General features: G+C 33.3%; 7 protein-coding genes and 2 long non-coding RNA genes across 13 annotated transcripts; 6 read left to right on the top strand and 3 right to left on the bottom strand.

Moving 5' to 3' along the window:
• The first annotated feature begins 25,621 nt into the window (after positions 1-25,621).
• LOC146952821 (uncharacterized) lies at positions 25,622-27,659 on the top strand. The gene is made up of 2 exons (XR_015025698.1): positions 25,622-25,959; positions 27,339-27,659. It is a non-coding gene; the product is annotated as an uncharacterized LOC146952821 (long non-coding RNA).
• Positions 27,660-33,283: 5,624 nt separating this feature from the next.
• Positions 33,284-35,653, bottom strand: LOC146952820 (uncharacterized protein At4g00950). The gene is made up of 2 exons (XM_085706381.1): positions 35,011-35,653; positions 33,284-33,733 (listed from the first exon to the last, which is right to left on the bottom strand). Exons 1-2 carry the CDS (start codon positions 35,575-35,577, stop codon positions 33,665-33,667), a joined length of 636 nt encoding a protein of 211 aa, XP_085562507.1. The 5' UTR covers positions 35,578-35,653; the 3' UTR covers positions 33,284-33,664.
• Positions 35,654-44,214: 8,561 nt separating this feature from the next.
• Positions 44,215-49,050, bottom strand: LOC146952819 (protein IQ-DOMAIN 21-like). Its single transcript, XM_085706166.1, has 5 exons — positions 48,907-49,050; positions 48,645-48,773; positions 47,081-47,374; positions 45,294-45,683; positions 44,215-45,096 (listed from the first exon to the last, which is right to left on the bottom strand). The coding sequence occupies exons 2-5, from the start codon at positions 48,756-48,758 to the stop codon at positions 44,443-44,445; spliced, it is 1,452 nt and encodes a 483-aa protein (XP_085562292.1). The 5' UTR covers positions 48,759-48,773; positions 48,907-49,050; the 3' UTR covers positions 44,215-44,442.
• Positions 49,051-63,262: 14,212 nt separating this feature from the next.
• Positions 63,263-85,448, top strand: LOC146952818 (structural maintenance of chromosomes flexible hinge domain-containing protein GMI1-like). Of its 2 annotated transcripts, none has more exons than XM_085706239.1 (37): positions 63,263-63,760; positions 63,861-64,256; positions 64,603-64,632; positions 65,505-65,591; positions 65,682-65,737; positions 66,277-66,360; positions 67,104-67,176; positions 67,500-67,555; positions 67,662-67,770; positions 67,867-67,932; positions 68,741-68,827; positions 69,023-69,073; positions 70,931-71,048; positions 71,215-71,276; positions 71,371-71,499; positions 72,668-72,764; positions 72,850-72,884; positions 76,439-76,514; positions 76,611-76,793; positions 77,081-77,239; positions 77,725-77,746; positions 77,842-77,959; positions 78,036-78,152; positions 79,037-79,146; positions 79,301-79,481; positions 79,562-79,670; positions 79,767-79,861; positions 80,900-80,998; positions 81,171-81,237; positions 81,521-81,606; positions 81,707-81,988; positions 82,061-82,201; positions 82,512-82,623; positions 82,964-83,174; positions 83,537-83,731; positions 83,904-84,221; positions 84,818-85,448. In XM_085706239.1, the coding sequence occupies exons 2-37, from the start codon at positions 63,873-63,875 to the stop codon at positions 85,089-85,091; spliced, it is 4,479 nt and encodes a 1,492-aa protein (XP_085562365.1). In that variant the 5' UTR covers positions 63,263-63,760; positions 63,861-63,872; the 3' UTR covers positions 85,092-85,448. The 2 variants fall into 2 exon arrangements, with proteins under 2 accessions (XP_085562365.1, XP_085562358.1); XM_085706232.1 differs by having other exon boundaries at positions 76,608-76,793.
• Positions 85,449-89,583: 4,135 nt separating this feature from the next.
• LOC146952817 (putative F-box protein At3g23260) lies at positions 89,584-90,708 on the top strand. The gene has a single exon (XM_085740428.1). The coding sequence runs from the start codon at positions 89,584-89,586 to the stop codon at positions 90,706-90,708; it is 1,125 nt and encodes a 374-aa protein (XP_085596554.1).
• Positions 90,709-93,226: 2,518 nt separating this feature from the next.
• On the top strand, positions 93,227-94,679 carry LOC146952816 (uncharacterized). The gene has a single exon (XM_085741949.1). It carries the CDS (start codon positions 93,245-93,247, stop codon positions 94,415-94,417), a length of 1,173 nt encoding a protein of 390 aa, XP_085598075.1. The 5' UTR covers positions 93,227-93,244; the 3' UTR covers positions 94,418-94,679.
• Positions 94,680-100,173: 5,494 nt separating this feature from the next.
• On the top strand, positions 100,174-115,954 carry GMI1 (gamma-irradiation and mitomycin c induced 1). Of its 3 annotated transcripts, none has more exons than XM_085706258.1 (37): positions 100,174-100,263; positions 100,569-100,955; positions 101,066-101,098; positions 101,993-102,079; positions 102,169-102,224; positions 102,724-102,807; positions 103,789-103,861; positions 104,045-104,100; positions 104,206-104,311; positions 104,407-104,472; positions 104,739-104,825; positions 105,026-105,076; positions 105,315-105,432; positions 105,555-105,616; positions 105,711-105,839; positions 106,425-106,521; positions 106,609-106,643; positions 107,128-107,203; positions 107,299-107,481; positions 107,738-107,896; positions 108,525-108,546; positions 108,640-108,757; positions 108,840-108,965; positions 109,857-109,966; positions 110,182-110,359; positions 110,444-110,558; positions 110,647-110,741; positions 111,548-111,643; positions 111,821-111,887; positions 112,164-112,249; positions 112,326-112,607; positions 112,682-112,828; positions 113,079-113,178; positions 113,544-113,721; positions 114,039-114,227; positions 114,404-114,724; positions 115,371-115,954. In XM_085706258.1, exons 2-37 carry the CDS (start codon positions 100,581-100,583, stop codon positions 115,627-115,629), a joined length of 4,422 nt encoding a protein of 1,473 aa, XP_085562384.1. In that variant the 5' UTR covers positions 100,174-100,263; positions 100,569-100,580; the 3' UTR covers positions 115,630-115,954. The 3 variants fall into 3 exon arrangements, with proteins under 3 accessions (XP_085562384.1, XP_085562392.1, XP_085562377.1); XM_085706266.1 differs by having other exon boundaries at positions 107,296-107,481; positions 112,682-112,820; positions 113,077-113,178; XM_085706251.1 differs by having other exon boundaries at positions 107,296-107,481.
• Positions 115,955-119,235: 3,281 nt separating this feature from the next.
• Positions 119,236-122,044, bottom strand: LOC146952814 (uncharacterized). Its single transcript, XR_015007742.1, has 2 exons — positions 121,663-122,044; positions 119,236-121,199 (listed from the first exon to the last, which is right to left on the bottom strand). It is a non-coding gene; the product is annotated as an uncharacterized LOC146952814 (long non-coding RNA).
• A 5,791-nt stretch (positions 122,045-127,835) lies between these two features.
• Positions 127,836-138,041, top strand: LOC146952813 (uncharacterized). 2 transcript variants are annotated; one of them, XM_085706196.1, is made up of 12 exons: positions 127,836-130,875; positions 131,021-131,151; positions 131,391-131,490; positions 131,575-131,774; positions 132,555-133,212; positions 133,441-133,767; positions 135,242-136,009; positions 136,102-136,174; positions 136,244-136,329; positions 136,858-136,977; positions 137,316-137,387; positions 137,539-138,041. In XM_085706196.1, exons 1-11 carry the CDS (start codon positions 128,086-128,088, stop codon positions 137,385-137,387), a joined length of 5,325 nt encoding a protein of 1,774 aa, XP_085562322.1. In that variant the 5' UTR covers positions 127,836-128,085; the 3' UTR covers positions 137,539-138,041. The 2 variants fall into 2 exon arrangements, with proteins under 2 accessions (XP_085562322.1, XP_085562331.1); XM_085706205.1 differs by having other exon boundaries at positions 137,316-137,431.
• Positions 138,042-139,078: the final 1,037 nt, after the last annotated feature.

Genomic DNA, 139,078 nt, shown 5'->3' with positions numbered 1-139,078 from the left:
GAGAGAGAGGGAGAAAAGAATAACACAGGAGAGTTATCCTGGTTCACCAAATCCGGCTACTTCCAGTCCCCACACTTCGTGTGAGATTATCCACTATAGTATTCAGCTAGTAGAAACTTCTAACTAACACTATAAGGTCTTGATCACACCAGATCAGTCCAGAAATCCTATCTCAAACTATTAAGCCCAATAGACTTGAGATTTAGTTTACACTCTTGTATGATGATGTTTTTAGGTCGTGATGTCTCAAAACAAAAGAGACTTTTACAAATGCAAACTCAAAAAGATATTCTCAAACAAAAGAGATAAAGATGATAAATATAGTGAAAGATCATGGAGTTTGCTTTGTTGGTTGTAAAAAGATTGATGAAGAGATTGATAGCTTGTTTGCTTTGAGAGAGATAAATGCTTTGTATTTCAAACTCTTGGTTTAAGCCTTGGATGCCTTCCTCTATTTATAGAAGCCAAAGACTTGTTCCCCAATCAATACAATAGTTGTCATTTCCTTTAATTTGAATGAAGTTTGCGCTCCAAACTTTTGCTTGATGGAAAGGTATGAAAAAATACACTTGCAGAATGCTCTTGAGCCTGTCCAGAACGTTCTTGAAAATCCAGCAAGTACATGGAGAGAGCAGCCACGCGTTTGTGCAAGCTGTTTGTTGCTTTCTTGGATACAGCTCATGTGAAGTGACATTAGTGATGTCATAGCTGATATCATGTATATGGCAAAAGAGAAGAGATATTTCTTTTTATGGGTCTTTTTTCTTAATGGATCAAAAGCCTTAAATAAATGTACATTTAACCCAAATCAAGTCATATGATCTTTTTCCTTTATTTGGTGAGACAATTATTTCATAATAAACTTCTTGCTCTTAATGATGCATAATTCTTTTACCATAAAGTATACTCTTGTCCAGTAGCTTGAATTTCATGTTGGTGGTTTTTGTTATGTGCCAAGATCATTTTTGAGATCATTCTCATGAAACATTTCTCACAAAAAATCATTAGTAGATAACAATATATAATTAAATAAATATGTTTGTAATCCTTAAAATAATAAAAAGGATTTTGTTTCAACAGAGGATTCCCACCAAAGACAATTTGGTGCATCGTGGTGTCATCAACTTGGATTCGTTACTATGCTTGGGAGGTTGTGAAAAGGAGAAAACTATTAATCAACTATTTATGGAGTGTGCTTTCTCTGGCAGCATTTTGATCGATTTAATGCATTGGTTGAGAGTTCGAAGTGTGATGTCTAATGCCGTCGGCTTGCATGTGTTTCAATTTGTTGGCTCCCGCTTGTTTCATAAGGATATTTGTCACTGTTTTCACATTATATTGATGAACTATGTTTGGGTCATTTGGAAGGAGCATCATCATTCTCATATTTTCTTTGCCAAAATCTCATCTAAGGAGCAACTTTTATATCATTGTATCTTTCCCAAGCTTTTTTACGCACTCTTTGTGTTTCTTGCTGCAAGAAATCTATCTCTAGGTTAGAGATGAAGGGGAATTGAGTTGGGTTCTAAAAACCCATATATTTTATTTTCTTTCACGGTGGGCCCATTAAGATGATCATTTATTTTTTTAAAGACAAAATTATGCATTTTAACTTAATAGTCTAGTGTTTTGCAAGAGATTCAAAAAACATTTTTGTGTTGTCGAATGTGAAAAGATTTAATATGTTGATAGAAAATATATAAAATAATATAAGAAATATAAAAAAGTTCTTATACAATATTATTTTAATTTAAATGGGTGTATAAATAGAATAAAATTTAATTTTAAAACTCATTTTAGTAATTATACATTCAAAAAAAAATTTGAATCAAATTATCCATTCAACCTCAAATGTTAAGAATCACTTTGTGTTGTATTAAAAAAGAATCATTTTGTGTTATTGTATACAAAGATAAACCAATTCACACTCAACTTACTTTTACCCAAACTCAATTCTATCAAAATTAATTATTGTCGTCGCAGAACCAAACACACGCTAACTATTATTCGTTTTGATGGAATATAATTTCATGCTTCTTTTAACTACAATTACATGATATTGTGTTTAACTGTGTTGCAATTGTCGCCAAGATTTTGAATAAAAATGGACAGTATTATGTTTCAAATGTGAAAATTGTAAAGCATATGTAGACTATATAGTGACAAAGTTCTCATAATTTTTTTACCTAACCATATAATTTTATCAACACATCAGAAAAATAAAATAAATATTGTGATGAATGACTTCTTCCCTTTTAAATTGAATATAATCTTAAATGTGTGATCTTTAGTATATTTCTTATATATGTATATATAGTTTTGAGGTTGGCGTCAAATACTCTACATAATCTACTATATTTGTATTGTTTGATGAAGTTGTTGAACAAGTGACCCAATTGAAATTAGCTAATTTAACTCAACTTTTAAAAATGTAATTGTTAAATATACTCTTAGTATATGCTCTTAGTCTTCTTGTTATGCCTATTGTTGTTGATAATTAAAGACATAAAAATATTGCTTGAAATGAGGAAAAAAACATTGCATATATATAAGTTTTAAATTGTTAAGATCTATCTGTGATTTGGAAATAACTATTTTATTTAGGTAGCTAGAAAACATATATATGCAGTGGGTTGAGATTCTTCAGGATGGGTTTTAAATTACTAGATATTGTGTTCAAAGAATAATGTGAAGTTGTTTAGTGGTAGAGTATTTACCACAAAGTTATAATTGTGACTTGCTATAGCAAGTAAGTTATTGAGGTCCACTCATGGTCCCTTTAAATTGAGGTCCATATTAGGGGCTTCCAACTACTTTATTATAATTTATAAAATTTATTTCACTAATTTATGGAACATATTCAGACAACTATTTACAACAATACTTAATGTCATTATTGTTATTGATATTATTATTGGGACTCTTAAGCAACAATAGTAATAATTAGTTTCTCTCCATATGTTAATAACATCCCTACGATACACATTATTCCTCCCTTTCTCATTTTAGCTTCCTACTACCACTCTCGTATTTCTCTATATTTTAATGATTAACATGCTTTGATTTCACTCAAATCTAGAAGTTTCAAGTTTACATAGTTCTGAAAAAACTCATCAAAGTGTGTTGTTGTGGTGGCTGTTGTTGTCGTTGTATTATTTACTTATTTTTTTATAATACTTGTGTTATTTCTCTATAATACTTGTTGAAATTCATTGTCATTCAAAATTTAAGATGATCACTATTTAGTTGAAAACACAAAGTTTTCAAACACACATAACTTATCCTACATTTTGATGGCATATTTGTGCAATGCAAAAGAGTAAACGTTAAACACCTAAAACTTTACCATATTAGCAAATCGCAACCAGCGTCAAATTCAATCTTCCTACTACAGATTCATTGTCAAAAACGCTTTACCATATTACAAGCATTGCACATTCCCCTTTCCTCTGTACAAGTAAGTTAAGTCATGATAAAAAAAGTATCTTAGATATATACAAAATATCTTGCTCCCGTAAGCAAGTCACCTACCAATTTCCATCAAATAGATAATTTGAAAACAACACCACATTGTTATACAATATCCATTTTTTAACCTACTGAAAACCATACTCAAATTAGAGGACTCGCAGTACTAACTACAAAAAGAAAATCAATTTTACATCTATAACTTGATTGTAGTCAACAAATTAACCAACAAGTTTAATTTAAGTATCTCCACAGAGGCCCAAATAGAGGGAGAAAATGTTTCGGGCAAAACAACAACAACTCCAAAAAAGATAAAAAAAAATAACAATAATTGATGAGGTCAAAACATTCTTGGATGGAAAAAGTTTAGAACTTTAAAATTAGTGTCGAAGATTGGAGTCCCACAACATACAAAAATCAAAACGTGTACCAAAAACGGCCCTTCATTTTGTCCCAAAATCAAAGATTAAAGTGGGTTTTTAATAAACACTTATTCATTAAAAGGCCCTTCTCGTAGTACTCTCTGTACTACACCTTTCGTGATGAATTCACATATATTGTCCTACAAGAAAAAAATGAATAAATATAAAAAATGAAATAGTTAATTACCTTGGTTTGAAATAGCCAATATTTAAAGCAATCAAGACAGAAGATAATCATTTCATTTGAGTTTTCAGTTATATCATAATACCTCATTGTTTGCCGGCAAACTTAGAGCTATAGCTCCATAATTTTCCCCATCAAATGTTTCACAAGATATGTCAATAAGCTTTACAAATTCTTCTAAGTCACCAGCATGTACGATAGCGGCATGGCTATGTTCATCATCCAGAATTTGATTTGAAAAATAATTTATAACAAACAATGAGACCTAGAAATGTATATTGTATGTTACAGATCCAAAAATAGAGTGAAAGAAAAACTAGCATATTGTCATGAATCTAATGGTGACTTTAGATTCACATTTAACACATGTTAATTATTAAAGTATAAACACAGAGAAGATAAAAAAAACAAAAAAAAACAACCAAAAAAAACACCTTGGCTAAGAAGCATAATAATTCTGCAGATCTCTTTTGGACAAATTCGTCAGGAGACTTGAGCAAATTAATTAGTGGCGGAACGTTGCATCTTCTCGCAATCAGACCCGGTAAAAACATATAAAACACGTGGTTACAATCACAAGAATAACACATGAATTATAAAAAAATTCTACGACCCAGTGGGCTTTTCAATGTAACTTGTAAAAAGAATCAAGTAATACAGCCACAACAACGACAAACTTAGAAAAATGAAGTTTATGATTACCTTTAATGCTTGATTGAACCGTATAATCCTCAGAATAAAGACAACATGCATAATATTGGCAACCACGGCTACCACAAAAAGGTGTGCTGTTAAATGAAATGTCATTCATTAAATATTTTAAGTAAACTTACACATTAAATATCTGAAAATTAAAGTATATAGTTCCTAATGTACCTTAACATGTTTATAAAGTGTTGAAAACCTGTTAAGAACACCTTCATTTATTATACGAGGATTATAAAAGACCATATAATCAATCACATTAAGTTGCAACCAAACTAATTTGATGTGAGTGCTAGATTAAGATATGTCAAGCACATATCTTAATGAACTTCAAGGATTTCAATATTTTAGAAACGCCTTATTCCATGATAGTGAAAAATTTCAATCTTTTGAAAATGCTAGATAGAAGAAAAGGAATTTCAATCTACAAGTCGAGAAGTTGTGTTACTACATCTATAATATTTAAAACACAACTTTCAAGAATGACAAATGGAACGACCAACTACTTGAGAGCCATTATAATGACTTCTGACTAAGATTTTAAGTGAGCGACAAGCTTCTCCTTGCACACTTTGATGCATAGAAAAAACGAAGGAATAAGTATTGAGATTCCTTGGACATCCCTACACAACAAGTCTAAATTATATCTAAAAAAATATTTTAAACTAAGTTTAAATAAATGGTTATGTTTAAACAGAAAAACCTGGAATCCAAATTATCGAAGATGGATGCAAGACGTCACGTCCAATAATATTTATGATCGTAATGACGTCGCTATCCGGTGAAATAAATAAATCACTCTCAAATCAAAATACAGTTTCAAACACTGCTCTATTAGAGTGCTGCTAACAATTGTAGCTCATTTCGGTTTATTCCTTTTTACATGGTGAACTCAATAAATATTTCTGAATTGGATTTGGTTTGTCTTCTTCTACTAAGTAATCTTATCCACTTTTCGGGGATATATAGAGTAGTTTAGAGGATTTAGAGTGATTAATTGTTTACACAACTTGATTGAGATAATTATATTGAAAAAGTTAGAAACCTCATTTCTTTTAATCTTTTTGGTCATATTCTGTTTTTTTTTTGTGGCCGGGATTTGAACCCCGGACCTTGTAAATATTATGCATTTGTCAATACCAACTGAGCTAAGCTAATTTTGTTTTAGGTTTTTCAGTGAGATATTTAAAACAACCAGTATCTAGAGGTAAGGAGATTCATTGTGATGGCAAAATTCGACATTTGAAAGTTTAATGGAGAAAAATATATACTGACCACATGTTATACCCTAATTTTGGACCTAAAAATACTAACTCAATTCTTCTTTTCTTGCTTTTCAAGTCATTTGATATGGCTCTGATCAATTGCATCTTCCTCTGCATTTTATTTCAATGTTATTTGCAAAATTCACATGGAAGGGTATTTTAGTCATTTCTTGTATTAAAATTTCTTTCAGTCTTTTAAAAATTTATTTGAGTCCTTTCAAGTAGTTTGAATAAGTCCTCATTTCAATTCTATGTCAAAATCCATTTCAAAAAATTGCATCTGAAGTCATTTTGAGTCAGTTTTGCCCCTAGGGGCATTTTAGTCTTTTCAGGTGTCAAAACCCTGTTCAAACTCCTAAAATTGTCTCTAAGTCTTTTAATTTGCTTGTATAAATGTTTGCTTTAATTCTCTGTTAAAAAATCCATTTTAAAATTGCATCTGAGTCATTTTTAGTCGTTTTAGCCCCAGGGGCATTTTGGTCATTTCACACGAAATTTCGGCAGAGAGAGGTTACTTTAAAGTACCTCATTTAGGCCATTGGTTCGTTTTAGTCCGTTTTGTCAGTTTTAATCGTTTCACTTTACGTTAATTTCCGGTTACCAATTTTAATTCATTTTATTTTTATTTTTATTTTTAAGTCCTAAAATTCCTAAAAAATTGCATTTTTAGTCCATTTTGTCCAAGTCATCAGTTCTGTACACGTGTCAATTTTTCATTTGTCCATAGGGAGTTAGTTACAGTCCAGTACACATGGCAGTGTCTTATTGGTCCAGAAATTTACACATCAGCTATAAATAGCCCAGTCAAAGGCCAAGTCACACAGCACCAATCATTTTTCTGCACAATCAGCAATAACACTTTCATTTCTTTCTCTCTCTAACTTTTCAGATCAAAAGCACAAAACTCTTGATGAACTTGATGAATGTTCATCAAGAACATCAAGAACAAACCCTAACAAACTTTTCCAGAAATCAATTCTGCATCAACACATAATCATCAACACATAACCATCAATCTATCACTATCATCATCACCAAATCCACAAAAAAACACCAGAAATCATATCAATTCCAAGCCAATTCGCGAATTGTTCATCAACAATAACAATTCACGAATCTGAATCCAAATCCAGTACCAATCAGAGTTCGTTACAAACTCCAATCAGCTCCAGAAGAATACGTAAGCCAAAAGTGCGAAAGATCAAGAACACGAAAGCCAGAAGTATAAACAGATCAAGAACACGAAAGCATCACTTCACAAGATTCGAAGAATCTTTGAAGTTCTTCGTTCGTTTTGTCTCAAACATCCGAATCCAGCTCAAGGTAAATTCGTTCCCTATCTTTCTGTGTTCATGTGCAAGCTTTTGTTCGAATGATTTTTTTGTAGATTTAGGGTTATTAAGCCTTGATATGCGAAAATCAAGGCCAGAAGTAGAGAGAGGAGGGATAGACGACCGTTTTGGTACAAAAAGTTTCGAAAAAATGCAAGAAAAAGTCTCCGGTACGGCGGCGCTCCGAGCAACCACCGTACCGGAAGACGTTTCCGATCGTCTTCTCCGTTAAGCTCACTTTCAGAGCTTCTCTCTCTAGGATCATGTTAGAGAGAGAAGTGGTTTAGGTTATGAGTTCATCTGGCTTCCGTTTGGCTTTTATACCCTACCTTAATTCAGTACATGCTCGCTTATGCTATTACCATGCGCCCTAGGTCTTCATGATAGTTGGATCTTGGATCTGATCCAACTGGATCGATCCAACGATCCCTAGGCCTCCTGCTAACCCGTTTTTCAACTTGAATTGGGCCTGGGCTTAATTTGTCTGTTTGTTTCATTGTCTTGTAATTTTCTTGCTATTTTAACACTATTCGGTGCTGTTTACACCACGTTTTTACCAAAAATCTTTTAAAAAAAAATTCCTAAAAACTTTCCTATGGCTTCTTGACCACTTTCTTGATGTGTTTGTGATGATGATATGTATTGAAACTAAAAAAAAAATATAGGTAGTATTGTTTGATTAATTCTTTACTATTTTTTGTTAAAGTTTGTGAAATTTTGCATGTTTTGTGTCTAAAATTCTTTGGAAATTCTAAAAATCTTCATGTATGTCTCTTGCTATTTTGGTGATGTTTCTATGCATCTTGTTTACTAAAATTTTGTTGAAAAGCATCATCACATTTTCTTGCATTATTTCTTGATTTCATGTGAAAAATATTATGGAAATTGTCCAAATCCACCTCAAGCCTTTGGTAATTGTTTGTAGTGTATGTTGCTTGAGGTTTGTGAGCTCATTGTTGCTGCTTGTGTTTAATATTGCTGCATGAGTGTGAATCTTGATTAATTACTTAGCTTACAAGTTACTTGTGTAAATAAATAATGCAAATATGCCTAAGTTTGCTTCCAAAAAATGACAAGTTAACCATGTTGCCTTAATTTCTATTCCAAAATCTGATTCTAAACCTTTAAAAGTGTGTTGGAATGTGAGAATTATAGGTCACATGACTCTTGCATTTTATGAGCAAATTTTAGTCATATTTTGCACTCATTGGCCTTTGTTTTGGGTTGTTTTTCTATGCCTTATGTTATAGTGTCTTCTTGCTTTATTTCTTTTGATATTACCATGTGTTACTAACCATTTCATTTCATGTCTCATAAGCATTCCCATTTCATCCCATATTCATCTTATTTCTTACACTTTAAGTTTCACCAAAAATTAGAATGTAATACTTAGGACTTTTTGTACTTTACTTTCATACAATTTAAGTTTCTTGCAAGACCATAGAATGTATCTAGGGCATGATGTAAAGGACAATGGACTCTAATGATGTACACCGACACAAGCACCGACACATGCACACACACCACTTTAGATATATAGCTAGAATATGCATGTTTAGATGTATGTTTAGGATTGTATGTTTAGATGAATGCCTAGGATTCATACTTAGAAAAATCAATTTCCCAAAAAATATGAACAAACTTCACTCAAATCATTTTCTAAACAAACCTTGGGATCAAAATCCCATTGAATTTTCCTTTTCTTTTTCTTAATCAAAATCCTAATGAATCTTAATCATACTTGACTTTTTTCCAAAATAACTAATCAAACCTCACCTTTTCTTAAATTCTCATGCCTTTAAGGCCTCTCTCTCATTCTTCAAACTCCAATTTTCAAACTTAAAATCAACCAACAAAAACAAAAACATTTTTCGAAAGAGAACTACGGTGGATTTGATCCCTTAAAAGGGTACGTAGGCAAGGAACCAATATTCCTTCAATTCAAATAAAATAAAAATTCAAACACTTTCTTCTCCCTCCAATTCTTCACTTAGCAAACTTTAGGTGTAAATATCATCTTTCAAATAGCATTTAAAAATAAAGCGCGCGCGTAGAAATTAAAGACGGTTCCTATAGGATACTATAGTCGTTATGGGTGCCTAACACCTTCCCGTAGCGAAAACAACTCCCGGACCTCGATTCTCAAGGGTTTTGCTTACTTTTTCCCTTCCCAAGAAAAAATAAGATATCACCGGTTAGAAAGGTTCAAACGTAATCAATGTTTGACACCCGAAAACCAAGATAAAACAGCTGGCGACTTCACTGGGGAGATTCAAGAGTTACGCCTAGTCTTTATTTCCACGCTTGCGCTCTTTTTACTTGTTTCTTTTACTTGCTTTCCTATGTGAATAAATGTTTAATTTCTTGCAAACGTGTGGGGTGAGAATATCAAAAGTCCTGCACCCGGGCTAAGTGAACTTAGGATTTAGGGGGGATATAATCGACAATTCATTCCGGGGGTTGCCTCGTGTTTTGGATTATGCGATCAATCCCACATAGCTAAGGCATTTTGGGGGGTGATGCTGTCGGCGCGTGTTGTCGCGTTTAGGCACTTTACTTCTAATTGTTCTATGACGCTATGAACCGTAGATAACCAAACCCATCCATGGCCATTTTCTAGGACGTAGTGCGGAGGCTAAACCGAGTGTTGTCTCGAGTTTTAGTCGTCACGCGATACTACACTCAAGTTAGACCTTCCGCGGATAATCATGGAGCGAGTGTTTGTCTCGTGACACCGTGATATACGTCGGAGAGGTTGCAACTTGGGAACCTTTTTAGAACCCGGTTACTATTTCCTAAAGCCCTAGTCTCACCGGACACCGTGTCCACCCATGACTCCTCGACTTTGAACTTCAAACCCACCATGTTTTCTCCGAACTTGAACATAATCATGCATTCATGCATTCATGCATACATGCATAAACCTTTTTCCATGCATTGTTATCGAAGGGCTTAGACAAATTGAATTTGTAAACATTGTAGGAATGAAGAAGACTAAGTCCTACAAGTTCAAGGAAGTGGATTTGGCTAGTTTGAGAGATTTGGCACTCAAGGTTGAGGATCCGACTGGTTTCCGACATCGTTATGGGGCTTTACTTACTATTCTCCAGACTAATGTGGATGAGAAGCTTGTGCACACTCTAGTGCAATTCTATGATCGGGACTATCGGTGCTTCACTTTTCCCGACTTTCAGTTGGTGCCTACTCTAGAGGCTTATTCTTCCTTGATGGGTCTATCTATTGCTAAGGGGGTACCTTTCTCAGGACTTGAGCATCCTCTTACTCCATTGGTTATTGCTAAAGATCTCTATCTCAAGACCATCGATGTCTCCAAGAATCTTGTCACTAAGGCACGCATCCGAGGGTTCACTTCATAGTATCTTCTTGGGAAAGCCAACCTCAATACCACTTGTCAAGACACTCTTGAGGCTATTCTTGCACTTCTCATCTATGGGCTTATTCTCTTTCCAAATCTTGACGACTTCGTGGACATGAATGCTATTATGATCTTCCACTCCAAGAATCCGGTTCCTACTTTACTAGCTGACACATACCACGCTATTCATGATCGATCCGACAAGGGTTGTGGATACATTCTTTGTTGTGTGCCTCTCCTCTATAGGTGGTTTATTTCGCACCTTCCGCAGTCTTTCCATGACAATCCGGAGAATTGGTCTACTTCACAGAGGATTATGGCTCTCACTCCTAATGAAGTGGTTTGGCTCACTCCTGCTGCTAGAGTCAAAGAGATTATCCTTGGTGGTGGAAAGTTTCTTAATATACCTCTTCTTGGTACCCGGGGTGGAATCAACTATAACCCAGAGCTCGCCTTGCGACAATTTGGTTTCCCGATGAGAGAGAAGCCCATCCATCTTGCTACATCTCCTTATTTCTTCCATTACTCCAATGCTCCTACGGGAATTAGAGAGGATTTCATAGAGGCCTGGTCCAAGCTTCGGAAGAAAGAGGTGAAGCATATGGGTGTGAGATCCGATATTGCTCATGAGGCCTATACTCAGTGGGTGATAAACCAAGCTGAGTATATTGGCATGCCTTACCCCGCCATGAGATATGTGTCTGCATCTATTCCTACCATGCCTTTGCCTCTACTCCCACCTACTCAGGAGATGTATCAGGAACATCTAGCTATGGAGAGTCGGGAGAAGCATCAGTGGAGGACTAGATACTATGAGGCTGAGAACTTGATCATGACTTTGGATGGAAAGGATGAGCAGAAGACTCATGAAGTGATGACACTGAAGAAAGAGTTAGCTAAGGCTAGGAGAGAGATTGAAGAGAAAGATAGGTTGCTTATGAGGGATTCCAAGAGGGCTAGGGGTGCCCGTGATTTCTATGCCCGATACTGCAGCTATGAGTCTGAGTCTGAGGACGATGCTTCCACTTCCTATGCTTGAGAATTTCTTTTTCCTGTTGTTATTTCCAATTGGTTATGTTGTTTACGTTTCAAAGTCTATCCCTTGGCTTAGCATTTCAAAGGGAATCGTCTTGTAAAACTATATGTTGGTTGTTTGTTTCCCGTTTATGTTAATTGTTGCTAGTAATGTCTACAAGTTCTAATTTGTCTGAAAACCCTTCGATAACACAAAAAAGAGTCTTTTTGCATATGCATTAGCACATTTCATGCATCATATGCATTCATTAGTCACAAAAGACTTCTCTCGTGCTCATTGCCTCCTGGTTTTGTTCGCCGCAGTCTGAAAAGTGGCTCGTGTTCGCAAAGTTTACCAACCAGATAGAGTTCATCAAACAAAATTTCACAAGAGAAGGATTATGGCTAACTTTGAAGAAGAAAATGCTCAGCTCCGTGCCGAATTGGCTGCTATGAAAGAAGATTTGGCTAAGGCTCATGACGCTATGTCCACTATGATGGCTGCACAGGAACAACCAGCCACATCTGTCCCAGTTTCTACTGAAGCAATTCCATCTATCCCACTGTCTACTGTGGCTACCGATGCTCGGTTTGTTATGCCCAATGGGCGTCCTTATGGGCTCTCCGTTTACTATTCTCCTAATACTGCTGCTGGTGTCTCTGGTTTTGCTGGTCAAGGACAGATTCCTGTATCCACTGCTATGCCTCAAGTAACTACTGTTGTTACCGACCCTATTGTACACACTGTGCAACAGGTGATTGATGTCGATACTCCGCGTGGACAAGATCCCGCAATGGAAGCTATGAAAAGACAGTTAAGGGAGTTGGCTGGAGAACTCCGTGAGGTCAAGGCTATCCGTGGGAACAATGTCTCTGCTAAGGCTCGTGATCTGTGCTTGGTATCCCGATTTGAGATTCCTAAGAAATTTAAGGTGCCAGATTTTGACAAATACAATGGATCCTCCTGTCCACATAGCCATGTCATTCGGTACGTCCGGAAGATGGCCAACTATGCAGATAATGATGCACTGATGATACACTGCTTCCAAGACAGCCTAGCAGAAGATGCGGCAGATTGGTACACTGGTTTGAGCAAAGACAATATCCATACTTTCGAAGATCTTGCTGCTGCCTTTGAAAGTCATTATGAGTTCAATACCCGTCTGAAGCAAAATAGGGACTCTCTTAAGTCCTTGTCTCAGAAGTCAGATTAAACCTTCCGTGAATATGCTCAAAGGTGGATAGGGGTAGCTGCCCGTGTTTCTCCTCGGCTTGATGAGGAAGAATTAACACAGACATTCCTGAAGACTCTGAAGAAGGAATATAAGGAAAGAATGATAGTATCTTCTCCAAACAACTTCTCCGACATGGTTACTATGGGGACTCGTCTAGAGGAGGCTGTCAGAGAGGGTATCATTGTTCTTGAAAAGGGTGGATCTTCAGCCAGTGCACCAAAGAAGTACGGTAATGGCCACCATAAGAGGAAAGAATCTAAAGTAGGGATGGTATCTGGTAACCCATCTGCAGCTGCTACTCAATTACCTTTGCCCTACCAATACATGCAGTACTCTCAACATCCTTTCTTCCCGCCATTCTACCAGCAATATCCTCTGCCGTCGGGTCAACCACCAGTGCCCGTCAATGCCATTGCTCAACAAGTGCAACACCAGCCTCCTGCTCAGCAACAACAGCAGCAACAACAGGGTCCCCGACCCAGACCTTCTTTTCCACCAATACCAATGCGGTATGCCGAGCTGCTCCCAACTCTACTTGCTAAGGGACACTGTGTCACTAGACCAGGCAAGCCTCCGCCTAACCCATTGCCTCCCAGGTTTCGACAAGATCTCACATGTGAATTCCATCAGGGCGCTCAAGGCCACGATGTTGAAGGTTGCTATGCTCTGAAATATATTGTGAAAGACCTGATAGAAAAAGGACGGTTGACTTTTGAAAACAGTGTTCCTCATGTTCTTGACAATCCACTTCCAAACCATGCTGCCGTTAACATGATCGAAGCTTTTGAAAGAGTCCCTGTTCCTCAAGAGGACCCCACATTGAATGTCCGTAATGTTGTGACCCCCTTGGTACCGCTACATGTCAAACTTTGCCAGGCTTCTTTGTTCAATCATGATCATGCTTCTTGTTCAGAATGTCTCCAAAATCCTATGGGCTGTTGTGTGGTGAAAGATGATATCCAGAGTCTGATGGATGACAAACACTTGATCGTCAGTGATGTATGTGTGATCGTGCCAGTGTTTCATGACTCTCCTGCTGGAAGTGTATCCCAGATGAGGAATGTTGAGCCCTTAGTGATCAGGTTACCTGGTCCAGTATCTTATGCCTCTACCAAGGCAATCCCTTACAAGTACAATGCAACCATGATTGAGAATGGAGTGGAAGTGCCCCTGGTATCCCCAGCTGCAGTTGATAATGTTGCAGGAGAAATTACAACCCTGAGAAGCGGAAAAGTCCGTCCACCCTTGTTCCAAAAGAAGATGGTTACACCTATTGCCACAGTGACTCCACCAGTTGCTCCTCCTATTGACAAGAACACTAGCCCATCGGGCCAATCTATTGACGAATCTAATCTGGATGAAATTCTGAGACTTATTAAGAAGAGTGACTACAAGATTGTTGACCAGCTGCTGCAAACTCCGTCAAAGATATCCATCTTGTCTCTGCTTATGAGCTCAGAAGCTCATAGGAAAGTGTTGATGAAGGTACTGGAACAAGCTTATGTTGATCATGAAGTCTCTGTGGATCAGTTTGATGGAATAGTAGGTAACATCACTGCTTGCAATAACTTGGGGTTTGGTCACGATGAACTCCCCGAAGCAGGGAAACACCACAACTTGGCTCTGCATATCTCAGTGCACTGTAAGTCTGACATGATATCCAACGTGCTGGTGGACACGGGATCATCCTTGAATGTAATGCCGGAGTCTACACTGAGACAATTGAGCCATCATGGAATCTCTCTGAGGGGAAGTAGCTATCTGGTTAAGGCTTTCGACAGATCTCGCAAAGATGTTCTTGGGGAAGTAGACTTGCCAATCACCATTGGTCCTGAGACATTCCAGATCACCTTCCAGGTAATGGATATCAATGCTTCTTACAGTTGTCTCCTCGGAAGACCGTGGATTCACGACTCTGGGGCAGTCACTTCTACTTTGCATCAAAAGCTCAAATTTGTGAAGAATGGTAAGATTGTCACTGTGCATGGTGAAGAAGCATATCTGGTTAGCCAAGTGTCATCTTTCTCTTGTGTTGAAGCAGGGTCCGCTGAAGGGACGTCATTTCAAGGCTTGACCGTTGAGGGAGCGGAGCCTCGAAGAGCTGGTACTGCTATGGCCTCATTGAAAGATGCCCAGAAGGCTGTTCAAGAAGGGCAAGCTGCTGGCTGGGGCAAAGTGATTCAGATTTTGGAAAACAAGCGTAAAGAGGGCCTCAGATTCTCCCCGACCTCTGGTGTTTCAACAGGAACTTTCTACAGTGCTGGGTTTATCAATGCTATTGCTGAAGATGCTGCTGAAAGTAGTTATGTGCCTACATTTGTTGTACCAGGAGGCACTGTGAGAAATTGGGAGGCCATTGATGTTCCTTTAGTCATGCATGCTTCCATGTAATGTGTCTTGTTGCTCATGTTTTTCTTTGTTTTCAAAATAACAATCCTTTCGCTCTGCCCAAGGCGAAAGTGATATCATTGTAAGGGCATGTTTGTTTCGGCATTGCCGTTATCAATAAAAGTTGTCGTCTTTTTCGCGACTCTTTGTTTTTTATTTTTTAGTGCCTTTTTCTTGGAAATAATGGTAATGCCAGAAAAAACCAAAACATTTGTTATTTTCTTATTAATTTCAAAAATCTGCATAAAAAACATCTTTTCTAAGATCATCCCAATCATATTATGCAGATTGAACCATAATAAACCCGTTGAACACAGTGACCATATGGTTCCTCTAAATTTTGAATTCCCTGTATATGAAGCTGAAGATGAGGAAGATGATGAAGAGATACCGTATGAGATCACTCGACTGCTTGAGCAAGAAAAAAGAGCCATTCATCCTCACCAGGAAGAGATTGAGCTTATCAACCTGGGTACTGAAGAAAACAAGCGAGAGATCAAGATCCGTGCTGCACTTGAGCCAGAAGTGAAAAAGAAGATCACTCAGCTTCTCCATGATTATCCAGATGTCTTTGCATAGTCCTATGAAGATATGTCGGGTCTAGATCCCAAAATTGTAGAACATCGGATACCGACAAGACCTGAATGTCCTCCTGTCAAACAGAAATTGAGAAGGTCCCGTCCAGACATGGCTCTTAAAATCAAGGCTGAAGTACAAAAGCAGATTGATGCAGGTTTCCTCATGACAGCTGAATATCCTGAGTGGATTGCCAACATTGTACCAGTACCAAAGAAAGATGGGAAAGTTCGAATGTGTGTTGATTACAGAGATCTGAATAAAGCCAGTCCAAAGGATAACTTCCCATTGCCTCATATTGATGTGCTTGTTGACAGTACTGCTCAATCCAAAGTGTTCTCTTTTATGGATGGTTTCTCCGGTTACAACCAGATATGAATGTCACCTGAAGATAGAGAAAAGACGTCCTTCATCACTCCGTGGGGAACGTTCTGTTATAAAGTGATGCCGTTTGGCTTGATAAATGCTGGTGCTACCTATCAAAGGGGTATGACCACTCTGTTTCATGATATGATTCACAAAGAGATTGAAGTATATGTTGATGATATGATTGTGAAGTCAAGTGATGAGGAGCAGCATGTTGTGTATTTGAAAAAGATGTTTGAAAGGCTGAGAAAGTACAAGCTGCGGTTGAATCCTAATAAGTGCACATTTGGTGTACGATCTGGAAAGTTGCTAGGCTTCATTGTCAGTCAAAGAGGCATTGAAGTTGACCCTGACAAAGTCCGAGCCATCAGAGAGATGCCAGCCCCTCAAACTGAGAAGCAAGTCAGAGGTTTCCTCGGACGTCTGAACTATATTTCAAGATTCATATCTCACATGACTACTGCTTGTGGTCCAATTTTCAAATTGCTCAGAAAGAATCAGCCTGTTGTCTGGAATGATGAATGTCAGGAAGCTTTTGATAGCATTAAAGAATACCTGTTAGAACCACCTATCCTTGTCCCGCCAGTGGAAGGAAGGCCCTTGATTATGTATCTGTCAGTATTAGATGATTCAGTGGGTTGTGTTCTCGGTCAACAAGACGAGACCGGAAAGAAAGAACATGCTATCTACTATCTGAGCAAGAAGTTCACCGACTGTGAGACTCGGTATACAATGCTTGAAAAGACTAGTTGTGCTTTAGCTTGGGCTGCCAAACGCCTGCGTCATTATATGGTGAATCACACAACTTGGTTGATATCCCAAATGGATCCAATCAAATACATCTTTGAAAAGCCTGCTGTTACTGGAAAGATTGCACGTTGGCAAATGTTGTTGTCTGAATATGATATTGTGTACAAAGCTCAGAAAGCAATCAAAGGAAGTATCCTTGCTGAGCATCTTGCTTGTCAACCTCTTGATGATTACCAGCCAATTAAGTTTGATTTCCCTGATGAAGAGATCATGTATCTGAAAGCAAAAGACTGTGAAGAACCACTGATCAATGAAGGGCCGGATCCCAATAACAAGTGGGGATTGGTGTTTGATGGCGCTGTTAATGCTTATGGTAAAGGAATTGGGGCCATCATTGTAACACCGCAAAGGCACCACATTCCTTTCACCGCTCGAATAACCTTCGAATGCACAAACAACATAGCCGAATACGAAGCATGCATCTTGGGCATTGAAGAAGCCCTTGATCTGAGAATTAAGCACCTTGATATCTATGGAGATTCTGCACTTGTTATTAATCAGATAAGGGGTGAATGGGAGACTCATCATGAGAAGCTGATCCCATACCGTGACTATGCAAGACGTCTGTTGACATACTTTACCAAGGTCGAGCTGCACCATATCCCGCGGGATGAAAATCAGATGGCTGATGCTCTCGCTACTTTATCCTCCATGCTTCGTGTGCACCATTGGAATGACGTGCCTGTAATCAAAGTACAGCGTCTTGATAGATCCGCTCATGTGTTTACCATTGAAAATATGCCAGATCAAGCGGATAAGGGTGTGAATAATGAAAAGCCTTGGTATTACAACATCAAACAATTCTTGCAGAATCATGAATATCCACCTGGTGCTTCCAACAGGGATAAAAAGACCTTGAGAAGATGGGCTAGCAAATTCCTTCTGGACGAAGAAATCCTATACAAGAGGAATTATGACATGGTCTTGTTGAGATGTGTTGATAAACAAGAAGCTGAGAAGTTGATGCATGATGTACATGACGGTACTTTTGGGACCCATGCTTCGGGCCATACCATGTCAAGAAAACTGTTAAGAGCCGGTTATTACTGGATAACTATGGAGCGGGACTGCAACAAACATGCCAAAAGATGCCACAAATGTCAAATTTATGCTGACAAGATTCATGTGCCTCCACATGCCCTCAATGTTATCTCTTCCCCATGGCCTTTCTCTATGTGGGGCATTGACATGATCGGAAGAATTGAACCAAAAGCTTCCAACGGACATCGTTTCATTCTAGTGGAAATTGACTATTTCACCAAGTGGGTTGAAGCTGCTTCCTATGCAAATGTGACCAAGCAAGTGGTTGTGAAATTCATCAAGAATAACATCATCTGTCGATACGGTGTTCCCAATAAAATCATCACTGACAATGGTTCCAATCTGAACAATAGCATGATACAGGCTTTATGTGAAGAATTCAAAATTGAACATCACAACTCTTCTCCTTATAGACCCCAGATGAATGGTGCAGTTGAGGCCGCTAACAAGAACATCAAGAAGATTGTTCAGAAGATGGTCACTACTTACAAAGACTGGCATGAGATGCTACCATTTGCCTTGCATGGTTACCGTACTACAGTGCGCAGTTCAACCGGAGCAACTCCTTTCTCTTTGGTGTATGGTATGGAAGCAGTTCTCCCTCTGGAAGTGGAGATTCCATCTCTTCGAGTGATCATGGAAGCAAAGTTGACTGAGGCTGAATGGTGTCAAAGTCGATACGATCAATTAAATCTGATTGAAGAGAAACGTATGAATGCTATGGCTCATGGACAGTTGTATCAAGTGCGAATGAAGAATGCTTTTGACAAGAAAGTCCGACCTCGAGAATTCAAGGAAGGTGAACTTGTATTGAAAAGAAGGATAAGCCAACAACCCGACCCAAGGGGCAAGTGGACACCTAACTATGAAGGTCCTTATGTTGTCAAGAAGGCTTTCTCTGGTGGTGCTTTAATTCTTACACACATGGATGGTGTTGAACTCCCAAATCCTGTTAATGCCGATATAGTCAAGAAATACTTTGTCTAGAAAGAAAAGAACAGCGTGGTAGGTCGAAAACCCGAAAGGGCGGCCTAGGCAAAAATGCGCTTCCCGGTGGATCGAAAACCCGAAAGGGCGATCCAGGCAAAAGTAAGGGACAAAAAAATGAATACGAAAGAGCTCGCTGAGATTGTACGCAACTCAGGCAAGAATGAGCGCCTCGATGAGCCGAAAACCCGAAAGGGCGGTTCATGCAAAAATGAGGTTGATAAAAGACAAGTAACTATATCTGGCAAATCACCATCACCCCTTGGGGTATCCGCAACTGTCAATGATCGTCTTCATCAGAGGCTTCTGTATTTGTGAATTCAAAATTTTTATGAAATGTAGCGGTCATCGTGTTCAATGTATCACCAACCAATAAAATTACCATTTTCCAAGCTTTGTAAATCCGTGAAGTCACGCCTTTGGCGGACTCTCACTCTTCTACATCAATTTGAGCCTGTGCTATTGTTTGAAACTCTATTTTTCTTTCTAAAAATATTTTCTTTCTATTTGATAACGTCAATGTCTGAAACAAACATTTTTGAAAATTGAAACGTCTTTTCCTGTCTATTTTGAAAACAAACCTGAGCAATAGGGTACATTTCAATGAAGCATGCATGAATAAATGAATGTCAATGTCTATTTCAATACATGTTACAAGCAGGTTACTCCCCAGGATGATCTGTGGTCAATGGCAAGAATGAAAAAACAAAATGAAAATGAAAAATGAAAAATGAAAATGAAAAGCTCGCTAAGTCGAAAACCCGAAAGGGTGGCTTAGGCAAAAATGAGCACCCCGCTGATTGACAACCTATGAAGGCAATTCAGGCAAAAATGGGGCAGTGAAAAGAATCTTATTCCCCGGTGAATCGAAAACCCGAAAGGGCGGTTCAGGCAAAAATAGGGATTGAAAAATGAAAGAATGAGAATGATATAAAAGCATTGACCACAGATGCGAACATCCAATGTTTACCAAGCACTGACACGCCTAGCAACGGCGACCTGTATCCAAGAATCGTACTGTATCCAAGAATCTTCCAAGGTTCCCCTCCTCTACAAGTTTTATTGCCCTCAGCCATGGTTTCGATACGTCTCTCAACGACGGTCTCTCCAAAGAGGTTTTCCCCTGTGAATATGTTGCAGCACGAGCCACCACGTGCCCAATCTTCCAATGTTTTGTCTGCCTTTGTGAAACTTCCCTGTCAAGTTACAAACCAATCATGCATTTCAAACATTCATACATGCATAATCATGCATTTTATGTGCTCATACATTTAATAATCTTGCTATACAATACACACATGCTGCATTTCCAATTTCAACTTTCAATCCAACTCAGTTCCCAATTTCATTTCAGTCCAAATTTCAACTGTCGAACTCAATTTCAATTTCAATTTCAATTCCAACTGTCAAATTCAAATTCAACTGTCAAATTCGATGCAATCTCAACTCTCAAATTCCAATTTCAATTCAATCCAATCCTAATTCGAAGCAATCTCAATTTCAATTCAATTCAATCTCAATTCGAAGCAATCTCAATTTCAGTATTCAACTCAATTCCAATTTCAATTGTCAAATTCAATCCAATTTCAACTTTCAATTTCAAATTCAAATGTCAAATTCGAAGCAATCTCAATTTCAATTTCAACTTGATCTCCAATTTCAATCCAATCTCAATGTCAATGTCAATTTCAATTTTCAATTCAATTCCAATCCAATCTCAATGCCAATTTCAACTCTCCAATTCAATGCATATGTCTATGTCTCTGCTCAATCTCAATTCTCAATCTCTCTTTCAATCTTAAACTTTCAATTCAATTCAAATCAATGTCAATTCATTTTGCTCTTGGGCCAACAAAAATGGTCATGACTATTTTCAAATCAAGTCAATGACAATTTACCCTCAATAGGTATCTTGTCAAATCAGACTCCCAACATGTCTTGTTATCGGTCAAGTGACTAGTTCGATCCAAAAGAACAACTTGTACCCACTTATATACCTATACTTCCGGACAAACGACAAGTTCAATCCAAAGAACAGTTTGTACCCAGCTTATGCTTTGTTATCGGTCAAACGACAAGTTCGATCTAAAGAACAGTTTGCACCTACCCACATGATGTGGTGATAATCCAACGGCAAGTTCGATCCAAAGAACAGTTTGTATCTACCCTTTTGTCTATATCTCCAGCCAAACAGCCAATTCGATCCAAAGAACAGTTTGTGCCTACCTATCTGTTTGTATTTTCAATCAAGTGTCAAGTTCGATCCAAAGAACAGCTTGTATCTGCCTATATGTCTATGTTTCCGGTCAAGTGCCAAGTTCGATCCCAAGAACAGCTTGTACCTATCTCTTGTTTTGTATTCCTTGGTCAAGTGACTAGTTCGATCCAAAGAACAGCTTGTACCTTATTTTCTATCCCCTGGTTTGTCTACCCTGTCAATGTCCACCTGAATCCCCAGTGACATGACATGTTCCATAGACTCCAGTTGTTTGTCTTGCATGCATAATCAAAGTATTGCATGGCATTCATATTTTTGAAAATCTGAAAGCGTATTTTTATGTCCAAAAACAGTGCAAATGTTAATATTTAAGTATCTTCGTCCCGTCAACTCAAAGACTTCGTCTCTTGACTCTCCGGACAAAGAAACTTAAATAGGGGCAGCTGTTATACCCTAATTTTGGACCTAAAAATACTAACTCAATTTTCTTGCTATTTTAACACTGTTCGGTGATGTTTACACCACGTTTTTACCAAAAATCTTTTAAAAAAAATTCCTAAAAACTTTCCTATGGCTTCTTGACCACTTTCTTGATGTGTTTGTGATGATGATATGTATTGAAACTAAAAAAAAAATATAGGTAGTATTGTTTGATTAATTCTTTACTATTTTTTTGTTAAAGTTTGTGAAATTTTGCATGTTTTGTGTCTAAAATTCTTTGGAAATTCTAAAAATCTTCATGTATGTCTCTTGTTATTTTGGTGATGTTTCTATGCATCTTGTTTACTAAAATTTTGTTGAAAAGCATCATCACATTTTCTTGCATTATTTCTTGATTTCATGTGAAAAATATTATGGAAATTGTCCAAATCCACCTCAAGCCTTTGGTAATTGTTTGTAGTGTATGTTGCTTGAGGTTTGTGAGCTCATTGTTGCTGCTTGTGTTTAATATTGCTGCATGAGTGTGAATCTTGATTAATTACTTAGCTTACAAGTTACTTGTGTAAATAAATAATGCAAATATGCCTAAGTTTGCTTCCAAAAAATGACAAGTTAACCATGTTGCCTTAATTTCTATTCCAAAATCTGATTCTAAACCTTTAAAAGTGTGTTGGAATGTGAGAATTATAGGTCACATGACTTTTGCATTTTATGAGCAAATTTTAGTCATATTTTGCACTCATTTGGCCTTTGTTTTGGGTTGTTTTTCTATGCCTTATGTTATAGTGTCTTCTTGCTTTATTTCTTTTGATATTACCATGTGTTACTAACCATTTCATTTCATGTCTCATAAGCATTCCCATTTCATCCCATATTCATCTTATTTCTTACACTTTAAGTTTCACCAAAAATTAGAATGTAATACTTAGGACTTTTTGTACTTTACTTTCATACAATTTAAGTTTCTTGCAAGACCATAGAATGTATCTAGGGCATGATGTAAAGGACAATGGACTCTAATGATGTACACCGACACAAGCACCGACACATGCACACACACCACTTTAGATATATAGCTAGAATATGCATGTTTAGATGTATGTTTAGGATTGTATGTTTAGATGAATGCCTAGGATTCATACTTAGAAAAATCAATTTCCCAAAAAATATGAACAAACTTCACTCAAATCATTTTCTAAACAAACCTTGGGATCAAAATCCCATTGAATTTTCCTTTTCTTTTTCTTAATCAAAATCCTAATGAATCTTAATCATACTTGACTTTTTTCCAAAATAACTAATCAAACCTCACCTTTTCTTAAATTCTCATGCCTTTAAGGCCTCTCTCTCATTCTTCAAACTTAAAATCAACCAACAAAAACAAAAACATTTTTTGGAAGAGAACTACGGTGGATTTGATCCCTTAAAAGGGTACGTAGGCAAGGAACCAATATTCCTTCAATTCAAATAAAATAAAAATTCAAACACTTTCTTCTCCCTCCAATTCTTCACTTAGCAAACTTTAGGTGTAAATATCATCTTTCAAATAGCATTTAAAAATAAAGCGCGCGCGTAGAAATTAAAGACAGTTCCTATAGGATACTATAGTCGTTATGGGTGCCTAACACCTTCCCGTAGCGAAAACAACTCCCAGACCTCGATTCTCAAGGGTTTTGCTTACTTTTTCCCTTCCCAAGAAAAAATAAGATATCACCGGTTAGAAAGGTTCAAACGTAATCAATGTTTGACACCCGAAAACCAAGATAAAACACCACATAATTCTCGGGAACAGTTAACATTGCCTTGAAATATTTTGACGAAGCAATCAAACGATGTTTAAGTGCGTAAAATCTTCTTCCTGAAACAAAGAAATTGAGATTGCCAATTTAACTGAATGTATCAATTGAAGCTACAATACCATGTTCAAAGAGAACGCAAAGTGTACATATCAATTGAAGCAAAAATACCACATTCAAGAGAACAAATATTCATGCAACAGATTTAAGAATAAAACAATGTGGATAGAAAATAATCATCAACCTTCAACCTAGAACATAATGTCTGACCCTTTCCCGTTGTCAACAAAATCGTCTTTAAAATTGACCTGCAAAAATAGTATGATAGTAGACATTCCAATTTTTAGAAACGCCTTAAAATCAACTTAAGTTAGCAAAAACGCATCTTTTCATTTTACAAAAGTATTCTTCATCTTTATTATTTAAAACTAATAACTTGAGGGTTACTTTAGTAATTTGTCATTAGAACATACTCCCACCGTTACTAATTATAAGCAAATTTGACTTTTTAAATTCATTCAATTAATGATGTATGTGGTCTATATTATGAACCACATACATCATTAACTAAATGAACCTAAAAAGTAAAATTTGCTTATAATTAACAACGGAGGGAGTATTTGTTAACTTGCACTAATTTACTAACGTAGACCCACTTTTATTTTATAACAAACAACTTGAGGGATATTTACTAAACTATCTCTTACTTTAAATTGGCTTACACTAATGGATATTAACTTTTTTGTCCAAATAAAAATGTGCACTTTTGTTTACTTGTACCTTCATGTTTTTTAGCAAACCCCATTAAAGATGATTTAAGAACATTTGTTAGCATTTCCAAGGTTGAATTACCTCATCTGAACTGCTTTTACCAGTGTACGATCGATATCACGGTCAATTTAATCAAATCACATGCCATCGAGATTTACGGACTAGGTTTTGGTGCTGTAAAATTAGGCAGTTTCACGCTGTTTCCAATCTTAGCTACTCATCTCATATCAAACGGTTGAGATTTAAACTGTGTGTTTAAGTTAAAATAATCCTGACCTTTCAATTGTGATCAGAAGTTTCAAGTTTACATAATTCTGAAAAAACTCATCTAAGTTTGTTGTTGTGGTGGTTGTTGCTGATGTATTACTTAGTTCTTTTTTATACTACGTATGTTATTCTTATGATGATAACCATGTGTTTTATAATACTCGTGTTATTCCAACACCTTATGTTTTTCTTGTTAAAAACATAAGGGCATGTCTTTTATCTGATGAAGACAAGATCAAGGAGAACATGGTGTCTTTCTTTTTGGAACTCAGCTTGATAAACAATTCCATTATGTGCGACTATAAGCCTTCAATGATTGCTGCTTGTGATGTGTATTGTGCAAGATTTGTTATTGGAAGGTATTCTTTTTGGAGTAACAATTTGAAGTTACGTACAGGGTACTCCGAGGAAAAGGTATAGTCTTGTGCCAATGTTATGATGGAATCGTGCAATCAAATTTGTGGAGATGGAATCATGGAAGTTTTAAGAAATTTTCAAGTTTATATCAATCTAGGGTTTCATGTATTGCTCAAGAATTTCTCGAAGTTTAAGAAATTTGTATTTGTAACGCCCGTCGTAAATTATTTAATTATTTAGAAATATATCTATATATATTTATATGATTTATGAATTTAAGTGATTTATGAGGTTTACATGATTTTATGAGAGATATATGATTTATCTGAAAATTATGTGATATATGCGATGTTATGATTTTTAGAGATGTTATGAGGTATTGAGACTTATTTTATTATTTAATAAAATAAAATATGAAAAATAAAATAAAAATATTAGAAGTGGGGCTGTTTTGTGAATTTAGAAAATTAGTGTGATAATTTATACATATTTATTAGTTTGCTAAGAATATAGTTAGAATTAGAAGTAGTTTCTTTAAAAATATATAGATATATTGGAGGACACGGAAGTCTTATGGAAAATAAAAGTGTGTATGTTTGTGCACCATGATAACCTAATATATATATACATATCTTGGAAACATTACATATGTATCTCCTGCGCCGCACACAACCAAAAAGCTAATGACCCTAAGAAACAAGTCTCGCATAGCAGGCAAGGATAGGTCTCAGAATTCGTTCTTGATTCATGGAGGGGTTACAATCGCTGTCATCTACTATTGGTGGTTTTATCGAATGTTGTCAATGGATTTATAAAGCAGCCATATCCCTCTTCACGGAATATCTTGGTTTTACCGCTTCTTTATTTCTAGCTGACGTTCATGTTAAACTAATTGAATGGGTAGTTGCCGTTGATGATGTGATGTGAAAGCTTCAATTCAGGTAAGGGTGAGATTAATTTTCAATATTATTAAGGGTATAATTCTATAGGATGAATTTAGCATGATTAGGTTAAGTTTTGGTGAGAATTGAGAATTAGGTTTAGGATCAATTTTGATGAATGAATCAAGAACAGATGTTAGATTGATGCAAAATTAGTTTACAGACCTTAGATATGACTTAAGATGATAATTAGATGCTATTTGGATGAAGGAATCATGAATATAGGTGAAAAGTTGTGATTTTTAGGTTTCTGGCCGTACTGACATTCATCGCTCGCACCTGCGAGCAAGAACACTCGCAACTGCGAGCTACCCCAAGACACTCGCAACTGCGAGTAACATCGCTCGCAACTGCGAGCCAGACCTTTGAGCTCGCCACTGCGAGTAGAATCACTCGCCACTGCGAGTTAGGCTGTTAGTCGCCCAAAATTGTCCCGATGCGATCCTTTCGCACTTGTAGTCTTGAGTTGACCTTAGAAGTAAGTAAGAGAGCTGTTTAGGATACTTTCATAAGCTCCAGAAGTCTGTTAGGTGACTGAGATTAGTAGTGTTGTTGCATGAATGATATTATGATGCTTTATGATACTTATGTTGATGTAATTCATTCCTTAGATGATGTTAACGCATTCAAGTGTTATTAAATGTTGTATCTTGCTGCTGTTTCCTGCTATTGACTGTTAGTGTCTTGATGTTGCATGAGTCGGTCTATGTTGTTGGAATTTAAGAAGTTGTCCATGATTATGAGTCGTTTGAGTTGTTCATGTTGTTGTCTAAGTTGTTGGAAGTGGATGTTCATTGCATACTCATTAAAGTTGGGGGCTTTAAGCCCGGCAGCCTTTGTGCTCATTAAAGTTGGGGGCTTTAGGCCCGGCAGCCATTGTGCTCATTAAAGTTGGGGGCTTTAGGCCCGGCAGTCTTTGTGCTCATTAAAGTTGGGGGCTTTAGGCCCGGCAGCCTTTGTGCTCACACGTTGAGGAGCCTATTATGCTCATTTTGTTGTTGATTGGTACCACATGCATTTGCATATCAAGAAGTTTCATGATGTTTAAGTTGTCAAGTTGTTGTTGAGTTGATAGAGTTGCATGGTCTAAGATGAGTTGTGTTGTCAAGTTGTTGTTGAGTTGATAGAGTTGCATGGTCAAAGATGAGTTGTGTCGTCAAGTTGAGTGTTAAGTTGACTATGATTTGTGATGAAAATTAGTAATGATATTCGATGATTGTATTTGTTATGAAAAGAAAAATATGCTAATTGTTAATTGTTGATATGTTACTAATGTTTAAGTTGTTAAATGCATTTTATTGGATTATATGCTTAATGTATTGATTATGAAATCTCACCCCTTCTGTGTATATGTTGCCTCGACCGTGGGTAATGTGCAGGTAATAAAGATTAGAGGCGTTCATGAGTGGACTCTCAGTTGGTGTCTAGGTGCTCTGATACATAACGGGATGGGGGCTTGCTTTTACTTCTGTTCCTTACGTGTCTCTTTTATGAACTAATTTATGGGATTTTTCAATAAGGCCTGCGTGCCAAGACTTTTAAATGTTGAACTATTTTCCGCTGCAACAGTTTAAGATTTTCATGATGTTGAATTTGAAGGATAATTATTATTATCTGTTCTGAGATGTTAAAGTAGTGTGTGGCATTCCGTTATGAATTAAATACTCTGATTTTAAATGAAATTTTTATGTTGGGAAAAATGGGGTGTTACAGTATTTGTATGTGACATTTCATTATTTGTCGAAAACTAGTGTTCACATCTTGTTGATGTTTGTTTCATCGTTTAATATAGAAAGTTCAATAAAAAAAAAACATTCAATCTTCATAATGCGTATTATTATTTTGGCTGCCTATTATTTTTCATATTCATAATGACATGTAATTGTGAAATTCCTGAAGTTTATATATAAACTATATATAAATATATTAGTTATCATAGACTAATACTTATAAGTCAGTGTCATCAAATGTAGTTTGTTGAATAACACAAACTTCACGTAGACGGATGCATTGCTCCTTTTACACCTGAAAATATGAATCAAGAAACATGCATTGTTGTTTTTCACATTCATACCAGGGGCGGAGCCACTCACATGATTGTGGGGGCTCCTGCCTGCACAAATCTTTCTAATTTTTTTTTTATATACATATACATATGCTGCTAATAACACCCCACCCACTATTGCTTTAGTAATTTCTAAAATATCAAACACTCCCACAGTCCCACCCAGTAGCCCAACTGCCCAATCCCAAGGCCCAATTGGCTAACACAATTCTGATTCACACCAACACAACACAACACAACACACGTCCCGCCATCCACAATTCACAATCACGCTTTCTTTCTTTCTTTCTCACAGTGAACAAACAAACTCCCTCTCTGTTTCAACCACATCAAAAAATCAACCACATCCACATCCTTGTTTTAAAATAAAACTTCCTCTTCCTTGTTTCTTGTGTCTCTAATCTTCTTATTCCTTATTTTTTTCTGTCTTCCTCCATTGGTGGTGATCTAAGAGGTACACTCTCTTCCTTATTTTTATGATTTTAACTTATTTGTTTTATTTGTTTATTATTGTAATGAGAGTTAACATCTATTATTACCTTGTTGATATTGAATTTATGTTGATTGTGTAAACTTTATTGTTAGGGTTTGATAAGTGATTATTTGGGATTATTCAACAATCTTAAACTTTACTGCTATTTTATTGCTTTAAGTGTTTGTGTTGATATTTTTATGTTCTTTTTATGATTGATTTCCTATGATTTTTATGTACTCATGAGTAGTGTTTATAGGGTGGTTATAACTTATAAAAAAAAGTAGTGTTTTTAGAATTATAAATTGATTCTGCTCTGATCAATAAACTTGTAATTTGTAGCAGTAAACATTCAATGAAGAGATTTTACAAACCAGTTGCGAAATCGAATGGGTGATCAATGGTTAAATGATTGTCAAGTTACTTATATATAGAGAGAGATTTTTATTGAGATTGAAAATGAGAAAATCATTCGATATTTCCAAAATATGACAAGTCATAGAGGACAATTGTAATTGTTGTTGGCAGTTGGGTTTTGGTTTGGTGATGGCCTTTGTTGTTTTTGTGGTTTTGGAGCTTAGGCAAGGGTGCTCTTTTCCTATTATATATTGCAGGTTTTTCTTTTTGCCTTTTGCTGCAGTGCTGTTGTGTTTTCCTGCTATATATATATATATATATATATATATATATATATATATATATTCCAACGGCCTATTAGTATTATAGGTGTTTATTTGTGTTTTTTGTTCTTAGTATTTTGGCACTTTGTTGTTAATATATATATATATATATATATATATATATATTCCAGCGGCCTATTAGTATTATAGGTGTTTATTTGTGTTTTTTGTTCTTAGTATTTTGGCACTTTGTTGTTAATATATATATATATATATATATATATATATATATATATATATATTCCTGCTATGTAAAATATATATATAGTGCCTCCACTAGTTGAAATTCCTGGCTCCGCCCCTGATTCATACCATATAGTGCAAATCCCTTTATTTTCATAACTCATACATCACATATTAATCAAAATTTAGTTTTTTTTTTATTCTTATACCATTATGCATTATAAAAATATTTGTCCAAGAAGAAGTGAATAGTTGTTTAAAATCTTTCGTCATTTAATTATTTGCATATGCAGTTGCAACACATGATATAAAGAAGCTTGTTGGATTCCAATAAGCTAGATTCAAAATAACTCGATTCAAAGAGTAATAGGATCATCACTTATGCACATATGGATAAAATAGGTCATTCAATTTGTGAAACAATAATATTAAAATTTGTCAAAAAAAATAGTATGCATTGTATTACAAAACACATGTTTTTTTAAGTCTATTGTTATAATGCTACAACTATCTTATCTTGCAATTTGTAGATTCATTCAACAAATATTTTACATTGTTCGCTTATTTCTTTTATTTGATTTCAAAATGATAAAGCTGAAGAACAACATACATAAAAACTTGCTACCTTTTAACAAAACAGATTTAAAAGGAAACAAATTCTTAATTTCAGGTGAAATAAGATTATTTCGATGACATATATATGTAAAATAGCTTTTGTCGTTGTCATGGCTTTTAGCATTAAGTAAAGAGAATAACGAAGTTTCTAATAGTTATTTGCATGTCATTTTTATATTCTTGTTTATTATTTACTCTACTCTTACGTAGAAAATACTAACTGGGTTAATCAGTAACAATAGAAAGACATAACAAAATGAGGAACAAAAAAAAAAGTTACTGCATCTCAGTTCCACAACACAATTAGTAATTATAAACTATTTTTTTGGATTGCTAAACTCTTTAGAATGGCCAAAAATGAAATATTTGCACCGAAAGCAAAGAGAATTCATATAACATTACACAAGATCAAATGAGTTGCGATAGTATACAATATCCACGACGACGTAAATTGTTGGACTCATTATTGGAGAATTAGGTCAATCTAATGGCAGACAAGATATATTTATAGACCATAAATAAGAAGGTCTAGAGAGGATAAAAGAATTTAATCATAAATTCATGGAAATGTGATAATCTTTATTTTTTTTTATTGTGATGATGAATTTTACTTAGACATGTTTTATTCTCAAAATGATGGAAGGAAGAAAACTAAAAGAAAAAATTAATAATGAAATAATGTTATGCTCACTGAATACAATAAAGAACATTTGAGGCAAACACTGTCATTTATGGTGGTGGATTATTCCAACAATATGTTGTTGGCACATACACAACGTTGAAGAACAATGGTTGCATTGATATAGGTTGAATCAAACAGTCGCGCACGCATATCTATACATAAACATATTTGATGTCGTTGTACATCAAGATACAACAACATCTGCTACTGGCCGTCTAAGGAATATGATTCAAATACTTTTAATGCAATCAAACAATTCATGCTACATGGATCGTGTGGAGCTCCAAACGAAAATGCACATTACATGGTTCGTAGTGTTTGCAACCAAAACTTTCCCAAAATAATTTGTGCTGAAACAATAATAGATAAGGATGAATTTTCAACGTATAGAAGTAGAGACAATCGAAGACATGTGAAAAAAGAGATATCAATTTGGATAATCGTAATGTTCTTACATACAATTGAAAAAATTTAGCTTTTAAATCACTTATAAATTTTGAATGTTGCAACAAGTTCAGAGCTATAAAGTACTTATTTAAGTATCTCCACAGAGACCCAAATAGAGGAAGAAGATATTTCAGGCAAAACAACAACTCCAAAAAAGATAAAAGATAACAACAATTCGTGAGGTCAAAACATTCTTGGATGGTAGGTAAGATTTTTTTCAAACGTCATTATATGTTTATCTCTCTTCAAATAGAATTATCTATTTCTTTTGAAAAATAAAGAAGAATTTAACTTTTTTTTTTTAAATCACCAATCTCTTTTCTAAATAAGAGTATATTTCTAAATACATTAGTTCTCTACATTTAATAGTTAATAATTTTGGTGATTTTTTTGTCGTTTATCATTCGATTTCCATGGAAATGGGGCTTTGGCAATCCAAAGTTCGAATAAGAGGTAAGTAAAGTTTGGTCAAATTGTTCCACCTAAGAATCAAACTTAGGTTCTCTTGAATAATTTGTTCTTTGGATGAGCTCATTAACCATTTGAGCACAATTGCTTTATTAACTTTGATGATTTTAGCATATTTAGAAAAGATACTGAGGATTGAAATGTAGACAAATAATATATATATATATATATATATATATATATATATTTGTCTCTATAGTGTTCTTGTTAGCTGGTTTGGGTTGGTTGGTCTATTTGTCTCTTGTATTGTATGTTGTTATTGTTTGGGCTCCCTTTTAGAATATAAATTCTCTAATTTTTGACTGAACAAGAAGTTCAAATTCTCATAGATGATTGATGGGGCTTTTATTTTTCTTGCTAAGTAGTGTAACTTCGTTATATTCGTTTATCACCTCTTTATGATACCATTATATTCTTTTATCATAAAAAATATTAAAAATATGTTGCAAGAACCTCTCAAAAAAACATGTCGTAAGAAAATAAAAAAGGGTCTTGTTAACCAGTGTCCCCGGGGCACTGGTTAAGGAAGCAAATATAGTAATATTTGCCTTGAAAGCTGTGTAATCAATGCATTAAAAGATTAAAAAGTGTCTTTTTTGACTTTCACTTTCTTCTTTTAGCTTCCTTAACCGGTGTCCCAGGGGCACTCGTTAACATTTTCCAATAAAAAATAGCTTACACTAATAAAAACTATCATGACCCATTTGATATGCAGTATACGATAGCAATTTGATAGAATAAAGAGTTGGATAATGATAGGATAAAAATCTATCATATCATATGTTTGGTTCACACTTGATAAAAAATATGATATCATGTGTTTGAGGCACGACAAGAACAAAGAAATTTTTTACAAAAAATTGAAGAAAAAAAAAATCCATAGAAAAAAAAAACAAATTGAGGAAAAAATTTGAAAACCCAAACATTTGATGGAACAATTAAACAAAAAATGGTTCAAATTAAACACACAAATAGGGAGGGGGGGGGGGGGGGGGGGATCCCAGGGCAACATGTACATGAAAAAATTGGGATCAATTGTTACAAATTATTGAAATTGGGAACAAACAATGGTTAATGATGCAATAAAATGATTGGTTGAGATAGAATCATTGAAGAGAAGAAGAAAAAAACCGAAATACAATTTTGAGAGAGAGAGAGTGTTGAATGAGGTTTTTGAGGAATAGAAGAAGGCGTGTGATTGCTTTATCTTATGAGGTTGCTAACTCATCAAAAGGATAAAAATAACAAAGGGTGAGTAGAATAAAATAAAAAATTAGTTTAATTTATCTTTTCATATTGGTGCATCAAATAACAGATTAAATGATTATATAATAGTTATATCATGTCCTATCTTTCAATCTTGTTCACCAGACAGACCATCACTAAGCCGAGTAATTTACTGTTGATTCATTTGAGATCCATATGTTCGATTTTTTTTTTTTTTTATATATGGAAATTATACACTGTCATTGTTGGTTCCATTATAACAAATCATTAAAATCTATCAGTTCTTATTTTATAGTTCTAGAGAAGAATTAAAAGAAAACAAGTCATGAAAAATCATGAATTACACAAGAATGCGATTGATAATGTACTCCATTATGTTGAAAGTGATCACAACTTGCATATAACAAACTAAAAAGTATAAATACAAAATCAAACTATGCCCCATTCTCAAGTAAAAGACAAATTAAAGTAGTGAAGCTGTGACATGAGTAATAATATAAGTAAGTGATTTCATTTCATACAAACACTATAGTGATCAAGTCCATATGCTAATATTATTATTTTTTATTGTTAACACATTGCCATAATCTAACATTTGAAATCCATTCCTAAGATATACTAGTATTATCGTGCTCTATCTGAACTTAAATATAAGCAAAAAAGTACATGTCATTGATAAGATACATATACTTTTTAGCGTATATATAATATAGGGCATAGTTTATAACTTATAAAACCGTAAATTTGGACCTAGTTTTGATGTTTTCATATTCTTGCTACTATACAAATAGAAGTGGTAATGTTATTTGGAGGAAAAAGGTAAGAAAGACGGTTCTAACTTTAGATCGGTTAAACATCAAACGTTATCAATTTTGTTGTTTTTCTTGTTTGCGCCTCCATGGGACCACTTGCTTAAAGCTTCCATAAATACTTGCCTGCAGTTATAAAAGTGTTTCTTAATAGTAAGAAATATTAACACAACAACCAAACCAATTATAAATGATAATGTTACGCAACAAACTCCAAAAGTCATAGCAATACAAAAGCACTAATTTTTCGTTATCTATCTATTCTAGTGAAACTTCAACTTTTCTTTTACCAAACAAACATCATGCATGAGAGTATAAAGTTTTGCATTCATCGCAATTATTTTTCGGTGTACTCTCTCTGATCATATTTATAAATAAAAGAATGTATTTAGACATCATATTTCATCCCCTAGTGTCATGAAGTTAATAATATTGAGTTTTACTACTTTTATTGGAAGAATTGGACCATGAACTTAAATAGACAAAAAATTGAAAGCCCTAATGCAATGATTTTAATAGCCACTCCATTAGGCCGGCCATGATAGTATGGTCAAAGATTGTTTTAATTTTAATTATAAAAACATCAATATTATTTGGACATAGGCTAAATATTAATTCAAGCTAGTATTCTTTTAAATTTAAAAATGAACCAATCATATTTTAGATACATGTGTGTATTTAATAGAAAAAGGAAAAACTTTTAGGGTCATGCTGAACATGGACCACATGTTAGTGAAGTTTCACAAGAAGATCCATTTATTTCCAGTTGAACGTTACCTTTATCTACGAAATACCTTATTTCCTAAGGATTATACATGATTCACAATAGTATGAGTTAGATTTTATACCAACTAGTAAGCAACCATAAAACCAAAAACCATAAATGGGATGGACCACAGCACACTGTATCAAAGTTAGAAAAAATGACCTTCACAACAACAGTATATCAATCGGGTGTATCAACTCCATTAATATTTTAACTAACAATTTAACAAATCATCCAAAAAACCGACCAAAAATGATTGCACTTAATCAATGATTTAGATCAAGAATTAATTTCATGACACTCTAGGGGTTGAAATAATTGCACTAGACATTATCTAAACTGACCAAAATCATCCAAAAACTAGTATAATTTAGCTAAGGAAAAATAAAACCAATAAATTGCATAAAAATTAGACACGTGTAAATTTAAAAGTGATACTAATCTAACTTCTACTCCATCGGTCAAATCATTTTCTAATATGATTAATTTCCATTAATTGTTGTATAAATTATTCTTTAGTGAGTAACCTATAAAATCTTTTTTAAAGAACTATCCCTAAGCATTTGAAACTACAATCCATGAAGAGTGAGACATGAATGGATAAGGTATATAAAATAAGATAGGAAAAGAGACATACCCACAAATGTGAAGTACCATGTGAGAAGCTTCCCCTTCTCTTAACTCTGGTGATCTTCACCTTATCACCCCCATCAACACTCCAACTTGAAAAGTCAAAACTACCCTCACGGTCAATTCTATTATTTTTCTTCAACCCACCCCACCTACTAGACCCAAAATTCACACTGCCCTTGTTATTACTATCCCTATACGACGTCGTAAAAGACACTGCACGTCCAACGTATGGACCTTCCAAAACAGTTGTTGGTGATGGTGCGTAAATATTGCTAGTACTCTCCCTCTCCAAAGACAACAACCTAGGAGGAAGTTCCAAAGCTCTAACAACGTTGTTACCTTCTCTTTCTTTTGGCTCTGGTCGTGTGTGACATGACCTAGGCTTCCCTGGTGCTTCCTCCCATTTAAACGGTATTGATATAGCCGTCGTTCGCGGTGGTGGAGTTGGTGCCTCAGACAAAAAACACGGTCGTGATAACGTTGGTGGAAGAGAAAGTTTTTGTGGTGTGTTGTAGTTGCTCCTTAATTCATCATCATCATGATCAAGTTTCTTGTTATTCTCTGAAGTCATGATATTTTACACGAATCGAAAGGACAAAGACTGAAACAGATGGAACTATAGTGAAATATTTTGATGTGTGGTGTTTATTTATAGAGGGTTGTGGTGAGGAGTATTTAAAGGGACATAGTGAAGAGTGTGGAATTTTAGAGGCTCCTATAATTTCACGAGAAGGGAGAACACATGCGCGTTTACGAATGGAATGGAATGACGGATTAGTCCTTGATGTGGGTCCTGCATTGACTCTTTCTTAAGTGGGGATAAGGACAATCAACGGTCACTATGCAATATGACTAATGGGGTCTATATATTTTTAGAGAAATGATATTTTGACAATCACTTTTTGATAATTTTTGGACAACTTTCTCTCTCATACTTATATGATGTTATTATCCTCTCTCTTCCTTTTTCTCTCTCCATTGTTTTTGACCAATAAGAAGTGAGAAAAACAAGGTTGTCAACAAAGTTGTCATCAAATGGATGTCAAAATATCATTACTCATATTTTTAAGCGTAATGAATGGGATATAAACTATATCATTACTCATATTTTTAAGCGTAATGAATGGGATATAAACTATTGCATGTAACGTCTACGGTTTCATATTTTTAGATAGGCATTGAATATATTGCACTTTAAAAAATAACAACCATAATTTAAGTGAAATTATATCTATTGTTTTTTTTGGACGTAATATCTAACTAATTGTATAGAAGAAACCCAATGGCTTGGTAAAGGATATTTTTTTTACTAAAAATAAATAGAATATCTTGGAGGGTGTTAAATAGTTTGATTCATCCGAAAAATAAATTATTGGAGATTCTATCTTTATAATTAGTCTATTGGTGAACAGAATCTTCTACCCATAGGTAGAAGACATTGGGGGTGGTTATACTGTGCGAGGCGCATATCAGATACTCACCACTCAGGTTCCTCCTTTAGAAGATGTTATAAATGATCTCATCTAGCATAAGCAGGTTCCTTTGAAGGTCTCTATCCTTGCGTGGAGATTGTTACGTGACAGGTTGCCAACCAAGAATAACCTCCTTCGGCGCGGCATTATCCAAGCTGACAATATTAGGTGCGTGGCGGGGTGTGGGTTCGACGAATCAGCAACTCATCCTTTTCTTCATTGCGAATTGTTTGGTTCTTTGTGGCAGCATGTAAGGTCGTGGATTGGAATTTCAGGTGCAGATCCTCAAAATATTAATGATCACTTTATCCAATTTATTCATTACAGAGGTCATTCAAGGACTTGCAGATCATTTCTTCAGCTAGTATGGCTTTTGTGCATTTGGCTAGTTTGAATTGAACGTAATAACAGGCTATTTAATAACATCCAAACACCCATTTTCCAAATTATAGAGAAGGTAAAACATAATTCCTTGTGGTCGTTGAAAGCTAATAACACCACTTTTGTATTTGGTTCTCAGAGATGGTGGTCGGACCCGTTGTTTTGTTTGGGTATCGACTAACCTTTGTTTTGTAATTTTTGACAGACTAATTGTACATTAGAGTGGTCGCTTTAGTACACCTTATGCTAAAGTTGAGCCATTGGTATTGTTAATATATTCTATTTTGATTTCTTAAAAAAAAAAAAAATCTTCTTCTACCCGTAAGAGTATACATTTTTTTTTTAGCGAACATAAGAGGATACATTTGTAATTTATATTTTAACATAACAAGTCATTAAAAATGTGAACTAAAAAAATTGCTTAAAAAGGTTATGCATAAATAAATATTAAAGACGTGTTGATATATGAAGTTTATCTTTAACAGCTTTTTGGCAAGGGGTGACTAATCGGCTGGGACATAGTATCAAATCATAACTAAAATAAAGTCAAAACCGATTAAACAGTTGTAATATTAGGCATATATAGAATTATAGGTAATTTGTGCATATCATACAGGTTGTATATATTATATTTAATAATTAATACGAGGTTGAAGTTCCTGTTATGTTATCAGCTCAATTAAGATTAATTAATTATACTATATATAATAAAGAACAAAATAATTATAAAAAAAAAAAAAGGATTTGAGCATGCAGACGTTGATTGATGGTGGAGCACAACGTGGTGTTGAGGGAAGAGGGAATCAAATCATCAATAATGGAGTTGCCAGCAAAAAGGAAAAACAAATTTAGCATGCATGTATATTGGTTAATTAACGTGAGATTGTAAGATAGTATGTATAAAAATTAAGTGATTGAGATAAAACTCGTTAATGAGTTAAGACCGTGCCAATTCGAGAGGCTGTCACTAAAGCAAGGATTTTAGACTTCCAATTTTTTTAAGGCTCATTTTAGGCCCCTGAACTTTTATGCTCCAAAAATATTTATGTAAGTTAAGTACTTTGACATTTTTTTTTGTAACGTTTCAGAAAATGGAAAGAGGCTAAGAAGGCGGTGAGCGAAGCGAGAACTCAAGCATTTGAAGGATTATACCAATCTTTAGGTACCAAGGAGGGGGAGAAATCTATATACAAGCTTGCGAAGGGACGAGAACGAAAGACAAGAGACCTGGACCAAGTGAAGTGTATTAAGGATGAAGAGGGTATAGTTTTGGTGCAAGAGAGAGATATTAAGGATAGATGGAAGAAGTATTTCCACAACTTATTTAATGAAGGATATGAGATCTTACCAGACTCTAACAGGTTAGACATCAGAGAGGAGGACCGAAACTATAACTATTATCGCCGGATTCAGGAGCACGAGGTGAAAGAAGCGTTGAAAAGGATGAGTAATGGCAAGGCAGTTGGGCCGGACAACATACCTATTGAAGTGTGGAAAAGTCTTGGCGATAGAGGAATTGGGTGGCTCACAAAACTTTTCAACGAGATTATGAGGACGAAGAAAATGCCGGACGAGTGGAGAAGAAGCACCTTAATTCCAATCTATAAGAACAAGGGGGATATACAAGATTGCGCGAATTATAGGGGAATTAAGCTAATGAGTCATACCATGAAGTTATGGGAAAGGGTAATTGAGCGAAGACTAAGAAAAGAGACTCACGTTACGGATAACCAATTTGGTTTTATGCCTGGGAGGTCGACTATGGAAGCGATCTACTTACTTCGACGCGTGATGGAGCGATATCGGACGGATAAAAAAGACTTGCACTTAGTTTTCATTGATTTGGAGAAGGCGTATGATAGAGTACCTAGAGAGATTTTGTGGAAAGCCCTGGAGAAGAAAGGGGTGAGGATTGCCTATATTAGAGCTATCCAGGATATGTATGAGGGGGCTTCGACTAGTGTGAGGACGCAGGATGGGGATACCGGAGATTTTCCCATAACAATAGGACTGCACCAAGGGTCAACCCTAAGTCCTTATCTTTTTACTTTAGTTTTGGATGTACTGACGGAACACATCCAAGAGTTAGCACCGAGATGTATGCTTTTTGCAGATGATGTAGTCTTGCTTGGTGAGTCGAGGGAGGAGTTAAACGGGAGGCTAGAGACTTGGAGGCAAGCCTTAGAAGCGTACGGTTTCCGCCTGAGTAGAAACAAGACGGAATATATGGAATGTAACTTCAGTAAAAGGAGAAGTGGGTCTACCTTAGAGGTGAAAGTTGGAGATCATATCATACCCCAAGTTACACGGTTTAGATATCTTGGGTCCGTAGTACAAAATGACGGAGAAATAGAAGCTGATGTACATCATCGTATTCAAGCTGGGTGGTTGAAATGGAGAAGAGCCTCAAGTGTTTTGTGCGATAAGAAAGTACCACTTAAGCTGAAAGGAAAGTTCTATCGGACAACAGTCAGACCGACAATGTTGTATGGTACGGAGTGTTGGGCGATTAAGAGCCAACACGAGAGTAAAGTAAGCGTAGCGGAGATGAGGATGTTGCGTTGGATGAGTGGTAAGACTAGACATGATAGGATTAGGAATGACATCATTAGAGAGAGAGTGGGGGTAGCACCTATAGTAGAAAAGTTGGTAGAAAATAGGCTTAGATGGTTTGGACATGTAGAGAGAAGGCCCGTAGACGCCATGGTAAGAAGAGTAGATCAAATGGCGGAGAGTCAGGTTAAAAGAGGTAGAGGAAGACCTAAGAAAACTATTAGAGAAACCATTAGAAAAGATTTAGAGGTCAATGAGTTGGATCCAAATATGGTCTTTGATAGAACATTATGGCGGCATTTGATCCATGTAGCCGACCCCACTTAGTGGGATAAGGCGTTGTTGTTGTTGTTGTAAGTACTTTGACATTTTTGCGCCTATATAGCTCGGTTAGTAGTTAAATGAAGAGTTGTAGATTTATAGTTGATGTTGCAAGTTTGATCCAAAAATATGAATTTGTTATTTCAAGGTTTAACAATTGGTAAATAATATCTATTTTAAATATTATTTTCAACATATATCATTAATTAAACTAAAGTTTTGTTTTAAAAAGTTCTTGCACTAATGGGATTAAGTGTAAGGAGTTTGACTCTCACAACCTAATTTTGAATCAATATTCGAATATTGAGTGAGAGCAATAGTTATATTTAACGTCTAACATACCTCAAATAAAACTACACATTAAGTGTTTTTAATTTTTATGTTTCTCTATCAACACTTAAAAGACTTCAATTTAAAATTCGCTTTAAGCCTACAAATGCATTGGACCGGTCCTTTGTTTGAGGAAAACTTAAGTTGGGTTTGTTTTCAACAATTTTTGTTAGACTTTATTTATCTCTCATGATTAAACTCTGGATATCAAGACTCCTTTATCAGAATATCACATGTTAAGACAACAAAATATATATACCTTGAGAGTGATATGCATAATATTAATTAGAGAGTGCAATTAAAAAAATTAATTAAAATTCTATATCTTTTTTTTTTGAATAGATTAAAATTATATATCTTTAAAATTGAAAGTGTGAACATTTTTTTGTTTAAATCTAATATATAGTTGGACAAAGAGAGAGTATGTCTTTAATTTATGGCTAAAGGTTAAACGTTTGATTAAATAAAAATGTATTGAAAGTGTCTTGTAAGTTCAACTCACATATATTATAAAAATGAGAAATGATATTTGTACAATTATTTATAACAATTTTATCTTTCATACTTATATTATATTTTTACTTTCTCTCTATTACTTTGATTTTCGTGTCAAGACATACATTTCTTTGTAAGAATATGATTGTCATATAGGTTGTCAAACAAATGAATGTTCAAATAACATAACTCTATAAAAAAGTGTTGGAAAATCAACAATAGAAAACCCTATACAAGCTGAAACACACATCCATAAGAGAAACAAAAAGAAATAAAAATATAACTCACAAATTTATAATAATTATCTAATTTGTTTTCTTGTGATTTATAGAATCAGCGACTTGGATGAGGATGAATATAGCTGCTAACCCTTTTAGAAAAAATGTCTTTAAATAAAACACAAATATATAATGCAAATTCTACATAAAGTTGCTGAGTTATATGGTTTTTTTTTTAAATTCTTCAGGTTGTCCAATATTGATAATCTTTTGAGATTGCTTTATCAATAATTAAACTAACATTATTATGAAACTAGTCAAAGAAAAAAGAGAGCATTATATATTAATGAAATTCCAAACATCAAATGAAGGCAATATTAAAGAATTTGCACTATAGTCATTATCCCAACACAATAGAAAGTTAGTCCATGATCAACCTCACAAAATTTGAAAAGAAAAAAAACAAGCCGCAATTACTTTGATGAGTTCTTTTTCTCCCTTTGTTGTTAAGTACACGATTATATTTTCAACTTTAGTAGTAGATATATACGTTAAACCTTTGATATATATTAAAAAGAACCAATAGTTTTGTCACAAAATAAAAGTAAAAGAACCAATAACATTAGCAATACTCGTATAAAGTATTCAAGTTGTTCAACATGACTTGTTTTCATTTTTTTTTTCTTTCTATCTAATGTCTCTGCATGGTGTTTATCTTTTCCATGTTTTAAGATTACAAGCATACGTTTCCTTTAACTTTTATAGCCACCAAGGAAAAAGTTGAGCAAGCAGGCTATCCTAAAGCAGTTTCTGTATGTTTGGTTAGGGCACCAATCTCATCGGTCATGCGTCACACGAGTGAAGCCCATGTTGTGATTGTTATTTATTGTCAATCAAGGAATTGAACGTTGAAAACTTTTATGTATTCTTCATGCAATTCAATGGTGGATCGACCCTTTTGACACAACAGATATCCACTTGTATAGGAATGTTCAATTGCTTCAAATATTTTCTTTGAACATGCATTGTGTGTACCAAACATTGACACTAGACTTCGATTATTTAATTGCTTCAAATGTAAATAAATTCTATTTTTGGATAGAAAGTCAATACAAGATTACAAGTAGTAACACGTCGCAAATACATGATCAATTTTTATTTTTGAAAGAACATGATAAACTTCTTTTTTTTTTTTTTTTTGCTAAAAAAATTGATCAAATTTTTTTTAAACATATTATTATTGGTGGGAAATATTCACCAGATTTATCTATGACTAATTTTTTGCCGAGAAATTGCTTGCCTCTTTTAGTAGGGTTTCTTCTCCCAAACATTTTTTTTTTATTAACTTGTTCACAAAACTCGACGTTGGTTCACAAAGACATCCACCAACATAACATTATTTAACAAAAATGAAAAAATATTGCACTATCTATTCATCTAGGGATGTCAATGGAGTACGGTGTGGGGCAGAATCTCCCTCTCTTCGCCACTAAAAATGCTCCCACTCTCGTCCTCGTTCCCCATTCTTAGATAATATTTTTCTCCTCGTCTCCATCCCGCGGGTCTCCATGGTCCTCCGGGAAAATTCAACCCGTTGAGGGCTGAGATGGGAATATATTTCCCACCTCAATTGTGGATTGGCGGTGAAGGAAAATTCACCCTTAACTCGCCATGTTGTGATACTTAGCATATATTGCTTATATACTACTTATATAATGTTAAATAATTAGCAGTAGTTCAGGAAAGAAATATTAAAACAATTAGAAATTAGAGATAAGTCATGTAAAATGGAACAACAAAAATTATCAAAATGGAACAGAGGCACACAATGGGTCATGGATATGTATTAGGCTTTAAGCTCAACTCTAACCAAGTGGGAATCTCTTTAATAACAACTCTTTCTCACCATGTTTTGGAGGCTGTCAAGGAATTGCCTAATTAGTGATTTGGCGTGATGGTATAAGCACTCATCCAATATAACCAGAGGCATCCATTTATAATGAATAAAATTTTGTGACATATATCCTGCAATTTAGTCATTATAAATTATAAACCTTTTTAGTTAAAAAAAAAAAAAAATGTCTACAAGTTGTGGATAATCATGTAACTTATTGATCCGAGGTGATTAAAAGAGATGGTCAGTATCGAGCATCAATCCGTCAAGGTTGAAGTTGGGGGCGGGGTACGTGCAAGCTCTCCGACATTCTAGTTAGTATGATAGCAAATAGGTTGAAGTTGAAGGAAGTCTTTTATAGGTGAGGGTATGGAGCCGTTGGAGAGTTGATGAGGCACCGATTCATCAATGTCGAGCTCTGGCATCCGCTGTTGGCCGTTGTTGAGGTATTACAAAGGACTATTGCTTTCCCAACCCTATCACCTTCTCGCGCGCTTTGTGAAATTTCCAAAAATGCTCCTGAGGTATTCGTATTTTGAAATCTGAATGATTTTTCACTTATTCGGATTTTATAATATTAAATATGCTTATGTATAATCAACAATCAGAATCTCTCTTATTTCAGTAGTTTTGAATTTTGCTTTTAAAAAAACCAAAAAACAAAGTACAAAAATGATAAAAAAAATCTGTCAAATAAAATCATAAAAATACCACAAAGAATTCTAAAAATCAAATAAAACTAATGCAAAAATTTTCGGATTTTTATGAGAATATGAAAAATTTTAAAAAAATTAAAAATGGGTCTGAACGATGGAATTTTGGATTTTCAGTGGGCGGAGTCCCGCAAGAAGTATCTTCTAAGGGAGTCTTGATCCTTGATTTTTTTCTTCATTTTCTAGGGAAGTTTCGGAGCAATCCGATCAAGTAGCCCGAAAACCAGATATTTGACTAAGAATGACCCAAAACAGAATGATGACGGTTATGAAGCTTAATATTGTCCTTAAAATGACTATCCATTTTACAAACATGTTCAGAATTTGTGCTGATACAGTTCGAATTATATAATCCGAACTATTTTTCCCGTGAGAAAAGGTGTTTAGAGGGTGTTCAGATTTTATAATCCGAAAAAATCAAGTAGCGCGCCCTATTTTTTTAGGTTTTCGGATTATAAAATCTGAATTGATGAAAAACTCATTTTTTTAACCCTATAACAAAGGAAAAACTCAGTTCAGATTCTAAAATCCGAAAATCACATGGACATTTTTGAAAAATTTACAGGGCATGCGAGGAAGAGGTATGGTGGGAAAAGTAATATTCATTACAAAGTGTTCGAGTTTGAGGCATAGCTGGTGAAGCGTTTCACATGTTGTTGGGCCTCTGTCATTGTTGGGTTGGACCTTAGTATGTTTGGGCCTTACTAATATTTGGGCCTTGTATAAGAATTAGGAATTGCTCTTCTCACTTTCTTTTTTGCAGTGTGTGAAGAGGAAAAATTAAAGTGAGAAGAATTGCTTTCTAAGAATTATGGTCTTGAACTCTTGATCTGGTCAATAAAATGTGTCCATCAAATCAAACACTACTCCAATCTTGTCATAATAAACAAATACCATCTTACATGTAATACAAGATATTAAATATAGAAATTACAATCTCAAAAAACTTGTTCACGACATCAACCACATTATTAAGCTGTCCATAAATACCAATCCATACCATATATGTTGAATCACATAGCATATGCACCCTTTGTTATTATTTTTCAAAAAACCAAATTAAGCCCAACCATGGGCTCCTAGTGGAACGGCCCAATCCTCAGTGTAGTCTTGACTACCACCCATAGTCCTTCTAGACTCCGAACGAACACCATTAACTTCCGGGCCTGGGCTTCTTGGAAACTGGTAAGCAGTTGTTCCACCACCCGAGCTAGACGAGTCACACCCCGATCCAATAACCGATCCTCCCTTTATCGACGAGTTCCAGTTAGGCCCATATGGAGCCCGCTGCTTAAACGGGCCTTCAGCCCTAACCTTAGCCTTTGCAGATTGAGTTGGGGCCATGTAGCTAGGCCTACCCGGGCTTGGTGGTCGTTGATACTGCCGATTGAAAGTTGGGCTTGAACCATGAAACTCTTGGGTCATCAAGCCCATTGGGCTTATATTGAAGTTGCTTCTGCTTGGTGTTGCCATGATGTCCATTTCTACTGTTTTTTCAGACATGTTGTCTGTTGTTGTTGATGTTGTTGAAGGAAGTGTCATGTAAGAGCTCTCACGTGGGACCATTTGTCTTACATTGTAGGGTTGTGATGACATCCAACGTTCTAACCAGTTCCAACCCCATTGAACTTTCTCATCATCATTGGGATGGTAGGTTCCCATATCAACATCATCACCATTTGAGTTTCTATGTAGATGTTGCTTTTGTTGTTGCTGCAAACAAAATGCTACATCATGTTACACTCTTCCATAATTTAAATGATAATTTTTTATTTTTTTTAAAGAATAAATTAGAAATTTAACAAATCACAAGTTGAGAAATTCCTAATCAAATTTGGCACTGACTCGAAGAATGCAATTTACTTTTAGCGTATCATACAACTAGGATGTATAGAGTTGAGTAACTTTACCTGCTGATAATTGAAAGCATATGCAAGAGCTCTCTCCCTCTTCATTGCAGCTTCATGTTTTCTCAAATCATTTTCTTTAGCTTTTTTTACACTTCGACTCTTGTTATCCCAACCATTATTATCACTACTGACTGATGACCTTCTCATGGGACTCATAGGCTTAGTAATAGTCTCATGTTGCCTCACAAATTCTTCTTCTCCGTCTTCCTCCATTGCTTTCTCAAGACTTTCGTGACTCAATTGAACTCGGCGTGCTCTCACTCGCGCCTGCACCCGTACTAATGCTTGCATGCACCGCATTGTCATCTGAGCTTGCTTGCGCACATTGTGTCCCCTCACTAATGCTTGCAGCCTCACTAACCCTTTCAATGCGCGTAATGCACGTCGAGCCTATTTATAAATCACACAATAACAAATAAAATTAACTAATAAGAAATAAATTGTCACAATTTCTAATACATAATTTCTATTTTTGATATACTAAAGTGTACCTTTAGAACACATGTTAGCATTTTCCTTCGAATAAAATTAAAATAAAAGAAACATTATGCAAGCAAGAATTGAAGGCAGTGTTATTAATATCATCAGTCCATAAATGATACCATAGTCAGAAGCGTACATAAACTAGTCAATGCAACCAATTGACAGGTAAAAACAAATTATAAGTATTCAATGAACAATAATTAGATTTCATTGAGCTTGTACTCAACAATAGGACCCCTTTCCCTTTATTAGACCACAGTCTACCTATTTAGGCTTGGAATTGAAAACCAAAGCTTTTCACACAAGCTTATACATTTCCTTTTTAATTCATGGATGAAAAGATAGGTTGCTTGGTAGATAATTAACTTCAAACATAATCAACATTCAAAGTCTAAAATATGGATAGGTAGCAATAGTGCTGCAAGTTTATTGGCCATAAAATTTCAATCTTAAATAGTAATGATTTTCTTAAAAAAAAATAAGTATAGTGATGATTAAGGTGACTTTATTATTAAACATAATGTAAAAGTTTGGTAGTAGGTGCTAAATTTTTATAAGCCACAATAAACTACTGACTTCAGATATTAACTTGTGATCTTAAGTGATAAACGATATTTCAACCACCCAAAAGCAAAAACAAAAATAAAATAAAATTGATTAGGTTTGTATTATTATAGTACAAGCTAACAAAGATATGGTTCAAAATTTGACTAATGTGAAGAATTTTCTTAGTTAAGGCTTTGAGATAGTCAATAGTTTAATTAAGCACCTATATCATTAACATATACTCCCTCCGTTTCAAAATGAGTGTCGCTTTAGTCAAAAAAAATTGTTTCAAAATGAATTTCACTTTCAGTTTCCAATGCAATAATAACTTTTTCTTTTCAATTGTACCCTCCAATTAATACTCTGCACACTACTTCCAAAGTATCACTAGTTAATAAGGATAATTTGGTAAAATAACCATTCTCTTTCTTTTAATCATTGCATTTCTTAATATGTGTGTAAACACCTAAAACGACACTCATTTTGAAACGGAGAGAGTATTAAATAAGAGCTTATGTATAAGCTACTTTATGACAAAATATAAAATGAAGTCAAACTATTTTCATTTAAGTTAGTATAGGTTGTTTGTAAGATACTCTGAAGAGCTTATAGAAATAAGCTGAAAACAACTTATATCGACATGTCATATGGTTTTTTGAATAAACTCTAGCACGTACTCTTAAAAGTGCTTATGTCATAGATAAACTCAAATAAGTGAATTTAACCGGACCCTAAATAGATGATAAATGAGATCTTACTAGGTATCCTCTATAGTGTGATTGAATGAATATTGCTGCTCTTTCTTCCTTGTTATGGCGTCCATAACCAGCCAATCTTACAACTCTAGCAGCTGCTTGAGCAGCTACCACAGCAGCTTCAGCAGCTGCTGCGGTGGCTTCTGCAACTGCAATGGCATGGTTTCTATCATCTCTCACAGGTGTTGATGTTGTACTCCCCTCATTTGTCACATCATCAGGTGAACTCTCTGCTGGAAAATGCTCAAAGGATACCTCCTCTGCCACTTCATGCTCCAATTTCTCTTTGTTTTCCTTCTGAAAACAAAAAATAATATATTCAATCAAATTCCAAAATCTAATTATTTGGATCAGAGTTGAGTCCAGTCACAAAGGCATATATGGATTAGTTTGATCAAGATAAGATAGTATAAATTTCGAGCTCGATACTTTATATTTAACAAAATCTAAATTTGCATTGAAATATGAATCGTCTCTAATCTTGATCAGACGGTCCAATTGTGGCTTAATGCGCTCTCTTACACATAATACCATCTAAATTCCTAAATATTAATCATTTATTAAAAAAAATCATAAACAAAATATTCCAAGATTTTTTGTGTTGTTTTAGAATATTGATTATTACCATATGGTTTTATTTGTAACTGCGATTAGGGCCGCAATATAAAGATTTTTAACGTCTCTGCAACGTGACTGCGATTGAGACTATATCAAACACATTTTGACAATTATTCTTAGAAACGCGACTGCGATTTAAGACCTTGATGATCTATCATAGTAACTTCAAGCTCAATGAACGATGCGATGGGTTGGTTAGGTGGTGGTATGATAACTATGTGACACATAAACATGAACAACAGAAAAAGCATATTTGTGTGATATACGTGTTGAAAATGTTAGGGGACCATGTACAATACAACATAAATTACATGCTGTATTTGGTTAGATGGTCCTAAGAACTGAGAAAGAGCCTGGTAACACATAAAAGACAAACTTTACAGCAAGAAACTAATGACATGATGTTCACTTGCCTTAAGGATGTTGTTATAAGCCTTTAATGCACATGGCAGAAATAGCTTATGATCAGTTATGATTTTGATGCTGATATATATACCATTTCTGTTGCATTTTGGGGTTTGAGGATTGAGGAAATATCCATGACTAATTCAAGAAATTTGATGTAAATTAGTGGTTAATTATGACATAATGCATGTGATTAAGGTTTTTTAGGAGTTCAATTATATGATATGGAAATGTTTGTCAAGCAAATGAAACAAGACATTACACATCAAAAACATAATTCAGCTATACAAATACTTAAACTAAGGTTTCCAAATATAAAACATGAAAATTCATGCTGGAGAATCCGGAGCGCAATGCACCAAAAACTATAACGAACTAATGACTTGAACTATCAAAAGATCAGGACACCACTAACTATCCACCTAATCTCGTGAAGTTCTGATCTCTTAATAGCCCTTGTCATTAGTCCGTTATTGTTTCTGGTACTTGGAAAATTCCTCGACAATTTGAAAAGACACAAAGAAGGATTATGAGGATTGATGACCTTTTTCTCTGGCTGCACCGGCGTGGAGGCCGGTACTGACGTGTCCTTAGAAGATGAAGATGACTTAAAAACTTTCTTGACAGAAGAGAACCAGCTTCCTCCTTTTCTTCCCATCAGCAACTGAAGGATCTATTTCTCATCACCACCACAATCATCATCATCATCATCATATATTACAATATCAAAAACCTTATAATAACAAATTAACTAAAACTATGACATAATATATGTGTACATGTACTAATTTAGGTACAATACAAACCTGATGAGAGAAATGTTGCCACCTAATTTGGATATAACTTCACAACATATTGTGCATGGAGTTTTTGAGATTCATAGAAAAGTTATTGGATGAAGAATTGAGAGAAAGAAGAGAAAAGTTAGAGAGTGTGAGAAGAGTAAGTGCAAGACCGCGCAAGTGTTGGTTGGTATTATTAATCTAAGTCACGGATGTTAGACCTTAGAGTAGTAAATTAGCACATAGTATTATTATACGGTTGGAAGAAGCCACCCTAAGACTCTAGTTGCTACTTGTGACCAATAAATATGTACATAACTAATTAATTTACTTTATTACTTGTATGTTTTGGTAATTTTCTGTCTAGATTTTAACGATTTTCTTCTCTCAATTTCACCTAGTTTTAATGTTTTTTTGTTACAAAGAGGGGAAAAAAATTAAGCTCTCCTAAACCAAGTTCCTTGCCAAATCCGCTAGAGTACCTAGTTTTAATGTTTATGTATTTACTTATAGTAAATGCAATTTTTTTTTTTTTAAGTTTTAAAATGATATATTTTATATTAAAAAGCTACATTTAAACACAACAATGTGTCTAGAATGGAACAAACAACAATGTCATAGGGTGTAAAAAGGAAGCACCACGAAACAACGAAATGGGTTATTCCTTTTCGTGGGAGTAGAAGCTAAAACATTAGAGAATGGAACACCCAAGGCTAAGTAATGGGTTATTCCACCAAGAATTCAACTCAAAAGTCAAATTTTGAGACATGGCTTTTAACCACCACCAACCAATAACTTTCAATTTATCTACCAATTGCAATAAAGCCAATTCCTTGTGGCAAAAAATACGATAGTTTCTTTCTTTTCAAATGATTCAAATGGAAGCCAACCAAATCAATTGCAGAGTGAATCAAATCTTTTTTTGGAAACAAAGAAGAACCGCCGAATTGAATAGCACAATCGGAAGACGTACTAGGAAGAACACACGAGATATCGAGCCAATTTAGAACTTTGGCCCAAATATCTCAAAAAAAAAAAATCACACTCAAAGACGATTAATATATTCCTCTTTCTAACAACCTCCTGCACAAAAGAGAGTCGGAGTCCGAAGAATGGGTGAATATTGAATTGAAGCGATGAAGATGGATAAATGATAAGTTGAAGAGATGAAGAATACAAATCAAATTACTTAAAATATAAATATATTTTCTTATTTTGATTTCATCCCCTAAGTTTCTTTTATTTATTCTAGTCCTTAAGATTTTTTTTATTTAAGCTCCTCGATTAATGTTAGTAAAAAAATTTGCTTAATCATCACAAAAAATTCAAGTGGCATTCTTATATAGCAATATACATAATATATACCCCTTACACGGCCATTAAAAATGTACACTCACGTTATTAAAAATAACACTCACATTAAAATTGTACACACCCTTTAAAAAAAACGTACACGGTAGTACTAGTACCCTTTATAAAAATTACAATGCGCTGGTAAAAACCTAAACCGGAAGTATCTTGTCTTATCTATAGAGTTTTTTCAAAAGCCTCATCCTCCACTCCAGGGTTAGAGTTTAACACGATATATTAGGTTATATCAAGAAGGAAGGAAGAAAAAAAACTATTTGAGTGTTTTTTTTTAAGAAAAAACTATACAAGTGTTGTTAACCTAGCTTAGGGAATGAAACAAGAAGAACTCGTTACTCATGGAAAAAAATTATATGAGTTGGTGCTTCTTGATGTAATAAGAGTGACTTGTTTTATTGTTTTTCTAGAGAGCAAATGGGAACCGATTACTGCTAAACCATATGGATCGACTTTATTAGATTTAACTCAAATGGATTGGTTTGGTTATTTTATAAAGAAAATTGCTTTCTCCCAGCAAAAAACACTCATTCCCATACAAACTGACTAAGATATCCCTACGTGAGTTAACTCACGCAGGTGTTAAACTCAACGTGACTTAAGTCACGTTCACTACCCACGTGAGTTAACTCACGCAGATTACAACCCAGTGTGAGTTAACTCATATAGGTTATAACCCAGCGTGAGTTAACTCGTGTAGGTTATATTTTTGCTTACCGAATGTGAGTTAACTCACGCGGGGTATTTTTGTCAGTTTGTATGGGAGTGGGCGTTTTTTGTTAGGAGAAGAGCAATTTTCTTTTATAAATTGGGTTGACTTTTTAAAATGGGGAATGGATTGGTTATCAGTTTGGTTGAGGATATAACCATATTTTTTGCACACCCTACTTGGCACATTAATGATCATAGCAGATGGATGTGTCAACATGACATCAAAGTTGATTTGAAATTATATTTTCCTTTTCTTTGAGGGAGAATGAACATCAATATAAAATGCATAAATAAATATTTAGAGATAAATATTTAGAGATACTAAATATTTTGTAATAGTATATGCTAAGAGAATTGCTATATATATTATTACGAAACACTTGACACACAAAAGGCAAAAATGTAGTAGAATGGTTATCTTGATTGTTTAAAATGTCTACAGTAAAGTTTGAGTTTGCTATTGACACAATACATGAGTATGTTGTGTGAAATAGAATGATAAAGCGCTTGTTGGTTTCTCAAGGCTTTGTTACATTTTTGGAGTGATTACATTTTTCATTGTTTTTTATTATATTGATTGATTGTTTTGGAATAATCTAATCAAGATTATGAGTGTTTATGAAGGTTGGATTCATAAATAGCATGGACGAAGAGCATCACTTTGAATCTGTTGTCTATGTTGGAGCCTCCAAAACCTACCCTCAATCGGCTGGTATCATTCACAAAAATGGGTATATCATCGTCAGTGGTAGGCTAGAAGGTTGTAGAAATTTCTACTTCAAAAACAAAAAATGTAAAGTGTCATTTTGTTGTTGCAATTGATATTTTTGTTTGGGAAAAATTTATGATATCGTGCCTAAAGGAAAAGATCTTGTGGTTTATCTCATGTATGCATGTATGCAGTGGGAGAAGAAATACGCTCCCTAAAGACATTGCTCCTAAAAATTGAAATAGTTGTATGGCATTGGCTATGAGCAATAACACATTTTATTGTCAATGTGCTATAATTTTTCATACGATTGTGTGCGCAATAAACTTATCACGGTGGAAACTGCCTTCAGCTTGAAACTCATAAAGCCTTTTGTCTCTTTAGTTATTGAACCCTCTGGTTTTGACCGGGTGAATTTATCATAAATGTCCTTGTCATTATATTTTTGTCGAGTTTAATACGGAACCCTACAAAAATGGTCATGGCGATTAAAAAATTATACTTGTGCATTTGCAAAATTGTCTTTTATTATACGCACTTGTTTTGAATGAAGAAAAAAAATACAAAGGAATAGATGAAAAACAAATGATAGACCAAATAAACTTATACTATATATAAAGAAAAACAAGTTTCAAATACCTGAGTTTGACCTGTCTTTTTTATTACCTCTTTTACCCTTCATTTAAACTATTTTATTAACTATTTTATCATTTAATAATACTATTTTAAATTTTAATTAAAATAAATAAATCACATTAAGATAGAAAATATCTTACTACGATCGAAACAATATTATCAATATTATATATGAAGGGATTGAGATTTTGGGCCGAATTTTTTATAATTTCAAACCCAAACAAATTTTCCTATAGTAATGTTATATCGTTGGTGATACTATTTTTTTTAAACCAAAAAAAATCAAAAAAGAAACAGGAAGTAAAAGATTGGGGGGCATGTACCTGACCAAGTAAACCACAAAAACAACATGAAACAGGTGATACAATGATACAGTGCATAAGTGGTATAAAAAGAAATAAACCTAAACAAGTGATATTAAAAAGATAAAGATTTATATTATATTTGTTAAATTACTGTTGTTATTGAAAAAGATAAGCATGATTCTTTGGGTCTGTTACAATTTGAAAGTTACAAATATTTGTATTATAATTCTAATAAAAATCAAAAATAAAAGGGGTTACATTTAGGGACAAAAATAAAAGGGGTTACATTTAGGGACAAATATTTAGGAAAAAAGTAATAAATGCATCTAGTAATTTGAAAAGGGGTTATATTTAGGGACAAAAATAAAATATAATAGGTGGTTACATTAAGGGACGGAGGGAGTAATACATACACCTCCGTCCCTATATTTAAGCACCCATTTGATTTTATTTTTGTCCTACATGTAAGCCCCTTTTCAAATTACTAAATAAATTTATTATTTTTTTCCTAAACATACCCCTAATTAATACTACTATCTTGTTTTGAAATATGAAAAGTCAAACACGTACAAACAAAGGACAATTTCATAATATTAACACACATAACAAACACATTAATTACACTGACAACTTTTCTTAAGAAATGTGAAAAACGCAATGGGTGTCTACATTAAGGGGCGGAGGGAGTAAATGTTTACAACTTAGAATCAATTTTTAATATATATATATTCTCACATGACATGCATGACTCAAAGAGTCATTTTTAGTACACGAAAAAATGACAGAGATATGTATTCTTTACAAAATATATTAGTTATTTATGCATTTTGTTAGTGTTGTTATTTGTGTTTTAAATGCATGACTCAAATATTCATATTCAATACATGAATAATGAGGGGATATGCATTCTTTGTGAAATATATTGGTGGTTCATACATTTAGTTGGTTGTGTTGTGTGTGATTGAAACTCATGACTTCAAGAGTGATGTTTAATTTATGAGAATGAGATAATATCAATTGTGTGTGATTTATTTAAATTAAAATTTGATTTTTTTAATTTAAACTTAATGACATATCAATTATGTTTTAATAATATATACGAACACTTGACAAATGTAGGCTTAGAGTGGGGTGCCAACCTGGTTGGGACGTCCTCTAGTTCTTCCATGTCATTTTGCTCTCCCCTTATAAAAAAAATTTCTTTTCTTAATTAATGAAACATGCATTCATCTAAGTTCGATAAATTTCTAAACGATTCTCTTTGTTAATTGATATAAGCAATGAATCAATTCACAATAATATTAAATGTTATAATTAAAATTTTTTTAGCATGATTTAAATTGTTTACTTCTTAAGCAATTTCATGCTAATAAAAAGAAGGAATTTAGTTGTTTATTGGGACCGAGAGTTGTTCAATTTTGACAATAATAGTTGTATTGTTACCTTGTATAGTTTGTTGTGATATTTCTTAGATTTATTTGTATGCTACATAGTAATGTGTTTTTCTTTACTTTCGACCAAGTTTGGGTGGATCAAAATATTGGGTTAATAGCTACCAAAATTTTAAGGCATTAGTATTTTAGTCTTCTCGCTTATGTTGATCAACATCTACTCTTCCATTCAATGTGAATCATTTAACTCACACTTGACACAACTACATTCTCTCCCTAAAGTGTGAGATTTTTCGAATCCTTGATATTCTAATACTAGTAACCACTCTTACTCCCCCAAAAAGTTGAAATGAGCTCTGCTACCACTGTTGGGACTTTCGGAGAATCCTACACTAGGTGGATCAATACTTGGCTAAGAGCAAAAGCACATAAGTGATTTTGGACACCACATCTTCGTGCAAGATCTTAAGGTATTAGGTATGAGTCTTCTCCTTATATGATGGTTTAACATCTACTATTTCATCTAATGTAAAAATTGTAACTCACATTTAACGCATTGACCAGCCTCGCGCCAACATGTTAATTTTCAAAAGTCAAATGTATTCTATAGTAGAAATATGAGACCTGGAATGAAAGAGCATATATGATGTATATTTTGCAAGTTGACATTTTTCTAGGCACGGACAAGACAAATGCTTGGCGTTCTCATCTATGATTGGGAGAAATAAGAAGGACCTTTTTAAGTTTATAAAGTACAGGGTGTGACGAAAAATAAACTTTTAGGGAGAGAGGTCTTTGTCCAAATCCACAAAAGTATGTGATGATCAAATTTGCTGCAATCTATCCCTACGTATTTCAAGAATATTTTTGGTATTCTTCTTCCTTTGGAGAATGAGATTCAAAGATGGATGTAACCATATTACGGGTATAAGATGGATGTCTTGAGATAAACTTTCTACGAGCAGGAGGGGTGGAGGTATGACCTATGAGCTTAAAAAATTCGTATACTTCCAAATTGAGGTTGTTTTAGGAAAAAGGATTGTGATTTTTTTATTTCTTCTCTAACAAGAGTAGTTAATAAGCTCTTATGTTAAAACATCTTTCATTGAAGATGCTCTTATGCATCAGGTCATTATTGATGGATGGGTAAGTAAATCTCAATTATTAGGTTACACAGTTATAAATTTTGGATTTATACGAAATTTTGTGTGCTTTAAAAAGTTACTATTAAACGTAATAACTTGATTGTCTTCTTCAAAAAATACCAAAACTTAAAAGTAAAAATAAAGCATCAAGTATATTTCTAATAGTATGTAGGATTTGTGTAAACGTGTGTATGTAATAAATATTTAAGCTAAAAGTTGTTGTTAAGAGAAAAAGATAGGCAAATATAGGTATATCATCATCATTCTTAATGTTAGGTTAAATTTTAGCTTGAAGGTTACTGAAAAGTTGTAGTTAAACAATTCATATCAATGTGTGTTGCAAGGATAGGGATGGAATGGTGCTTTCGGCAATCATTTATTTATTCAACAATTAGATATCAGTCCTTTAGAATTTGCTTCTTTTATTCTTGTATGCCCAATAGACTGAAGAAAATCACGGGAAATCTATGTTCCTGGTTGATCTAACATCAATTGGTCGAAGGACAATTCAGACCCTCATCCTTGTTCTTTCTTTTTTTGGCTAAAATATGTTTCCTGCAAATGCCAAATATAACAAATTTTGATTTTAATCCCTTCTAAAAAAAATTAATAGACCTTTGCATAAAATTATGTCTTTTAAAAAGGTATGTGAGTCCATTTAGTAGTTGATTTGGTTGTCGCCTATATGACAGTTGTTGACTACGCAACTTTTGTGACGTGATGATGACATGTCAATTTTCTTAATTAAAATTTTTTAAAAAATAAAAAATCTGAATTATGATTTTCAAATATAAATAATACAATAAATTGGCTCTCAAACTTTGACATCATAATCATAATCATACTAAAAACTTACCTGGGAGAATCTTACTTTTGAAGGAGTGTATTTCACCGTTGGACTCCAAAGGGGAGAATTTGTTATTAGAAGATGAGGTGGAGGAGTTACATGGCCTCAATGCTAAAAAAATTTTTTTATCTCATATTGATACTAGTATTTGTTGGCAGCAATCTCGATTAACTTTGCTTAGAGAAGGGGATGCAAATTCAAAAATTTTCAATGCAGTCATCTCTAGTCGACGTCGTGGTGATTCTATCCCTTCTATTCTTGTTGAAGGTGTTCAGGTGGAGGGTGTGGGCAATATGCGTAGTGCTATTTTTTCTCACTTTGCCACTCATTTTGAAGTTCGTAATGTTGAGAGACCTGGTGCGGATGATCTTCAATTTCGTACTTTGTCATTCATGGAAGGAGTGAAGTTAATTAAACTGTTTAGATTGGAAGAGGTAAAAGCTACAATTTGAGATTGTGATAGTTACAAGAGTCCTGAGTCAGATAAGATTAATTTTGGTTTTATTAAAGACTTTTGTGATGATATTAAGGATGGTATTATGAGATTTATTACTTATTTTCATCAAAACGGAAGGTTGACATAAGGTAAATATTGTACTTTCATTGCCCTTATTCCTATAATTGATAATTGATAGTCCTCGGGTATTGAATGATTTTCGTCTCATTTCTTCGGTGGGAAGCTTGTATAAGATTTTGCTTGAATTATTAGCTAATAGATTGCGTCGTGTTATTCAGAGTGTTGTTTCATAATCGCAATCAACTTTTGTGAAAGGCATGCAGATCCTTAAGGGTAGGGATGGCAAAAAAGTCCGCACCCGTGGATATTCGCGGATAAAATCCGCCACGGGCACGAAGCGGATACCTTAATGGATATCCACGGATAAAATAAAAGGATTTTTTAACTACCCGCTAATTAATGGATACGGATGCGGATTTAATAGTATCCACAACCGCGGATATCCATACCCGCTATTAAACCGAGTAAATTACATAAATAACCTTAATTTTTTTCAACTTCCTAAGAAAACACCCTAGGTATTGTCTGCAGTTCTGCACTAAGGACCACTTCCACAATCCTTTCTCCTACCAACCTCTAATAATCTACTATCATGTTACACTAAGATAGAAAAAATCTTACCTAAAAAAAAGGATAATAGTCATTTTGATCCCTAAATATGTTTGTCATCTGTTTCCACTTAAACAAAAATATTACTACCTCCGTCCCTAATTATAAGACCCTTTTGAGAATTTTTCTTGTCCCTTTTTATAAGACCCTTTTGCTATTTCCAACTACATTAATTATTTCTTTACATACATGCCCCTATTTATTATACATCTTTTTCTTCAATCAACAATAAATAACATGTTGAAAATATAAACCAACCCTCTCTCTTAAAGGATAAAATTGTAAAAACAATAGCAATTACAAACATATTTAATACAAATATCCACTATCTTAATTCCCGTTATTTTTTCAAAAGGGTCCTATAATTAGGGACGGAGGTAGTATCATTAAGTGGTCTTGAATCCCTAATTCCCATTTCCCAAACACTCTTAAGCCTGCAAATATCACCCACTTTACTCATGTAGTTTTATTCCCCTTTTGAACCTCCTCAAAGTAATCTCAAAAGACCATCCCCTTATTTTGCACCCTTTTCTTATCATCTCAGTTTCTTTTTTATTTTTTATATTATAACAATATAAAAATATACACATAAAACCTTATCAGCTTTATGTTCAACCCTTCATTATTTTTATTTTAATTAAATCCATTGATTACTACATTATGATAAATTATTCCCTATGCACTTAATTTTTTTTTTTTTAAGGAATTCCCTATGCACTTAATATTATTCATTATTAATTATTTAAACCTCTCATATATTAAAAACTTGTTTTAATTTGTTGACATACAAAATACTTAACATAGAAAATTTAAGATGTTACACATTTTATCGCAGTAAGTTCAAGATTCTCTACAAAAGGGTGACGATATTATCTTCGGGTGATTGAAGACGTCAAGTAAAATAAAAATTATTCATACCAACCGATTTTTTATTTTATTTTCATGAAATACTATATGTAAAGAGATTACATAAGTTTGAGTTTCCTTTTTGACTTTCAATTATACCTTTAAACAAATTTGACTACGAGAATACTCTATTGTTTGTGTCATTTAAAAAAAAAGAATTTATATTATGTTTTCTATATTGTCGGTGTTATTGAAAAAGATAAGTATAGTTTTTTACCATATAAAAATGCAAAATGTCTATATTTTTAATGAAAATCAGAATCAAACTTTAATTAATTGTTTTTCAAGAGAAAAATCAAAATTTCATACAAACACAGTTAGTAATTTATACGTATCTGCACAATAAAATAGCGGATAAACGAACACGAAGTTCCCGTATGAACACTAGTATATAATAAATTTATTTTGTATCCACTATTGGCTTCGTATGAATACCAACTACATTGGTGACACATGTTTATATCATTTGAAGTATGACTCCAAAAATTGAATTTTAGAGTGTATATATTTGTATTTTAGAAATTAAGATTTTCAATAAAAGTGATATAAAAACTATATACGTGGGTGTGTTGTATTATGAACATTAAGTTTTTATTTTTCATTTACAAACTTAAAAAAAAAATAGTATTTTGTATAGATTATTTCAAAAATGAGTATTTTGTGTAAATAAAACGTATGCGAAAGAGTAGCTTACAAGTAAAATAAGGAGGATCTTTCAAATAAAAATAAAAATAAAAATAAAAATAAGGAGGTGTTAAAATTAATTTAGTCTAATTTGACTCATTTATATGCTGTTTAACATGGTTAGGGTTTGAATACTCTAGGCCGGCCCATTTTCCAACCTATACATCTTCTCAATACCATGTTGAGTAAATGATATATAAGTGCTTTTAACATTAAGATTGCAACATCTATTGTTGAGATTGAATCAACATTTTGCTGCGGCGCAAAATAATACCTAGATCTACATTAAGTTCAAGCGTAATTAGATCAAACAGGCGAATCAGGTATATGATCTACATTAAGTTCCAAGACGATTCAAATATATCGTAACATAAACAACTTGCTTTATTCTTGGGATATGTGCAATACATTTCTCTCTGTAAAATGGTCGTTGAAGAATAAGATGTTTATAAATTGGTGTATTTTTCAATTTGCCTGAAGCATGTTGTTGTCTATTTCCCTCTTATTTTTAATATATTTCATGACTTTGCGTTTTATGGATAGCGTTACAGTTTTTGTAATAAGCAAACCCAAAAAGTAATGAAGGGACAATCACAAATTTAGATCTGAGAATCAAATTTGAGAGTTATACTTTCGATTTGAATTTAGAGAGCTTTAATATGAAATTCACGTGCAAACATATTTGGGTTTTAGGGTTTTCTTAGGAATATTGAGTTTTAGGGTTACATGTTACTCCCTCCGGTCCTATTTACAAGAGACAATTCACTTTTTAGATACATTGAATAATTTATGTATTTGGTCTAGAAATTAAACCAAATACATAAATTATTCAATGTATCTAAAAAGTCAATTGTTTCTTATATAAAGGACCGGAGGGAGTATTTAGATTTGAGATGGACATTGACAAAACATCATATGACAACAATATCAAATTTAACTCAAATTTGGCTATCCAAACAAATTAAATGGTTCATGCCCATTAAATTGGCTATTAATATAGTTTATTTAAATTGTATAATTTAGTTTGTGTGGATCTATTCAATTTTTTTTACTCTGTGCAACTAGCAATAGGCTAGAAAGAGATAAGATCCTCTCCAGTTAACTGTCAGGGCTAATTTAAGGGTAAAACTAGCTAATACGTAGACAATAAGGCCTTATTTTGAAAACTATTGGGTTGATCTTATCAATTGTATCATACATCCGACCGTAGACTATTAGATCAAGAGAGATACAAGTTATCAACTATTAGTTTCAATTAACCACCATATTTGTTTTACCACCATCCTCTTCAATTAACTACCATTTTTGCAGGTTAATTTCTCGATATTTTTTTTAAGAATTTAATTTTTTAAACCCTCTGTGATATTTTTTTTTAAACTTGTCTCATTTTTTGTGTTTTTTTATATATATTTTTTAATTTTGTGCAATTTATTGATTTGAATTTTGCATTCTCAGCTCTCAACTCTTATCGCAGTCTGACGTCACCACCACACTGTGCAATTAGATTTCACCGTTGTTCTTGGTTCGCACTTGTTCAGTTCCCATACTTCACTTCCTCAAGGTATATATTTTGTTTTCCTCTAAATATTTTCTCAGTTCGCACTTATTCAGTACCTGTACTATTAGTTGGATGTTGTCACTATCATCGGTTAACGGTGATTAATCTCTATAAACAATCTTAGATGCACAAAGTTGATCTTACCATCTATTTAAACAAAATTTTCTCAGGTAGATATATGTCAAAATAAAACTTTGACCATTTTTTTGTGTGTGGGGTTCTGACCTTTTTATTCGGGGGACTTTGACCATTTATTAATACAGTCCACGTTCTTTCAAAAATAAAAGATTAGTATAGTCCACGTGTTATGTTTTCATTGGCCTAACAACACGCCCAAAATGTTTTATTTCCAATGATTACCTTTCTTCCACCTTTTTTTTACTACGTTTTTTTCATTACTTCATTTTTTATCTTTGACCAAAAATATTTAGAACGTTTTACCATGTACCCCAACACTTATACCTTCACCCCTACAAATCATAAAAAATCCCAATTTTGACCTTTTGTCATATGAATTCACCCTACAATATTTTTTTTTGATAGAACAAGTTTTCCGGAAGTTGCAATCGAACACAAGATTTCTGGAAATTAAAATTTATACCGTGGCTGAACTGCAGATATGAAATTACAGTTGTTTAGGTTACCGAAAAATTTATGAACTTTCATTCACAATTTCTAATTGTATGAATAATTTAATCAAAATGAAAGGAACCCAAAACTCACGAAGCTAAAAATAAGCCACAATCCAAAAAGTAAAAGAGAATAGAGAATACAATTTTTTCAACCTGGATACAAATAACTAGCACTTAATCAAAAAGCGTTTGATTATGATTTACATGATTTGTCAAGGCTGTTTTTTCCCAATGTATCTAATAGTTTTTGTAGAATTTTTTCACGAAAATACAACAAATTAAATAAATGATCTACCATCAAATTACAAAAGGGACAAATTTGGAAATTTATATGATTTGTAGGGGGTGAACATAGATTTAACCTTGTGAGTTTGAGTTTGTGGAAAATTTGTTGTTAATACATCAATGATCATGGAAGAATTCCTTTATTCAAGATTAAGTGACAATGAGTTTGCAGGACAAATCATGGAATAATTGTATGAATATTTTGTGGGGGTGAAATCAAATCATAAAAAGGGTAAAATTGGAACTTTTCATAATTCGTAGGGGTGAAAGTATAAGTGTAGAGGTATAGGGTAAAATTTTCAAATATTTATTACCGTTCTGTTTTTTCCTAACCGAAGCAAACAACATTTCACACCTTTTTCTTCATATAGGAGCATATTCTCATTTCCCACTATTTCTTTGTATACTTTTATTTCTTTTCACACCTTTTTTTTAGTATTCACAGCTCATGGGTTGTAACAATTTTCGAACACGTGTACACATCACTCATTTATAAATTTTAAATAGTAATATTAATACAAAAATTTTAAATGGGATTTAATAATCAATTATCAATAATTTTATATCTTTACATATCAATTTTTAATATTAAAACAATGTGAGTTTCACTTAAGAATGAATGTCTTAAGTGAGACCCTGAATCCTATAGGACCTCAAATTTTTTTCTTTCCAATGAGACACTTAATAAGTATCCGATCTTAAATGTTTAGGATATCATCATCAAAGATAGTCTTAGGGTGTATCTCTTTTTTTAGTATTTAAACAATTTTTCTTTAATTTGTTTTTGGATAAATCAAATACAACATTTGCACGAAAGCATGAAGATCAACTTGTCAAAATAACAGAAGTTTTTTCAATAAATATTAGTATTTTATCTTTTATCGATATTTAGTTGAGTTTATGCCGTTACACGCAAAGACGGATGATAAATGATATTTTTTCAGAAAAAAGAAAATGATCTCTAAACAGAGATAGACAAGTAGTTCAGGTATAAAACCAAGATTCTCTTTCCTACTCTCTAACAACACAAGTCCTACTCTTTAACAACATAGCCGCGTGTCACGTTTTTATTGGCTGAAAAACACTCATGCATTATGCATCCATCCCAACACGTTTCATTTTCAACAATTTAAGTACTTTTTCTTCCACCTCATTTTCTTACTACTTTCCTCATCCTTATTTGTTCATTTTTCTCTGATCAACATTTTTTTATCAGTTTTGTTTTTTTCTTACTGAAGTAATCATCATTACAACTTTTTCTTTGTATATAGGATCATATTTTCATTTCCCACTATTTCTTACTTTATTTTTGTTTCTTTTCATTTCATATCTTTTTCTAGTATCCATAGCTTGCAGGCTACAACAATTTTCTTTTAGGTTGCAGCTCTTGCTTTAGCATTAAACTGCTTTTTCTTTTAACCAAAGTATACTCATTCATTCAACTTTTAACAAAACTTTAAACTTCTTAATCTTATCTTAATCCCAAACATTTGAAATCCATCCAAAAACAAGTATCTAACCTTAAACCGAATAATGTAAGTATTTGGTTTCCCTTTTAAATGTTTAGAAGTGCTCTTCAAGTGCCAAAAGCAATTTTAATTTTATAAAATTATGTTTGATTTTTTATTTTTATTTTTAGAAATCAAAATCAATTTTTGGGACTAATAGCAAATTCAACTGAAACTATTATTTATAACTCTTGATTTTTAGAATTGATTATAAGGCACAAATTTCTATTTCAACTCACGAGAAATAAATGTTAGCAACACATACTTTTCAATACACTCTCTTTAATTGATTAAAATTCACATGAAACCCACCAAATTTATATAGGACCCATATGATTTGATGTGACCAATGTGAATTTTAACTAATCAAAAGGAGTGTTGAAAAGTGTATTGTTAGCATTTCTCCTCAACTCACTTTCATCTGCAACTCATTTGTAAAGACTAAACTTAAAAGCTTGTAATTTTGTAGGGATTAAAAACATATTTAATTCTAATTTTTTTTATCATTAGAGAACCAAACATACCCTAAGAGGTCAAACACTTAAGCCACCTGTACTTCATGTTAATTGTCATATTCTCTCCTCCACGTGTTACTTCTCAGTTTTCACTTCTTCATCTCACTAACAAACTCACTTTGAAGTACACAACGTCGCTTTCTCTTCCAGTCTCCACAAAACCCATTCAAAACCCTTTCCCTTCTTTCGTCAAAAAAAAAACCCTTTCCCTTCCTTCCTTAGCCCCAAACCTTCATTTATTGCATAAGCACTTTTCATAATCACTTTTATGGTATCATATTCCAAACATCCATTTCCGATTTCACTTCATTTCCTTGTTCTACACGGAACAATCACATTCTCCAAAATCACACTCATTTCTCTCTTCTTCACATTCGCACCATATGCTTAAATAAATCCACATTTCACACTTCGTTCTCGTTTTTTTAACCTTCGATTATTCAAAATCTGAAAAAACAGCTTCGATTGAAAAACTCTGAAGAAGCGTGTTAACTAAGCTTCTATTTTTAGATATCTGATTATGAAATCATTATTGCATTTAATTTCTATTTTTAGGTATATAATTTATTTTTATTTATTTTTTGTTGAAGAAAAATAGCATGGAAATTGCGTTGTTGTTGATGATGATGTTATTTGAATCGTTTCTGTTTTACAGGGTTGAAGAAGAATGGAAGGGGGAATGATTAAACCCCCTCCTAAAAAACGAAAAGTGATGATGATGACAACCAACAACGATGGTAAAGATATTTGTCGAGTTGTTCCAAGAATAATAATAAGTTTCAAAGTGTTGTTACCGAATGCAGCAATTGTGGAACTGAAAGTTCCGATTCCAGATAAAAATGAAATGCTGTTTGGGGAATTTCTTGGTTTAGTTCGAAGTAGGTATTTGAAAATTCAGGAAAACTCCAAATCCATGAAGAAGAAAAGTGAAATCAATTGGAACTGTGATGATTTGTGTCTTGAAGATGCCAATGATAATAAGATCAAGGATGTTGTTGATTTCAGAAACTTCGTCCCTAACAAGTGCCATATTTTACGCCTTAAAGTTAATGTTAGTGTCAAATACTCATTCTCATTTGTGTATGTTTGGTTCCAGAGTGGCCATATTTGATTCAGACATGTTTGGTTGTTTATGAGTAGAATTGATTTTGCCTCCAGAATTGATTACGAGTGAAGCTATAATTTATAGCTTTTGATTCTAGAATTGATTTTCAACATGAATTTATAGTTCAACTTACTCTTACATGAATGTATTTAAACACAAACCCACTTTACCTTTAACTCACTTTAGATTCTCTCAAAATCAATTATTGTCACCGCAAAACCAAACATTTTTGTATCTGTGTGTTTCTTTGCTTTGATTTTGATAGTTGCTTTTTTTATTTCTTGTCAATCAGGGGATTAACAAAGGTCCTGTCAAGTTTGAGGTTAGAATTTATGTTGTTTTTCTTTACCCTCCCCCTTTAATCGGATTATACACATTCGGGACATGGGTGATATTTCGATCAAGATCAGATGGTCTATATTCAAACTCGGTATATTAAATGATATACTAAAAAATTGAATTTTTTGGACTGTTGATCAAGATCGGAAGGTCATCGATGTTCCAAATGCATGAATTTCTGTTCACTTTGACCGCAGAGAATTCAATTTTGTCAGCTATATAATGTTTTTAAAGAGCCAGTGGTTAATGAGCTCCACTAAAGACAAAGTGTTTAGAATTGAATAAAATTTATGTAAGAATGAACTTATTAGTTTAAGAATAAGTTATACTCTTTCCTTTCTTGGTCACATAATCTCTTTCCTTTGAAATTCACTTTCTCACTTATTTTTTTAATAACCATGGTCTCCTCCCTTCATGTATAAATACAAACATGAATTGCAATTTAGTCCTTTTTTTTTTTTTTGTATATAAGAGAACCTTTTAATTGTGGTGAAACTGTGAACATATATATGTCACTTAAATGTTACAAAAGTTTGGAATACTTTTTTTGCTAACATGTTATTGGTGCGAAGAATTTACCGGGGTCTCTCCTCCCGACCACATTTTTTCCATCCACTAGGCTCAAACTTAATACTTTGCTTAAGGTATCGAGTTCAGTTGGACAAATGTAATGTTGGTAAACGACTTGGAGTATTTGGTACTTATTTTAGAAATTCATTAGGTAAATTGAATTCTTAAATAAGAGAAGGGAAAATGAAATTGGAATTTTCTCTTAGCAATTGAACGTTGTGATTTTGATACTATTAATGTTCATCTGATTTTGATACTATTAATGTTCATCTGTCTGAAATGCAGAATATGTGGGACTTGACACCAGATACAGATCTGCTAATGGAGCTTCCTGAAGATTATAATTTTGAAGCGGCTATTACTGACTTGATTGTGAGCTCCTTAGCAAAACAGACTATAAACTCAATTTTTCTTATAAAGGTTTTGCACATATCAACATTAACACTATCATTCATTTATCAGGATAATGCTTTGCAAGCTGTGTGGTTCAACGGGAAAGATAACAGGAAGCTAATCGGGTACGGTCCTATGACATCAATCTGATACCATCATTTTTTATAATCATCTGAGAAAAGAGTTGAGGAAAAAAAATCCACTGTTTGACATTAGTGTTATGTTGTAGAAAGAGTTAGGTATTTTAGGGTCAATGAAGTAATTTTCTTTCTAAAATGGATAATTTGATCACAACACTACATATATATCTTTTGGCAATCATAGTTTTGTTGTTAATAATAGTTGTCTAAGTAGCCCAATAGAACTTCAGTTTATTTGCAGTTAAGCTCTGACTCTTGCTAACTCTTGAGGAAATTCATAGCTTGTTGGAAATACTGTTTATATTTAATGTTTCCAATTTCTATGGAAATTAAGTTGTTGATTTTTTTAATAATTGATTGGCACCATCATTTTTGACAAACTATTGTCATTTTTTTTTATCGTAATAAAAGTTGAAAAAAAATATTGAGAGTTGATTTTTATTGTCTATTGTTTTTCCTTGGTTGGTTTCTTATACCGGTGAAATCAATTACCACTTGTTGTACATAACTTTTTTGTTTTGCAGAGTAAATGTGAGTAACAAGAAGATTACAATTTTTGACAGTGGGTCTGGAATGGATGACTCAGATGAGAATTCCATCGTAAAATGGTAGCTATCTGATTGTAGTTTATTTCATGAACTTTCTGAAGTTGCAAAGTACATTCTGATATCCATATCCTGTTATTTGTGTTAAATAAACTTACTTTCAGAATCCTTTTGAACTTTTTATTATTTAAAATTTTGATACATTCTAGATAAGTTGGTCGGTGGATGTAAAGTTTTCTCTGTTTAACTCAATTTCATTGCATGTAAATCCTTGGTTGCTATCAGAATATGTCATTTTCTAGCTAAATGATTTCTGACAGTTGATCAATTTAAACTCTTTTATGTTGATGGCCAAAGAGATTCGGAATTAGGGTGTCATGAATTCTGCTAAATGTTTTAGGTTTTTCAATTTAATCAAGCTTAGTATGTCTAAAAATATGGATATAAAGGAGAGATTTATACTGATCGTACAGCTTAAAGATAGTAATAGGCGATGCAATCTAAACATGAAAACATGAACATTTTCTCAAAACCAAAAACAAGTCCTAAAATTTCAATTATGCTAAAACATTATATTACTTTTCTAAATTACACCCAGTGTTTAAACATTGCTAGCCTTTGCTCTGAATAAATGAAGATTTGTCTTAAACATACCCAACTTTTAAATCTTAAAATATTAAATCACACTCACACTTTCAGTGACTTCAGTGACTTTCAATCTAATTGTACCATATGCCTTTTATGATTTGTTGGTTTGCATATTCCACTAGCTTCTCTTGATTCTGGACTTCTTATCTCTTGTGCAGGGGAAAGATGGGTGCTTCCCTTCACCGACAATCAAAATCACAGGCTATTGGAGGAAAACCGCCATACCTAATGGTATTCTTCATTTTCGTGCCTTTTCACCCTTCAATCATCGTTGAACATATTTGTTGTAACATGCCTAATAGAAGTATCTTTAAGCTATAATAGCCTACCTTCATTAAAATATATTTTTTAATTTTTGCTGAACACGTTTGTTGTAACATGCTCAAATAGGATAAGCATTTTAAGCTAGAAGAGCATAACTGCATAAATCATATCTTGGTGACTGGAAGTATTTCCTTTATCTAAACTTCTAGTAACACATTGCTGTCTGTGATGCTTACACACAGAAATTTTAAAATTATGGTTTGCTTTGTTGTATTGATTGTGATGTGCAGCCTTGTTTTGGAATGTTTGGATATGGGGGACCTATAGCATCTATGCATCTGGGGAGGTATGATTTTTTTTAAGATAAATCTACTTCTGTCTTATTCTGTTCAAGTACATCCCAAAATTTATCTCTTTATGACTCTCTTATTTTTGCTATTCTCATTTTACAGGTCTACCCGTGTTTCTTCCAAGACAAAGCATGTAAAGAAAGTCTACGAGTTATGGCTTGAGAGAGAAGCTTTGTTAAATAATAAATCTAACTCTGAATCCACATGGAAGGTATTCATGTTTCCTTATCAATTGTTTTTTTCTTTAGGTCTTATTTCAATATTCTCAACTAGCAGGATCATGTTACTTATTTTATTTTTCATTTAGACATATGGTGGCATAAGGGCACCCCACGATGGTGAAGTCGAGAATTCTAGAGGCAGCTTTACAAAGGTAATATACATCTCTCGTGTTTGGCCTATTCTTGTTCTCTTGTCTGTTTTCAGCATTGTGGACCAGGAGAGGAAGAAATTTAATGGAGGGAAGGAGAGCAAGGGGAGTGAAAGTGAAAGTCCTATATGATATGGTTGAAGTGGAGGGGAAAGAAAGGAAAATTATAATTATTTATTATTATTATTATTATTATTATTATCTCTTTTTATTGCGTTAACGTTTGAAAATTGTGAATGCTGTTTTTTTTTTTTTTTAGGAAATTTTGTTTTGGATTAAAAGTAAACATATATATGCTTTTTCCTTTCAAATTATAAAAATCAAACTAACCATGATAATGATTATCTATTTCAGTGACACCAACAATATAACAAAAAAATTATAACCTAACTTTTTTTTCAATGAAACCAACAACGATCTTTATTATAGAAAAAGTTGTTTAAAAGTATAATTATTGAGATAATGAAGATAACGAAAAAAAGACAAACATATATATTCATATCGTGTTTGTTATATTTTTTTAATATTTAATATTATTCTTATCTATTTGTTACATGTGTTATTTGTATTCAAAATTGAGGACATTTTTCGAAAGAAAAAGCCAGCCCAAAAGAGCTGAAAAGGGTTGTTTTCTTTATATATTGTATAGATTATTAGCATTAGTATTAGTAGTAGTAGTAGTAGTACTGCTGCTACTTTTGCAGAAGATTGAAGAAAGGAAACATAAAAATTCAAAATGTAGTTGTAGTAAGAAAGAGTGGGATAACATAGTTAAGGATGAAATTAAGCAAATAATTTTATACTGTTGCAGGTTGATATTTATAACCCAAAAGTGAAAGATGTTGATATTAAGAAACTCCTGTGCCACCTCAAGGACATATACTTCCCCTACATTCAGGTTTGAACATGCCAGTGAATTGAATCAATGGAACATATGCGACTGTATCTTGTAAATTTTGTATGATTGTTGCTTCATATGTTCATTTTTCTTTTAATGTTATAAAAAAATTAATATTAATCATTATGGTTCCTCGACAAAATATTGTTTTTACTACCTTGAACATGTGCATTTATATTTGTTTCATTCATGCAGAATGATGACTTGTCTGACAAAGGGAGGACTATCACACCAATTGAATTTCAGGTCCTTTCTCCACTGATACACCTTAACTAGCTCATCGAGGATACTAGTATGGATTAATCTGTTAGCATATTTGTCTCAAGTACTCGATAAATATTTAAGGCTAAATTACACCATGGGTCCTTTAAGTTTGAAGTTTGTAACAAATTGATCCTTTAAGTTATTTTTGGTCACATTGGTCCTTTAAGTTATTTTGGTCAAACATAAGTCTTTTAAGTCTGTAAACGTTTTCGATTTAGTCATTCTGCCACATCATTGTTTTTGTAATGTTTGGTTAACAGAAGGACTAAATCGAAAACGTATACATACTTAAAGGACTTATGTGTGACCAAAATAACTTAAAAGGACCAATCTTTTACAAACCTCAAACTTAAAGGACTTATGTGTGACCAAAATAACTTAAAGAACCAATATGTTACAAACCTCAAACTTAAAGAACCCCTAGTGTAATTTAAATAAAAATCAGAACTACACTCTTACGTCAGGTATTGCGAAACTTGTTATATACAAGTATTGTTGCTTTGTAGATTTTGTTTTGATTTGTTGTTTAGCAGATTATATTGAGAGAAAAATAAGGCATGTAATCTAATTTCTGATCTTGGCAGAGGATTCTCTTATTTACTCCTTGAGTTTTACTGTGTCAAACATTAATGAGATTTTATAATACAAGCAATGAACACATTTTTTTCATCATTCTTTTCCTTTTCTCAATTTATATTTCTATTATACGACTTTATGTGTGAAGAAGCTTTCATATTAAAGCATATTTTTCCCTTTTTCAACTAAGATATGCTGAAGAATCATATATACCTTTCTACTACAGTAAAATTTACTGTTGTCACATTCAACATTGTGAAGCATAATATTGTAATTTTTGTTCCATGAAAGAGTTACCTGATGTCATGGACAGGGGCGGAGCTACTCATGCTTGAGGGGGTGCACTTGAACCCCCTGACTTTCTAAAATTACATGTATATATATGATCCTTTCACACTATGAACCACCTGACATTTTAACTTTGCACCTCACCAACTCAATACTTTGTTGCACCGCTTGCTTCATGCAAGAAACTAACCAGTAGCTCTCATCAAATCAAGTTTCTTATATTATGATTATTATACTTTTTTGACTTTTCTTCGTTCACTTTTAGGTTTATATTGATTACTATTAATTTTTACTTTTTATATATGGTTTTGTTTACAAAAGGAAAATCTAAGGGCAGAATCCTTATTTTGGGTTTGAAGTAAAAAGGACTAGCTAGCCATTATGCTAAACTGCAAACTGAAATGTAATCGCATAACTAAAATATAAACTATGTAATAGTTATTGATTGTTTACTCCAACCGATCAAAATGGATAATCATGATTCATGAGAGTATATATGTTTTTTATTTTTTTATGGTGGTCGGGGTTCGAATCCCGACCTTACATATATTATGCATTGTCCATACTAATTGGGTTAAGCTTACGAGAACAAGAGTATATATGTTTAACATTTATGTTTAGTGTGTGTATATATAATATAATTATTATTAATTGAAGTTAAAAAGATTTCACATATTACAAGAATTGAGTTTGGTAGGTAAAAACACGGTTATGTTTTGGATTGGAGTGTTCTCAATTTTTTTAGCCCCGTCAATGTTTTTAAAAGGAGATGAATGTAAATCTTTTTGTAAATATTTTTGAGTCTGAAGATCTTCTCTACCTTTGTATTAGAGCATCATCCTTTGGACCTTGAATTTTCTATGAAAAAAAAAACTTGCACCCCCTGCTTCAGGGTCCTGGCTACGCCACTGGTCATGGAAAACCATATATAAGATTGTAATAAATTTGGTTGTAATAAATTTGGTTCTTTTGCAGATCAACGGTGTTAATCTAACAGAGATTCGAGGCGGGGAGGTTGCAACCACCAATTTGCATTCTTGCAATGGTCCTGAATTTGTTCTGCAGATTCAGATGTCTTATAATCAAGACCATGGTATCTACATGAATTATAATTCTATCTAGCAATGTTTAGTTTTTGATATGATAAATGATATTTATTTTTAATCAGTATGTCCTATATTATTACTTCATATCCATTTTATCTGATTAACTGTAAAGAAATGTGAGTGTTGAGTTCTATTTGAATTACTATATTTTAGGTTCAAGGGAATCCAAAGAAGCAAATGCACGCCTTAGATTTGTATATTTCCCTTACACAAAGGTAATACAAATAAATTGCCTATAGTATTGGACTTTGTCTATCTTGGATCTCATAATCAAGACCAGTCAAATGAATGTTATGTACATAATTACAGGGAAAGGAGAGTATTGAGAGAATTTTGGAAACTTTGAAGGATGACGGTCATATTATAAAAGAAAACTTCCAAAACTTTAGTCGGGTCTCTGTTAGGCGGCTTGGTCGTCTCCTTCCAGATGCTCGCTGGGTAAACTTCTAACCTTTTATTGGAATTTGTCGATAAAATTTGTCTTGTGCTTTGGTTCTGGCAGTATAATGAGTTCCTGAGCTAAAAATATTTTCCTCATTACGTTGGTATTTTTTATTCAAGAAATCATCGACTTAGTCTCTAAAGTATATGAAATCCTTCGTTTTAATCTCTAAAATACATGAAATTTCGTCATATATGTCCTTAACATTTTAAAGTGACAGATTTCATATACTTTAAGGACTAAGTGCATGTTTGGTATTACGGTGGATATGTCAAAATCACAGTGTGTCATCGTAATTTTGCAAATGCTACAGATGTTGACTGATTAAATTACAAATGTAAATTCATTAGTTTATTTATTTATTTTTTTTGAATGGCAAAATATATTATACTACCTCCGTCCCAATTTAATTGACACAATTTTGTTTTTCACACATATTAAGAAAAATGTATAAATAAAGGGGAAAGTGGAATATATTGTATTGGGAATGATAAAAGTAGTATTATTTAGTGTTATATTGTATTGGGAATGATGAAAGTTGTACTGAAAATTGAAATGGGTCAGTTATTTTGGGACGGAGGGAGTATATATAAGGGAATTAAATCCCAAGTATTACACCAAAAAGAGAAAATAAAAACACCAAAAAACCCCAAAGAAAAACCACCAGCACCCTCAATATGCCGAATCCCCTAACAACAATTCCTAAAAGAACCAACACTGCCAACAGTGATCAATTAGGCACCCGATAGTAAATTCATTTGTTTTATCTCTAACTTAATTTCATCTCTTAAAATATTTTAAATGAGATAAATATTAATAAGATTAATACTTTATTTATATTTATATAAATAATATGAAATAAATTAAAATATTCAAAGGGATATTATTTTCAAATAAACTATAAATCTTTTTTTTTTTAAAAACACACCCAAACTTGCTATTTAATGTAGTTTATTCTTATGAACATCAGTATCAGTGACTGATACTAACTTTCAATTAACTTTCTTTCAATTAACTTGCGGTTTTATTTAAGTTGATTAATTTGTTAGTTATTTTTCATAATTGAATGAAAAGAATCCTTTAGAACTTATTAGTTATTTTTTCGTAATCAAGCGAAAATAATCCTTTAGAGATTGCTGACGAGTTACAATTCTTTTGGATCAGGCTTTCCTTCCTTTTATGGACTTAAGGAACAAAAGAGTAACTAGTAATACGACGAGCATATTGAAGAGATGTTCGTTGAGGGTAAAATGCTATGTCGGTATGTAGTAACCGTATGTTATGCACACTTTATGTTTATTATGTTTCTTTGCTTGGTCATCTGAGCCAGAGTTTCTAAATTGCAGAAACTGATGCCGGTTTTAAGCCTACACAGTCAAAGGTTAGACTTGCAATCGTCGAAAATATTAGTAAATAAACGTGCTATTATTGTGTTCTTCACTACTGTGACCTTTGTTCTGATGAATATTGTTGTAAAAATTTACATATGTTCTTTGTCAATCTCTTTTTTGTTATTAATTATGTCGTGTGTATAAAGGGTTAAAATATGATAATGTTGAATTGTATTGCAATGTTGATCATCATCTCTTTCTATAGTGAGAGATGATTGATTACATTAATATGGATGATATGCATCTGCTGTACACAATGAATGGAATTTAAATACATACACATACATGATTAAATACATTAATGTAAATGATTATAGGTCAACTATGAGAAGAGAATAGAATCATTGCTGTTGAATGCTTGATTCATGTGAGGCTGAGTCAAAGGCAATATTATCCAATACGCCCCCTCAAGATGAAGTTGCCATCAGTAACTTGCATCTTGGACCGAAGATCACTAAATCGCGTGAGCCAAAGGCTTAGTAAGAAGATCACTAAATCGCGTGTGAGCCAAAGGCTTAGTAAGAAGATCAGCGAGTTGGTCTTTTGTTGACACATGTGAGACTTGAAGCTTTCCATCCCGAACTTGTTCACAAACAAAACGATAGTCCATAGATATATGTTTCATTTTGGAGTGAATGATTCGATTGGAGCAGAGATATGTTGCACCGAAATTGTCACATAGTAGCAATGGTGGTTTTGACACTGGTAGACGAAGTTCATGAAAGAGATTTGTGAGCCACACTAGTTCAGCAGTTGCAGTGGCCACTGCACGGTACTCAGCCTCAGTTGAAGACGTGCTACAATGTGCTGTTTGCGTGATAACCAAGAGATGTGGTTACTTTCAAGAAAAATGAGATATGCAGATGTGGATGTGCGATCTTCCACATTGCCACCCCAGTCTGCATCTGTGAAAGCATAAATATGGAAGGATGATGGTTGCTTCAGAAAAATGCCAAAATTAATGGTAGCCTTTAGATAACGAAGTAGTCTCTTTAGAAGTTGCAGATGAAGTGATGTAGGTTTGTGCATGAATTGAGAAAGCTTGTTGATGGCAATTGAAAGATCAGTCCTTTTGAGATTAATATATTGCAGCACTCCTATTATTTTCCTGTGATGAGTGGAATCTGTGGTAGGAGTTCCATCATTCAGAGTGAGTGTGGCTGTAGGGGACAGAGGTGTGGGTGCTGGTTTGGCGCTAGCCATGTCAAACTTCTCAAGGACTTCTCGGTTGAATCTATGTTGAGACAACAGCATACCCTTGTTTGTTGGGATGAGTTCAATACCAAGGAAGCAGTGTGGCGTTCCCATGTTCTTAAGAGAAAATCTATTGGAAATGGAGTGAATAAAGTCGTGTATGAATTGGGCATCATTACTGTTAGCAAAAGATCATCAACATAGACCAAGAAGTAGGTAATGATTGGACCTGAGGCATATATAAACAGGGAGAGGTCACTCTTGCTGGTAGTGAAACCATGGGATGTTATGAAAGCTTTGAGAGCATCATACCATGCACGAGGTGATTGTCTAAGACCATAAATTGATTTGTGAAATTTGCACACATGATTTGGATATTGTATATCTCTGAGTCCTGGAGGCTGAGTCATGTAAACTTCTTCCTTGAGTGATCCTTGAAGAAATGCACTGTTTACGTCTAATTGATGCATATGCTATCCTTTTCCCAAGGCAATAGTGAGAATTAGTTTGATGGTTTGAGGCCAAACAACTGGTGCAAAGGTTTCTTTGAAACCTACCACTGAGCATTGAGTAAAGCCTTTGGCCACTAATCGTGCTTTGTATCTAGCTATAGTACCATCATGATTTCTCTTGATACGAAACAACCATTTTCAGTCAACAATATGATGATTCACTAGTGGTGGCACAAGTGACCATGTACCATTTCGAATTAAGGCATTGAGCTCTTCGGAAATGGCTTGTCTCCAATGAGAATGTTGCATGGCTTGTCTGAAACTAGAGGGCTCCAAATTTTCAGAAGTGGATAGAGAGATGTATGGTAGAATTTTTTGTTTGGTTTAAAGATGTTATTTTGAGATCTAGTAACAACATGATAGCGATCATTGTTTCCTCTTGAAGTGTTGGGAGTAACAATATGATTGGTTGAAAGAGATGTTGCAGCAATAGGATCATTACCTGATGCAATACCTGAATGCAAGGGTGCCTCTTGAGGGATTGCACAAGATGTGGGTGGAGTAGTGAGCACAGGTGGCAGGGACGGATGCAGGTGCACAAGGCTGTATTTGGTTGGGGTAGGTTAAGAGGTAGGATAGTATGTGGTGTTTGTGGGATGGACTGTGTATGTGAGTAAGTGACAGGTTTCGGTTGTATTAAGGATGTATATGGAAAGTGGTTATCATGGAAGACAACATGGCGAGATGTGTAGATTTATTGGTTGTAGGATCTAAGCAACGATAAGCGTATTGAGAGGGTGAGTAGCCTACAAAGACAAATGGAATAGAATTAGGTTGCAGTTTATTACTGTTATGTGGTTTCAACCAGGGGAAACATAAACATCCAAAAGAGTGAAGATGACGAATGTTTGTTTGGTGATGAAGGGTTTGATAAGGTGATTGCATTCTAAGAGTGGGTGTTGGTAGTCTGTTGATTAAGTAGGCCCCTGTGATGAATGCAAAATGACCATAGTTGAGATGGCAGGTTGGCATAATTTAGTAGGGCTCTGGCGGTTTCAACTATGTGATGATGCCTTCTTTCAGCAGAGGCATTTAATTCAGGGGTGTGAGGTGGTGTTGTGTAGTGGGATATACCATTAGAGGAGAGATAGGATTTTAGTTTGATGTATTCCCCACCATTGTCAGAATATAGAGAAATGATAGGCAAATTAAAATATTTTTCAACAACACTTTTGAATTTTGGAAAAATAATAGAGACATCTGATTTATTTTTCAATGGATATAACCAAATATATTTCGAAAAATGGTCAACAAAAATTAGATAGTATAAGTAATCATCTAATGACCTAATAGGAGCTGGCCCATACATCTGAGTAAATAATCTCAAGCGGCCTAGTGCTCTTAATACTTGATATAGTGAATGGCAACCTATGACTTTTTGAGATATATGGTTTGTTGATGCTATGTTTTATTGGATAATATTGCCTTTGACTCAGCCTCACGTGAATCAAGCATTCAACGACATTAATGTAAATGATTATAGGTCAACTATGAGAAGAGAATAAAATCATTGTCGTTGAATGCTTGATTCACGTGAGGCTGAGTCAAAGGAAATATTATTCAATTGTTCACATATAAAGATGCATCATGTATATGCTCCATTGTTCCTCCCAAGAGAATACAAGTGCTCGTGCTTTTTTCATATTTGCGTATACATGTATAGTGCTGCAAAGTAGAAACAATGGGAGAGTGAGTTGGAAAACAGTATAATTTGATATTAAACTAATGTGTCCGTTCTATTATGTGTATAGTATTATTGACTAATATACAAAAACAATCTTGTCTTGTCTATTGCTTTTCTTAATTTAAGGATAATCAAAATATTAATGCCTTTTCAGACGGATTTAGCTCACCAGAATCCTTTTACCATTGCTTTGAAGAACTTGGGCTGTAAAATTTCAGATAAACAGACCGGTATTTTCTGATTATAAATCTCTCATCACTGTTTCAAGTTTATTATCTTTGTTATATATTAAATATATTCAATCATCTGTTATTTAAAATCAGCAGATGTTTCCGTCAAAATTAGCACGGCGACAAAAATATTAACTCCTTCACAAATAGAACAAGAATACCATGAATGGATATTAGAAATGCACAGACAATATGATGACGAAGCTGATGCCGGTGAGGATAAGCCAGTTATAGTTGTCAATCCACCGAACAAGGAAGCACTTGGCATTTCTGAAGATGGTATGGCTAACAAAACTTTGATGACTGTTGCTTCTATTTATGATTGTTGCTTTTTGGCAGTTCAAATCATAGCTGTTTGAAGAAAACACACTTTCATACCAACAAAGGAATAAATAAACCTCGCTAATCCTTTAATCCATTCATAAGTTTATGATATGGATGGATATTAAACCAGTTGCACTAGACTAGTCTCAATGTAGTGAAAATTTAAAAATTTATATATTTACTGCTCTTAGACTAAATCGTATCTTCCTTTTTCTCATTCTATTTTTCTTACTCTTGTGAAGTCATTAGAGTTCATCGGGTTCTGAAGAGAAAGGAGAAGTCTTGGAGTCATGGACAAAAAATAAAAGTGTTAAGGGGAGCATGTTCAGGGTTTCACTACAGCGATGTTTATGCAACCATAGAGTACTTTTTGCTTGAAGGTTTTGAAGGAGACCTGGGTGGTAAGATTCCTGAATGTAGCGCATAAAGTAAAGCATAACCTTTTCTCTTTCTTTTTATAATAACCTAGAATGAAATAGAATATAAAGGTTGTTCCATCCCATATCTCCCAATTAGAGGTAAATAAGAAGTGGAGTGTTGAACAAAATGCAATGACATGTATTTAAACAATCCTAATTATAGAATTTATTATAATTCCATTTCATATCATTCAATATTAGTCAATACTTAATTGTACCATAAATAAAAGAGAAGTTAGTATTAATAAGTGAAAAAAAGTGGAAACCGGTTTTCTTTCTTTTCTAATGCAAAACTATAAGAAAAAAGAGTAATTTTGGTAATGAGTGAAGGTATGCATAAACTCTTTTTTGACAAGTGAGATATTCTTTTGCTGTCATCAAGATTTTAACAATAACACTATAAATTAAGCTTTGACTGGAAAGTTGCTGACCACTTTCAGTGTTTTTTTTTTTTTTTTTGTTAATAGGAGAAGCTCGGATCATATGCAGGTTCGTTGTATATATTTTTGCAAAACTCTGCCTACTAAAATCATATAAATCCTATAAAGTTGTCTATATTCACTGTGCTTTGCTTGATTTTACAGGCCAATAGATATCCCAGAGGAGAATGGGTGCGCTCTTGATGTCAGTAATGAAGAAAACCCCACCTTGAATATCGGTAGCTCTTTGTCTTTACCTATAAGCGTGATCGACACCGAAAAGGTTAAATTTTGTTGTATATTTGTTTTATACGGTGGAAAAGCTATATAATTTCTAACTTCTAAGCAATATGTAACAGCTTGTAGCTGTTGATAATATTAAATGGAAGGATCAACTTAAAAAGATACAACAGAAATTGCCTGCTTCCATTGACTCGCCAGGCACAAACCAGTATAAACGAAAGCACGTTGATGTGGTAAGTATTTTATTTGGAGGTAGATCGCTTCATTTTAAGTATGAGTCTAATTTCTATGCACTGGCAATGTAAAACTTTTTTACATGCATCCAACCAAATATTTGTTATGATTTGATTGGATCCATGTGTAAATTCTTTTTACACTGTCAGTGTATACAAATATAAATCCTTTAAATATGAGTTGAATTCTCATTCCTCCCAAGGACATAGTATCATCAAAGTTTATTCCTGGTAGTTTTTTGTTTTTTGTTTTTTTATATATTTTTTATTATTTAGATTAGATTTGAAATGATAATCTGTCATCAAATCACACCAATTTGTCTTATAAAAAGGGAAATGTTAACAATATTTGTCTATAAAAAAATGACATTGATTTGTTCAGTGTCTATAATTAGCGTGTCGTGTCTGGTGCCCATGTAAATAATTAATATACATTATGTTACATTCATGAATGAAAGCTACTTTCTTCTCTTATAAACAAGGGTCTTGTGAAGAGTTGAAACATCTTAATTTAAGAGCAACGAAAACAAATATATATATATATATATATATATATATATATATATATATATATTTTGCTACATGTATGCCACGACATAAAATAAGTCACATTTAATTATTTAATAAATGACATGAAGATTTCATCTACTTTAACTCAAGCGAGATAGAAATTATGAGAAATTGAACAACTAAATTTTTAAGAACCTTCTAAAAATCTTCATTAACCTTCGAAAATTGCATGAATTCATTATCACAAGTTAAGTCTATATTATTTAATTTAATTCTAATTGAATGATATATTATAAGTTGTAGTTTGCCTTTGTAAATTATTGTTTTGAGTGGCATGCAATGAAATATAGTGCATTGGTAATTTTATCTGCTAGGTGGACTCAATCAGTAGAAGTGTCGACAAAAGAATGACAGTGAAACGTATTCATTGTGCTTGGAAGTACAAACTTCTAACTAATGACCAATGTCAAGAGCTTGATGTCAGGTATGCTCGCTATAGATATTTGTTCATGAATCTGTAAGACTATAACATGTATTTCCTTCACAAAACTATAACATGGAAATACTGTGTTTTTCTACTTCAGATCAAGAATGTTTAGTTTTGTATGTAATTGTTCAACAAATGATTTACTGTACAGGGTTGGTTCTACCTTTCCATCCTTAGCCATTGCATGTTATGACATCCATGACAATCGAGCTCCGTTTAAAAAAATTCCGGATGACGTGACTGTTGAACTTCAGGCAGCAAAAGACTTGTATTTCAAAGTGCATGGAACAAAGACTCGCCTCTCATTTGATAAAATGACTTTAAAAATTATGGTATGCATAGTGTGTACTTCTTCAGTCTTATTAATTGAAAAATAAATAACTATTGTATTGTTTTGGAATGTTTAACACAGGATGCAATGATTACAAGTAGTGAATTGGACAAGATAAGGCCCAGCTATAGAACTACTTTGATTATTGCTTCAGAAAATGTTCCGTTTTCAGTATCTTTTCCGTGTCGAGGTGATTTTGATTGATTTGTGTCATTTATTCATCAGGAAATAAATTAGTTTTCGGTGTTGTTTATTCTTATGCTTATTATTTTTTTTTTGTATTCAGTTTCTCCTGGTTATCTCGAATATGCTAAACTGAAGCCTAATATAAGAGAAGACCAACTACTTCCGGGTTTCATTTTCAAGGAGTTAGCGTTTGAGGTATCTCAAAATTAAATATGTTGATGTACATTTTGTCTTTATCTGATTCATTTGTTTTAGTTCATTCACTTGTGGATGCTGTGACCTAAAAGTAACACTATATGGGAGGGCTGTGTTCATTCACTTATGGGTGCTGTGACCTAAAAGTAACACTATATGAGAGGGTTGTGTTTGGAAATTTAGTTCCAAATAAAATGTTTGACGAAATTTAAAATTATAAATCAATGCTTCAGCTGCTGAATTCTGCAAATGTTTCAAGATACAAAGAAAATGATTAGACAAGAGAAAGCCAAATATTTTAAGATTTATTTGTTGGGTTGGATCGGTAGAAATTCCGGGGAAGATCCAATCAAATGTGTAGATGGTGATATGATAAAAAACAAAACAAAACAAAACTATTGAATGGTATATGGATTAAATGGTGTTATTGAACAATTTGTTCTTTTGAATCAATCAACGGTTTCTGTCAATATATGCTGCAATGCCGATTTTGTAGGTCAAAGCTTTGTGTCAATTTTCTGGTGGGTTTTTGCCCCTTCTAGAGTTCTAGTTTTCATCACACAAATGTTCACTTGGTGTTTTTAATATACATATGATTGCTTGATTTGTTAGTTAAATAGTAATAAAAAAGAAAAGGCTTTTAAAGTGTGTGCAGGCATATCCAAACATCAATTTTTTTAAGAAAAAATTCTGAAGTTATGTAGGTATACCATTTATGGAATTTTGAATCTAATACTATTTTGTAAGTAAATATTTCCTGTTATAAATTTAAATTTGATTGCTAAGTATTTCATTTTCACTCGCATTCTTCCTTTAATCATTATGTATTCATGCAAAACAATTTGGTTGATCTTAATAAATGTTCCTATGTTTTTTTAATTCTTTGTATGGACAATTACAGGCTAATATCTATGTAAAACTGCAAACACACACACAGCCACATATTTGTGTTTCTAACATTGTCAAATTAAGTTTCTGTAATATTTGCATAACCCAATATTTCTATTTGACATATTTGCTTGTATTTTTATCATCCAGATGTTTGATACATATAGAAACCATGTGTCCGAAGGCGTGGAGGTTAATATTCTTTTGGAAGGATTTGAAAGGTTAAATAATTGCAGTACTGTATACAAGGTAATGTTTTCTTACAAACTCTAGTATACTGGGATAAATATTTTGCATTGATGGTTGTACTTGGAGAAACATATATGTAGGGAAATGTATGTATATATCATCATATCAATATATGCATGAACTTTTGTTTCCGTTTTTTCCTCATATGTTAAATGAAAATTCTGATCTACAGGTAGATGACAAAGGAAAAATTGATCTTGGTGGTCAACTAAAGTTAACAGCAGGTTTTGGAGAAAATGGTAAGTTTCTTTTAAATATGATGTTACATATGCTTACAATTTGTTTGATTCATGGTCAACTAAGTATACTCTCAACCTTAGCTACAGATCAAAATTTCTGCCTATGTTACTTACCATTATTCTCTTTAACTTCAAAATGTTACACAGTGATGTAGGTTAAATTTGTTAGAGGTTGTGGGCATGATGCCATGACTAGTTCATTATTTAAATTTACTTCATGGTTACAAATTGTAACATTGTTACATCTTTTCTCATCATCTAATCTGTTTGATTCATGGTGCAGCATCCATATCTGTTATGTTCGAAGGTAAACCAAAATTCAGGCAGGAGTTTTCACTTGCACGAAGAATCTTGCGAATCGCATCTGAGGTTATTTTTTTAAAACAATTGTAAAACTATTGTGCTAAATGAAAATTTCAGGTGTTCAATTTTACTTATATTTTAACTGCTGTATTGTGTTCAATTTCAGGTGCCTGATTTTTGTGCCACTGGTGGTCAGCTGGAAAACATTGAATTTGAAATTGTCAATGCTGATGGAGATGTAGATATGAAGATTCATTATGACGATCAACAATGCCAGTTTCATATGCTTACAATTAAATCGGGCCTTTCTAATGCAGATGAATCGATACGGTACACTTTTAAGCATGGACGCTGTACAGTTCCATCTATTCGTGTTCCAGAAATTGAGGGGACCTTTTGCTTTGAAGCTTCTCATTCGCAGTATACAGAGCTGTGTCTGACTGCAAAGGTTATATTTTTTTTTTTTCCTTCAACAAAATTTTGTCAGTTATGAATTATAATTGGTTAGATTTGTCTGCAGGTTCAAGTTATCAAAATGTCCAATGCGAAAGATGTTGCACAACATCTATCCCCGGATAAGAATACTTTCCCCCTGAAGGAACTATCAACTCTTACTCATGACAATAATCTAATGATCTCTGTCCTAAATAGCGATGGCAAGGTATCAAATTTGAATTATGCTTTTCTCAAGTTTATTCTCAAATATAAATTTAAGCCATGACTGTGATTCGTTATGCTTCAAAATTCATGATATAAATTTAAGGCACAACTGTGTTTCGTCATGCTTCAAAATTCATGATAACAACAAACTTGTTAGGCGATAGCTTGAGATTAAATTTATGTTTTTCTGAAATGCCTTCTCACTTGAGATTGCGCAGGATGAAATTATTTGTTCATGGTTTATTATGTCTTTTCATTAAGTTCAATTTTTTTGCCTCATTCTGACTTTGTCTTAATGTGCTTGTACACAGAAATTTGACGACATTTGCCAACTTGGTCAGAAAATTAATGACTATGAAGATTGTCTTAAAAAAATTAATGAGCAAATGGATGAGACTCAGCAAGAGCTGTTGATGCTGCAAGGTTCTCTCTCTCTCTCTCTCTCTCTCTCTCTCTCTCTCTAGTACTATTTTAACTGTTATTAATTGAAGATAGGACAAAAAGGGCCTGATATTGTTCATTGAATGGAAATTTTTTCATTTGATGTCTTTCTGACCTACGATGTTTTAGCAATTACCAATTGAAGATTGAACAAAAAGTGTGCATTTATGAATGCTACTAGTTTTAGTCCGTTACCACATTGTTATACTTAAGGAATGATGTGTTTTGTTTGTTTGGAGTATAATGGAGGCAATGAGGTTTTAACTTAGGACCCAAACCCAATGACATGTTTTGTGGTTTGTTTATGTTTTCTATTTCACAGATCATGTTCAACATTATCAATTAGGCAATGCCGACTTGTTGTTTGCCACCACCAAAGAAGAAATGACTACAAAAATTAAAAACATGGAAAACTCAGCAGCTTCTGTCCTATGTAGTCTCTCTGCACATGAAAAGCAACAGAATCACTTCTTGGAAGATATAATTGGGATCGTTGCCCTCCTTGGTTCTGTTCAGAATCCTGAGCTTAGCAGGTTTGTCAAGTTTATCACCTTTCCCATCCCTGCCGACCAAAAACTCTAAACAATCTTCAATCTTGCATTTCATTATCATTGGTAAAGGATAAAATTCTTGGTTCTATAGTGTGATTGTAGTTGTAGCCAATGTAATTATGATGATTGTGGTGAACATTATGATGTTTGCGCAATCATACTCTTGCTTGTTTTGTAAACATGTGATTGTACTTGATATTATGATATTTGCGCTGAACATAATATTCCATATTAGTTACCTCCACAAATGATATGTGCCCTGTATCACTCATTTACTAACAGTAAAACAATGAATCTTCTGAGGTCTATTTTGCTTTTGAACGAGTTCTTAATTTTTTTTACAGAATGTTAGCGGAATATCTTGGTGAAGATCAAATGCTGGGTGTTATTTGTAGATCTTTGGATACTGCAATTTCTCTTGAAAAATATAAACAAAATGTAGAAATCGATTATGTGCATGCTTTGCATGCTGCTGAAGCAGCTAATCTTGGAAAAGCTATAAGCAAACGTTTTCATGTTATGGGTTTTGAAGATATAAGGTAATGTGGAGTTTCAGGGGTCACCATGACCGTAATTTTGATTATAATATGAAATGAATAAGATTAATTTTATAGATGTTTTTTTTTTTGAGGAAAAACTATGGGACAAGGCTTTATGACTAGGTGCTTTTTTGAGAAAAAAACATCATGCAAACAATGCTTCATTTGACAGGCCATATGATGGGAACTTGCAAAATGACTCTCAGAGAGAGCTTGCATTGCCCGATCCAAAGTTATCAAATAGAAGAACGCCAGAAGGCTTTATGGGTTATGCAGTTAATATGATTGATCTTGATTCCCATCACCTAGAGACAAGGACAGCATCGGGCCATGGGCTTCGTGAGACCGTTCTATTTAGCCTTTTCAAGAAGCTCCATGTTTACAAAACAAGCAAGAGTATGATGGCTGCTATTGAATGTATAGAGAATGGTGCTGTATCATTAGATGGCGGCATTATAAGAGAAAATGGAACTCTTTCTCTTGGCTTTGGGTATCTATCCTTTTCTCTTTTCTGTCTGTGAGCATGTGATGACTTCTAGATTGTGCATATTTACTCTCAATTTTTCATGCATCTCAATGAACTCATGTGTTTGGGCGAACTTATTATCTCATGACATAAACAGATTACAGAATATAAGTATTTGAAAGAGTATAAAAATATAGTTTATGATGTGTTACCACTGCAAAAGAATTAATACACACACATTGACAAGGTGAATTGAAAATGACAGAATCAAAGACGTATATTAAAATGTACAAGTTTGAAGGGGTAAACTTTAAGCTATTTCGTCTTCTGTTTTCCAACTGAACTGATAACCAGTTGTATTTTATGCTCTAAATACTAATACAATAGTTTTTTATGGTTATTTTCGGGTATAGAAGGAAAGTGATAAAAAAAATTGAATAATTTAATTTTGTAAAGATCTTTAAATTTTTATTTAGATTCATTAAGAAATGTGCCTTTAAATGTCTGACTTTTTACATTTTATGATAGTTCTGCATTTCTTTGATTGTGTTTTATATTTGTATTTGTATTATATATAGGTTTTTGAGTATAAATATCCATCTAACTATTCTGTTTTCTAGGAATCCTTGCATATATTTTCCTTGTGGGAGCAAGATGGATATTCCTCCAGAAGCTACGCAAATGTTGAATCAGATTGAAGAAAAGAAAGCATTACTACTGAAGATTGAAAAAGGTGGTAAAAAAGTAACTAAACATCTGAAGAAGTCTCGAGAAAAGTTCAAGAAAAAAGAATCGAGATATAAAAAACATATGGATACAACAATGAAGCCTTTTGCTGAGGCATTGGAACAAAATCCAGAGATTGGGACACCAATGCTAGACTTAGGAGATTGATGTGCTTTGTTTTATATGCTTTTGTTCATTGAGCTTAGAGCTTTTGGATAGTGTGCTTTTAGGTGGAGAAAGTGGAGTTTTTGGTGGCCTGTGGCCGGTGGTCAATGACTTGAGAGGAATATAGGTTTTGGTTTTGGTTACTGCTATAGGTTAACCGATATTGATTGTCTAAAATGTTGTCGATTAAACTTTTAATCTCCCTGATTTGGTTGGATTCATACTCAATTTACTTTCATTACAAATATGTTGAAGTTGATGTCTCTCACATTGCCTAAAATGTTATCGGTTAGACTCTTAATCTCACTAATTTGATGAGTTTCATAGTCAATTTGCTATTCAATAATTCATTTGGGTTGATCCGACAGTGTTGACTTGAGACCTTAAAGTATGGTTCTTACCATGTGATTTTTTTGGGTATCAATTTTGATGAGCTAGTTTAACTTAAAAAAAAAATCTACTAATTATATTAACAGCTCTTTCTGAGTCTCATCCTTTTGCACACGTAATATACTCACTGTTATAAAATAAGTGTCATTTCACACATGAAATAAGCGGATCGAGAATGGAAGATAAAACGGTACTGTTGTAATGGATTATGTGAGAGACACGTTGAGAGAGCATGCAATAGAATTCATTGATCGCAGTAGCAAGGACAGGAGAACAATATTAAGGCTTTGTTTGCGAGTTTGGAGGGGGAGGAAGGCTTAGGAAAAATGAATGAACAAGTGGGAGAAATAGAGGAAAATGGGAAGGGAGGGTTTTGGGGGTTAACTTTTCTTCATAATACTAAACCCTCTTCATTTGGGGGACTAAAAAATTGTATTGGAGGAGGGTTTTGGGGGGTTTGGAGGGCTTACATGAATTCTTCAAATTTAATCTATGTTGTTATATTTTTTTTTAAATTAAAAATATAGTAATCATATGCATTAATTTATCATTCTCTAAAAAAACTACTCTTTTAAAAAATTAGAAAGATTTTTCGATTTTCCATCATATTTTTCACCTCGCAAAGTCTTTCCTTCCTCTTTCCCTCCAAACTCGCAAACAAAGCCTAAGAGGATTTCAACATGAGCAATGCAAGAATGTATGAACGACGAGGAAACAAGTTGTTGATGTTGTTGGGAATAATAATAATAAAATAATAGAAAAAACAGCACTACCACAAATCAAAAGCATGATATTTTTTTTTTTTTTAAGGAAAAAGCATGATATTTTGTTTCCTGCATTTAAAACATAACTATTTATTTTAAATTATAATAGATTATAAAAGGTAAAATCTATTTATTTTAAATTATAATATATTATAAAGGGTAAAATCCTATTTATTTTAAGCTATAAGTTAGTCCTGAATTTTTTATTTGAAAGGGAAAGCGATTGAACTTTGCCATTACTTGTTGACTGATTTGTATATGCAAACATGTTAGCATTATGATTTATGACTATGTTTGACAAGATACATTTTTTACTTATAGTTTATAAGTTCATATGATTAAAATCATAGGGGTGTGATCTTGGACCCCCTCATTGTATATGCAAATCTATGAGCATTAGACGCCATCAGACTATCGTATTCACTTGTTCCATTCAAAATTCAACTCTAATTATCATTTATATTTATAAAGTGATTTGATTGGATGAATGTGTAAAGAAAACATATCGTCAGTGTATACAACAAATTAAATCCATATTTGGTAAAAATAAATAAATTCATAATTCATTTTTAGTTATTTAGTGACAGACCAATTCCCATTGAAATGGTCATGGTTAATGAGAAGGTACATGGGTTTTATGGTCCAAAATAATTTAATTTGAGATTTAACTTGTCATATTTGTTTAGAATGTACTTGACTGCTATTTTTTTTGGTTACAATGTACTTGACTGCTATGATCCATAACAAGTTTAATTTGTGTTTTAATTTGTCATATTTGTTTGAGCTGCTAAGTTAGATTTCTTTTATGGTATTGTGATTCGTTTGTTTGTGTGTTTGTATTCAGGGAGGAAAAATCCATGCCACTAATGAGAAAACAATTGATTTATTTGTTGAGAATTGCTCTTTTCCTAAATACATCTGCGTGAGTTAACTCATACTCGGCTATTTTTTGACGGGAATTAGTAAAAACATATGGGAGAAGAGCAATTATCTTATTTGGTTGAGCATAAAATGGTTGAGGACCCTTGCATAACAACTCTTATCCATGTAAATTCAAATTTATTCTCCAATAATTAATTCACTACTTTGATTTTTTTTTTTTTGAAGGACCCTACTTTGATTGTTATTGGTACATTGAAACACATTTCAGCAAATTTGTTTTCCAAAAACTTTCCATTGTTTTCCAAGAATTTGTAAAAAGTACTGGCTCATATATAGATACAAGCCTTGGTATAAGTCGAGTAAGCCAAGATAAAATTGTTTTTATTAATCAACTATGTAGAATTTCTGTGTTTATGTTTGGTTGGAAGAACAATTGAATAATATCTGTTGCTAAAAATGTTTTACTAGAGGTTAGTATGTAGGAAGTTCTATAGTTGATGATATCTAATGTCGTTAATATTGTTTGCAGCCACAAAAGAACAATTGAATAAAATTGTTTTTATTAACAGCACTGCTATTCATCGCGACACAAAATATCCCGAGCCTCTCGTGAAGGAATTGCTGCCGTTAGATAGGAATGAGTGGAAATCATGGAGGGTAAGATATAAAATAGAGAGTGCTACAGTTAAATAAGAAAACTTCCAAAGCGGTCGTGATGCTTTCGGGATAAGGTTTCTCGCGAGAACAAGCATTACTGTTTTATTAATCAACCATTAATTCTAATTATAATATTAAACCGAATAAAATGATATTTATTAATGAGCTGTAAATGAAAAACGAGTCGTGATGAGTTTTCTTGTTAATTTTAAGGGTAAATTACACTTACCTCCCCTGAGATTTCTCTAAATAACAAAAACACCCCCTCTAGTTTTATAATAGATATTAACCTCCCCTAAGTTCTTTTAAAATAGTTAAATACCTCCCTTTGAAGCTTAACACTGTTTGCTAGCAGTTAGGTTAAAAACAAAAAACTTTTTTTTTTAATAGAAAGAAAAACATCATCATTTCCATCATTGAATACGATATTATTTGTTGATGGAATCTGGCTTCAGAGCAGATTAAAATATCGTAACATAAAAGATGATAATTATTGAACCAAGTTGTCACAGTAACGAGCCAATTTGGAAGAATGGAGTCTCTATCCTTTGTAATGATTCTACTACATCTTGTGTCTTCTTCACCCATCTTGAGTACGTGATTATAGAGTCACATATTCCTTATTTTGTTTTTGCTTTTTAATTTCCATTGTTTCATGATTCTATTTCTACATCTTGATTTCAAGTTATGTGTTTTTTCTTTTATTTTCTTTTTGCTTTTTATTAGCACCGTTTCATGGTCTTCTCTTAGAAAAAATGGGCATTGGTATTAATTTCGCAGTTTTATTACTGTTCAAAAGTGGATGGTGAGGACTTTGCCACAATGGATCAGTTTTAGCAATAGATAACATGTAAATCTTAAAGTGAAAGAAGCGTTTTCATTGTCTTTAATGGAATGAAAATGAAGTAGTTCTTGTTTTAACGGAGGATGGACGGAGATAACAGTAGGGGGTGTTAATGTTGAGTGAGAAAATAGAGGGGAGGTGGAATGTAATTAGATAAACCTTAGGGGAGGTTAGTGTAATTTGCTCTAATTTTAATAACAAGAAAATGACATTTATTAATTTTAATAACAATTCTTGAGATACAACTTCTGAATCGATGAATTACAAACAAAAGCCAAAAATATTTTTAAAATGCTTTGATTTATTTTATACCCTTAATTCCTGAGATATAAATTACTTTTTGAAAATTTCTAAATATTTGATGTAAATTTATATGAGAACGTATAATCTTTTAAACCATATATTCGGGTTGAGTTAAAAATATACTATATGATAGTATTTTCTATAGTAATAACACTTATGTGAATTATTCTTTTAAAGTGATGTGATTGTGAAAGTTCTTAGACTCAATCTTATATATTCGTGCATCAAATATATATTTTGAGATCTATTGATAGAGAAAATCTTGTGCGGACCAAGACCAAGAATTTTGGTTTGGTCACACACAAAGAGAGAAGAGAGAAGAGAGAGAAAATGTAGAAGAGAGAAGAGAAGAGAGAGAAGGAGAAAATCTTGTGTGTGTGACCAAACCAAAATTCTTGGTCTTAGTCCACACAAGTGTTTCTCCTATTGATACTCTCAAAAATTACTTATTAAGTCAAGAATAATTTGATTATCATAGCAAATATATTATTGATCTGTGGGTTTCAAAATTTTGTTTTCTCTATCGAATTCAATTTCTGCATCCTTAAAGCTTTGTATTCCGTACATTGTTATAATAACAAATGCTAGCTTGTAATCAAAATCTAAACACGAAAAACTGATAAAGTGAATCTTAATGTTTTTCAGAGCAAAAAGAATGGGTGAGAGTCTAAGGGAAGATTTGGAGATACAGATACTAGTGATGCTTCCGGCAAAATCATTGTTGCGTTTCAAATGCGTACAACAATCGTGGAATGTTCTCATCAAGACTCCCTATTTCGTTAAGAGACACATGCAGATGGGCATGCAGTCTGACGACCATCGGTTCATGATCTTTCCATCTAGCATACATGAAGAAAAAAACGAAGTCATAACGATTCTCTCCGTACATGACAACCCAACACTAAATCCAATAGGAAATATGTTTTTCAAAAAACCACTTAGAATCTTTTCATATGGTCATTGCAATGGTGTTTTCTGTTTGCAAGACTGTATGGAGAATCAAATTCAAGACGACTTAATTTTGTGGAACCCAACCACTAGAGAGGTCCAACTTCTTCCCCAACCTTCTTATGACATTGTCGTAGATGAAGATGATGAAGCATTTATTGGTTTCGGTGCTGATCCCAACACCAACGAATTCAAAGTCGTCAAAGTCAGTATCCATCGTCCTTTACGTTGGTCTCGGTCTAGTTTTTTTTCACTTGCTGAACTTTATAATCATAGCACTAAATCATGGACCATTATCCCTTTACCTGTTCCTCCTTCAGAAACTATCATATATCACGGTCGTAGATGTTTTAACATGTACAATACTCTAGTTAATGGTGTTTATCATTGGCTTATAGGCCCCAACCATGATGATCACGATTTTAACATTCTCTGCTTTGACTTCCACACGAATCAGTTTCAACTCCTCGAGTCTCCAGTTCAATATAGTCCTTTCCATCATGATATCGCGGAGATTAACGGTTCCCTTGCTTATGTTAATAAAAATTTTGATCGTTTTGATTCAATTTCTGAAATTAGAATTTGGGTTAAAGATCAACAAGGTTGGGTTAAGAAATACAACATTAATGTTTCATTTGATCGCCGTCTTGATATTGAACGCGTTCTTTCAAAGGGGAAGGATGATGTTCAAGTCCTTGATAGAATGTTCCAACAAGATCTAATGAAGATATACGATAAAGATTGCAACTTGCTTCACCAATTTCAATGTAATCTAACAAGTGATCTGTGGATTCATGAGTATGTGCAAAGTATAGTTCCCTTGTCAACGTAATTACGACACAAACCGGGACATGATTTTAGTTTTTTTTCTTTAGAGGATGATTCAGTATTTATACATGCTTTATTATTTTTTGGTTACATATTATTTAAGTGTAATGCATAATACTACATTTCTTATTTATACACAAACCGGGGTACATATGTATTATTTTTCAGATACTTTAAAGTTTGTTAGACCCAATTTCTAATTATTATTTTTTATATTTAATTGTTTTGAAGAATTATTAGAAGATTTGACTTGTAGAAATTGTTGAAGTTAGTTTAAAATTGTTCAAATTAGAAAAAGTTGTGTAGTTAAAGTGTTTTAAATTGTGGTTGCGGTTATGTTATGATTGTTAACATTGGGAGAAAATTGCTATGCTGCTGTTATTGTGTCTAACATGATTGCAGAAACCCAACAATCCTTGAATTTGTGGTGAAATTGCAACCACAATTGTCTCTCCTATGGTAAAGGAGAAGAGGTAGTTTAACATTGGATTAACATTGCAAAGGAAAAATATGTTTTGTATGAAATTTTTGGGAAGCATTATATGTTATTACCTTTTCTTTCACGCAATATGTCATATAGTTTACAGTTGATTTATGGTTTTAAATTACATTTGTGGTCGAGATTGCGGTAATTGCATTTATTGAGGTAAAATGCAGTTGATGCGACCGCAATTGCGATTGTGATATCTTTGCGGATATCTCAGATATCTCTATATTGCGGTTACGTACTGCAACATAATTGGTTAAGTAACCAGTAGCTTGTAATCTAATAGACCTCTAGGCTCTAGCAATCCAACCACAAAGAAGATCCTTTGATCCATCCATCCTTATTTCCATATCTTACGGGGAGAGCGTGCTTAGTTGTTCTGCAAGTTATAGTTCCATAAGGAATGTAACCATTGTCTTCTGGTAACATCAATGCTTCACGAAACAAACCCACTTTAAATAGTTCATTCATTATAAAAAACGAACTGGAGTAATATATTTCCTTTGTAGGTTGGTAAAATACCAATCTTTCAACTATTTCTGCAATCTCATTAACTCTTCCAGTTTTGTATAGTCTTGGCTTGAATGCATCTAGATGTAGGTGACGTTGCACTGAACGAGGTTACCAATTCTCTTGTGTTCTTCTTTATTGCACTTTACTTTATTTATGTTTCTTGTTTATTGTGTTGTATTGTCGTACATGTTATCCTGGACATCATATAGTGTCATACATGTTGTCCAGGACATCACGTAGAACATATGTCCTACAAGTACTAGAATTTCAGAGGCAGTCTTCCAAGGAAAGAATGGACCTTTTGTGACTACTTCAAGAGGTTCAACAAAGAAGTTGTGCAAGTCTGAGGAGTGGACAAAAAAAATGAAGTTGTATCTACTAGAAAGAGGTTTTCAGCTAGGAACCGATTTTCACAAAGCAATGGGCTTTGAGGAACCCATATCCCTCAACGAGTTTCTCAAACACTAGAAAGCCAACATCAGGTATGAGGTAAAAAGGGAAGTCCCCCCCCCCCCCCCCCCCCCCGTTCATAGGCTCTAGAAAATCAAACGAACAACCCAGATTGAAGGAAACCAGAAGTCACGATCCAATGGCTTGGAATGGCCTCGAATAATGAAACGTACTCAAGTAGTGCGCGTGTGAAACGTTCCTCCCAACGTGCGTGCAACCCACGATGGTTACGTGTGGAAAACAAAACTGAACATACATAACGTCATAAACGTCTCACATCAACCATTTATTGCTAACTGCCTCCACTCACCACTTCATGCCGCCACCGGATCCAACACGAAATGAAGAAGAAGCCTACCTCAACAATTTTTGTGAGGGCCTTTGAATGAAGAAGCCTTCAGCAACACCACACACATTAAGCCATTGCGCCATAAAGATGACAACGGCTTGGGGGCAACTGTTATGGACCTGTTAGAACGTCAATCCCATGAAGACACATGGACCAAACCCCTCGAAACAAGACACAACGTCCTGAGCAAGCACATTAGCTCCAGTGCACACCACCTCACTGGAAGACGCCCCCGTCCTGCATGCACCGTACATGTGGCCTCCAACGCCCCCTGATGAGGCGCCGCATTTCTAGGGAACCGGTCGCGCCTTCTCCTATAAAAGGGTGACTCAGCATCACCCTAACGTACGATTCATTTCTCACACACTTTTACACATTTGACCTCATTTCCTACACTGACTTGAGTGTTGGAGTGTTAACATGTCTGCAGGCACCTTATTGAATTTTTTTATTCTAGCGTATGAAAGATTTTTTGGAAAGTAAAATATTCCATTGAAATCCCGTGAGCATAGCTCAGTTGGTAGGACAATGCATTATTATATGCAGGGGCCGGGGTTCGAACCCCGGATACCCCACTTATTCACCTTATGAATTCTAGCTACTAGGCTACCTGACGGAAAAAAAAAAAAATCCATTGAAAAAGGTGGAAATATTAGTTTTCGATAAAAAATAAATAAATAAATCTTCCTATCCTATTATAATTGGTTCCCTAAAACAATTTTCTCTTATAAAATTTTGGTAATGATGTTGTCGATGTTAAGAAGAAGATGTGTTGGTGCTGTTTCTTCTATTATTATTCCCAATAATATCAACAACTTGTTTCCTCATCGTGCTTTTGTTTCTACCTTATCCTCATCCCCATGGAATCCCTCTGAAGCAATCAAGCTCCAAGGTGATGCCCTCTATGAATTCAATACCCTGATCCTTGAAGGTGTCTCTGACATATCTCATTACAACAAAGTTTTCTCTTCCTTTCTCAATCTAGGCAGCTACATCCCTATTCTTCACTTTGTTCAACAATTGGAATCTCTATCCCACGACAATATGCTTCATGTTTTTCCAGACATTCATACTTGGTTAATGCTCATCACTTGCCACTCTGAATTAGGTAACATCTCTACTGCTTTCTCTCTTTTCCGTAACAAAATCATCGACACCGGTCATCATCCTAGTACTTCCACTTTGAATCATCTTTTAAAAGGTTTATGTCAAATAGGAGAGAGTTACAAAGCAATGCTGTTTTACCATTACATCATACTCAAGGGTTTTCGGTTGGACCGTGATAGTTATTATTTTCTAATCCGTGGTTTATGTCGTTATAGCGGAGAAACTCAAAGAGCAATACAGTTGTTGAGAGAAGTATTATTACTACAACCACAGATTGACACTGAACAAGATTATGATTTTCATGTCATGCTGTATAACAGAATTATATTTAGACTCTGCAAAGATAGACTTGTACATCAAGCCTATGATTTATATTCTGAAATGATTCATGTTACCAAAATCAAACCTGATTTTCTCACACATTGCCATCTCCTCTATGGCTATTGCATTGTTGGTCAGTTTAAACAAGCAATTTGGTTCGATAGAGAATTGGAGAAGCCAAACTACAATCCAAGCACTGGTTTGGTTTCTATGACGAAAACAGCAGAGAATGCATTGCGTACGTCCAAATACATTCCACCATGTATTTCTGCTCTTAATTTAGTCACCGAACAAGAGGTCAAAGATGCTAAAACTGTAGCAGCTGTGATGATAAAAGCTGGTATCCGACCTAATTTTGCTGCTTACAAGTCGGTGATTAATAAACTATACAAACGTGGAAAAGTTGAGCAGATTGCAAAAACGGTGGAAATGTTGCTATTTAATCAATTTTCGCTAGAACCATATTACTCTGATCCATATTGGTGATGTTTTCGCAAGACAATCAATGGTTACATTCCTGACTGATGATACTATATAACTTGCTCAACAAACCATACTCTCTCCGTAAGAGATGGAAATAAGGATGGTGGAGCAAAGTATCTTTTGTTTGTGGATGGATCGCTAGAGCCTAGAGGTCTATTTGATTATATGCTTTCTAGTTTTTAAACTAAAGAACTATGCTTTTGCTTTTGGTTTACCTTCTATTAGATTATATTCCTTCAATAATATACCTATGTTTCTTGTTTTATCCTTTTTTATTAAGCTTCTTGATCATGCCTATATCATTGTCTCGGCTTGTTGCTTTTTCTTTTTTTTTTCTCTTTGGGGGAGGGGGTCGCTAATGAATCAACCTCAGTAAGTCACTACAATAGGGATTATTGTAGGGCAGAATACCAAAAAAAAAGGTATGTAACATGAACCACTTGCTTGGTAAGGTGCCCGAAATAGTTAGTCATCATCATTTAGACAAGCTAATAGCATTCATGGCTAACTTATTATGGTTTCTGAGTCACCATGTAGGAAAAAATGGTTCCAATTCCGTTGGTTAGTGGAAACTTGCATGAAAAAAAAATACTCTTAACTGTCCCCAGAAATTTAAAATACATGGTGGATTATCTTGTAAGATCTAGGTATATTATATAATCCTTCATTTCATTTACACATTGGCAATATATGTATGCATATCTCTCTGTCTACGAGTTCGAGTACTTTTGTCATGTTTTATGTCTTGATAAGGGCTTCTTCAACAGCATGTCGGAGATCTATTAAAAGCTTATTACTAGTATTTAATCAAATTCGATATGAAACTCTCTCCTAAATGGATGAAGATCACACAACAATTGGAACTTAAATGAATATGATGCAGGCCATATGCATCAACTACTGTTGTTTCCTTTGCAGAACATGATTTTATGTGTGAAGCTGTTGAAGATTACAGGAAAATGAGGGGCTATGATTTCCTGTTTGAGGAATGATTCAATTAATAAAATACTCTCGAAGATAGTTGATTAGTCAAATTCTGTCTGCTACATGATTTCATTCTACTGTTTAATAAATTATCTCTTGACAATTCAAAATTTTACTTAATATAGGCTCCAAACACAAAATTATACATTTTTGTGTTAAAGTTTACTTGGTGCATGTGACTTGGTTGACACTTGATAGAGGAAAAAGTGACAATAATGTCAAGGCGGGGAAGCGCCGACTGTTTAGAGCAGTTTTATTTGTTTTTCTTCCAATGAGAATGTTGGAATATGAACTTCAACAGAGCATTAACACGCACGCACTCGCGTATACGACACTCTTTTCCTACTGTCATGTTTCCTGGGTTTGAATAGCAGTTGGAACCATATAAATGTGTTGCAGTGTTATAAATTCAATGTAACATTTCTTATATAGAAGCTTGTGTATCTAATTTTTAGAGTCTGCCATTGATTTCTAAGGATCGGCTTTCTTATATCTATGATGCTGGTTGGACTACTTATTTGAAACTGAGATTAAATGTGAAGAACCTTTTGTCACAAGTTACTAACTGAACAAAACTAATAACACTGTTATGCAAATACTAAATTTGTTAATTGTTATGTAGTTTCTGTCACGGTTACACTAACTGTTATCAACATTTCTTAATTATTTGACTGTGAAAATTTGATGCATCTATTTACACTTTAGAACAACCAAATTGTCATTAAACCATGAGTTTTAAGGTGAATCTTTATCATAACAGATAGTGCAAAAATTTAATTTTGGTGTCACAGCTACATGAAATTATGAAAACAAATCTGGATGTAACACTTATCAGAAAAGAAAAAAAAAAAAATAAATAATATATATATATATATATATATATATATATATATATATATATATATATATATATATGGGTTATGATAGAAGACACCTTTTGTGAAGGTGTCTTTTATCAAGTTACTCTATGAGCATTTGTTAAAAGACACCAACTACTTTTTATGAAGGTGTCTTTTATCAAAGTTATAACTAAAAAAGTGAAAATCACACCTTGAGGTGTGACTTGATAAAAGACACCACACTACTTTTTATGAAGGTGGCTTGTAACATAACCCTATATATATATATAAACCTGTGGTATTTAGGCATGGTATTTTCTTTAATAATTCAAAATAGATTTTGAATACATAGCATTATTCAATATATAAAAATTTCCAAAACATTCCAATGAGTTTGTAATGTTTATTGCAGCTAAAATTGTTTGGTTGGGGCCTATTGTATATCAGCAAGAGACAGAATTTGGATCTATCTTCACACAATGTGTTCTTTTATGTCAACTTTTTGTTACAACTCTTATGTGGGTGGTTATGAGAGAGACTAGTATGGTTGCTCGTAACTATGCTAAGTGGCTGCATATAATGATAAGTCATTTTTACTGTGATATTCTTTGATTTTTGATGAAATGAATTAGCCATCTCTCGTAAAAAAATAAAAATAAAAAGTTACTCTATGAGCAACTCTTAGTTGAATTATCCCGTTTAATAATTCGATCCAACTCTCGTAAATAAAAACAAAAATATTAAATTTTATCGATCCAACTGTCATATTTAAAGTTCTTATAGAGTTTATCAACTACACATTTTCAACAAAAAGAAAAAGAACTTTTTTTTTTGAAGGAAGAAAAAGAACTTTTTGATACTCGATTAAATAACTTCAAATGAAATAAATGTATATTTTTATAAATTTAATTTATACACACCTGCATTGTTCCTTAAAAAAAAAAAAAAAAAAAATACACCTGCATTGTAACCGAAAAAGGAGTCCATATTTAAGATGTGTTATTCTCGACAAAAAAAATAGTAAAGTGAAGTAGAACATTGATAAGTGGATACGTGTAACTAGGAGTGTGCAAAAATGTGGTTAACTGAACTATATCTATAAACTCAACCAACCTGAATTACAAAAAAAACGAACCATATTAAATGGTTCATGAACTGAACCACAAATTTAAACCAATTCTTTTTTTTTTGGTTACTAATTTAAACCAATTCAGTTAATCAAACTTAATTTAAAAATCAGTTTTAACTTCTTTTAAACTCTTTAATATATTTTTTTACTAACGTTTAACCAATAATATTTTTAGGAAATTATACAATTTTTTTTTTTTTTTGAGTAAAGAAATTATACAAAGTTATAAACAGAAGAGATTCATATATAAAAAAATTAATAATTTTCAAATAAGTCATATTGGTGTAGTGGTAAAATGATGTTGCATTTGAGAGAGAAAAAAAAAAAAATCTTGGGTTCGACTCCTTAAGTTGGTCCTAAGTTGGATAATTTTTTAATCTTGGGTTCGACTCCTTAAGTTGGTCCTAAGTTGGATAATTTTTTTATGTTCGTGGATAATTTTTTTATGTTCGACTCCTAAGTTGGATAATTTTTTTATTTAAAAGATTATTTTTTTTGGTAGTGGCCGGGGTTTGAACCCCGCACCTTGCATATTTTTATGCATTGTCCAACCAACTGAGCTAAGCTCACTAGGACATTTAAAAGATTATTTAAAATAAGTGTTAGCCACCACCTCACCTCGTCGGCGCTGCCACCACCCACCGCGACCTCGTCAGAGCGCCACCAGCCTTCGCCGATGTTCCGCCGTGAACCATTGAAATGTTACCGGAGGTCCACCGTGAATCACCACTGACGGCCACTATGAACCACCACCTGCCACCCTCTCTTTTATAAATATTACATTACTCATTTAAATAATTTTTAATATTAAATTATAAAATTATAAAATAGTATAAAAATATGAAGAAAAAAAATCTGAAAAAAAAAGTGCACCAAAAAGAAAAGTAAAAATATTTCAATAAAAAACTCAAAAAAGCTTGCTTTAATTTTGTAAAAAAAATAAACTTGCTTCAGTTAAAAATACGATTCAAAAATATTAAACCGGTTTTGAACCCGTTTTTAAACCGGACTGGATTGTTTTTTAAATAAACCAATTTTTTTAATTGGTTTTTAAAAAACTGAACTGAACCATTAATGTGGTTCATTTTCAGTTCATTTATGCACCATGAACAGCCCTACGTGTAACTAAAAAAGATATGTGTGTATGTAGAAGTGAATTTTGATTTTAGTTTTTGGTAATGGCGAGTTAGCATATGGACGAAAATATTCACTAAAGGCATGAAATGAACTCATCGGAAATCTCATATTGTCAGTTGATAGAAGATTAATTGGTCACATCACATATCAATGTAGAAAAATTAAATTCAATTAGACGATAATAAATTGCTTACAACGATCAATGAGTTTACTGGATGATCATGTTTGTTGAAACTGTTGACTATTCAACGTTGGTTAATAACGAAGTGGTTAACCCTGTTATTTTGGACCGTGGTTTGAGACAAGGGGATCTGCTCTCTATGTACTTGTTCATTATTGTGCAGAAGGCTTCTCTTCTCTAATCAGGAGAGCTGAAGATAGAGGTGATCTAAGGGGAACTTCAATTTGCAGAGGGCCACTCTTTCTGTACTTGTTCATTGGAGTTGGATCTTGAATAGAACAAGTGGATTCACGGTAAAAACTTACCTTATAGCATGTTTGTTTTCATGTTAAAGTTGAGGTAGACGCACGTTTACTAAACTCTCCTAGTTATAGCTTTTGAGTAAACGTGGGTTTCTATCGTGGTTTTCAAGGTTTCCAAACATATACTTAATTTTGGCTTCTCTCTAATCCGTTACAAACTAGTTTATCGGCTAGAGGAATGCTAGCAACACACATTCTAACACATTATCTTTGATTGTTAGCATTTGTCTTATCGGCTATCCACTCTTTTTCGCCAAAAAGAGTCTAATGCTCATGCTTTTGCATATAAATGGTGAAATTATTTTCTCTATAATCCGAAATTAATAATTAAATATGTAAATTATTAAGTAAATTACTATATTTTATGATCTCAACAACTATATTATCATAAAAAGTCAATTGGAACTTGTCCATAAGAAATTTTTGTGGGAATTAGAAATATCATAGATACGAAAAATGTCGCTCAGAGATGAAATTTGTAGAACTGTAGAAGTCGTTCACACTTGTTGTACTTGATTGTAGAATTGTACAGTAGTTAGTTCACAACAAAGTGTTCCCTATGCCTATCTAAATGGGTTTAATTGTACGAGTCCATACGAAAGGATATTAACTCAAATAAATCATTTCATTTATTAATCTACAAAGTTGTAAGAAAATCGTTTTAGTTGTAGTGTTTGGATTGGATATATCTGAAAAGTTAATTATTAAACTGAGTAAAGCAACCTGGAGAAATTAATTACCGTGGTGGAATCTGAATTTGAATGATTAGGAGCTACTAATCCTGAAATCAGCAGAAAATAAGTTGTCTACATAGACACGGAAGAGTAATGTAATGCAGTAGTTTATGTAACAAACTAAGCTGACATGTCACGTTTTTATTGGCCACATAATACCCCCAAAACTCAAACGTTTTATACCTTTTTCTTCATATGGTAATAGTAGGAATATTACTACGAATTTTGACCATAGTAGTACTACTACTTTTGCACTCTAGTAGAAGATTACTTACTACAGTTCCTTACTTGCTTTCATCTTAACTTAACTAACCAGAGTTAACTTAACACCCAACCCAACCCAACCCTTTTTTTGTCTTATTCTCTCCTCTCACGTTCCTTGTAGGAGAAGGGTCACTCACTCACTCACTCACACTTTTTTTATTTATTTATTTCAACTCTTGTTCTCTTTCTACCCATTCAAAACCCTTTCACTTCATTCTTTGCATAAGCACTTTTCATAATCACTTTTTACTCTTCCATTTTCTTTCCTTCTTCTTCACGGTACTCATTTTCCTCTTCTTCACATTACTATCATTTGCTTAAATAAATCCACACTTCCTTCTCGTTTTTTTTTAACCTTCGATTATTCAAAATCTGAACAAAAAGTAGCTTCGATTCAAAAACTATGTACAAGCGTGTTAACTAAGTTTCTATTTCTATATAAGATATATCTCATCTTCAAATCAACATTATGATCAAAATCTATTTCTATTTTCTTTCCGGTTTGTTTATTAGCTTTGTTTAAAGAAGAAATAGCATTGATCGTGAACTTACTTGTGTTGTTGTTCGTTTTTCTGTTTTGACAGAGTTGTTGAAGCATGGAAAGGGGAATGATTAATCACAACCCTAAGAAACGAAAACTGGTGCTAAACGATGATGATGATGATGATGATCATGTTGATGATACCGGAATCCGAAAAATGCGAAAGTTCAAAGTGTTGTTACCGAATGGAACTAGTGTGGAATTGAAAGTTCTGAATACAGAAAATGCAATGCATTTTGGTGAATTCGTTGGATTAATTCGAAGTAGGTACTTGGAAGCTCAGAGGAGCTATGAATCGATGAGGAAGAAAAGGGAAATCAATTGGAATAGTGGTGGTTTGTTTCTTGAAGATGCTAGTGATAATGAGATCAAGAATGTTGTTGATTTCAAAAATTTCATTCCTAACAAGTGCCACATTTTACGCCTTAATGTTAGTATATACGATAAGATATTGATCATGATTTTTTCTGTTTGTGTTATTGTGTGTTTATTAACTCTAATTTTTGAGCTTGATATTTGGTTTTGTTGTTTCTCAATCAGGATGGGAAGGGCGATGTTGCTCAGACCTTTGAGGTTAGAATTTCTACTATAAATCTAGCTCCCCTGCATTCAAATTACACGCATTCAGGACATCAGTGATAGTTTAATTGAGATCGGACAATCTAAATTCAAACTCATTAGTTTAAATGATCAATATCGGACTATCATCAATGTTCCGAACGGGTGAATGCGTGGTCCCTTTGATTGTAGGAAATTCAATTTTGTCAACTATATAATTTTTTTCTTCTTTTAAAGAGTCTAGTGGTCAAGCTCACACACACTTATCAACACATAGTGTGTGTTTTTCTACAACAGTTTTACCGTCTGAGTTGTACTGTTGTACTTGACACCTTAAAAATATTTAAGACTTTTCAAGATTAACCACTACATAATAAAATTTTAATCTTTATTTTATTTTATTTTTATAGAGACAGTTATTTAAACACACTTTTTAAAATTAAGATTAAAAATTGTGATTTTATATGAACTAAAAACACACTGAACCTTCTTTATTTTATTTATTTTAGGATATATTATTTCCTTTCCTGACCACATTCTCATTTTCTTTTGAATTACATTTTCTCATTTATTTCTTTAATAACTATTGTCTCCTACCATATGTGGAACCTTTTAAGTGTGCTGAAATTGTGAACATTGTGGTAATCATGTTACTGGTGCAAATTATCCACCGAGTCTTCGCTCTCAACCACATTTTCCCCTTCAATATGGCTCTCACCCAAGACCTTGGTTAAGATATCCGAGTTTAGTTCGACTTGGACCAATGTAAAATGCATAAACGACTTGGAACATTTAGTATTTATTTTAGAAATTTACGAGGTAAAATGACTTCTTAATAAGAGGAGGGAAAATGAAATCGGATGAACGTTGTGATTTTGATACTGTTGTTGTGCATTGTCTGAAATGCAGAATATGTGGGACTTGACGCCAGATACAGATTTGCTGCTGGAGCTTCCTGAAGATTATAATTTTGAAGCTGCTATTGCTGACTTGATTGTGAGTTCATTAACAAAACATACTATAAACTCAATCTTTTTATAAAGGTTTTGCACATATCAATACTAACACTACTATTCATTTATCAGGATAATGCTTTGCAGGCTGTGTGGTCCAATGAAAAAAACAGTAGGAAGCTAATTAGGTATGGTCGCATAACACAATGTGCTAATGATATTTTCTTTTTTGTCCTTCATTTGAGAAAAGAGATTTTTTTTGGCTCAGATTTGAGAAAAGAGTTAAGAAACAAAAAAAATCCACCACTGTTTGATCACAGCACTAGACATATATCTTTTGGCAATCATTGTTTGGTTAGTAATCGTTGTCAAAGTCCCTTTAGTCTATAGAACTTCAGTTTATTTGCATTAAAGGACTGGCTATAAAAAAATCCTGAGGAAATCCATAGCTTGTCGGAAACACTTACATTTATGTGTCCAATTTCTATGGAAATTAAGTTTTTGATATTTTAATGATTAACTGGCATCACCATTTTTTACGTACACTACTGTCAACTTTTTCTGATCGTAAATAGAAGTATTGATAAATACATACTTGATTTGTATTGTCTACTTATTTTGATTGGTTGGTTTCTTATAGTGACGCAATCCATTATCACTTGTTCATGTGACTTTTTTGTTTTGCAGAGTTAATGTAACTAACAAGAAGATTACAATTTTTGACAATGGCTCTGGAATGGATGGTTCTAATGAGAATTCCCTAGTAAAATGGTAGCTATCTGATTGTAGTTTATTTCATGATTTTTGAAGTTCCTAAGTACATTCTGATATCCTGTTACTTAGAGATAAAATCCTTACTTTCAGAAGCCTTTGTAGCTTTTTATTATTTAAAATTTTGATACATGCTAGATTTGTTGGTCAACTGAATTCAACTTTTTCTCTTTTTGACTCAATTTCATTGCATGTGAATCCTTTGTTGCTATGTTATATGTCACTTTCTTACTTAGTGATCTCTTACGGTTGATCAATTTAAACTCTTTTTCTATGTTGATAACCAAAGAAATTCAAATTTAGGTGTCATGAATAAAGTTTCAGTAAAAAACTTTAGGTTTTTCAATTTAATCAAGCTCAGTATCTCAAAAAATATGGATACAAAGGAGAGATTGAAATGATTGTACTGATCATAGATAGTTATAGGTGATGCGATTTTCAGTTGGAAAGGTCTAACTATTTTTTTTTTCGATTTTGTTGGTTATTTGTGTTGAGTATATAACAATTGGATATACATTCATTTTGTTAAAAACAGAATCTGAAGAGGTACTTCGTTTAGTTTGTGAAAACATTTTTGTTTCTACTTTGTCATATAATTATTAGAATGCCACCTTATGTTCATTTTATTTTGATATTTCCTGTTGTGTTCTCTATTTCACCATTGTTGTTTTTTATGTATATCAGCCAATCTAAACATAAAAACATGAACATTTTCTCAACCAAAAACAAGTCCTAAAATTTCAATTATGCTAAAACATAATAGAACTTTTCACAATTACACCCAGTTTTCAAACATTGCTAGCTTTTGTTCTTAATAAATGAATATTTGTTTCAACAGAATAGACTTTTAAATTTTAAAATATTAAATCACACTCACACTTTCAGTGACTTTCAATCTAGTTGTATCATACCTTTTATGATTTATCTGTTTGCATGTTCAACTGCCGTCTCTTAATTATGGACTTTTTATCTCTTGCTCAGGGGAAAGATGGGAGCGTCACTTCACCGATTATCAAAATCACAGGCTATTGGGGGAAAACCCCCATACTTAATGGTATTTTTCATTTTTGTACTCTCCGACCCTTCATTCTATGATGAACGTGCTCGTTCCTGTCTGTGATGCTTATGCACAAAGAAACATCAAAATGTTAATCATTGGGATTGGGATTAGGTTAGATGACTCCTTTGCATATTTTAAGATTATTGTTTGCTTTGCTGTGTTGATTGTGCTGTGCAGCCTTATTTTGGAATGTATGGATATGGTGGACCTATAGCATCTATGCATTTGGGGAGGTATGATTTTTAAAATAAATCTCCTTCTGTCTTCAATTACATCCTAAAACTTATCTCTTTATCTTTTCCCTCTCTGATTTTTGCTAGTCTCACATTACATTACAGGGGTACTTGTGTTTCGTCCAAGACAAAACATGTAAAGAAAGTCTACATGTTACTTCTTCAGAGAGAAGCTTTGTTGAAAAGATCCAACTCTGAAGCCACATGGAAGGTATTCATGTTCCCCTAACAATGCATTCACATTAATGCATTCTTTTCTGTCTTATTTTAATGTTCTCAACTGATAGTATTTTTTATTCCATCTAGACAAATGGTGGCATAAGGGAACCCTTACAGGATGAAATCGGGGATTCTCATGGCAGCTTTACAAAGGTATAGAACATCTATTCTCGTTCTCTTGTCTGTTTTCACATTGCGGAATGGGAGAGTAAGGAATTTAATAGAGGGAAGGAAAGCAAGGGGAGTGGAGTTAAAATCCTAAATGTTATGGTTGAAGTGGAGGGGAGGGAAAGGAAAATCAAAATTATTTATTATTATACACTTTGCAGAAGTTTGAAGAAATGAAACATAAGAAATTCATGTAGTTTTGGTAACATATGTAAGGATGAAATTAAGCACATGATTCGATGCTGTTGCAGGTTGATATTTTTGAGCCAAAAGTAAAAGATGTTGATATTAACAAACTCCAGTGCCACCTCAAGGACATATATTTCCCCTACATTCAGGTTTGAACATGCTAGTGAATCGAATCAATGCAACAGATGTGATTATATCTTGTCAAATTTTGTATGATTGTTGCTTCATATGTTCATTTTTCTTATAATATTGTCAACATAAAATTAACATTAATTGATTGTTGTTCCTTGTTAAAATATTGTTTTCACTACCTTGAACATATGGGTTTTTATTTGTTTCATTCATGCAGAATGATGACTTGTCTGAAAGAGGGAAGACCATTACACCGATTGAGTTCCAGGTTCTTTCTCCAGTATTATTTATTATATGATTTAATGAGCCAAAAAGCTTTCATATTAAAGCATATTTTCCCTGTTTCAACAAAGATTAAGAATCATATCTTTGTGCTGCAGTCAAATTTACTGTGGTCACATTTAATAATTTAAAGAGAAATTGTAATTTTTGTTCCATGAAAGAGTTACTTGGTGTCATGGAACGGTATATATCAGATTGTAATAATAAATTTGGTTCTTTTTTAGGTCAACGGTGTTGATTTGACAGAGATTCAAGGTGGGGAGGTTGCAACAACTAATTTGCATTCTTGCAATGGTCCTGAGTTTGTTCTGCAGCTTCGTATGTCTCTTGTACAAGATCATGGTATTTTGATAAACTATTACCCTATCTATAAATATAGTTTGTGATATGGTAAATGATATTTTTATAATCAGTAAAGAAATGTGATGTGAGTGTTGATTTCTGTTTGAATAACTATATTTTAGGTTCAAGGGAATTCCAAGAAGCAAATGCACGCCTTAGATTCGTATATTTCCCTTTCTCAGAGGTAATGGAAATAAATAGCCTATTGTATATGACTTTGTCTATAATGGTTCTCATAATCAAGACCAATCAAATGAACACTATGTACACAATTATAGGGAAAGGAGAGCATTGAGAGGGTTTTGGAAAATTTAACGGCTGACGGTTACATTATAAGGGAGACCTTCGAAAACTTTAGTCGGGTTTCCGTTAGGCGGCTTGGTCGTCTCCTTCCAGATGCACGCTGGGTAAACTTCCAACCTTTTCTCTGAACTTGTCAATATAATTTGTCCTGTGCTTTGGTTCTAGCACTATATTGAGTTTGAGTTCTAAAAATATTTTCCTCGTTACATTCTATTTTCTATACTTGTTAGTTACTCTTGCAAACTTATTTATACTTCTTGAATACTTTTTTTTGAATAAACCGTCAATTTAACATACTCTAAACTATCATCATATCTTCAATTTAGTCCATAAACTATATAAATCAAATAACTTTCTTTCAATTAATTCATTGGTTTTTGTCCTGTGCTTTGGTTCTAGCACTATATTGAGTTTGAGTTCTAAAAATATTTTCCTCGTTACATTCTATTTTCTATACTTGTTAGTTACTCTTGCAAACTTGTTTATATTTCTTGAATACTTTTTGAATAAACCGTCAATTTAACATACTCTAAACTATCATCATATCTTCAATTTAGTCCATAAACTATATAAATCAAATAACTTTCTTTCAATTAATTCATTGGTTTTTTTATGTGGATTAACTTGCTAGTTATTTTTGCCTAATTGAGCGAAAATATTGTTGATGACTTACAATTCTTTTGAACCAGACTTTACTTCCTTTTATGGACTGGAGGAACAAAAGGGTATTGACTAATAAGACAAGGATACTGAAGAGATGTTCCCTGAGAGTTAAATGCTATGTTGGTATGTAGTTACCGTATGTAATCATGCACTTTCATATTTATTATGTTTCTTTGCTTGATCATCTGAGTCTGACTTTCTAATTTGCAGAAACTGATGCTGGTTTTAAGCCAACCCAGTCAAAGGTTAGACTTGCGATATTGTAAAATATTTGTTCGTAAATAAATGTGCTACTGTGTGTCCTTTTCTGTTGAATATTGTTGTAATAATTTGCATGCTTAATATCAAATTGGTTCCATATCGCATATAAAGATACATCATGTATGGTCTATTGTTCCTCCCAAGAGAATACAAGTGTTATTATTTGTGTATACATGTATAATGCTATCGATTACGAAACCATAGGAGAGTAAGTTGGAAAACAGTATAATTGAGATAAAACTAATGAGTCTGTTCTTTTTATCTAAACCCTCCGGTTCCTAGGGAAGGGGCCATAGTAATCCCTAGTTTGGTCGAGACATAAGTAATGTCTAACCAAAGATTGTTTTAGCTTGGATAAATTCAAACTTGGATTCTTCCGAAGGATTTGTCCTTTATACAAGAATGATATTGTCATGTCTTTTTTTTCTCCTTGATTAAAGGATAATCAAAATATCAATGCTTTTTCAGACGGATTTAGCTCACCACAATCCATTCACCATTGCTTTGAAGAACTTGGGCAGTAAAATTTCATACAAAGACAATGGTATTTTCTTCGTGTAAATTCCCATGACATGGTTTAAAGCTTATTGTCTTTATTATTAATACATACTCAACTTTTCTGTTATTTTAAATCAGCAGATGTTTCTGTTGAAATTAGCACAGCTACAAAAATTTTAAATCCTTTACAACTAGAAAAGGAGTACAACAACTGGATTCTACAAATGCACACTCGTTATGATGAAGAAGCTGATGCCGGTGACGATAAGCCAGTTATACTTGTCAATCCGCCAAACAAGAAAGCACTTGGCATTTCCGATGATGGTATGACTAACAAAATTTTGATGGCAGTTGCTTCTATTTATGTTTTTCTTGTGGCAGTTCAAGCCATAGCGTTTTGAAGAAAATGCCCATGTATATTAACAAAGTAACCATGCTAATCCTCTGATGCGTGAATTTTGATGTATATTATAACAGTTGCACTAGACTAGTTTTGTGTAGTTAAAATGTATATATCTGCTGCTATTGGACTTAATTGAATCTTCCTTTTTGTGATTCTGTTTTTCTTGCTATTATGAAGTCGTTAGAGTTCATCGGGTTCTGAAGAGAAAGGAAAAGACATGGAGTCATGGACAGAGAATTAAAGTGTTAAAAGGAGCATGCACAGGGTGTCACAACAACAATGTTTATGCAACCATAGAGTACTTTTTGCTTGAAAAATTTGAAGGAGACCCGGGTGGTAAGATTTCTGATTGTAAAGCATTAACCTTTCCTCTTTGTTTTTATATTTAATCTAGAGAGAAATAGAATATCCCATATCTTCCAAATTACAGGGAAATTAAAAGTAGAGTATTGAATGAAATGCAATAAAATATATTTATGGTTTCATGCAATCCACGTTATTAAAACCTAAACGATTTTATATCTTTAAGCATACTATTAGTTTTGAATCCTATAATGTTGTTATATAAAAAATATTTTATATGATAATCAAATGTTTTATACCCCTTTTAATTATAAGGACTTTGTTTTTACAATACTAATAATTGATAACGACTTATAAAATTTTGAACTCACTTGCAGTTTCTTCTTCTGTGGTCTGCATTGCTTCGTGTTATTTTTACAAGTCAGCATGTTTATTAAAAATGAAACATTTCTACATCTAATACCTGTTAATTATTAATCTATAGTACAATAGCCTAGTGTACCAAAAATAAGTCAGAAACCTTAATAAGTTGACAAATAATGAATCTTTTTGTTGCTTAAAATATTATGCTGCCAATGAGATTTTAATATAGTACTAAAAATCTAGCTTTAATCGGCAACTTAATTAGAGCTGACCACTTTCAATGTTTTGTTGTTAATAGGAGAAGCTCGAATCATATGCAGGTTCGTTGTACATATTTTTACAAGACTGCCTACTAAAATCATATAAATCCTCTATAATTATCTCTATTCACTGTCCTTTGCTTGATTTTAAAGGCCAATAGATATCCCAGAGGAGAATGGGTGCTCTCTTGACGTCAGTAACGACGAAAACCCCACCTTGAATATTGGTAGCTCTTTGTCTTTACCATTAAGCGTGATCGACACAGAAAAGGTTCGGTGATTAAATTTTGCTTTTTAAATGTTTTACGGTAGAAAGGCTTTATGATTTATAACTTCTTAGCAATATGTAACAGCTTTTACCTGTTGAAAGTATTGAATGGGAGCGTCGTCTTAATAAAATACAACAGAAATCTCCTGCTTGTATTGACTCGCCGGGCTCAAACCATCATAAACACCATAAACGAAAGCAGATTGACGTGGTAAGTATTTTTAGTTACTTTTTATATCTGTCTAGCGAGTTATTTATACTTTCAATCGTGAGGTTAGATACGGGTTTGTTAAATCATACTATATTTCATTCATCTGTTTAGTTGAAATGCTTCTGCAATAGAAAAAAAAGTAAGAAATTTGAAATTAGAAAGTAATATACCGATAAATTTTCTTCAAAAAAAATATACCGATAAATTTTTTTATTTTTATTTATTATTTATTTTCAAACAAGAAAAAGCTTACTTGTGATTCCAATGTTTTTTAATATTTAGATTAGATTTGAAATGATAATTTATCATCAAATGACATTAATTTGTCTTGTAAAAAAATGACATAGATTTGTCATTTGTAAATAGTAACTTACCTGTTTTAGTGCCGGTGTCGTGTCTGGTGCTGTCTAAATAATTAATATCCATTGTGTTACATTCATGAACGAAAGCTACTTTATTCTCATAAATAAGGGTCTTGTGACGAGTTGAAACATCTCAATTCAAGCACAACGAAAGGAAGTTTCTTTTTTTTGGTACATTTCATATGCCAGTACATAAAATGACTCACATTTAATTGTTAATAAATGACTTGAGAATTTCATCTACTTTTACTCAGCAGAGGAAAAAATTATGAGAAATTGAAGAACTAACTTTTGAAGGACCTTTTCTAAATCTCCATACATATATATAGTGGATTAACTTATGGAAATTGCCTGAATTCTTTATAACTAGTCAAGTCTATAATGTTTAATTTATTTCTATTTGAAATCTCCATATTTTCTCTACAACTTTGGATTTGATGCTGTTTTTTAAGTTGTAGTTTGCCGTTGTAAATTATTTTTTTGGGCGTCATGCAATGCATTATGGTGCCTTGGTGATTTTGTCTGTTAGGTGGACTCAATCAGCAAAAGTTTTGACAAAAGGGTGACAGGAAAACCTTCTCATTGTGCTAAGAAGTACGAACTTCTAACTGATGACCTAAGTCCAGAGCTAGATGTGAGGTATGATTGCTAAAGATATTTATCCATGAATTTGTAAGACTATAACGTGTCTTTCCTTCGCAAAGCTTTTATTCTTTTCCCTTTGCTTATTGCTGGGACATATCTGTTTTAATTATTGGAATATCTTGTGTAATTTTAACTTCTTTTATTTGTACTTCTGATCAAGAATGTTTAATTTGGTATGACATTTGTTCAACAAATGATTTTCTGTACAGGGTTGGTTCTACGTTTCCAGCCTTAGCCATTGCATGTTATGACATCCATGGTAATCGAGCACCGTTTCAAACGATTCCGGATGTGACTGTTCAACTTCAGGCAGCGAAGGACTTGTACTTCAAAGTGCATGGAACGAAGATTGGTCTTTCAACTGATAAAATGATTTTAAAAATCATGGTAAGCATGTTGTGTACTTCTTCGGTCTTATTGATAGACAAATAAATAAATAACCATTGCATTGTTTTGGAATGATTGACGCAGGATGCAATGGTTACACTTACAAGTAATGATTTGGACAAGATAAGGCCTAGCTATAGGACTAATTTGATTATTGCTTCAGAAAATATTCCGTTGTCACTATCTTTTCCGTGTCGAGGTGATTTTGATTGATGTCTGTCTTTTATTCATCAGAAAATAATTAGTTTTCAGTGTTGTTTATTCTTATGCTTGCTATTTGTTTTCAGTTTCTCCTGCTTATCCCGAACATGTTGAACTGAAGCCTAATATAAGAGAAGACCAACTAATTCCGGGTTTCATTTTCAAGGAGTTAGTGTTGGAGGTATCTCAAAATTGCCTATGTTGATGTACATTTTGTCTTTATCTGATTCATTTGTTTTAGTTCATTCACGTATGGGTGTTGTAACCTTAAAGCAACGATGTATGGGAGGGTTGTGTTTGGTAATTACGTTTCAAAATAAAAAAAATTAAAAGTTTAAAATGATAGATCAATGCTACAGCTGCTGAATTCTGCCAATGTTTCAAGATACAAAGAAAGTGATTAGATAAGGGAAAGCCAAATATTTCATGGTTTATATGCTGGGTTGGATCCGTCGGAATTCATGGTTTAAATATCACTATCATTTAGTGCCCGACGCGCCTCGAATAGGACTATTTCCCGTGGGGAAAACTTGTGGGAAACCCAAAAAGAGTAGCAAAGGCTATTAAATCATGTATAGTCACATCCACACATCAAATTGTTTTGAGAAAAAATATAAAGTTGTGTAGGTATACCATTTAGAAGTGCAGATTTCCTCCAATCCTTCAGCCACCTTATATCAAGCTCCTGTTTTGAAAGTACATATTTCTTGTTATAAATTTAGATTTTATAAAGTATTTCATTTGCGCTCGCGTTCATTCTTTAATCATTATGTATTCATGCAAAACAATATGGATGATCTTAATAAAATTGTTCATATATTATTTTAACTCTTTGAATGGCCAATTACAAGCTAATATCTATGTAACATTGCAGATACACACACAGCCACATATTTGTGTTTCTATCGGTATCAACTTAAGTTTCTTTGGCAATTTCATAATTCTATATTTCTAATTGACATATTTGCTTGTATTTTTATCGTCCAGATGTTTGACGCATATAGAAACCATGTGTCTGAAGGCATGGAGGTTAATATTGTTGTGGATGGATTTGAAATGCTAAATCATTGCAGTGCTTACAAGGTAATGCTTTTGTACGAACTCTAGTATACCTGGTTAAATGTTTTGGATTGATAGTTGTACTATGACAAAAAAATATATATGCAGGGAAATGTATGTATATCCTCTTATCAATATATGCATGAGCTTTTATTTCCCTGTTTTCTTCTCATGTTGTTAAATGAAAATTCTGATCTACAGGTTGCTGATAAAGGAAAAATTGATCTTAGTGGTCTACTAAAGTTAACAGCAGGTTATGGAGAAAATGGTATGTTGCTTTTAAATATGTTGCTACAAATATCAGATATGTATCAACTAAATATACTTTTAACTTTAGCTACTGCTCTAAATTTTCTGCCTACGTTACTTGTCATTATTCTCTTCAGCGTCAAAAGGTTATATATTGATGTAGGTTTCAGTTAGTTTGTGGTTGTGGACATGATGCCATAACTGTTTCATTATTTAAATTTACATTTTGGTTGCAAATTGCAACATTGTTATATCTTCTTTTCTCGTCTTCTAATTTGTTTGATTGATGGTGCAGCATCCATATCGATTACATTCGAAGGTAGACCAATATTCAAGCAGGAGTTTTCAATTGCACGAAGAATCTTGAGAATCGCATCTGAGGTTATTTTCAAAAACAATTATAGAACTATAGTGTATTTGCTTATATTTTAACTGATATATTGTGTATGATATTCAGGTGCCTGATTTTTGTGCTGCTGGTGGTCAGCTAGAAAACGTTAAATTTGAAATTGTCAATATTGATGGAGATGTTGATACGAAGATTCATCACGACAATCAAGATTACCAGTTTCATATGCTTACAATTAAGTCAGACCTTATCAATGCAGAGGAATCTATACGATACCTTTTCAAGCAGGGATGTTGTACAGTTCCATTCATACGTGTTCCAGAAATTGAGGGGACTTTTTGTTTTGAAGCTTTTCATTCGCAATATACCGAGCTATGTCTGGCTGTAAAGGTTATATTTTTTTTTATCATTGTTATATTTTGGCATAGTTATGACTTATATAAGCAGGAGGAATTTGTCTGCAGGTGCGAGTTATCAAAATGTCCAATGCGAAAGATGTTGCACAACTTCTATCCCCGGATAAGAATATTTTTCCCTTGCAGAAACTATCACCACTTAATCATGAAAATAACTTAATGATCTCTGTCCTAAATAGTGAAGGAATTGGAAAGGTACGGACGTGAAATGCGTTATGCTTTGTTTCATTTGTGTGCTCAAATTTAAATGTTTTAGATGTCAATAAGGCACAGCTTTGTGTCGGCATGCTTCAAAACTCATGAAAACAGCAAACTTGTTGGGTACATGAGATTAAAATTAATGTTTTCCTAAACATCAAACTTGTTGCGGACGATAAAATTTGTTAGGTGATTGCTCAAGTGATTTCTTTTATTCATGTGGCATTGCACTTGTTTTCTTATACAGATTTGCCAACTTGGAAGCAAAATTAAAAAAGTAGAAGAATATCTTAAAACTTGTCATGAGGAAAAGGCTGAGAAGGAGAAAGAGATGTTGAAGCTGCGAGGTTCTCTCTCTCTCTCTCTCTCTCTCTCTCTCTCTCTCTCTCTCTCTCTATATATATATATATATATATATATATGTATGTGTGTGTGTGTGTGTCTTTCTGTCTCTATTTTTACTCCTATCGAATGATGAGTTATATATTTCTCTCTTATGAGTTATATCTGTTTACACAAGAGTGCATTTGTAAATGCTAGTTTGAGTCTGTTGCCACATTATACTAGATGTTTACTGAAATAAAAAAAAAATGACGTGTTTAGTTTTGTACTGTATAGTGGAGGTAATGACATTTGAACTTAGGACCTCATCATTAGACCAATCTTAGTGTCTTAAATGACTTTTTTGTGGTTTGTGTTTGTTATTTCACAGATAATGTTAATGTCAACACCAAAGAGGAAGTGATTACAAAAATTAAAAGCATGGAAAACTCAGCAACTTCTGTCCTATGTAGTCTGTCTGCACACGAAAAGCAACAGAATCACTTCTTGGAAGATATAATTGGGGTCGTTGCCCTCCTTGGTTCTGTTCAGAGTCCTGAGCTTAGCAGGTTTGTCAAGTGTTTCACCTTTCCCATCCCAGCCGACGAAGAAAAGAAAAACAAATACTCAAAACAATCTTGCATTTCATTATCATTGGTAAAGGATAAAATTCTTGGTTCAAAAGTGTGATTGTAGTTGTAGACAATGTAATTATGATGATTGTGGTAGTTGCAATGCACTTGTAATTATGCTGTTTGCACTGAACATAATATTCCATCATTAGTTAGCTCCACAAATGATATGTCCCCTGTATCGCTCGCTCACCAACAATGAATCTTTTGAGGTCTATTTTGCTTCTGAACTAGTTATCTTAATTTATTTACAGAATGTTGGCTGAATATCTTGGTGAAGATCAAATGCTGGGTGTTATTTGTAGATCTTTCGATACTGCAGTTTCTCTTTATAAACAAAATGGAGAAATTGATTGTTTGAATGCTTTGCATGCTGAAGCAACTGGTCTTGGAGAAGCTATAATAAGCAAGCGTTTTCTTGTTATGTCTTTTGAAGATTTAAGGTAGTGTAAAGTTTCAGGGTTCTCTATGACCGTAATTTTGATTTTATATGATATGATAATTTTATAGAAACTTTTTTTTTTTTGAGAAAAACCTATGGGATAAGGCTTTATGGCTAGGTGCTTTTGATTTTTTTTTCCTCGAGAAGACACCATGCTGACAGTGCTTCATTTGACAGGCCATACAAAGGGTACCTGCAAGAACATGACCCTCAGATGAAGCTGGCATTGCCCAATCCCAAGTTACACAATGGGAGAGCCCCAGCAGGCTTTATCGGTTATGCAGTTAATATGATTGATCTTGATTCCCATCACCTACAGACAAGGACAGCATCAGGCCATGGGCTACGCGAGACCGTTCTATTTAGCCTTTTCAAGAAGCTCCATGTTTACGAAACAAGAGAGAATATGGTGGATGCTCTTGACTGTATAGAAGATGGTGCTGTATCATTAGATGGTGGTATTATAAGAGAAAATGGAGCTCTTTCTATTGGTTATGGGTATATATCCTTTTCTCTTTTTTCTGTCTGTCAGCATGTGATGACTTCTAGCTTGTGCATGGATCTCATTAAACTTAGGGGGTGTTTAGTGCAACTCATATCTCATGACATAAACACAATATAAGCATTTGAAAGAGAGAATAGTTTTAACAATGCACGGGCACCCCTAATTCTTCAACATTTCATTTTCTCTTTATATCTCTCTTCCAATCACATCATCAAACTAACCAATCAAATATATCTCATCACTTTCTCTTTCTTTTTCGCGATGTGTTTAATGTGGGCGTATGGATGTCTAAACATTTTCTAATAGTTTATGATGTGTTACCAAATCAGGGAAAGTGAAAAAAAAGGAATGATTGAATAATGATAGTAATAATCTCTCTTAAGACACTTTTTTAAAATTTATATTTTAACCAATAAATAAATGTGTTGGAAAATGTGTGTTAAGGATTGTTTTTCTAACACTCCTCTTTTTATTATTAAAGACATTTAAATTTTCATTTGGATTCTTTACGAAATCTGCCTTTAAATGTCTCTGATTTTATACATAATATGATAGTTATGCATTTTGTTGATTATGTTCTATATGTATTATGTATAGGGCTTGACTAGAAATATTACTCATAACTGTTCTGTTTTGTAGGAACCCTTCTGTATACTTTCCTTGTACGAACAAGTTGGACATTTCTCCGGAAGCTATGGGAATCTTAACTCAGATTGAAGAAGAGTTGCTGCTGATTGAAGAAAAAATTGATAAAGCAACATATTATCATCAGAAGTGTCTACATAAATTTGAGAGAAAAGAGAAGAAATATAAAAAACTTATGGATAAAATTGAGCCTTTGGCCGAGTTATTGGAACCTAAGCCAGAGATTGGGACCTTGGTAAACTTAGCTGACTGATCAGTTTTTTTTTTTTTTCCTATGCTTTTGATCATTGAGCTTAGAGCTTTGGATAGTGTGCTTTCTTGTGGAGTTTTTGGTGGCCGGCGATCAATGACTGACTTCAGAGGAATATCATAGGCTTTGGTTTTCTTCCTTTTTTATGAACTTTTGGTTACTGCCATGGGTTAACTAATGTTATGTATATATCTTTTCCAGTTTGTGACGGGGTTATTTTTAATGCTGATGAATATATTATATATCTTTAATCCGCAGTTTCTGTGTAAATAGTGTATTTTGATGCTCTTTCACTTAGTAATGCATTTATTCCACTAATTCCAACTAAGTTTGTATTTCTTTTGTTGGAGTGATGTGTACTCGGTACTTTTAATTTTATCATATAACAATATATATTTTTGCAATTGTTTTTAAATTTTTTTTTTTTGAAGGATAAAAAAAAAGAAGTAAAGAGAAGTAAATGCTTAGTCTAGTAATGTGTGCTGTTTGGAAAATTTTAAACAGTAGAGTGAAATTGATGCAACAGCAGCCATCTAGTAATGTGTGCTGTTTGGAAAATCTGTATAAGTGTTCTTCATTTCAAGATGTCTTAGAATTTTGCAAGAGAACATTGTCATAAAATTTTGAAGAGACTCTGGAATCATGGAAATTTAGAAGGGCAGACACATTTTCTCACAATCACTATAAATCTCTCTGAGAATTCTTATTACTACCCGTATCATTTGAACTATTTACCTGTTTCAAATTAACTTTTTCAATAATACTTTCAATTACTCAACTACTATCACTTCTAACCACCTTAATCGATATGGGTATTTTAAGCTATATACACAGTTTTTAACTTTAGAATTCACTATAAACCAATCATTTTCATCCAAACTTTAGAATTCACTATAAACCAATCATTTTCATCCAAACAAAAACTTATAATGAAACTGAAGGGGTATTATATATTTTGTCAAGTGGTGATTATATATTATCTTATCTCACTTTCTCACTCTCATTGTTTAGTTACAAAGTTAGTTGAGAAATAGTATGAACACCTTTTAACACTTATTTTTATATTGGATGAAACCGATGAGTCTAGCCATTTTATGTGTGACTCATTTCTAAAGTGGGGTGTCTACATAGATTTCATCCAATAAAAAATGAATGCTAGAGATTGTTAAGAAGAGAATGTCATGTTTAGCCATAGACTCCCTCCCTAGTATTACTATTGACAACATGCATAATTTATCTTCTTTTTTACTCAATTGATTGTTAGATGAACGTTTAAAATTCACCTATGTTCGACATATCGACTATATTATTTTTTATTTATTTTAGATAAATGAAATAACAATAGTCATTAAAAATCATACACAAAGAGGAAAAGTCATGATTTGAACTTCAGTCATAATATCTAATAATTTTAACATTTTTATCAATTAAGATAGGATTTATGGACAATTTACTGTTTTTATTATTAAATATTAATAGGTAATGAGATTTTTTTAGAGAATTTAATAGGTAATGAGATAAATCTTGAAGCTCTCGTAAAAATAAATATAAATCTAGTAATACAAGAAGTTCTTCTTCTTTTTTGTTAAATTTAGTATCCAATCTAAGAATCGGCTAATTCAAAATGTATGAAACTTTGAATGAAAGAAAAGAAAATATTGAAAGGTACAACTCAAAACATGGAAGAGTAGAACCGATGTCTCAAACCATGGTAAATACTTTTAAGGAAATGTTAATGAGTGCCCTCGGGACACTCTTTAAGACGTAATATTTTTTGAAAATTTATGTAATCAATGCATTGGAAATTGAAATTTTTAACTTGTTTATAGAATAATTTCTTCTTTTTAGAATCTTTGAAGAGTACTATGGGACACTCGTTAACAAGACTCATACTTTTATGATCACGAGCCTAAATAAAAACCATTTAGCCACACACATAACAATCAACTTCATTTAATTATGTCAAAAATACATATTATTAAATTATTTTTTATTTAACATTTTTTAAATTGTGTGAGTGTGTTCAACTAAATTATATTTAGAGTTGTGCTCATTCAATGCCACTAGAACTTTTACCCGTGCTACCGCCCGGATCATAAACAATGGAGAAGTTAATATATTGCAATAAGATCCATTACATAGAAAATAAAACAATTTAACTAAAACTATCTTTTAGGGCATACAACAGTTGTTCAAACATTTTGGAATATCTCTTTGTATACTATATTTGAAGTGGTGTTGATACAATTCCCATTGTCATCCGTTAATAATATCTTCAGACCATCTCTTGATGTAACACGTGAGATTGCAACATATACTTGTAGTTGTAATACATCTTAATTTCGTTGTAACATTCAGATCCGGCGTTATAGATGAATGCAGTAACATGGTCGTGTCCCTATACTACTTTATACAAATTTTTAAGAATATGAATAGTAGGATTAGTATGTAAAAAATCTAACAATGGATCACTTAATAATATTGACCTTCAATCATTTTAATCATCGTATATGTTTTCTCTCTTAGAATCTTAAATTAAATCCTGCATAATTTAAACTCCATTAGCATTTTCTAAGTTAGAGGATCAAAATAATAAAGCCTAATTTAAAATAAAGCCTAATTTAAAAAAGAAATGAAAAAAGTAATCACAGAAACCTACAAAGCTACAATGGATTAAGGTAGAGGAGATGAATTCAGATAAATGGAGTAAGGTCAATGCAAGAAAAACACATTAATTAAAACCAAAAAGTCATGTTTATAAAATGACCCATCATGATTAAATTTATATAACCAATTCCATCAACCTCTCTTGTACGGTCACAAAGATGAATTTGGCAAAAAAGTGAGTCAATCATTAACCATATGATCAGTAGAAAAAGCTATCAAGTAAGAGGGATACAAAACAAATTTTTATGTATACATGGGACTATATATAACCACAACCTTTTACTCATTCAACACTCCGGTTTTCATACGGACCTTAAATCCCTTAACCATATGTGTTCATCATAAACATAAAAATGAAAAGAAACTCAAAATAGTACAAAGAAAACATAACTGAAGAAAGGAAGAGAATGAACTAAACAAAAGATGAAGAACACTACACATATCACATAGAATAATTAGTACATAGAGCTTGAAGTGGAACTCTGAAAAGAAATAGTTGCGGTGGAAAATTAAATGGCTAATACACTTCAACTCAACTAACAGTATCACACTTATTATGTTATCATCATTAGCATAGAAAACATTGAATGGCTACAAAGCATTCATTGATTCTTCACATACAAAAAAAAAAAATTTATGTTTTTTATACCAAACTATATATAAGTTTAGCATAGTGAAACTCTCATTTGCTATGTAAATATTCTAAAAAAACTTCAAGCAGGAGAGGATAGTTTTTTTTTTTTTTTTTAAATAACAATGTAGGGGATAGTTAATTAGTGCTACTTTCTCATCAATTAAAAGCATTTGAAGACCACTTATTATTGGACTTTGGCATTCTCCTTATTGCTATTCCATTGAATGAGGGAATGTATTGGTTTTCCATGATGGAACCATGCATAGGGGATCATTAATGGATAGATTGTTTACACAGTCACACACAACTTGAGTGCATTGCAAATCCAAAATAAGATTTTATATAGTTCCATATCAATATATGAGAACAAATAAGAAAGTCAGAATAAATTACTACTAAGTTATAAACATAAGAATATATTTAGACATTATTCCCAAAACCAACACAATTTTGTCTCAGTAACCTTCACTTGAGCATAAATCACTACGAAATTACAAATTTGCCTCAGTCTCATGCCAAACTGCAGCTCATAGGTTGATCAAGGTTCCATATCAGACAATAACTTATCAGAGTTGTATAACAGAAACCATGAGTCCATTTTCTTTCACACGACCACTGATAATTCATGTGCTTGAGAATCTTGCAGCTTCCTAAAATGAAAGATCTTCCATTGATGCTATGTTAAAAGATTGCTTGTGGATGACAGGGAAAATAAAAATGCAGCCACCAACTATCAACAACCTATATGATTAGAGGGGAAAAAAAATTCTTCACCAGTTTCTTATGGTAGGTCTATAACAATTTATCATACTCTCATATCTTCTGTTTTGTCGAGACCATTGACGGTCTTCTCCTAGAAGATCAAATCAATTTATCACCCAGAAGTTGATGGAGTACTTCTGATAGCCCAGTTAGAAATCACTTAATACCCACCAAATTATTAAATATATTCAAATTGAAGGGAGTAAAAACACATAAACATATTAAATCCTCATAAAATTCTTATGTTTTGAACTATCATGTTTAAACAAATAGAAAAAAGTTTATTTACCAAGTATGATGAAAGTTGTAAAATATGTCAATCATAAACTTCTCAGTTAGAAATGTGCATCGTATATATGCACACAATTTTCTTCATTATATCCCAAACTTGCAAGTGTGAATGGTATCAATAAAACCACCACATTTCAGAAATAAAAAAACCCAATTAGAAAGAAAAAAACACAAACTGATAAAAATAAATGAAAGGAGACTTATGAAGGGAAGATGTAACCACAACTTACAAAAGGAAGAAGAGAATCAAGCCTGGTTTCATTCAATATCTCTCAATGGAATCATTCATTATAAGAACCAGTTGTAGCAAAGCACCATCAAACATAAATATTAAACCACTTTTACATTGCAAATCAAAGTAAACTCCAGAGATAGACTGGTTTTAAATATGACTTTTTAAGTAACAAAATTGGTGAGAATAGATAGAAAATTGATGAAGCAAAATGTGTCATATCAATCTACCAACATAGTAGTGATTTCTACCAACATACACTCAATCACAACAAATATAAACTAAAGAAACTGTGAGGGAAAATATAAAAAGAGAACCATAGAAAACTTTCACCACATCCTATTGAAAATACAAAAACTGTCTGAAATTTCTTACATGGTAAGAAAGGAGTAAAACTTTCAACAATTCATTTAGCACTAAGACTGAAAATCATTAATAATATCTTACTCTATCAAGATACATAAACTACAGCAAGTGAATTAAATAAAAAACCAAAAGAATCACAGACAAAAATAATAGTTGTAACATTTAAAATACCAACAAACAAAATAAACTCAATTTGCATTACTCAATATAAGATAGCAATGTTCAAGCTCCAAGTCAATTTCAGAATCATCTCACCCTCGATCACCAAGTCAATTTCAAATCATACTGGAACTACAAATACATTGTTTGTTTGAAGAATAACAACCTTAGCACGCCTCAAAATAGACACCAAAGCGCAATAAAAATTACAGTTGAAGCACATCTCAAAACACCAAAGCCGAAGAACACTGCTAGTGACTTGCAAACCATTGTAAAAACTTGAATTCTACTTGAATTAACCCAAAAGAGTAAAACATACCGGTAGCTGAAAATTAAAACTAACATATGGGAGCGATGAAAGCTTGTACTTCAAGTATAACGCTTATAACCAACAAAACATATCAGTCTCAGAGCCACATCCAGACCACTACACCTGACCTTTGAATCCAATCTTTCTTGCCCCTGTAACAACAACTACCAACTACGTTAGCTAATCTAGATTGCAACATGAACAATATGAATAAACAGAAAAGAAGCAATCATAAGTCATAACCCTAAGAATTCATGATGCTTACTATAACAGCTTATCTAATCTATAAAAAGAGTAACGTTGGATTGTTTTGTATCAAAAATCATGAATTCAATAGGAATTCACTTTTTATTTTAAAATTTTAACCAAACCACTCAAAGTATATTCTTTTTTTAATCTATACTCTATATTCTACATTCAACAAAAGAAAAGAAAAACTAAAAAAAATTTGACGTAAAAAGAAACAAAATCTCAAAATTCACAAAACGTAAACCTCATATCACAATAATCATTATCAATTTCCCTAAAAAATTACAACCCTAAGAAATCACACGCATTTTCATAATCAAAATCAATAAAAAGTTTAAAAATAATAAAAAAAAAAATGAAATTTACCTCTTCTGACCACCAGCATAATACTCCTACGGTTCAATAGACACGGAATCAGAATCTTGATCGCATTTCACATCACGCAAAGTCTGAATCCCACTTTGCCGACTACCAGGGGAGCACGTGAAGGCGATTGCGAAGGAGGAGAATCATCAGGATGAAAATCAGGGGAAATAAAGGACGGGATTCATTAGGGGAGAATAGAGATCTGGATTTGATGTGACATTCTCTTCAGGTAAGTTTAGTCTCAACCAGGGTTCTCGCGGTGGTTTCTTGTGAGGTGGCCGGAACTGGAGAAGGATGAAGAGAAGTCGCGATTGAGAGAGAAGAGGGAAAATGAGAGAGAAAACAGAGGTTTGATTTGAGTATTAGAGTATTCATCAAGGTTGAATAATCCACCTAGAAGAGTGTAATCTATAGTCGAACTGGAAATTTTAAGTTGTGACGTATTTAATTTTTACTTTTTTTTTTGAGGACGAATATAAACTTCTATCCAAAAAAATATAACGAAAAATATATAGCTATAAGTTGGGACATCCATAATTCTATACCCATATTTTAGAAGTCAAATACAATCATCGACACACATAAATTTCATACGGCAAAAATACGTTAACAAAACCATCTTTCAAAAAAAAAAAGTTTACAAAATCCAAAATGTTAAACTATTTGAATACATTCTTTTAGAGGATTTGAATACATATTACATTAATTTCATATTATAATTTTTTTTTTTGAGAGAAAATTTCATATTATAATTTGTTGCTGTATAACTTTTAATCTACAGTCGGTCCCTATAGTCTAATCTAAATCGTTGTCTCCTTTTATATTGGGTGCAAATAGAAGTATTATGAGTGCAAATCAGTATCTCCTATTTAGTTCTGAAGTATACAAATATAATTAATATATTTTTGAAATTAATGTTTGTTCAATTGTTAAAAGAACTAAATATAAGTAAAATTATCTTTCTGTCAAAAAAAAAAAAAAGTAAAATTATCTTAGAACATAAATCGTTAACTTATGTTTGAGATTGAGAGGCATGGGTGCCTTCACAAATATTTTTTACAGCCTGCAATATCACTTTTGATTCTGAGCTTAAGGAAGTTGTTTTCTATATCAATTTGGAGCTTATAAAAATGAAGCAACAACTGTCTTTGATTCTGAGCTTAAGGAAGCTGTTTGCTTTATCAAATGACATTTTGACAGATAACAATTGGGGGCAAGAAGTCACAATCCTGCAACCTTGTAGACATAAGCCTAGCAACTGCACTATAGACTAAACCGAACACAGGTTGCATAAAGTACATTATTGACTGCGCCACCTTTGCAAACTAGGGTAGACAAGATGGCTAGGATTTGGCATTTATTTCTAGTTAATTTTCAATCTGATAACAAAATTTGCTAGTTAAAATTAAGGCTTGCATTTAAATAGCAAAATTTGAAATGTAATATGTCAGTTATGTTAAATTGATCATAATTCAAACTTAAATCTAAAATATGAATTAAACTTTGAATTTGAAATTTTAAAAATAACTTTGAAAGTTGTTTGAATCGTGTAAAAAGAATCATTGTAAAAAAATAGCGTTAAATATCTCTATCATTTTGGCTAGTTTTGATTTTTCCTTGATTGTGCAAATGTGCTGATGTGGCATGCTGACTATGTATATATTTTTTCAATTTTATTTTGTTACACGAGGAAATTATGCATCATATCTTTTATTTTTAACACATAAAAATTATCTTCATCCTTACCATGATTTTCTTCATCTTCAAACACATAACCTTCATATTCAAACCCATAATTTTCACAAGATCTCCATCACCCTAATACAAATATAGGAAATGTTATCGAGTGTCTCCAGGATACTCTTTAAGATCATTAAATGGTATTTTTTTTTTAAAAATTGCGTAATCAATACACTAAAAATTGAAATATTTGACATTTTTATGAAATAATTTATTTTTTTCGAAAAAGTATCTTGAATGCACTCGTTAACAAGACCCTACAAATATTCATAAAATCTTCAACCCAAAATTTTTTAAAAAAAAATAGATCAACTCAAAAAAGAAACACAGATATTCATCCCTTTATTCAAACCAAACAAATCTTAACCGATTTATACCCAAAATATATGATACTACCTCCGTCCCGGTATAATTGACCTACTTTGGTTTTTCACACAGATTAAGAAAAGTGTATAAATAAAGGGGAAAGTGGAATATATTGTATTGGGAATGATAAAAGTAGTATTATTTAGTGTTATATTGTATTGGGAATGATGAAAGTTGTATTGAAAATTGAAATGGGTCACTTATTTTGGGACACTTTTTTTTAGAAAATGAGTCAGTTATTCCGGGACGGAGGGAGTATATGATTATATACAAATCTCTCACAAACTTCCAAATGCAAAATTCTTCTTCTCTCTTCTAGGGTTACTATTACTGCCACAGAGAAATAACAACAAATTGCACATAATCATCATTGCCCTCACCCCACTCAAGGTAATCCTTCTTGAAGTGACTGGTCTTATGACACTGAAAGCTGTTATACTTGTGTTTACCATTTTCACAAATTTCTTTCCATGACCAAAATATTCAACACATTTAAGGTGTTTCAAAACCATATAATTCATCACAAACGCTCTTAGTTTTAAACACGTTCTTGTAAGTTTAGCTCAGTTGGTATGGACGATGCATAATATATGCGAGGTCCGGGTTTCGAACCCCGATCACCACAAAAAAAAAACATGTGGAAACGCTTTCTGGTTCTTAGCGTGTTCCAGAGGAAGAGTACTCATTACGTCTCATTTAACTCAAGGGATTTGTCTTTGTATTTGTGCGTATAAATACCCAATTCACAGTGTCTTTTTTTTTCTGAACCACATTTCATTGAATTAACATCTATTCGTAAATTCTTTATGACCTTATCTCAGTTGGTAGAGACATTATATAATATATACAGGTGTCGGGGTTTTAACCCAAAACACTTCACTTATTTACCTTAAAAAAATAAATTTCTGCTTGATAAAAAAATCTACTCCTAAAATTTCTATTTAAAAACTTTCCTAAAATAATGGTATATAAATCAACTAGTATTTTTAAATTATTGGAATCAAATTTCTTCAAAAAAAAAAAATTATTGGAATCAATAATTTATTGTGGAATTAAAGCAGTAAAAGAAAAAGGTAAATGGAAAGAATTTGAAGGAATTTGACTAAGTCATTAGTAAATAGCCTAATTTAGAATTACCATAATTTTTATATAACAATTTTGTTTCAAGCATATTAAGAAGTTAGTTATAATTACTAAAATATATGTAAAAAAGATCTTTTACTACGGTAATTATTACTCCCTCCGTCCCATTTTAAATGAGTTTGTTTTGCTAATTTCATACATATTAAGAAAAAATGTATAAGTGAAAGAGAGGTAAAAATAGTTTTGAGTGTCTTTGTTAAGTATTTGTGCATTTTTCTTTATCACAAATGTAAAGTATAAAATATTGAATTGTAAAGTATAAAATATTGAATTGAGAGTGGTGAAAGTAATATTAATTAGAGTTATAATTGAAAAAGATAATTAATATTATATTGATAAGTAAAATGGATCAATTTTTTTGGGACAATTTTTTTTTTCAAATGACTCACTTATTATAGGACAGAAGGAGTACATTAAAGTTACATTCGGACTATGCACTCATATAAAACATGACAATTGATTTGTAACCAAAAAAAAAAATATGACAATTAATAAGATGTACTTTTCCCCTAAAAAAATTTACATAAAGTTGAATTCGACGACTTTTGCTTACAAATTGAAGTGTTTGACTTGAAAAATTATATACTTCATTTTTTGTTGCAATGAATACGTAAAAGCTCATAAAAATTTACTGTTTAAGATTCTTAAAGAGTTTTCTTAAGGCACCAGTTAAAAAATTTGTTTTGCTTGTTTATAAGGTCGAAGATTATATATTTACTTTAGTTAGTGATTGCAATAGATGATTGAATTTGTAAAAGGTTAATAGACGATTGGTACTCCCTTCGTCTCTGATTATAAGTCTTATTTGAAAAGAAATAAAATTGTCCCAAAATATAAGTAAACCCTTATGCAATTTACTAGATTTATTTATTTATTTATTTATTTATTGAAAGAAATTCATCTTTTTTGAATAAGAAAGAAATTCATCTTAAAATTCGAAATGTTAAAGTTACACGTTAATACACAAAGAGTATTATTGGAAGATCAACATACAAAATACCTACAATTTATTTTAGTGTATCTTAAAAAAGGTTGGGGGTGCTTATAATAAGAATCAGGGGGAAGTGATAAATATCTTGAGTTTATATTTAAAATATTTTTAATTTTTTTAACTGTAACTTTCATTTTTTGTTTCTTTTTGAAAAAAGAACTTTCATTTTTTGTTGACAAACACTCCGTTTCTTTTTATTTGTCACCTTTGTGGATGGATTTTATTCTTATCTATATGTAATTTTCAATCTTCAATAAAACATATATAAGAAAGAAAGTAGTTTTTGGATGTTCGTAAGCATCACATATTCATGATTTACTTATAGCCATCCTCATTGATAAGTTAGACCAACATATGTCACAAGTAGAGTATCGTACTATCCTCATACATCATCACATGATTTTAGATTTTTCATTCAATAAAACATATATAAGAAAGAAAGTAGTTTTTGGATGTTCGTAAGCATCACGTATTCATGATTTACTTATAGCCATCCTCATTGATAAGTTAGACCAACATATGTCACAAGTAGAGTATCATACTATCCTCATACATCATCACGTGATTTTAGATTTTTCATTGATGAATATTGCACTATTCGTGGTATCTTTATGATCCACTAGAGCTGTCAAAATGGGCTAGCACGTATGGACCAGTCCATCAATCTAAATAAAATGTAGGGTTTAACCTTAAAATTTCAGGCGGATTTTTTCAAGGTTTTTTAATCCGGTCTAAAATAACCGGACTAAGTTAAAAGGTCATTCAAGGCAGATCAATTCTCACACACACATATATGCACTAAAAGAAATAAAATAGTTCAACTTTTTATGAATTATAAAATTTGGAATGGTTGTGGCTTAAGTTAAAAGCTCATAAATTTAAATGAGGTTGTGCCTCTCCAAAACATTCACGTTTCTTAAATTTCTCTTTTGTTTTTTTTAATTATATTTTTAGTATAAATAAAAAAGCAATGCTTATAAGAAATTTTAGACCCATTTAGCCCGCAACTTGTATAGGGCTGAGTTCAGGTAGTTTTTTAGAGCCCGTAATTTAATAGGTTTTTTTATTAGATCCGATAAAACCCTAAGCCTGTTATGGGCAACCTTAAAATGAGGTAAATAATTCATTGTAATGAGCTTGTAGATTTTAGATACATGCATGCCTTTGTTAGAGATTTTCTTTTTTATATATTTAGATGGACAAAAGTATATGCGAAGAAAAAGCCGCCTATGAATTTCTTGATAAATCCATCAGAGGAAATGTCGACCCTTAAACCAATAGATATTTCGGTGAACATATGTGTAAGAGAAAAACATGTATGTGTGGACTTGAGTGAGGTTATCTCACCCGTGGAAATAAAAATGTGAACTTTTACTTTGCAACATGTAGTTTTCAAAGTTGTTTCAAGTAAAGTGTCCAAACAGTTTTGCATTTGTGCTCAACACTTTTTGATTTCATAGCATTTGTGTTCAACACTTTTGATTTCATAACATCAAAAACTATTTATTTTCTACAAAGAGTTAAAAGGATGATGCAAATCAATGTCATATCTTGTATATCAACAAACATACTAGCTTTTTGCTATTCAGAACCGATTATCGACACACATTGTTATTCCCTGATTTTTCCTTTATGTTAATTTTTTATATATAAACAAATTTAATAGCCTAAAAATATCCTTAAAAAAATTACGTATTTAGAGAGGAAAATAAATTGTTTAAGGAAAATGCTAATTTGAGCATAAAATTATTGCAATTAGTACATGTTTAATTTAAGAGATGAGAATATCGATAAGATTTATCAATCAAATGCATAAACTTTGCCACAATAATCATAACTGATACCATCTGTCCTTTTCACAGTACCATATACTTTTCCAAACTTTGTCGTCGCTAGATTCCCAAAAGACAACGCTTTCTCTCTCCTCTCTCTCACTTCCCACTGTCCTAGTCCTAGTCCTACTACTCAGTACTCTCTCTCTCTCTCTCTCTCTCTCTACATTGAACACTGTGTTTTATTACTTACCCCTTCTCTGTCTTCATAAACTTCTTCATTTTCAATGCATGATGATGATGATTCTATTGTCCAAATTTCACTATCCATTATTCATTCATAGTTGAAAGTAAATATTCATACTTTTACATTTTTCACTCAAAACCCACTTCTCAAATTTAGTTTTTTCAATGGATGAAACTGGTGATGATGAGTCTAGGAGGTGTAGTAGAAAAGGGTCAGGTGGATGGAGGTGCAAAGAGCAAGCTTTACCTGGAAAACCCCATTGTGAAAGGCATCATGAGTATTACAAAAGCAGGAATTGTAGTAGTTCTGTTGAAAAGACTGGTGGAATAAGAAATGGGGTTGTTGTTGATGATCATGATAATGGAGGTAAAGGGTTGTTTGGTGGTGATGATCATGGTGTTGTTGAGAGATTTGGAGGGATTTTTGGTGATGGTGAAGTGAATGGTGGTGTTAATGCTGGTATTGGTTGTGAAAGTTTTGGTCTTTGGCAACAAGGGGGTGGTCAACAAGGTGGGAGGTTTGAGCAAGGGAGTGGGAATTTAGGTCAGTTTTTGGGTGATGGAGTTGAATTTGTAGGTGGGTTTGTTGAGGATAGGAATAGGGTTGTTGGTTTAGGTCAGCAATGGGGTGGTGTAGGTGTATTTGGAAATGGTGGTGGTGTGTCTGGTATTGGTAAAGATGATCATGGAAATGGTGTTGATGGTGTTTGTGGAAATGATTCACTTGGTTTTGGTTCTAATGGAATTAATGGGTTGATTGGTGAAGGAGGTGGTTTTGGGAATTTGTATGATAGGAGTTTTCAAGATCTTCTTTCTCAAGGCAGGGTTTGTGATGAAGATGTGAATTTGATTGGTGGTGGAAGTGGAACTGGCTTTCAAGGGTTGGGTGGTGAAAGTGCTTATGATTTTAGAGGTGTGGGAAATCTAAGTTGGTGTGGTAAGGTTGAAGGTGAAAAAAATGTTGGTAGTATATTAACGGCTCCCGAGTCAAGTAACAAGATGGGAGCTATTGGTGTGGAAGAGGGAATGGAAATGTTATTAAGTGGAGGAGTTTCCATTAACGAGGAGGCTAGAGGTGAAGCCTTGAAGCCATTGGCTAAGAGAGGTAGGCCCAAGGGTTCTAAGAATAAGATTAAGAAGAAAGAGGTTGACTTAGTCATAAATGGAGAAACTGTTTGTGGAAGTGCTAATGTTGGAACAGTTGTTGAAATTCTAGATACTGAGAAATCAGTGTTTTCTGGTAAGGCTGATCAGGTAGGTGTGGACATGGGCGACATTGCAAGGACAAAGAAGCGTGGTCAACCGGAAGATTGGAAGCGTGGAAGGCAGATTATTTTGGCGGTTGGTTATGAAATTGATGGGGTTGGTCAGATTCCAGGACCGATGGAGTGTGGTAGAAAATCAAAGGGTCCAGTAAACAACGAAGAGAAGAATGTTGAGGAGGTTAGCAGTGAAGTTGCTGGTGCCGGTGAGATTGCAAGGCCTAAGAAGCTTGGTCGGCTAGAAGTGTCAAAATGCGGGAAGGAGATTGTCGTAGAGGTTAGTAATGATGTTGGTGGTGAGATTGTGAGGCCAAAGAAGCGTGGTCGACCAAAAGGTTCAAAATGTGGAAAGGAGATTGTCCCAGAGGTTAATAATCAAGTTGTTGGTGCCGAGGTTAGCAGTGAAGTTGCTGGTGCTGGTGAGATTGCAAGGCCTAAGAAGCTTGATTGGCTGGAAGGGTCAAAATGTGGGAAGGAGATTGTAGTGGAGGTTAGTAATGATGTTGCTGATGAGATTGTGTGGCCAAAGAAGCGTGGTCGACCAAAAGGTTCAAAATGTGGAAAGGAGATTGTCCCAGAGGTTAATAATCAAGTTGTTGGTGCCGAGGTTAGCAGTGAAGTTGCTGGTGCTGGTGAGATTGCAAGGCCTAAGAAGCTTGGTCGGCTGGAAGGGTCAAAATGTGGGAAGGAGATTGTAGTGGAGGTTAGTAATGATGTTGCTGGTGAGATTGTGAGGCCAAAGAAGCGTGGTCGACCAAAAGGTTCAAAATGTGGAAAGGAGATTGTGGTAGAGGTTAATAATAAAGTTGCTGGTGCCAGTGAGATTGCGAGGCCTAAGAAGCGTGGTCGACGAAAAGGTTATAAATGTCAAAAGGGGATTGTCATTAAGCGTGGTCGACCTAAGGGCATAAAGAACAAGAAGAAAATACTAGAAGATCAAGAATTGCCTGTCCAAACCCTTGTTCAGGATGAGGTTCAAAATGTTAAACCAAAGCCAGGTCGACCAAAGGGGTCTAAAAATAAGAAGAAAAATATTGCCGGTGAAGATGGAAACAAGTTACATAAGGAGAAAAAAAGGCGTGGTAGGCCAAAGGGTTCTGGCTTAAAGCCAAAGGAGATTGCTGTTCGATTGGATGCGAAGATTGAAAGGCGTGGTAGGCCAAAGGGTTCTGACTTAAAGCCAAAGGAGATTGCTGTTCGATTGGATGCGAAGATTGAAAGGCGTGGTAGGGCAAAGGGTTCTGGCAAAAAGCCAAAAGAGATTGTTGTTCGATTGGATAAGAAGATTGAAAGGCGTGGTAGGCCAAAGGGTTCAGGGAAAAAGCGAAAGGAGGTTGCATCTCAATTGGCTTTACAGATTGAAAGTCAGAAGAGTACTCGTGTTGATGGAGCTTTGAGTATGATTATGCCACATAAGCATATACAAGAGGAATCCATTTCACCGCTAGAAGATCCAGTAAATAAGGAGGAAAAGTCAGATTTTGTCCTTGAGTGCTCAAAGGACTCTGGAATTGAAAAGATAACAAAAGGGTTGATGAGCAAATCTGGCGATGTCCATAAGAGGTGCAGTGAAAGACTGAGAACATTGCTAACCGACCACAAGAATTCTCAGTATGTTGAAGTGGAAGAAACTTTTTGTGAAACTGAGGTGGAAGAAACTATAGATCATGAATTGGAATCTTCAGATTTGATGGTGAGTTGCGCTTGAAGTTACATTCTCGTCCACTCATTATAGTTTCTATTATTACCTTAGCATTGAAATGTGTCTCTTTTGATTTCAAATTTGATTCTTTCTTTACTCAAAATTCTCAGTTTGAACTCATTTGCTCTCTTTTTAGGGTGAACCAGAGACCATAAAGGAGCCAAGGAATTTAAGGTGCCATCAGTGCTGGAAGAAAAGTAGGACTGGAATTGTTGTTTGTACCAAGTGCAAAAGAAAGAAATATTGTTATGAGTGCATAGCAAAGTGGTAATGTTAACTAAACTGATTTTTTTTCATCGTTCTACTTTCTGATGAATTTCACTTGTTAGGTTAATTATTATTTTTGGCACATCCAACTAGAATGGTTCATGGGAGACAAATAGTTTTATTAACTTGGAAAGAGTATAGCTTTACAAACACCAGCTAATATTTTTGATAACTAAATTAGGGTACTGATTGCAGACAGGCTCTGGTTTTCTTATGATGTTTAAATTTGAATAATATAGGTACCAAGATAAAACTAGAGAGGAGATAGAGACTGCTTGTCCCTTTTGTCTTGATTATTGCAATTGCCGACTGTGCTTGAAGAAAACTATATCGACGATGGTGTGTGCTTTCATTCTCTTGCATTCTATTATGCATTACATTAATTTTTGTGCCTTTCATGTGAAATGAATTATTTATCCACAGAATGGGAATGGCGAAGCAGATGCAGATGTCAAATTACAGAAATTGTTTTACTTGCTTAAGAAAACTCTGCCTTTACTCCAACATATCCAACGTGAGCAGAAATCAGAATTGGAAGTAGAAGCAAGGATTCACGGTTCCCTGATGGTGGAAGAGGAGGATATTCTGCAGGCAGCAGTTGATGATGATGATCGAGTTTATTGGTATTATCTCGCAGACCCTCTTGGTTTATAGTAAAATTTTGTATGTTATGAACCTTTTTCCCTCATGTTATTGTTCAAGCATTATTTTTAATTCACTGCATTATAATTATGATCTGAACAGGAAAATATTTATATTTGCTTGAGTAAGAAGTATAATCAGAACCAATCATGGAACTGTGTTTTCCTAAACAACTCAACCATTACATTAGTTGCCTTTCAAAGTAATTGGTTATCTACATATATGTTTTCTTCTAATGCCTGTATTGATGCTGTGATACATTCATTCCTTTCCTATTCATTTTTGTTGAGAGAGAAGAGAAATTGAGAAAGATGTGTTATAAAATCCTTGTTTAGACTATAGAGCAAAGCTATTTTATATAGATATGAAACAATAAATACAATGATATACATTCTACCGCAAATACATGATACAATTCTTTCTGACATGTATAAATACTGTTTACTGAACCTTTTTTTTTGTTCTTTTCTTTGTCATATAACATATGTCAAAGCCTACTACAAGTCAATTTTTTAGCAAGACAATTGTTTAGCAGCAGAACTTTGATTAACCATTTTCTTTATTTTGGCACTGGTATTTGTGCTTTTTTTCTTTTATTTTTTTATCTATAATTACCACAGATAGGTATTCACTCATCTGAATTAATTTCAGCTTGAACTCCAATTATCTGATATATCTAACTTTGTAAGATTTTACTCGTCTTATTTTCCATAATGTGATTTTAACTTTAATTCGGATCTGTCGATTTTCTTGTTTCACAGTGACAACTGCAATACGTCCATTGTCAATTTCCACAGAAGTTGTTTCAATCCTTATTGTCGGTACGATCTCTGTCTCACTTGTTGCACAGAACTTAGAAATGGAGTACATTCCAAAGATATTCCTGCTAGTGGTAATGAGGAAATGGTCGATACACCACCAGAAACTATTGCTTGGAGAGCAGAGACAAATGGCAGCATTCCTTGTCCTCCAAAAGCTAGAGGAGGTTGTGGTACTGCTACCCTTTCGCTGAGGCGCCTATTCAAAGCTAATTGGATCGACAAATTGACTAGGGATGCGGAGGAACTTACAATCAAATATCAGCCACCTATTGTTGATCTTTCTTTAGGATGTTCAGAGTGTCATAGTTTTGTGGAAGATGCAGCACATAATTCTGCAAGGAAGGCAGCTTCTAGAGAAACCGGTCATGACAACTTTTTGTACTGCCCCGATGCCATTGAAATCGAAGACACGGAATTCGAGCATTTCCAAAGACACTGGATAAGAGGTGAACCTGTTATTGTTAGGAATGTGTACAAAAAGGGTAGTGGCCTTAGCTGGGACCCAATGGTGATGTGGAGAGCTTTTAGGTTGGCAAAGAACATATTAAAAGATGAGGCAGATACTTTTAAAGCCATTGACTGCTTAGATTGGTGCGAGGTTCGTGTTTTGATTTCTAGATTGAATAAGCCTCCACATGAAATAGTTATGCAATTATTTTTTAATTATTTCAAGCCATATATATCGTCACAAAAAATTATCCTGAGAATACTCCTAAAAATTTGGTCATCAAACAACAATTTACTCATCTATTTTTCAGCTTTTGATTGGAGATTCTTATTATAGTTCTGAACAAAAGTTTATTATGTGTTCTATATGGTGATGCAGGTACAAGTTAATGCCTATCAGTTCTTCAAAGGCTACTTGACAGGGCGTAGGTACAGAAATGGATGGCCGGAGATGTTGAAGCTAAAGGATTGGCCTCCATCAAATTTTTTCGAAGAGTGCTTGCCAAGGCATGGTGCTGAGTTTACAGCGATGCTTCCTTTTAGTGATTACACACATCCCAAATCTGGTATTTTAAACCTTGCCACAAAGCTGCCTACTGTTTTGAAGCCAGATTTGGGCCCTAAAACATACATTGCTTATGGAGCTTTAGAAGAATTGAGTAGAGGTGATTCTGTGACAAAATTACATTGTGACATTTCAGATGCGGTAAGTTCTTAAATTAGAGATTTCTTCTACTTGAATTTGATTATACACAAATAATGCTAAGTGCCAAACATTATTATGTATAATTGTTCTATTTTTTATTGGTGAAATATGTATGATTGTTCTATTTCTACTTAATTTACACATTGTGAAATATGTATGTTGTTCAAGTTAGCAAAACCAGTAACAATGTTGCTTAAAAGAACCTTTACTTTGACAAAATATGTGGCAAAATTTGTGATTTTTCAATGGTGTGACCCAAGTGCTGGTAGTTTACGCTTGGAATAAAAAATAATAACCAAGCAACATTGCTTAACAAATACAAGTCTTGTATTCCATGAGATGAAAAAGCATGTTGAGATTTACTGGGATTAAAAGTTAAAACTAGTTTTATCAGCTTAAAAGATCAGCATATAAAATCGCTAAGGGTGTGTTTGGTTGTGAGAAGAAAATGTGAAGAGAGAAAGAGGTGAGAGAGAGTATGAAAAGAGAGAAATAGATGAGAAACAGGGTAGATTTTACATGTTGTTTGGTACAAGAGAGAAATGAGAGAAATAGAGAAGAAAGAAGTGTGTTTACTTTTTGTAAAGACCATAATACCCTTATACAAAGAAAGATAGTATACAATTTTATCATATTTGAATTTAATTTAAAAAATTAATGTCTTTTAGTTTTAATTTAATTAACAAATTAAAGATATTAAATTACTTTTTCTAAACACAAATAAATCACTTTTTTTACTTAATTAATTATTTAAAATATTTTAATTTAGGCGGTTAAAATAATTCATTGGTTAACTATTTCGTGAGTTACCGATGGTTCAATTTTATTCTGTCAAAACAAAAATAGTCCAATTTTATTTTATTATATGTAATAGGCATGAGGAAAAGGCAAAGATCAATTGCGTTTGTGGTATGTCTGCTCAGCTTCCGTTTCGACTGCTAGAACAAAAATCTTTAGAATATACTACGTAAAAAAAAATATATATATATACTTTGTATGTCATCCACACCACACCAGGGATAAATATGGAAAATAACAAAAAAATCACGCTTCCACTCCCTTTCTTCGCACTTCCGAAGAGAAATGGATCAGGCATGGGTCCCACATGATTTTGTCTCTCTTATCAATCTCTCTTTTGAACCAAACACGAGAGATTGTAACTCTCTCCCCAACTTCTCTCTCCCCTCTTTCTCTCTTTCATAATTCACCTCTACCAAACACAGTGTAAAGGACCCGCAATGTAGTTAGATCAGCATATGTAACTAGCTTAAATGTTTTAACTTGAGCTGGAGTGTTAGACAAGTAGTAAATAGTTCCATTTGTATAGGTAGTGTACAGTTGCGTGTAAAACTGGAAAATACATTGATTGATCAGAATACTGTTTGTGTCGCATGTCACACACAGGTTTTCTCCTTTCTCATGTTATGCAGCAGGTGCTAATTCCACTAATGCAGTTATGTTATGCATTGATCAGGTCAATATTCTGACACACACAGCTGACGTAAAGACACCAGCATGGCAATCCAAAATCATAAAAAAGTTAAAGAAGAAATATGAAGTTGAAGATATGCGAGAGCTCTATGGTCTGGACAGTAAGGCAGCTGGTTCGCGTGGAAGAAAATGCAAAAAGCGCCGCGTAGGTGTTACCGTGGATCTTAAAATATCTGAAAAAGACGACATTAATGGTAGCGACTCAACCTTGCTTGAAAGTCAAGAAAAAGAAGAGAAACTTGATACAGAAGCTTGTGTTCAAGAGTTCCCTGAATCTACCAAAAGTAAATTAGATTTAAATGTGAGCAATCAGGAAGTCATTGGTTCACCAAGGTTTCAGCAATTTGATCTCAATAGTCTTGATTCCAGTTTCTTGGTTCCTAGAAATGACTGCGAGTCGATGCTTTATGATAATGTGGAACAACGGTGCTCACCACCACGTTATGGATCTTGTAAAGGAATTTCATCAATGATTGATAATCAACCTTGTGGTGGAACAAAAGAAACAACATTTGTCAATGGATTAGATTCTTCAGACATTTCCTCTTCGGATACCGAGACTGACAAAATAGAGTCGGTTCAAAATGAGATGCCGAGTAATAATTTATGTGGGAATGATGTTCATTTGGAGACTCAATATGGGAGTGCTGTGTGGGACATATTTCGTAGGCAGGATGTACCAAAACTAACAGAGTACCTAAATAAACACCATAGAGAGTTTCGCCACATAACTAGTCTTCCAGTGAATTTTGTAAGTGCAGTTGCCTTACCTTCATTGGATTATTGTTTTTTTGTACAACTTTGTTTTCTAAATTAATATGTTTTGATCTTCTTTGGCTTCAGGTGATTCATCCCATTCATGACCAGCACTTTTATTTGAATGAGAAACATAAAAAGCAGCTAAAGCTAGAATATGGTATGAAATTATGCTTTAATTTGTGATTAGTTTTTTGGATTTTGTAGCTATAAACTTTTTTTCTACCAGGTGTTGAACCCTGGACGTTCGAGCAACATCTCGGGGAAGCTGTTTTCATACCTGCAGGATGCCCTCATCAAGTGAGAAATAGAAAGGTAAATAAGGACACCAGTTTTATATTAAAAATAAAATCAAAGGACTGAAACTAGTTTACAAATCTTTTACTTATATAAACATTTTAGCGCAATCAACAAAAATTTAGAATTTGATCTCTATAATTCAGCGATGAATCTTTGAACCACAGCACCTAATAGAAGAGGTAAAAACTTATTTCATATGCATAAACATCATTAAAATAGGTCTCTAAATAGGTTTTCAAGACAGCCTAAAAGAATCTCAGAATCATATATCTTAAATTTTTGTTATATAGTATGACAGTGTTAGGATATACTAGTTATAAGAGAACTAGTTCAGTTAGTTATTTGTTTCGGTAGGATTATTTTGTATAAATAGGGTGTTATGAAATTAGAATGGGGCATCATTGAATACTGTATCTTTTTTGAGTAGAGTAGCGACTCTATTTTTCTCCTATTCTCTTTTATTGTTTCTCAATCTTTCAATAAAATTGTTCGTAGTTTTCAATCAAATTCTTGGGTTTCTAACACATGGCTATGTTATTTCAGCCGTGCATCAAAGTGGCCATGGACTTTGTTTCGCCTGAGAATGTTCATGAGTGTGTTCGATTGACAGAGGAATTCCGGTTACTTCCAAAATACCATAGATCTAAGGAAGATAAATTAGAGGTACATGTTTTTCATCATACTGGAGCATATTGTGATGACCTGTGATTTTAAAATATTTAGCACAATTTTTTGTTTTGGAATAAATATGGTTATTTATATTTGCTGGTGACATGTCACAAATTTGATACAGCATAATATCAAAGATTTTCTTTAGCATATTATTATGTGCATGACTTGTTAGGTTTCTTGTATATCTCATACATTTCCATGCTGTGTTAAATTTTGCTATACCATCTACATTAGTTACTAAATGTACACTACAAAGTTGGAGTGAAGATGCATTGCTTATCACTTTATCTAGAGATATTTCTTACACTCCATATATTCTTTGTACGTAGATAAAGAAGATGGCACTTTATGCTGCTGATGTTGCTATTGCTGAAGCCACTAAACTCGTGGGAGCTAAATAAGTACTTCACTCTTAATCCTTTTCCTTTTGATGCCATGAAGATTTGTATGTTTCTATGCCGATATTTTTATTATATAAATACAAATTATTATTAAAATAAACTATGCATTTAGATGGCTTGTATTAATTAGGGTGATCTTGTAATTTTTCAGATGAATTTGAAGTCTGCCATCAACAACTTTTTGACAAATAATTCTCAACAGAAGCAATTTTACTGTTGCCTGTTGGTTTTATTCACCTTGATTTTAACCATTTTGGAAGAGCCTGTAAATGTGATGTGAATGTATCTGGTTCTGCTGTATCATATAAGACATTGGAAATTTCGTCAGAGTTCAAGTTGAATGTTGGTTCCTGATGCACTAGCACTACACACCAACAAGATGTGTAGAATAATGCCAAGTACTCGCGAGTTTTTGAAGAACGGTATCAACATTCCCGTGTTGTTGGAAAATAGTACTAGTTAGTTTGAATATTTTTAGCTAGACTCTTGTATGATGACTGATTTATCTTGTTCAACAACTTTTCGTTTTGATTATGTAACTTCTAGTGCCTGATCTTGAACCCATGTAGATCATTTTACGGGTTTTAAATTTTTCGCAATCACAAGGTCATGGACCTTGGTCGTTGAATGAAGATTTGACGGTTTATGTTTTGATATGTATTTTCAATTTTTACGAGTCGTCTGATCATCATCCAATATTTGATCCTTGGTTATAGTGATAGGCCAATATTTGATCCCAGAAAAGAAAAATGACTTATCATAAGTCATTTTTCTTAAGAGGTAGGAAAAATAAGTCATCATGCACCTCACAATCTGATGGTGAATAATACTCGTCCACAATGAGAGACCTACTAAGCTCTCCCACCCTAGAACGCCCCTTTTTGCAATGGTTACTTATCAATTAATAATGTGACTAATGTGAACAAGTGAGTTGTAAATAGACTACTTGACAGTATAGCAAGTAAAGATGTTTTACCACTTGACCAAAAAAAAAAAAAAAAGATGTTTTACCCAACATTTTCTGTGAGAGATAGAGAAAAAGAAAAACACATGTTTCTATTACAAATATTTCATAATGTAGCCAAATTCATGAAAAATAAATTAGAAAGATTTCGATCAAAATAATGAATTTGAAAAAGTAGGAATCAAAACTTTATGAGAATAAATAACATATATTACTAGCGTAAATAACATACATATTGCTAGTTGTTGCCCAAAAAGAAAAACATACATTGCTAGTGTAAATCCGGTTTACACTAACATCTAACAAAAAATTATTACTTTCTCAATGATAAAATCTTTCACATTTTTTTGAAAGATTAGTTTCTTTAGAGAATGACAAATTAATGCTTATAATTGACATATTTTTAATTTTAAGAATATTATAACTACATAAATTAAATTTAAAGAATTCATGTAAACCCTCCAAAATCCCCCAAAACCTTCCTCCAATAAAATTTGAGTTCCCCCCAAATGAAGATGATTTTATACTATGAAGAGAAATGAACTCCAAAGTCTTCCCCTCATCTACTTCTTCCGCCTACTCATTCCATTTTATTTTAAACCCCTCCCTTCTCCGGCCTTCTTTACGCATTGTTGACTTGTTGTTGATGATTTGGGTGCAATCAACTGCTCACAACCATTCGATCAACTATATGAAATCCAACAATTTAGTCATTCTCTAAAATTGC

The sequence above is a fragment of the Medicago sativa genome, chromosome 1 (genome assembly GCF_051527215.1).
Source record: "Medicago sativa cultivar Bolivia chromosome 1, Bolivia_mono, whole genome shotgun sequence".
Taxonomy (NCBI): Eukaryota; Viridiplantae; Streptophyta; class Magnoliopsida; order Fabales; family Fabaceae; genus Medicago; species Medicago sativa.
The sequence above is the reverse complement of the archived record's forward strand: the minus strand, read 5'-3'. Positions and strand labels throughout refer to the sequence as shown.

Bases quoted from the DNA above. Each gene is read 5' to 3' on its own strand.
- LOC146952820 (XM_085706381.1), bottom strand. From the start codon at position 35,577: ATGACTTCAGAGAATAACAAGAAACTTGATCATGATGATGATGAATTA. The intron at 33,734-35,010 runs GTATGTCTCTTT...TTATAACTGCAG, and splicing joins ATGGTACTTCACATTTGTGG to GCAAGTATTTATGGAAGCTT.
- LOC146952819 (XM_085706166.1), bottom strand. From the start codon at position 48,758: ATGGGAAGAAAAGGAGGAAGCTGGTTCTCTTCTGTCAAGAAAGTTTTT. The intron at 47,375-48,644 runs GTCATCAATCCT...TTTTGTTTTCAG, and splicing joins CGGTGCAGCCAGAGAAAAAG to AAGGAAAACAAAGAGAAATT. The intron at 45,097-45,293 runs GTAAAGTTACTC...TTTTGTTTGCAG, and splicing joins ATGCTTTCAATTATCAGCAG to CAACAACAAAAGCAACATCT.
- LOC146952818 (XM_085706232.1), top strand. From the start codon at position 63,873: ATGGAAGGGGGAATGATTAAACCCCCTCCTAAAAAACGAAAAGTGATG. The intron at 64,633-65,504 runs GTTAGAATTTAT...TCTGAAATGCAG, and splicing joins AAGGTCCTGTCAAGTTTGAG to AATATGTGGGACTTGACACC. The intron at 79,671-79,766 runs GTGATTTTGATT...TTTTGTATTCAG, and splicing joins AGTATCTTTTCCGTGTCGAG to TTTCTCCTGGTTATCTCGAA.
- LOC146952817 (XM_085740428.1), top strand. From the start codon at position 89,584: ATGGGTGAGAGTCTAAGGGAAGATTTGGAGATACAGATACTAGTGATG.
- LOC146952816 (XM_085741949.1), top strand. From the start codon at position 93,245: ATGATGTTGTCGATGTTAAGAAGAAGATGTGTTGGTGCTGTTTCTTCT.
- GMI1 (XM_085706251.1), top strand. From the start codon at position 100,581: ATGGAAAGGGGAATGATTAATCACAACCCTAAGAAACGAAAACTGGTG. The intron at 108,547-108,639 runs GTTCGTTGTACA...TTGATTTTAAAG, and splicing joins GAAGCTCGAATCATATGCAG to GCCAATAGATATCCCAGAGG. The intron at 112,250-112,325 runs GTTATTTTCAAA...TATGATATTCAG, and splicing joins TCTTGAGAATCGCATCTGAG to GTGCCTGATTTTTGTGCTGC.
- LOC146952813 (XM_085706196.1), top strand. From the start codon at position 128,086: ATGGATGAAACTGGTGATGATGAGTCTAGGAGGTGTAGTAGAAAAGGG. The intron at 130,876-131,020 runs GTGAGTTGCGCT...CTCTCTTTTTAG, and splicing joins TGGAATCTTCAGATTTGATG to GGTGAACCAGAGACCATAAA. The intron at 136,010-136,101 runs GTAAGTGCAGTT...CTTTGGCTTCAG, and splicing joins CTAGTCTTCCAGTGAATTTT to GTGATTCATCCCATTCATGA.